General features: G+C 30.6%; 10 protein-coding genes, 1 long non-coding RNA gene and 2 other non-coding genes across 17 annotated transcripts in view; 8 read left to right on the top strand and 5 right to left on the bottom strand.

Annotated features, from left to right (window-relative positions):
* Positions 1-18,225: 18,225 nt before the first annotated feature.
* Positions 18,226-25,709, top strand: LOC114192105 (squamosa promoter-binding-like protein 1). 4 transcript variants are annotated; one of them, XM_028081691.1, is made up of 11 exons: positions 18,226-18,440; positions 18,536-19,414; positions 19,674-19,855; positions 21,190-21,776; positions 22,368-22,442; positions 22,525-22,632; positions 22,725-22,842; positions 23,199-23,340; positions 23,467-23,611; positions 23,927-24,562; positions 24,958-25,401. In XM_028081691.1, exons 2-11 carry the CDS (start codon positions 18,810-18,812, stop codon positions 25,399-25,401), a joined length of 3,042 nt encoding a protein of 1,013 aa, XP_027937492.1. In that variant the 5' UTR covers positions 18,226-18,440; positions 18,536-18,809. The 4 variants fall into 4 exon arrangements, with proteins under 4 accessions (XP_027937492.1, XP_027937493.1, XP_027937494.1 ...); XM_028081692.1 differs by having other exon boundaries at positions 18,257-18,440; positions 18,564-19,414; XM_028081693.1 differs by having other exon boundaries at positions 18,257-18,440; positions 18,560-19,414.
* A 787-nt stretch (positions 25,710-26,496) lies between these two features.
* Positions 26,497-29,919, bottom strand: LOC114192426 (S-adenosylmethionine synthase 1-like). The gene is made up of 2 exons (XM_028082143.1): positions 29,731-29,919; positions 26,497-27,893 (listed from the first exon to the last, which is right to left on the bottom strand). The coding sequence occupies exon 2, from the start codon at positions 27,882-27,884 to the stop codon at positions 26,700-26,702; it is 1,185 nt and encodes a 394-aa protein (XP_027937944.1). The 5' UTR covers positions 27,885-27,893; positions 29,731-29,919; the 3' UTR covers positions 26,497-26,699.
* Positions 29,920-31,230: 1,311 nt separating this feature from the next.
* On the top strand, positions 31,231-31,303 carry TRNAF-GAA. Its single transcript has one exon. It is a non-coding gene; the product is annotated as a tRNA-Phe (tRNA).
* Positions 31,304-38,914: 7,611 nt separating this feature from the next.
* Positions 38,915-38,987, bottom strand: TRNAF-GAA. Its single transcript has one exon. It is a non-coding gene; the product is annotated as a tRNA-Phe (tRNA).
* A 66-nt stretch (positions 38,988-39,053) lies between these two features.
* Positions 39,054-40,412, top strand: LOC114190496 (autophagy-related protein 8i-like). The gene is made up of 5 exons (XM_028079404.1): positions 39,054-39,214; positions 39,337-39,392; positions 39,650-39,702; positions 39,873-39,991; positions 40,090-40,412. Exons 1-5 carry the CDS (start codon positions 39,175-39,177, stop codon positions 40,188-40,190), a joined length of 369 nt encoding a protein of 122 aa, XP_027935205.1. The 5' UTR covers positions 39,054-39,174; the 3' UTR covers positions 40,191-40,412.
* Positions 40,413-44,259: 3,847 nt separating this feature from the next.
* LOC114190791 (peroxidase 5-like) lies at positions 44,260-45,564 on the top strand. The gene is made up of 2 exons (XM_028079828.1): positions 44,260-44,521; positions 44,616-45,564. Exons 1-2 carry the CDS (start codon positions 44,303-44,305, stop codon positions 45,369-45,371), a joined length of 975 nt encoding a protein of 324 aa, XP_027935629.1. The 5' UTR covers positions 44,260-44,302; the 3' UTR covers positions 45,372-45,564.
* Positions 45,565-48,354: 2,790 nt separating this feature from the next.
* LOC114190411 lies at positions 48,355-52,683 on the bottom strand. Of its 2 annotated transcripts, none has more exons than XM_028079281.1 (8): positions 52,315-52,683; positions 50,141-50,174; positions 49,818-50,054; positions 49,394-49,483; positions 49,141-49,206; positions 48,961-49,052; positions 48,819-48,866; positions 48,355-48,706 (listed from the first exon to the last, which is right to left on the bottom strand). In XM_028079281.1, exons 1-8 carry the CDS (start codon positions 52,617-52,619, stop codon positions 48,592-48,594), a joined length of 987 nt encoding a protein of 328 aa, XP_027935082.1. In that variant the 5' UTR covers positions 52,620-52,683; the 3' UTR covers positions 48,355-48,591. The 2 variants fall into 2 exon arrangements, with proteins under 2 accessions (XP_027935082.1, XP_027935083.1); XM_028079282.1 differs by lacking the exon at positions 52,315-52,683 and adding an exon at positions 50,374-50,939.
* Positions 52,684-55,878: 3,195 nt separating this feature from the next.
* On the bottom strand, positions 55,879-57,090 carry LOC114190723 (peroxidase 5-like). The gene is made up of 2 exons (XM_028079710.1): positions 56,811-57,090; positions 55,879-56,716 (listed from the first exon to the last, which is right to left on the bottom strand). The coding sequence occupies exons 1-2, from the start codon at positions 57,027-57,029 to the stop codon at positions 55,961-55,963; spliced, it is 975 nt and encodes a 324-aa protein (XP_027935511.1). The 5' UTR covers positions 57,030-57,090; the 3' UTR covers positions 55,879-55,960.
* Positions 57,091-59,693: 2,603 nt separating this feature from the next.
* Positions 59,694-65,302, top strand: LOC114190333. The gene is made up of 7 exons (XM_028079172.1): positions 59,694-60,064; positions 60,327-60,426; positions 60,906-61,001; positions 61,102-61,154; positions 64,361-64,409; positions 64,725-64,772; positions 65,028-65,302. Exons 1-7 carry the CDS (start codon positions 59,844-59,846, stop codon positions 65,103-65,105), a joined length of 645 nt encoding a protein of 214 aa, XP_027934973.1. The 5' UTR covers positions 59,694-59,843; the 3' UTR covers positions 65,106-65,302.
* Positions 65,303-65,494: 192 nt separating this feature from the next.
* LOC114190332 (probable protein phosphatase 2C 49) lies at positions 65,495-68,422 on the bottom strand. Its single transcript, XM_028079171.1, has 4 exons — positions 68,028-68,422; positions 67,151-67,348; positions 66,837-67,072; positions 65,495-66,330 (listed from the first exon to the last, which is right to left on the bottom strand). The coding sequence occupies exons 1-4, from the start codon at positions 68,205-68,207 to the stop codon at positions 65,754-65,756; spliced, it is 1,191 nt and encodes a 396-aa protein (XP_027934972.1). The 5' UTR covers positions 68,208-68,422; the 3' UTR covers positions 65,495-65,753.
* Positions 68,423-83,228: 14,806 nt separating this feature from the next.
* Positions 83,229-85,663, top strand: LOC114190481 (polygalacturonase At1g48100-like). The gene is made up of 6 exons (XM_028079379.1): positions 83,229-83,895; positions 84,066-84,233; positions 84,327-84,371; positions 84,457-84,664; positions 84,747-84,828; positions 84,925-85,663. The coding sequence occupies exons 1-6, from the start codon at positions 83,470-83,472 to the stop codon at positions 85,424-85,426; spliced, it is 1,431 nt and encodes a 476-aa protein (XP_027935180.1). The 5' UTR covers positions 83,229-83,469; the 3' UTR covers positions 85,427-85,663.
* A 19,649-nt stretch (positions 85,664-105,312) lies between these two features.
* On the top strand, positions 105,313-105,702 carry LOC114191323. The gene has a single exon (XM_028080493.1). It carries the CDS (start codon positions 105,313-105,315, stop codon positions 105,700-105,702), a length of 390 nt encoding a protein of 129 aa, XP_027936294.1.
* Positions 105,703-108,727: 3,025 nt separating this feature from the next.
* The window catches only part of LOC114189575, a 1,415-nt gene continuing 279 nt past the window's right edge, over positions 108,728-109,863 (top strand). Inside the window, exons 1-3 of the long non-coding RNA XR_003605693.1 lie at positions 108,728-109,075; positions 109,639-109,696; positions 109,770-109,863. The exon at positions 109,770-109,863 is cut by the window's right edge and continues 279 nt beyond it. This is a non-coding gene — a long non-coding RNA (uncharacterized LOC114189575). The remainder of the gene's footprint in view (positions 109,076-109,638; positions 109,697-109,769) is intronic.

Raw genomic sequence — 109,863 nt, 5'->3', positions numbered from 1 at the left:
ATGATTATAAAGAAAAACTAAATATCAATATTTGTCAAAATCAATTTGCCTAAACTATTAGTACGTGTATAATTATTTATTACTATTATTATTATTATTATAATTCATAGCAATGTCTGTTTGTTCTTAGATTTTAATCTCTTAATTAATACTTTAAATTGAAACAAAACAAAAATAATTAATACATTAAAATTAAAATTAATGTACATATCATATATAAAATAATAAAAACTATAATAATAGTAATAATAATTAAATTTTAACTTTAATAAAAACTAAAATAAAATAGTATTTAAAAGACCTCTAAGCATAAAACGCATTAAATAATCCTGTGATAACACTGGGATTCTTAAGGTTCTGATATTTTATAAAGTAAGTTTGGTACATAATCTTTTGAAGCCAAGACCTGACTAACGTAATCATACTTTACAAAAGTTACATCCAATAATTATTTGTCATACAATAACTGCTAACGCGTGTTTAACATGTTCAAAATCGTGTTACTAACAATTTCTTATTCTTCGTCTTTATATATAAACAGAAAAAGAGGAGTGTCTTTAACAATTTGAACAGTGCCTTTAGTAATTGTATATTACTTTTGTATTTGTTACTTATTTATTATTCACATAAAAAAAATGAGATTCTTAACTCAATAAAGAATTTAACTTGTCCAACAAAATCAGCTGAGACATTGTCTAATTCATGACTTTGGGTATATTAACAACTATGTTAGCTCAGCCTAATTGACAATTCATAGCAGAAAATTAGAAACAGTGTGGAATGGTGAACAGTGATTGAGTCTAGAATTGAGCCAGTCAATGAAACACAACTTTGCCGGAAAAAGAAACAATTTATAGGTTTATGTGTCCCACTGACACGCTTTTATTTTTTATGATACTTTAAGTCAGCAATTTCCTTTCTTTGGGACAAGAGTGTCAGAAATTTCCTTCTTTTGGACGAGAGTAAATTCCTTGAAACAAATTAATCAAGGAAATATGATATATACAATCTTTCAACTTCTTATATAAGTTTTTAATGAAATTTTGATCGTCGAACTTAATTATTTTAACTAGAAATACATAAAAAAATTACGGATTTATTTTATTTGGACTGGTATTTTTGGATAGATTTTCAATTTAAATGCATTAAACCAATTTTAAACATGAAAAAGAAAAAAAAATGTGACTTAAATTCGTTCATTTGAAAAATAAATGTGACCTAAAGTGCCAAAAAAAAATTAAACTCTACATATTGTATTAAGCAAAAAAAAAATTTAAATATAGAAAAGAAAGAACTTGATTTTTCTTAAAATATGATCACAACTACTAAGAAACAACTAAACTCCAATTCCATCGGTGGTAAACCAAATTTAACGTAAACTATTTGAAACGTGAACACAAAGTAAAGTAATGGGTACAAGAGATTCATATCATTAGTGATTTTGAACACAAATACCACTAGTCTTTTTGTTACTCCAATGTTGGATGTTTCCACCTCTCATGCATATGATAAATAATTTTTTTTAATCAGTAAAATATGAATAAATTAAATAAAGTAGAATGAGGTATTCTAACTCTTATACATAAAGAGTTACAAAGTATTTTTATATAAGGTTTACACATTTTAAAGGTATCTACGATAACAAAATGTTGAAGAAGAGACTAATATGTTAGTCTAATATTACAACAATATATAATTGCACGGATATTATAGAATGACAGACATAGTAGCAAATAATTTTTTAGACCTTGCTACTTCATATTAATTTAAAGGTTACCGAATCACATGTCATTATGTTCCCAATATGATATTATATTGACATAACATGTATAATGACATTTTTCTAGTGATTGTTTATCCTTGTTTAACCTGTTGCAACATTATCTCTCATCTCTGCATATGATTTCTGTCTCCTAGTTTCATTCTTGCAGTAGAAGAGTTGTATTGTTCTGTCGTCTATTCTAGATAGATAAAACATTTGTGCTTCACTGTAATCTCATCCTCTGCAAAAACAGAACATATCTTCCTCAATTCTTCTCCTATAAAAACAAGTCTTCACTTCCCTACTTTCAAACCGAAGAGGTGTTTATCCTTGAATAATAATTTCTCAATAAAATAGAATCACAATAATTTTAAGAATTGAATTGGATATCGGTATCATTATAAAAAATTACTTAGTCCTCGACATCTAACCTCATTTTTATGCATTGCCTCTATCTTGATAGAAAATTATTCCTTACAACATTTTGCATTAGATATATAACTTCATATTGATTACTTCAATTTAGATTTGAATCAATATATTCATTGAAAAAAAATCATCAAATTCGAATTTATTTACCCACAAAATACTAGTTTTACGAGACTACTTTAATAAAAATTTACCACCGCTAACCATCACTCAACTTTTTTTTGTCAAAAATATTTAAGACCGAAAGACGGTAGAATTCAACAAAAATTGTTTATTTTCAAGACAATTATTGTCTTACCCATTTTGTCCCATTATAAGTCTTGGTTGCAGCTGAAGCAATTGTAGTCTTGGCAATTGGGGCCTTTATTATCTTTCGAATGAGTTACCCTAATTTAAAAAAAAAAAAAAGAAGGAAGAGTTGGAATTAGTGTTTGGCCTTACTCTGGAAATTCAACAATCTAAATGGCCAAAAAGGTTTAGGAATTATAAATGACAAATAAGTTTACCAGATCAATTAACAATTGAAACTAATAATGCGATACTGTGTATAAATAAAACGAAATCTAGATAAAATAATGTGCCAAATTTAAAATAGATTCGCAAACCATTTTGATTTTTCAAACTATGGCTAGATATTGTGTATCAATGATGCTGAAGCAAAGCAATTATTGGGTTAATAATGCAGAAATTGTTCTGCTGGAAGATTTTGGTTTCTTCAACCAAATTACACTAATGAAGGAATCGAATCCGTCACCTGTTGTCACGAAACATTGCAACGTGATGAATATCTCACGAATCACAAATTAAGGTACTGCGGAAGACATGTTGAAGCAATAATATTGGTGCAGTTCGAGTAGTGGTTAAACAAAATGAAAAAAACAAAGAGTGTCACCTTGAAGGGATCCAAAACGGACTCATGCATGTTGCGAGATGAATTGGTTACGGATTTAGTGTGTTAATTAAAAGAACAAAGCTAAAAAGATAGAACAGAAACTCCATATTTTTTTGTCTGACACCATTATTTTGTCTCATAGTTGGAGAGAATTGGGTTGCTTTGTGTTCTTGGCAGGTTGTGTAGTTATGGTGTGGTGTGGTTTATTTAGAGTAAAATTATAGAACTTTTTGTGAGTAAGTTAATGGCAGAAGCTAAGCAATGAATGGGTATAAGTCATAATATGTGTTTGATTTTATTTTGTTTTGTTATTCAAACTTGTATTATTGCAAATATGAACAACAACAAAAATCGTAACAAAAAATGACTAAACAGTGGAGAATATTTACGCGGTTTTGGTTGGATTTGTGGGCTCGCTTCATCATGCATGTGCGTTAAAAAAAGATAATGTTTTGCCATAATGGAAAAAGTACTACTTTCTTTAATGTGTTCAACCCATTATTTCCATCTGCAATTACTCTTGCAACAAACTCAGTGGATCACTGCTTTATTCTTTCAAGTTTGCAATAATTGTTTAAATTAAAATAAACAATTAATTGAAATAATACATTAAAATGTTCTTTAAAACTATACATTGTTGATTATTTATTTATTTATATACACTAAGCTAAAGAGTTAAATATAATTTTTTTCTTACTTTTTTTAAAAAAAAAATGAAATTAGTCCATTATTGAAATTTTTATTCAATCTAGTCTCCAATTCTAAAAATGTGTGAATTTAGATATTTTAATTAAATTTTGTTAAGTTAATTTGACGTTTTCAACTAACATCAAAACAAAAATATGTCGAACATCATAAATTACTTCAATGTTATCATGAAATCGAAACAACAGAAATGTGCAAACAACTTCAATGTTATCATGAAGGGTTGAAACGTCTAATAAACTTTAGTCAAAATAACTAAAAACACATTTATAAACTTGAGGAATTAAATTGGGCCAAGTTTCAAAAATAAACTAATTTCAATTTTCATTAAAAGTTAAGGGACAAAAACATATTTAACCCCTAAGCTAAATGAAACATGTGCTTATTGTTGAAATTCTCAAGACAACTATCGATAACACAAGTTTAAAATATATAAGTGAGTGTAAATCTCATTTTATAAGTAAGTTTTGTAGGCTTTAGCTAGATTTAAATTATATCTCTTAAGATGATATCAAAGTCAATCATAACAAATTTAGTATTTATTAAGCTTATTGTATCATACTAATATTAAAATCCAGACTTACATTCAAATTATATATGTTTCAGAATTTTGTAGATCTACATTACATAAATAGGATAGGTAAATTTAGAGTATATATATATATATTTTGAATCTCATGAATTATTCTTAATATTAACGTACATGTAAAATAATACAAATTAAAAATATAATTAAAAACTAATTATAATAAAATTAATTTAAACGTATTACTAAAGTCTATAAAATAATGTTTTATTAATGTTTATGATGTTATAATTATATAATAAGAATATAATGTAATCACTATTGCAGTAAAAGCTTTTTGCCCCGATTATTTTCTTCATTTTGCCTCGGGTCTGGAGCTGAAGCATATTGGAATGAGGTCAAAAGGCACCCCTTTTGGCCTCGGTTGTTACCCAAAGCCATAGAGTTTCCTTTATGCCTCAGTTCTAAATGAACCGGAGCCATAGTGTTCCATTTCTGCCTCGGGTCAAAATAGAACAGAAGCCAACCATCCTCGCCGGCGAAATGCAGCAGCCACCACCATCTTCTTCCACGCATATGCACCATGCTCGATCAACCCTAATTTTCATCATCTCCTTCCATCACCATGGCAGCTGCCACCCTTGTCGGAAGCAAACTTTTCAGCCACCACAGTTTTGTCTTCTTCTCTGCAACGCACCACTGCACTGCAATAGAAACACCGTGAGCCACCACCTGCAGCCAACACAAAATCGCTCGTCGTCCACACATTGCGTCACAACACGTCGCAACAGCGCACCACAACACTGTCTAGACCTGCAACCACCAAGGCAACACCTGCAACGTTCACCATCAACACAGATCCACAACCTGCACCTAATCTGTGCGAAATGCGAACGCACATCCAAATGCGGACCACCATCATCACGCCACCGTGAACGACGCACCAGATGCAGAGAGCAGCGCCACCTGTTCGAGCCTCCTTCCATTGCAATGCACGACAGCAGTACCTCCATTGGCGAACGAAGGCAGCGAACCACCATTGCTGCAGAATCACCACCACTACAACAACGCAACGCCACCACCACCTTCAAACAGATCGGAGCAGCAGCGAATCCGCGCCACCAGAGCCACCATTGCTGCATCTGGAACGTCGACGACATCACCACCGCGCCTAGAACAGCCATGTCGAAGGGAGAAGAGAAAGAGTACTGTTGTAGAGAGGGGTGCAGGGAAGAAGAAGAGAAAGGGGCTCGCGAATTTGGTGCCCTAATTAAACCATATGGCCTCGGTTATTAATTGAATCGAGGCATATAGCCCTGTTTGGCACCGGTTCAGACCCACCTGAGGTCAAAGAGGTAACGGCTAGTAGGTTTTTGGCTTCGGATCTGTGTAACCGAAGCATATGAGCCTCATTTGGCACCAGTTTTTGGCAAACCGAAGCATATGAGCCTCTCTTGCTTCGGGTTAAGCTAAACCGAGGCATAAAAGTTGTCTAAATTGCAAAAATGCCACAGCGCCATTATATGCTTCGGTTTATGGACAACCGAGACATATAAGGCGAGGTAAAAATCAATTTCTGCACTAGTGAATTTTTCATAAAAATAAATAGCATTACGTATGAAAAACAGTTATAAAATAATTTAATTTATGCATGAAAAAACATAATTATAAAGCAATAAAATAAAAGTCAAAAAAGTTAGTTAATGCATAATAAAGATATACAGAATAAAACAGATACAAAAAAGTGTACACTAAACTACAGTTACGAAATTGAATCTTATTATTCATTGTTATATATATTCTTTTATTAATTTAAAATTTTTGAAATTTTAACAAATAGTAAAATTAATTTTAAAATAAATATTGGAATCATAAAATAGTCTGTAAACTGTAAATTATTTACTTATTTTGTATTTAGAGTGACTTGTTAATTCCCTCTCTAAACTTAACAGATAAATTTTAACATTAAATAGCTTAACTTGATATATAAGAATTACAATATCGAAAAAATCAACAAATAGTTTTTATCCGCCAAAACAATCAACAATGCATTATGGGTTAGCATAAGCTGGGTTTGATTGGGTGTATGCAAACTAATCATTCAATCCAATAAAAAAATTGAATTGTATAAGATCCAATTTTTACACTTTTTTTTATTAAGCTCAACCCACACTATAAAAAAAATCCTTAAATATCAATCATTTTGATACTAATTTATAGAGGTTTAATTATACATTTGATTTGGTCGTAGTATTTGTTTGGTTGGTTCAATTTCTATCATTTTTTTTTTCAATTTAGTTTTTCAATTTTTTAAAATAGTCAAATTTTTTCATTTTCATTAAGTTGATGTTAACATCGTATTTGTACATGTCACGTATCAATTTGTGAAATTTTCAATTTTTTAATTTTTAATTTCTTTTATATTTTTATAATTAAAAAAAATATACATTATCACATGTCACGTCATGATTGTGTCACATTGTAATAGTAGTGTATATATATATATATATATATATATATATATATATATATATTATAATCATCGCAAAAGAAAAGAGAATAAAACAAAGGACACACCAAATGCAAGGGGAAGCAAATATTTAAAAGAATAAATATCAATCTAAATATACTATATATTCTTACAAGGTTTGTATAACTGTGAGACTAAGTATCAAATATAAAACTACCATAACACATTCAGACTCTTGCTTTTGGAAGACTACTGTATTGAACTGGTCAGACTCTACACTTATCATACTAACCGTCCTCTCCTCCTTTTATTATACAACGATCATTTAAGTGGAACATGGAACATCATATATCTCATCCAAACAGAGCTAACTTCACTAGTTCCCTAAGTATGATTCTCTTTCATATCATATTGTCTGTCCTGTGAAACCTCTTTGGACTCTCACCACCTAGTTATCATTATATGAGTTAAATACTAGTAGAGTCAAGATCATTATGTGAGTTAAATACTAGTAGGGTTAGGGTCAGAATAGTCTCACATCATAAGTTTCTTTCAATATGTTAGAAAAATGATTAATCAAATAATATTGTTAATAATAAAAATATGAAATAATATAATAATAATTATTAGAGCAATAATAATTAATGTATAAAAATAAGGTTAAAATACTTCATTGGTCCATATTTTTGTTCCAAAATCTCAAATAGGTCCTCAAATTTTTTTTAGTCTCAATTAGGTCCATATTATGTCCATTCCGTTAATATAGTGTTAACGGTGTTAAGGATGTGTCACGTGTCAGCTTCTCATTTTTTTTGAATTTTTTTAAATTTTTTATTTTTTGAATTTTTTTTAGAATTATTTATGCCACGTGCCACGTGTTAAGTCAGTAAGGTGACACATGCCAAATCATTATCTGAATCTCAATTTGATCTGTATATTTGTTATTTTGATTCCATTTTGGTTCGTAATTTTTTAAAAATTTTCCAATTTCATCCCTCCAAATTGAAACCAAATTTAACTTTTATACAAATTTTATAATGATATTTTTATTAAACATTTTAATAATGTTATGTTTATTCTTATTTAAATTTTACATTAAAATTTACTTATATATTATTTTAAAATTTTAAAATATTTATTTTAACTTGTTACAAAATTGTTTTAAATAATTTATATACAAATGTTATAGTTGGTTTAAAAATAACAATTTTATAAATTTAAATATAAAATTTTAAAACAATTTTGTAAAAAGTTAAAATAAATATATTTAAAATTTTAAAATAAATAAATAGAGTTTAATGTAAAATTTAAATTTAAATAAACTTAATATTTTTTAAAATGTCATAAAAATATTACTTATAATAAAAATATCATTATGATATTTATATAAAAGTTAAATTTGGTTTCAATTTGGAGAGGGTGAAATTGAAAATTTAAAAAAAAAAATCGACTGAAAAGTAATCAAAATAACAAATATATGGACTAAATTGAGATTCAGACAATGACTTGACACGTGTCACCTTACTGACTTGGCACGTGGCACAATATTGACGTGACACGTGACATGAATAATTTTAAAAAAGTAAAAAAAAAATAAAAAAATGAGGAGTTGACACATAGCACATCCTTAACACCATTAACATCATACTAACGGAATAAACCTAATTGTTACGCATTTTCAAAAATATGGACCTAATTGAGACTAAAAAAAATCTTAGGACTTTTGAGATTTTGGTAGGGGTGGGCAAAAAATCTAGTTTTCTTGATCCAATCCACTTTTGCTTCAATTCAATCCATTTAAAAACCATTTTATTAAAAATCTAATCCATTTAAAATCCATTTTAATGGATCTGGATTTCAATCTAATCTATATTTTATATATTTTATGGATTAGATATCCATTCTATAAATCAAGATTTTTAAATATGGATAATAATAAAAAAATCCAATCCAAATTTTCAATTTAAGTTTTCAGTTGGGTTAGGCTAAAGGTTGAGATGGACTAGGCTAAATTCAAACTCGGACGGGCCTTGTTGGATTACTTATACGGACCGGGCAGGACCGACGACCCTGAAGGGCCAGACGGGTCCGATAACCAGAACAGGTTTTGCAAGCCTAAAGACATGAACGGGCTAGGCGAGACCGAAAAACCGGACGAGTTGATCAGGCCCAACGCCCTGAAAAGTCGGGTGAGCCCGATGACCTGAACGGGTCAGGTGGCCAGAAGACCCAAACAGACCAAGCAAGCATGATGACCCAAACGGGCCAAGCGGACCCGAAGACCCGAATGGGACAAGCGAGTCCAATGACCCGAACGAGTTAGGTGGGCCCAAAGACCCGAACGAGTCAGGTGGGTCCAAAGACCCAAACGAGCTAGCCGGGCCCGATGACCCGAACGAGTCTAGCGGGCCTAAAGACCAGAATGGGTCAGGCGGGCTCGATGACCCAAACGGGTTAGACGAGCCCGAAGACTCGAACGGGCCAAGTGGACCCAATGACCCGAATGGACCAGGTGGGCCCAAAGACCTGAACGAGCCAGGTGGGCTCGATGACTCAGATGGGCTGGGATGGGTTGACCCAATGACTCGGACGGGTCGTGCCCAATGACCTGTACGGACTGGGCAGGCCCGACGACCGTGATGGACCGAGCGGGCTCGACGACCCAGACAGACTAAGTCGACCTAATGACCCAGACAGGCTGAGTTGACCCGACGACTTAGATGGATATTGCCAGACGACCCGTACAGACCGGGTAGGCCCAATGCCAGAATGGGCCAGGCGGGCCCAAAGACCTGGATGGGCTAGGCCGGACCGTCCTGACGATTCAAACGGGTTGTGCCCAATGACTTGTACGGACTGAACAAGCTCGAGACCCTGATGGACCGAGCGAGCTCGACGATCAGAATAGGTTGAGTGGTGTTGGCCTTAAAGACACAAGTTTTAGAAGATTCAATTTAAATTTCTTTTATAAAAAATGGATTCTGGATTTTGAACTTGATCCAAATATTTGGATTGGATTTAAATCTTGATCCAAATATGTGGATCTGGATTTAAAAAAAATCCAAACTTGTTTTTGCTGAAAAAATAGATTTGGGTTGAAATCTAATTCAATTATTTGAATCTAAAATGGATGTGGATTGGATCATTAAAAATCCAATCCATGCCCACCCCTAGATTTTGGAACAAAAACATGGACCAATGAAGTATTATAACCTGGAAATAATAATCCTATTGCACTCGAAAACCACTTCATAAGATAATTTTTAAAAGACAAGTTTAATTTTACTTGACCATCTCCTCAATTTTTTATATGAAGATAATATTTTTCTTTTCTTTTATCAGCACACACATGATCATAAGCATGATATAAAAAAAATCATTTTAATTTCATGTCATAAAAATATTTTTAAGTTCATAAATCTGATAAAAAAAGATTTATTATCGGTCATTTTTTTTCATATAAATATCAAGATATTTTTTTCCTTTGCAAATGTATAATTTCATAACTCAATAATAGTTTTAGTATGACAAACATTTTATAATTATTTTGATACAAAACACTTAAAATATATTCATGATCTAGAACATCTATATCAATTGAAAGAGTATAAGATATTAAATCATAAATTAATATAATAGAAAATACATTAGCTTTAGACATCACAAAAAATTATTCAATAAGCTAGAATTTTCTTTATCCATAATTTCATTTATTGTTACCAATAGAATATAAACAATTATACACATAAATTTTTAGGCTTGATTGAGACTGATTTAATTATAACCATACCAAACACATTAGTTCATAAAATGTGTTTTCAGTCCTAAGACCTATATTGTTTTTAATTTTAGAAAAAAATAAGATTTTTCTCTCTATGAATGTTAGAAAAAATGATTAATTAAAAAATACTATTAATAATAAAAATATAAAATAATATAATAGTAATTATTAGAGCAATAATAATACTATGACATATATATAAATCAACGAATATTAATGAGAGATCAATAATTATAATAACAATAAAAAATAAAAAATAAAGGAAAGGAGTAGAAATATATCGGGTTGAGATGTGCATAACGCTATCCTTAGAGATAAAGCGTCCCTACTGCACAAGACAAAACAAAATCATATGCACTTCTTTCGCAAGATACAACAACTTGTTAGATTGATCGAGTGCAGTGAAAGTTCTCTAAACCTTATAAACACAAGATAATATAGAGAATAAAAGAATAACACTTTTGACATAAATATAGTGTTTGTTGTGTTTTCCCTATACACCTAGGTGATATTTATAGGTAGAGAAGAGAAACAAATGAGTAAATTGGAATAAGAATATAATCGTTAACCATAAATAACATTAACCCATAAAATTAAAAGTCCATGAAAAAGATTACTAATGATAAAATTTTATTTTAATTATTTATTTTTTAAATTATATTACAATATTTTCAAGAGAAATATACTTAACATCATCCTAGTATTTTTTATTCGAAATAGTTAATTTGACAATCACAACAGACTAAACTTTATCCTAGCGTGATAGTTGAGTTTGTAAAATAAACTATAATAGATTCTCTATTTATAATTTATCTTTTTAATAATAAAATTATAAAATTCATTCCTTCAAATTTCTCTCTCTATTTTTCTTATATCATATCATATGGGATATCTTCACCATCATCTGTATTTCATAACAAGACCTCGTACAATGTAACCCCTTATAAAAAAATATCATTTTCAAATTTGTCTATATTTTAATTTTATCATGTTCTCAAGATAGTTACACAAGCTATTCATTTTTTCAGCAGCTTTCTACAAAATCAAATTTTAATTATCTTATCATTTTACAACCCTACACTCTCATGAACATTTTTACACGACTTACAAGCACAAAACATAAAAAAAAAAAACCCAAATTTTACATTCAATCCAAGCTCGAAAAGTTCAGAATTTTTAAAATAAAAATTCAAATTAAAAACATACAAATTTAAACGATTAGCTCCCTCATCTTTTCTTTTATGCCAGCTCTTCTAACCCATTCAAACAATTACATTTTTTTACAACATATTCAGTCCCAACAAATTTCTCTATTTCAACCTTTTCCATAGTCACATATTTATATTTCTACGGTTCAGCTCAAACACAATTTCTCAACCACAATTTCTCAAACCTTCTTCGCTCATAAAAATATCACCAATATCAACACTATTTATCAAACTCACTTATTATAAAAATTCTCAAATTTAAGCACAGATGGAGTCACATCATTTGTGTCAAAATCCATACATTCAACCATATAACAATGTTCTTTCTTTCCTAAAGAGCTCCATCCATGCATTGAAACCTTCTATCTACATAACAAAATATGTCCAAATAACAATCAAGACACAAGATTAGAGTCTCAACTAAAGAAAATGTCATAAAGAACAAATGGAGGCAACATGCAAAGCAAAAAAGAACTTGCATGTAGGCGAAAACAATTTGATACATATAGTGAATTAACAAAATTTTGATCTCACTGAATGAGAATTTTGGTAAAGTTTGTTGTGTAGATTACTCTAATAGTGGTGAATCTTGAAAAGAATTAGAATTAAATCATAAATTTATGATAGGAAAAAAGAATTTTTGAAAAAAAATAGGATTAGAGAGAAGAAAGAACTTTCTAAAAGAGAATAAGATATGATTTGAGATTAATTTTGGAAATTGAGACATCATACAAAATATTTTTATCAGATAGTTAGTATAATTTTAATCGATCATCATTTGGTATGTTTTTAAATTAGGCGTGGTTCTTAAAGTAATTGGCACATTAGTTCAAGACTTAGATGTAGTCAAACTAGTATTAATAAAATCACGGCCATGTTATAAAAATAGCAAGGATAATGATATTTTGATTACTAAATTTTGACATCTTTCTCTTACAATATGAGATGATATTTTCTAAGTGATTTTAGAATATTGAAAATGAGAAAATGAAAAAATGGAAAACCACTTAAATGACACTTAAGATTATAAAAGAAATTTTTCAAAATTTAGTAGTCAAAAATCACTTTATTTTCTTATTATTATTTTTGTTTAAATTTAGTTTATTACCAAAGCAGTTCGATTTTTTGTTCAGTTTAAATTTAAACATGATAATATTTTAAATTTACCTTTATTTCATTCTCCACCTTTCTTCTTAGCTCCTCTCTTTCTTCTTTTTCTCTACTTTTCAACCACCCAGTCTCTTATTTTTCCTCTCCACAACCAAAATTAATTATAGGGAATAACAGTGGATTAAAATAATAATAATAATAATATCCGACTTAAGTTATTGATTGATTAGTTTACTTTATCTACATTAATAATAAAAATTGATTATTATTTGAATAGAATTATTAACTTTCCTAATTAATCTAATATGTGATACTTTAAAAATTAAATTATTAATTATATTGTAAACCTATCAAAGGATTTTTACAAAGTTTATATCAATATAAAATTCAACCTAGACTTACACAAAAGCATACATAAATATAAATATTTATAGAAAAATAAGTCAAAACAAAATATCTATTCTCATCCAAACATTTATCCTACACCTATGTCCACCTCCATATGCTTGTACACATAATACAATGTCATCGTAATTCACAACATAAACAACGCATACAAGGATAAACAATTGAAACAAATTTGTAACTTAAGAAAATAAATCAATAACTATATATATATATATATATATATATATATATATATATATATATATATATATATATATAAAAGATACATTTTAATTAAAACTCAAAAACAGTTCAATTTTATTCAACATCTACATAAAAAACAACATAGACCACACAAGATTTATACATAAAGGATATTTAACCAACAAAATATCAAACATGTAATAAGTATGTTCTCCAAAGACTAACATACAATTCAATCCAATATTAGCAAGCGAACCTGAGAATAATGAATCAAGATAAATTCAGTATATTTTAAGATTATCATTTACTCCCTTTTGAAGATTGTTGTACAGGAAATTGAAAATTTCTCTAGGAAATATTTGTTCATAATGTGTTTTGATGAGATGAGAGGAGTAATTTATAATGTCGTTCGATACTTAACTTAGATGTTACCTAAGTAAGTGTATCCTTATAAGCATATTGAACTTGATATTTGTGCTTAATGATTTTATAGGTGTAATGGAAAGGGAATGCATGACATCTTAACATGAGTGGAACTTACTACAAGCTGATTCAATGTCATTGGCATACACTTTCAGAGCACATGTTCAATGGAACAAAGTGATTTTTTTCTTTTTCATTTACCTTCTTTAACTGTTTCATGTAGTGGTATGAACCTCTTTAGATGTGAAGAGAATTAAAGTGCTTCAGTTGTTGAAAATATGTATAAAATGATAAGGGCTATTTGCTATTTGTATGTAGTCTCAAAAAAGTCAATATAGGATTATGTGACATTTATTTTTTGTAGAGTGTTTAAAGTAAATAGACCAATTTATTTTGTTGATATATATATATATATATATATATATATATATATATATATATATATGTATATGTATATATATACATATATACATACATATATATGTATATATATATATATGTATATATATATATATTGTAAGGATTATAAAATATGTTTTTTTATATATATTTAAGTTACCTACGAATAATTTCGTAGGTTAGTTATTTACGATAAATTTCGTAAGTATGTTATCTACGAAAATCTTTGTAGGTAAGTTATCTACGAAATCCTTCGTAGATAACTCAAATACTTTTCCCACGAGATGTTTTCGTAAATAATTTTTTATGTTGCGTTTTCGTAGATAAAATTCGTAAGTATGTTATCTACAAACACATATTTCGTAGATAAAGTTACCTACAAACTATTTACCTACAAAATTTTTTTCATAAATAATTCGTAGATAACATCAAATTAATTTTGAAAATTACCCATTACCTACGAAATAATGCCGTGGATAACAATCATATTTCTTGTATTAAATGTGTAAAAACTCCCTCTTAGTTTCTCACCAATTGATGAGTTCATGTCACTTAGATAGTTAGTGAAGCAAGATGATATATGTTATAACATAAGTGTCAATACTTAATACACAAATCAAACAACAATTTAAATATCATATGTGATATGTGATCACAAATTCATATAAGCTTCATCATTCTCAATAATCATTTTTGTATAACAAAATTAATTTAAATAAAATTACAAATAAATTAATATATAAAATAATAGTAATTTTTCATTTATAATAATAAATATTCAAATATTATTGTTAAATATCACGCATAGAAAAAAAGTTTATTTTTTTAGCTTGAGTGAAAAATATCCCCGTTTTAAGGAAAATTTTGGTAGAAATTAGACAATGCTATTTTTCTTAAGGGAAATATTATTTGCTTGAGTGAAATATGGTCAAAAGTAAGGTTATTTCAGCTTTATTTTTGCTTGAGTGAAAGGTTGAGAGCAACGTTTAATTCTATGTTCGATTTTTGCTTGAGTGAAAATTTTCCACTTCAGAAAAAAATTAGAAAATCAACCTCATAAAGTAAATGAAAGTATATTTCATAGTTAATTCCAAAAGTATTTCAATAATACAATATAATATGATTAGGTAAAAATGTTTTCTCATTCCTACGAGACAATAAGATTATGAAAGAGATAAGGATAGAAATCTTCGACAGAAAGAAGAGAATAAATTGCAGAGAAATAGGAGGAGAAGAAAGAATAAAAGAAGGTAAAAGAGATTTAACAGAATAAATCAAAACGCGTTCATCAAAATTAAATATATTTTCAATTTAAATTTAAACTCGATTTGGTCTATCTATTAAATTTAAATTTTACAAGTATGATTTAAGATTTAAAGATGTAAATTAATTTTAAAAAAAGAAAGAAAAAAAAACTAAATAAAACATAAACAAATTAATGACCTATTTTATTAAAAAATATTTTGTAATTAAAAATACATAAAATAATATTTAAAAATATAATATTATAAAAAGCTTGTGAGAATTTAGAAAATAGAAATTTAAAATTAGTAAGTGTTTAAAATAATGGAACTCAATTATTTTATTATTAAAAAGTATTAAATATAAATAGAAATCTAATAAACGAGTTTCGTTAGTTATAAACACTTTATCTCTCTAAGAATTGTTTCTAAAATCCTCTCTGCCTTCTCTCTAAGTTTCCGACTCCTGTAATCATATGTTCAACAATCAGAGACCACTAGAGGGATCCCTACGACACGCCCTACGTTGTTTTTGTCCGATCAATTTCTCAAACAGAGGAGAGTTGGGGACTTTGTCGGGTTGTGAGGTGTATTAGAACTCTCTGTGAACTGTCTGTATAGTATCTCAAGGAAAGCTAATATTTGTCATGTCTCACAAACCTGTTAGAAATGTTATTATATGATTATTCTGTAATTGACTGATATGTTTGATATGTGAACTGAGTTGTGATGTTTGAAAACGATAAATACTTAGGTTTTCTTTGTTGTTTGAGAATAATTGCATGCTATAGGTGTAATTGGATGCAATTGGTGTAAATATTTTGATAGAATTAATGTTTGATACTCGAATGGTCTCTGTAGAGGTTTTGGAGTTGTATATATTGGTTGAATAAATATAATTTTGCTTAAATCAGCTTCTGCAGAATTGTGTACATTTGCTTATTCACTCGACAAGTCTACTCGTTGGGCGAATGAATTGATCTGCATAATTATGCAAAACATTGATTTGCAGAATTATACAAATTCACAATATTTTTAATAATATTTTTTAAAATAAAACATGTTATCACATTTAAATTGGAAATTTTAATTTTAGTACTATACATAATATTTATTAGTAATAATAAGTATAGAATAAAAATCTATGTAAAAATTAAAATAAAACATCTTATCGTACTAAAATTTAAATAATACACATTATATTTGTTTATAATGACAAATTTATGTATAAAACTAAAAATGAAAAACTAATATTTAGGTTTTGTTTTAGAAAAGTATTAATTTCTTAAGTTTTTTTTTTCTTATCTATTTTGACCGGCTATCTGATTATTTGACCGAATCTTTTTAAGTGGTGGTTTATTTGAATTTAAATCATTTACCTGATGGGTTCGTAGACCTTTCAGGTGTGTATCAAAACATGGATAATTTGAATTTGATTTTTAATTTTAAGTTTTAATATTTCGCATCAATAAATACGTTTGATTTCAATTTTCATAAAATAATTTATAATTGTCATCATTTGGAAAAGTTTTATCTCATTAATTATTTTATATTAATAATATAGGGTACTGTCTGTTGATTTTCAAGCAAAGTAAACTCCTGAATGATAAAAATCTAAACCCAACAGGTATATAATCTATTATTTTCCTGATTTTTGTTATTTTCATTTGTATGTTTTAAAAGAATATATTATTATGTAATAAATAGAATGTTTATTTCAAGGTTTTTCTCTAAAAGAAATTTTTATTTAAATTTTAAAATATTCAAACAATATCAAATTAGCTGTCTAAAATTGATTTGAAGTTAGCAACCTTAAATAATTTTGGCTACACAGGTAAAATGTTATACCGAATTTCGTTATTATATTATTTTTACGATAAAAACATTGAAACATAAATGAATATAAAACGTTATCTTCGCCCCCAACTCATAAAAGACAATTTAAAAGAATGGATGGCATTAGAAGGGACGTGGAAAATGTTCTCTTTTTCAGACTAAAAGATTTGTTTATACGATAAAGAAATAAACTTTCCAATTCCACATCATTCATGAAAAGAAATCTTAACTAGGAAAAAGATACCCGATACATCTGCATGTGTTAGTAAGGAAACTTTTTATCATTAATTAAATATTAATTGAATACATCAGTTTAAAGTGGAAGATATTTGTGAATGCATAAATTTAATCTCATTTTTTATATTATACAGTACTAGTATTTAGGCAGAGTTAGAAATTATGAATAACGTCTGACTAATCAATCAACATAGATAATGAGAAGGTGGAGATAATAATGGTAACATAATTAAGGGTTAGACATAGCATAGTAGTAGGAGTGTGATTAAAATTCAATTAGAGTAGTAATGAGAAAGGGGCTAAAGAGTGTGTCGTGTAGCGGCCACACGTGGTTGGCATGTGGTGATGATAGGGAAAAAACTGTTGCAGAGGAGTGGAAGAATGTGACGTTTACTTAACGAAGATGAACGGCGTGGATCTGGTGCAGCGGGTGCAGGGTTAGGAAAGCAAAGGCATCTTTCGTTAATGTTTTTGGGACCTCCTTCCATAACGTAAAGAGCGAGGGACACGCAGTGTGTGCAACTGGCCCACCACTATGTGTCTGGTGGGGTGTACTGTTCCCAATCCCACCACCATTTATTATTATTTATTATTAATATTACTATTATTATTTTTATTTTTCCATAGAATATCAAACCATACCACCGTACCTTCTCACAGGGAAAATAAAAAAGAAATAAAATTCACATTCACATCGCAATCATCATCAACAGCAGCACCAGAAACACCGTTCCCGTCCACAGAACCTGTTCGCCATTCGCGTGCTCACTTACCGACATCCACTCGCCGCCGATCTGCGTTGCTTCTCACGCCGAACCTAAGACGTACAGGTATATTTCTCCTCGCTTCATCTTTAATTTCTTCTTGAATTGTACTTTATTAGCCTTTTTTAATGTTTTAATTTTTCTTTCTGGTGTTTTTGTAGATAAACTTTTTTTTTTTGTTGAAGATAGGGAGGGGAGGTTGTGGGTTGTGGCTTGGTACTTGAGCTAAGCAAGGACTCTGGTTGACTTTGGAAATTGGAAGTTTTGGTTGTCATGCAGATTGTGCTTAATTGGAACCATGGTTGCGTGGGGTTACTATTTTTGGGACTGTTGGGGTGGAAGTAAGGTTAATTGGTTGTGATTCCGTGTGGTTAACTTTGTACTGTGAGTGAATTAAGTTGAGGATTTTAGTGACCGGGGTTTTTGGTTGTGACCATGGAGGCTAGATTTGGTGCGGAAGCTTATCATTTTTTTGGCGTGGGTGCTTCGTCGGATTTGAGGGGTGTGGGGAAGAGGTCCTCGGAGTGGGACTTGAATGATTGGAGATGGGATGGCGATCTGTTCATAGCAAGCCGGTTGAATCCAGTGCCAGCGGATGGTGTGGGAGTGGGACAGCAGTTTTTCCCTCTAGGGTCTGGGATCCCGGTGGTTGGAGGTCCCTCCAACAGTTCTTCCTGCTCTGAGGAACTAGATCCTAGGGATCCCAAGGGGAACAAGGAAGGGGACAAGAAAAGGAGAGTTATTGTGCTGGAGGATGATGGTTTGAATGAGGAAGCGGGTCCTCTTAGTTTAAAGCTTGGTGGGCATGCTTCTGCAGGGGTGGATAGGGAAGTTGCGAGCTGGGATGGTATGAATGGGAAGAAGAGTAGAGTATCTGGAAGTACTTCAAATCGAGCTGTTTGTCAGGTGGAGGACTGCAGTGCTGATCTGAGCAAAGCTAAGGATTATCACAGACGACATAAAGTTTGTGAGATGCATTCCAAGGCCAGTAGGGCACTTGTCGGAAACGCAATGCAGAGATTCTGTCAACAATGTAGTAGGTAATTTTCCGCTCTTTATTTTTTGGTTTCAGCTTTTTCTGCAGTTGATCAGTTCGAATTTGTTTAACTTGTTTGCAGTTAGTTTAAAGGGAATAAATGGTATTAATTACGATGCGAAGATGTAGTAAATCTTGAAACTTATAAATAATAATTTGATACAACTGAATATCACAATCAGTATCTTTTGGCTGTCCTTCAAACAATCGTTTGTTATTTATTTTCATGCAAGCATATAAAGTTTACGGCACTCTATCAACAGGTTTCACATGCTTCAAGAGTTTGATGAAGGAAAGAGAAGCTGCAGAAGACGCTTGGCGGGACATAATAAACGAAGAAGGAAAACTAATCACGAACCTGTTCCTAGTGGAAGTTCATTAAATGATGATCAGACTAGTAGCTATCTGTTGATAAGTTTATTGAAGATACTTTCAAATATGCACTGTGAGTATTTCTTTAATCTTTGTATCTAGCGCCCAGAGCAGTTGATTCCATGTGATATGCTTGATTATTTTATGTATGGCATTGCTTGGTTCTTGTTTCTCTAGTTTGAAAGGATGAACAAATATGGTATATAAAACCTGTATTTTTTTGAAGCAAGACATTACTATAGGCCAAATTTTCACCTAAATTAATGGCAAGTTGTAACTAAACCAATGCATTGCTTTAGCAGAAAGATGCATGGAGTAATTTCTTTGGGTTGCCCTTAATTTCTTTGGAAAGTAGTGTGACAAATGGATAACAAGATTGGGACTGTTGTGGATTTTAAGTGTTTTTTTTTTTATTCCTTGCCTTATCAGGGACCGAATATGTTAAAAGATGACTAAAATTATTGATATATAATATATGTTAGCTTTCTAGAAGAAGGATGTCTAGCAGGTTAGGAGAGGGCAACAGAAATGGTTTGGGCTTGATTTTTATCTTTACCTAGCAAGCCCTCATCTCAAGGTTAATTTTAACTAATAAGAATTTGTAGGTATGTTGACGGACAAATTGTGGGACAAATGTTTTTTCAATTTTGGTAATTAGATGCACTGTCTTGTTATTAAACTCTCATAAAATGCTAAGTATTTCTTTTGAATGAGTTACTAATTCAATTAAACTTCCTGTTGCTCTTGCTGATGCACTGGAAGGTTGTCCTAAACCTTTGCTCTTCCTACTTGTGACAACATCTACTTTTAGTAATTAGCATCTGAAATCTATTTCTAGTGCTTTAATTGCTGGTCAGGCCCAATCATCTTTTTGTTCTGTCAACTTTCCTGAGGAGAGGGCAATAAAATAAATCTAAATTAGAACTCCGACCTGGTGATTATTTGCTATTTGAATTTTTTTTTCCAATTGGTGTCTTTGTTTTTTAGGCACTTACGTTTTAGGCCTTGTTAAAAGCCTGATTATGTTCACTACTGATTAATATTATGCACTATATTTCCACATTGCACTAGAAAGAGTACCTATGATAATATAAATCCGTGACAAATTATTTGACAAAACAACTTTATTCCACTTGGAATTTCTTAAGCAATGTGGAGATACAGTGCATAATATTAATCAGTAGTGTCAATCTTATGTGATGTTATATGATCTCATTAGACTAATTATTTTAAGCACATATTTATTGCTGCATATGGTTAGTCTGACATTTGCGATCTTTTAGTTTTATGACATCTAAATTGTGTTTGCTTAATAAGACTATTCACGTTCATTTTTCTGATCTGTACTTCTGCTACAACTGAGAAGTTTTTAGGGGATGGATAATTGATTCTTTAATTGAATTATAGCTGACAGGTCAAATCAGACTACAGATCAGGATCTACTAACTCATATTCTGAGGAGTCTTGCTAGTCAGAATGGCGAGCAAGGGGGCAAGAGCATTTCTAACCTTTTGCAAGAACCAGAGAATTTGTTGAGAGAAGGTGGTTCATCAAAGAAGTCAGAGATGGTGTCAACTTTATTCTCCAATGGTTCTCAAGGCTCCCCAACTGTTACAAGACAGCATGAAGCTGTGTCCATGGCTAAACTGCAGCAACAAGTAATGCAGGCACATGATGCTAGGGCCTCTGATCAGCAAATTACATCTTCTATAAAGCCTAGCATGTCAAACAGTCCTCCGACCTACTCAGAAGCCAGAGACAGTACTGCTGGACAGATCAAGATGAATAATTTTGATTTGAATGACATATATATTGACTCAGATGATGGTATGGAAGATCTAGAAAGATTGCCTGTCTCAACAAACCTTGTAACTAGCTCTCTTGATTACCCATGGGCACAACAAGATTCTCATCAGTCAAGTCCACCTCAAACAAGTGGAAATTCTGATTCTGCTTCTGCCCAGTCTCCTTCTAGTTCCAGTGGAGAAGCTCAGGTATGTTTGTCTTGTTGCATTACTTTGAATTGGCTATTCTATAGTGTACTTGTTCTTTTCTACACTGTCCATACAAAAAAAAAAAACACAATTCATTCCCATAATTATGTGATTTTCAATAGAAAAAAGGATAGAAATTACCGTGTAATATAATATGGACTTAAGGAAGTGTATTGTCTTGGTTCATAGACTTCTGATGCCACCTTGGTGCCAGTTTGATTGTAAAACTATAAAAACGGTGAACTGCTTCATTTAGCCGCTGGGCTACAAAGCTGTTACCTCAAGCCAGTGATAGGCCGAGTCTGCTGTTGCTAAGTTTAAAGGGAAAAATAGTTTTTATTGCAACTGCTTTCCCTATGCCTTCTGAAAACATGAAATTTCTTTGCTCATGTATTTAGCTATCTACTCCTTCCCGTGTTTTATTTAACCCTCTTGTGCCCCCTCCCGCAGCCCAAAACAAAATCTTTGACAAGAAAGCACAAAAATATTCCCCATCTTTTACTTGGGTTGTTGATTCCTTTTTTATGCATTTAATTATTATTGAGATTGTTTTCATTTATTTAATGGTTAACTTTTTTTCTGATCTTTCAGAGTCGCACAGATCGAATTGTTTTTAAGCTCTTTGGTAAAGAGCCAAATGATTTTCCTCTTGTACTTAGAGCACAGGTACTTTATGCGTTCCATAGCCACTGACTTATTATTGTCTTTTACTTGAAATTTAATAACACTTGAGGGTTTCAATTGCCAGATTCTTGACTGGTTATCTCACAGTCCTACTGATATGGAGAGCTACATAAGGCCCGGTTGTATTGTTTTGACCATTTATCTGCGTCAGGCTGAGGCTTCGTGGGAGGAAGTAAGTCTATTCCTTATAAAACTATTTACACGTGGTTTTGTATTTTAACTGGGACACTCTTGACCTTGTATACTTTACCCCCTTCTTTGCAGCTTTGCTATGATCTGACTTCCAGTTTGAATAGGCTGTTGGATGTCTCTGATGACACTTTTTGGAGAAATGGATGGGTTCACATCAGGGTGCAGCATCAGATGGCCTTCATTTTTAATGGTCTCTTGCCATGTCTTGTTTTTTGTCATTGTTGTTTTTAGGGGATCAAGATAACAGGAGTCAGATTTATTTTTCAATAATCTAGTGTATTATGTGTACAAGTTTCAAGTTGCTGTTACTAGTCATCTATGTTAAACTCATTTATCTATATTTAACTTATGTCTTAACCACATATATAACTTTACGTGGTGGATTGCTTTGAGCATTAATATTGTTCTATGGGACTTCTAATGCTGTCAACAGTCTACATTGCTGTTATGTGATTTATGTTTGAAATAACTATATTATTCATGAATATCAGTATTTATATGTCATTATGACTGATTGTTTTTCTTACGGCAATTTTCATGCTGCAGGTCAAGTTGTCATAGATACTTCCTTACCCTTCAGAAGTAACAACTATAGCAAGATTTTGACTGTTAGTCCAATTGCTGTGCCAGCATCAAAGAAAGCTCAATTTTCTGTTAAGGGTGTCAACCTGATACGCCCTGCCACTAGGTATTGCTTTGTGAATTCTCAATCCTTTGCATGGTTTATGGAGTATCTGAGTTCCAGGACATCGTTTAAATATATCTATGTTTTTGTTGAACTACCATGTTATATGACCCTTAAACCTACCATCAGGTTAATGTGTGCTTTAGAAGGGAAATATCTGGTCTGTGAAGATGCTCATATGTCAATGGATCAGGGCTCCAATGAGCCTGATGAACTTCAGTGCGTCCAGTTTTCTTGTTCTGTCCCTGTGATGAATGGAAGAGGATTTATTGAGGTGCTTTTTCTTCATTCTCCCAAATTATCAACCCTAAAATGTAGGGATGAACAGGCTAGTTTTTCCATGAAGAAGAAAAGCACACTTATATATTAGCTTGTTATTACTTTTATTGTATGGGACACTTTCATTCACGCTGGTTACTGTTAAGTATTACTAATGTCCTAACTCATGAGTTCTGTCAGTTGATTCTTATTGACACTAGCATGCATGTGTTTACTAGTGTCATTTTTTATCTTAAGATAGGCAAATGTTGTACTAATGCTATGTGGCTGAGCTTTATTTTTGAAACTTTTGTTTTTTCTAATTTGCTAGATTGAGGACCAGGGTTTGAGTAGCAGCTTTTTTCCTTTCATTGTTGTGGAGGAGGATGTTTGCTCAGAAATCTGTACACTTGAGCCTCTTCTAGAAATTAGTGAAACTGACCCTGATATTGAAGGGACTGGAAAAGTTAAAGCCAAAAATCAAGCCATGGATTTTATTCATGAAATGGGTTGGCTTCTGCACAGAAGCCGGTTGAAATTAAGGATGGTTCACTTGAACTCTACCGTTGATCTCTTTCCATTGAAACGGTTCAAGTGGCTTATTGAGTTTTCCATGGATCATGATTGGTGTGCAGCAGTGAAAAAACTTCTAAATCTATTGCTTGATGGAACTGTAAACACAGGAGATCATCCTTCCTTGTATCTTGCACTTTCAGATATGGGACTCCTTCACAAAGCTGTACGAAGAAATAGCAAGCAGTTAGTGGAGTTGCTTTTGAGATATGTTCCTGAGAATATTTCAGATGAACTAGGACCTGAGGTCAAGGCTCTAGTTGATGGAGAGAACAAGACCTTCTTGTTTAGACCTGATGTTGTGGGTCCAGCTGGTTTGACACCACTCCATATAGCAGCTGGGAAAGATGGTTCCGAGGATGTGCTCGATGCTTTAACTAATGATCCTTGCATGGTAAAGTTTCTGCTACATCAAATTATATATCACTGAGGATTGACTTTTACTAAGTCGGAGATTTTCTTCACAGTTTTATTTGGACCACCTCCATCACTGCATTAACTCTTGCACATTCTGAATCCAAGTGCTGCATTTAGCTGTTACAGTATTTGAATTTTTGTCACCATTGCACACTGCAGTTTTTATTATTTTGGGCATCATTAACCTGTGTTGTCCGAAAACAAAAATCTGTATGCCTGGTTAGCTACAGAACTACTCACGCCACCAATATTGTCTGACTTTGAATGAGCTGAAATCTTGATAAAAATCACCTTTTCTTTTTCTGATTTTAAGCCGTTGGAAATCTGGAGCTTAATGTTTTCAGGTTAGTTAATATGGAGTTTTTAATACAGGTTGGAATTGAAGCATGGAAAAACGCTCGTGACAGCACAGGCTCTACACCCGAGGATTATGCACGTTTACGTGGTCACTATGCTTATATTCACTTGGTGCAGAAGAAAATTAACAAGAGACATGGAGCAGCTCATGTGGTTGTTGAAATTCCAAGTAACACGACAGAGAGCAATACAAACCAGAAGCAAAATGAGTCATCCACTAGCTTTGAGATTGGAAAGCCTGCAGTTAGGTTTAGCCAAGGGCATTGTAAACTCTGTGACAGTAAAATTTCCTGCAGAACCGCAGTAGGTAGGTCTTTGGTGTACAGACCTGCGATGCTCTCAATGGTAGCCATAGCTGCAGTATGTGTCTGTGTGGCCCTTCTGTTTAAGAGCTCTCCTGAAGTAATATGTATGTTCCGACCCTTCAGATGGGAAACTTTGGACTTTGGAACAAGCTAAGGTCCATTAACTTGCAACTCAATAAAACTTGATAGGTAATGAAATGTTCGTTCATAGACTGAATGACTGAGATTTTCTGTAGGATTGGTTCTTTGTATTAGCTAAACTGTGCAATATTATTTACGTATTTGTTGTCATTATATGGTCATGTTTGTACAATGTATGTAGATGCCACTCTACTTCAAACTTTATTTGGTAGGATTATTTTAGTGTAATACTTGTGTGGAATATTGCACTCGCCTTTGATTAAACGACGAGTTCGTACAATGGTAATTATAATGAAATATCAACTGTCTAGGGTTGTACCATGTTTGGACTTATTTAAATTATAAGAATAAAATTCCCACAAAAATGTACTAAAAAAATTTTAATTGTTAGTTTTTTTAATAAAAATATTTGATCACGAAATAAGTCAATTTTAAAAAAGAAAGTTATGGTCTTTAAGATTTGTGTTTGGTTCAGCGACGTGATTTTTGACCTTTTAATTAATTTTGGGAATCAAACACGTATTGATTTTGTATTAGAAAATTAATTTTATATTAATTTGATGCATAATCAAACTTCCATGTGTTGTTTTCTCCATCTTATTTTCTTATTCAAATATAAGAAAAACACACTTTGATGAACTCCTAAATTTAGAACATCCATTTTCTTCCCTCTTCCTTTTTCATTGTTCCTTTTTCATCTTCAAATTTTTTGTTGATCCTGCATTATCTTCTTCCTTTCACTTTCACTTTCCCTTTCCCTTTTCTTCTTTATACCTCCATTTATAGCATGATGTAATAATTAATGATGGTGATCGTACTGATTATGTGTAATGTTGTGAATATTCTATAGAAATTGTAAATATTTTGCTTGCAAATAATATGGAAATAAAATTTATTCAAAAGATGCAGGTTGAAAAGGTAGATGAAATTGAAAATTAGTGTTATAAACTTCCCTTTTATTTAGTATTTGCATTATTTTCAATTTAGGTTAATTGTGACAGTGTAATCAAATACCAAGTACCACTTATTTTTGTTTTATTCTTTCCTTGATGATAGGTGCATACAATACTCGATCTTCAAATTTTTTTCATTACCTAATAATAATTTATAATCTCACTTAAATTTATAATTATTTAAATAAATACAGAAGTAAACATAAAACAATTGTTGGATATAAAAATTGTGTACCAAAACACTTTATTTTAATGGGTAAAAATTGACCCCCTCCAGAGCAAACAGCCAAACAAGGGGGTACACATACAGTGAATTTCGATCCAAATTCTACTGCATGGATAATCATCCAACAAAAGCTTAATTTTGAGGCCTCTCCCACTTGAGTGGCTTGACAACTTCCCAGGTGAAGTCAGGGTCCTCCCTTCCAAAGTGTCCATATGCAGCTGTCTTGAGGAACCTGTGGCCACCCCTCTTGAGATCCAAGTTAATGGTGATCATTCCAGGCCTGAAGTCAAAATTCTCCTTCACAAGTTCAAGAATCTCCTTGTCGGGAATCTTTCCAGTTCCATAACTGTCAATAAAAACTGACAATGGGTCTGGAACACCAATCGCATAGGAGACTTGAACAATACACCTGCGTGCAAGTCCACTTGCTACAATACTCTTTGCTGCTTGTCTTGCAACATACGCACCACTTCTATCAACCTTAGTAGGGTCCTTTCCAGAGAAGGCACCGCCTCCATGTGCACCCCACCCACCATAAGTATCAATGATAATCTTTCTCCCAGTAAGACCAGCATCACCATGAGGACCACCAATCACAAATCTACCAGAAGGGTTAAGGTGGAAGATGGTCTTCCCATCCAAGTACTTCTCAGGAATCACTGGCTCGATAACATGCTCCTTAAGATCCGCAGCAATTTGTTCATTAGTCACACTCTCGTCATGCTGGGTGGAAATCAGAACAGTGTGGACACGAACTGGAACCATCGCACCATTCTCATTGTAGTACTCTACTGTCACTTGTGTCTTACCATCTGGTCTCAACCAACCACAGGTTCCATTCTTCCTAACCTCGGTAAGGCGTGCTCCTAGTTTGGTTGCAAGGACATGGCTCAGTGGCATGTATTCCGGGGTTTCATCAGTGGCATAACCAAACATATGACCCTGGTCACCAGCACCAACTTCTTCTGGCCGCTTGGTGAAGTGGCCATGCACACCCTGAGCAATATCAGGACTCTGCTGCTCAATGTTCACCAACACCTTGCATTTGTCAGCATCAAGACCAACATCATCGGAGACAAATCCAATGTTGCGGCAAGTTTTGCGAACAATCTTTTCATAGTCTATGTTGGCTTTGGTTGTAATCTCTCCGAAGACCATGACCATATTTGTCTTGGTGCATGTCTCGCAGGCAACCTTGCTGTCAGGATCCTGTTCTAGGCAGGCATCAAGCACTGCGTCGGAGATCTGGTCGCACAGCTTGTCAGGGTGGCCCTCATTGACGGATTCAGAGGTGAATAGAAATGTCTCTGTTGCCATTTTCTCAAGCTGCACAAAATAGAAAACAAAACAAAATCTTTAGTCTAACATGGCCCAAAAGCTTGAAAAACAAAAGATCCAGCGAAGAACATTGAAGGAAAATCCTTAAATTTGAGACTGAAAACTTTATCTTTGCTTTCTGAAAGTTTCGCTAGGAAAACAAAATCAGTCAAGAGATTAACAAAGTACTTGATCAATTTCTTAGGCTTCTGACAAAGTAGTATAGAATAAAGAACATACCACGAAACATAAAAATAAAATTACATGTCTCACGTAAATTGTATTTTTCTTAAAATAAAACACGACGAGATTGAGATAAAAAATTTGACGAACCGATATTTCTTTTAAGTGCATAATGATAAGGTGGTTCTCTTTTCTTTCTGCATTAGACAAATTTATATATAGTTTCTTGGACGTTGTTTGCGCTGTTTTTTAATCAGAATTAAAATTTTCAAATGATCTGATTAATAAAAACTCTTACAAAAACCTTTTAGATTGTCGAAGTTAAACTCTGATTGCATTTACGTTTTACATTTTTTGTATATCTAGCAGAATTTTATGCAAAACGGACAAAAATACATCCTTCTTCCCGTTTTTTTTCAAAACAATTCATGTTTTAAATAATTTATTTTTCTCAGTTACATAACTATTTAAAATATCTTTCTATTAATTTAGATTACTAATTTTTATATTTATTAAAGAGTGAAATACATATAACATACTAGAATTAATTAAATCACTTTAAAATAAGATCTATTCGCTCCAAATTAATACGGATATCAGGGTAGCAAATAACAATAAGTTGTGACAAATACTAAACTTTTTAATAATTCACATTTGTTATTATTAAAATTAGTTGAATCTACTACTCCTACGTAAGACAAGCTAGAAAATAAGGTTTTTAATCCAAACTTTCATCCATAAAACATTTCTTAATCCATAAACAATGATCTTAAAGTACAAAACCACAATGAAAAGAAACATTATCAAACTTTGTACTATGAAAATATGTCACTAGCTAAAGATGAATAAAGGATTGCATTTCAAGTATTTATTTTAATCCAAAATGACGTTAAATTCTAATAAAAAAAAATATTATCTAAGATCAAAGCATTCTTGTCACTTATCCAATTATAATATTAAAGACGTAAATGGATAAATTTACAATACTTTTATGTCTTAAAACATTTTCTTTCTCTCCATCTATTTGGAGTATGTTTTCATTTGCCAATCCACTAATGTGTTTGGTTAAAAAAACAGTCTAACATTACAAAACCCAAGATAATGTGTGTGACCATACACAAACCTGACTTACCACGAATTTAATCCGGGCGAGTCGAATTCTTGGTAAGTCATGTTAAAAATTCACTCGTATTGATATTTGTAAAAATATTTCAATCTAAACCGACTCAAACCTATGATGGACCAAATTGGTCTACTGATTCTGACCCACCTCGACGGCTGCAATTAGTACGAGAACAAACAATGTTCGACTTAGAAAAGAAAAAAACTTAAACAAACAACAGTTTATGAATCAATATTTTAACATTCAAACTCAACAAATATTTAAGATTCCAAGAACAGTGAACAACGCAGACCGAACAGTGACACAAAGTTAACGAACGCAGAGCAATTCGAAAAAGAAATAAAGAAAAATAAACGAAATATTGAGATCTGTAACTGACGGTCTACTAACCATTCCTGAACATTATCGACACGGTAGAATAGCAGCACTAAACAGACATAATCGAAGCAAAATCACAAAACACAAATGACGGAAAGTAAAACAAGGAACCTAAATACGATGTAACAAAAAGACAGAGAGAGAAACAGAGAACATGCGTACCTGTGGTGAGAGAATAGTTTGGAACACAGCAGAGCAAAGCTCGAAGAATTGCAGGTTACGGGTGAGAATCACACAGCCTCACGTCGAAACACTTTATTAATAGAAGCCAAGTAATGTCGCGCGTGAGCGGCTAGATTTCACGGCCAAATGAATGGACGCGATTTGTCACGGTTGGTGGAGAGAGAGAAAAAGGATTGCGTAGACACACATAATTCCTTAAGCATAAATTCGCGGTGACGTGTTACCGGATGATCCCGGTCGCGCTCTTACCAACTTCAATTTTGAAAATGTTGTTGAATTTAAGAAAAAATGTTATTAAAAAAAATAATCGTGTTAAAAACTAAAGCTACTTAGTTTTTGTTTTAAATATTTAATAATGTATCTGTTAAATTCCTCAATTAAAAATCTTTAACCATTTTTGGTGCATTCTAAGATCTTTTGGTCCAAGCCATTTTTTTTTTGTCGACGTTATTATATAAAAGACAATGTTATTCATAAATTGTGATCATTATTGGTTAATTAATATTTTTAGGATAAGTACGAGTTTCTTGTAGAACTCCAAGTATTATATTAAAGTATTCTAGCAAGCAAACAAACAAAAAAAAACACTTCAAACAACAATCACTTACCTTAAACATTTTGCGGTGAATAAGATGAAGTTTTTGTTGTTTGGCAATATCCACCTCTAGATTACTATGAGTGTAGTGACACTCCTCACTTCTCCCAACAAACAAAAGACTAGATTTAGAATGAATAAGGGATGAGAATAATAATTTCTATGTTGCAAAGTGTTCCAATTGTGGAGGCTGATGAATCTTGGATAGAGAGGTCCCAAACCCGTATATAATATACAAGACCAACATAATCAATAGAAGATGAGATATATTTCCTACATTTGAAGTAAATGCTATATAACCAATAAAAGAGACAAAAAAAAAATAAATAAATGCATATCAAGAGTTGCTGCAGAGACCCTTACTAAACCTGTATAAACCATAACAGACATTCTTATAACCAATCTTATATCAAATAAATTGTAAAATATAGATTTTTCACATAACGTTGGAAAAGTTAGAGGCTAAAACGAAATTGTAAAATTCGGCAGGCCTTATTCTGATGGGATAAGAGTATTTGGTGTGTTTTATTTGTAAGCCTTAGTTCTTTAGCTTTCTCTTAGAACGTAATGTGTGTATTAATTAAACATCAGATAAATTTAATATGTAACCCCCAACATATTTTTATTCTCATCGAACGAGGATAGCTCAGTTGGGAGAGCGTCAGACTGAAAATCTAAAGGTCACGTATTTGATCCACGTTCATTGCATGTTTTTGCATACATCATCTAGCATAATGTTTTTACTTTCTAATCAACATTCTATTATTGTTATTATTTGTAAGTATGAGTTTTTTCTCTCTGTCTGTTGGAACTTTAATTTTGCGTTAAATTAATATTATGTAAAGTTTCTATAAATAGATCTATTATTCTAGCTTTAATATCAAGCGGGGATAGCTCAGTTGGGAGAGCGTCAGACTGAAGATCTGAAGGTCACGTGTTCGATCCACGTTCACCGCACTTGTTTTACTATTATGCCATGTTATGTTTTTCTGACCGTAAGATCAATGTAATGTACACACGTTCACCCTATTTTTTTCACAAAATAAATTTGAATAATCTATAGTCAGTTCAACTTACTTACACTATCAATCTTAATTATGTTTCATTATTTAAAGCAGCCTGTGTATAATAATTACTTTAAAAATCATAAAGGATCTAAACTTCAAATTAGACATAATAAAACATATTATCTTTCAACAATAATAAAATAACATTATAATGTATTCAATATTAATTATACTTTACTGTTATAAACTTTAATAAATAAATAAACACAACACAATACTAATAAACAATGTGAACAATTCTAATCAAGTATATGAGTAATACAAGAGTTTGAAATTATTTTTAGAATTTTTTTTATGTAAAATTATTTATTAAATTGTCTTAATTTATTTTAGTTAATACTTTTTTTCAATAGATAATAAGACTAATTCTTTAAATTTTTCTTGAGACATGGTTGACACTGAAATTGTAAATTATTCTATAAGTTATATATGTATTTGGAAAAAAATATATATTTTTTATATAATTAAGAATGTGAATTGATTTATTATTTTCCAAACCTATAATTTTTCTTAAGATATTTAATTATGAAAATAAATCAAATTCATCATTGTCCAACAAAATTGTTATGTTTTAAAGATTTTTCAAAATTTAAATTTCTTTATAAAATGTACAATGTAATGTCTTTAATTGTTAACACTCCATAAAAAACAAAAAAATATCTTCATATATATTTTAAATTGTTCAAATCTACTCTTAAGGTATGATAATTTCTTTATCTACAATATACAAAAAATAATCAATTATAAACGATTCTTGATGAGATTTTACAATTTCATTCTCAATGTTTTCATCAAATTATTTCTTTTTGCTTCTAATATGTTTTTGCACAAAAACTCATGTTCTTCTCAACTCGATAGTAATTTTTTTTTCTTAAACTTGAATTATATCTTCTATACAAAACCCCTCAACTTTGAGTTATACTCCAATTAATATATTATCCACCAAAAGACTAACCCCTTGTCCAATTAACAATTTTGTAGAAAATTTTTAATTCATCGTCCAAATATATGCAAAAAAACTCTTGATACTTGTAAGTCGAAAAGTACCAAAAAATGAGACTAGGCAAAAGAAGCACATTTCTAATTTTAGTATAAATCCAAAACAGAATAAAAACTAGAGCAACACAAATAAAAAGAAAAAACATACTAACCATAAATGAGGATGAAAAATTGGTACACACGGGCAATATGAAATTCAAGGAATGTAATTTGTCAAGACCCTAATAAATGACTCTTTTAAGAGAAAAAAATAGAGATGCAAGAGAAGTCACAAAGATATAAAAAGATAAAAGAAGAAAATAAAATTATAAGAGAATAAAAATAACTAATCATTCTCTTTTTCGTAAACAAAATTATAATTACTAAATAAAGGTTTTAACTCATTAATTCATTTTTAATACCAATAAAAATTAACATACACTAAACAAAGTTGGATTATTACTTGGAAGAAGATAATTTGCCAATTACACAAGAATTTGATATCCTATCATGATGGAAAACAAATGGGTTAAAGTTTTCAACCCTTCAAGCAATTGCAAATGATGTTTTAACTATTCCAACAACAACTGTAGCTTTTGAATATGCTTTTAATACTGGTGGTCAGATATTATCTTCTCATCATAGTCGACTTCATCATATTACTACAGATGCTTTGATGTGTACAAGAAGTTGGATATGGAACTCAAACCATCTAGGTAAGTTACTCAAATTTATTAATATTTGTTGTTAGTATTTTTTATGAATTTTCATTTAATATTCTACATTTGATGTTACACAATTAAAAGAAAAATATGTTCTCATGAGTGAAAATAAATCCGATGAAGAATGTAATTATATTCTAGTAATTAAAATTTTCAATTTTAATTATTATGTCATATCTAATTTTTCATTTTTCTTCTATGTGTAGGTGGATCAAATGCAAATGAAACCACTCATCGTTTATAAAATTAATAAATATTTTGGTTATTATAAAATTTTAGTAATGTGTAATTGTTTAGTTTTCATATAATTATTTGAATATTCTCTAGTTGCTATTTGATACTTTAATTTGAGATTTATACTACTACAATATTTTTTTTTAATACTTGACATCATGAAAAGAAAAGAAAAAGTATGTTATTTTAATATTAAATATTTTGATAGTATCATTATTTTAGAGATGTCAAAATGGGCTTCAACCCATGAGTCAACACAACTCACTACGGGTTTGAGCCAAGTTGGATTGAGAAAAATTCATTTTTTTCAAAAGTGGGTTGAATTCAACCCGCCTCACTTAACCCACGGGTTAAACGAGTTCGAGTTAGGTTGAGGGTGGGTTGACCCACTTAACCCACCAATATTTTTAATTTTTTTAATAATTTTATTTACTACTACTAATTATATATGTTCACAAATTCATATTTTTAAATGTTAGAATGTTGCTCAATAATATTTGAATAGTTTGAATGTTTAATTAATTTGATTGCCAAGTTATATAAGTTGATACTTTAATCTTTAACTATAATCTTTATAGTAAATTACTCAAGCAACCATCTTATAAATATTTTTTTCTAAATAAGCATGATAAAAATGTGTAATTTTTTATCTATATTTTGTTGAATAGCATGACAGAAAATGTGTAATATTAGTCATGTTTTCTTAGACTATATAGACACTTTCTTGGAAAAAATTAATCATATATTGGTGGTGTGCATGATGAAAACATTGGTTCTTGATTTTACTATGGTTGTCATCTCATGGGTTGCTTAAAAAATTATTTAAATATTTGAATACTTAAAAATAAATACATAAATAATTTTTTTATGTGGGTTGGTGAGCCAACCCACTTAACCCACCAACCCGTGGTGGGTTGAACCGGGTTGCAAAATTTCTAGCTCACCATAAAGTGAGCCGGGTTGGGTTCACTCATTTTCAACTCGGCTCGTGGTGAGCCAACCCGTGTGAGCTGGGTTGACTCACTTTGACATGTCTACATTATTCGTTACCCAAAAGGATGGAAGGTTGAAGATGATGGATAATGTGGCAACATGTTAGTGAACAGTGCACCACGTCACAGGAACAGTCCACCGTGTACATTGTTCTGTTAACGATTTTGACGACATTAAGGAAAAGAACTTGATTGAATGTGTTAAAGCAGATCTGTCTAATAGCTTAACCTAGAAAGTGATCTGAACTGATTAATGAGTCTTTAACTTGGTTAAGTTGAATCTTGAAAGTATCTTTAAGTCTTATAACCCAATTAACCAATTTCGCAGTTCTGTGTTAATGGACTGTTTAAAGCAATCAAGAAAGATTGTAAGAGAAAAGAGAAACCAATACACAACAATTTATACTGGTTCGATTTAAGATGAATCTACGTCCAGTCTTCTCCTAAGTAAACCCACTTAGGAGGATTCCACTAACTCAATAAAGATCCAAGAATTACAAGAGCACCTATATTATTCAAGAACCTAAAGACTAAGGAGCTTGATCTACCAATCAAGAACTCCCCCTAGGAGCAATGCATCCACACAATTGCACCTAGGCCTTCACTACACACAATGAATAACTGTAATCAGAAATACAATAAAAAAGAATCAAGAAACGAATACACCTATTGTTGTGCAGATTTGTCAATTTGCTCCTAGATTCAAGCTAGACCCATCAAGGTTGAATCAACCATCAATCTTCTTGAATCTTCACTTGAATGATCTTCAAGAATACTTAAGAACTTTGTGAATCTTAGAGGACAGTTTCTCAGAATGTTTCTCAAGGATTTTGTAATTTTTTCCACACTTAAAACTGATTTCAGAAACTACTTTTATACAAAGTTCTTTGCTGTCATTAATGGATTAGGAATTTATCTAATAGATTATCGTGAGTGTGTTTCAACTGCCTTAGTGCAGTACGCTCAGTTAATCTATTAGTTGAATAGCCAATCGATTTGTGAATGCACAAGCAAGAGTTTGATGGTTAAATCAACTTAATGAAAGCTTGTTTTTCACTCTAACACCCTAATGCACAACCTAACAGAAACATGACTAATTCTAATCTGGTAGACATCATCAAAACCATCTTCATATAGGTTGAAGTAGCTTCCCCTTTCAACAAAATGAAATTTACAAAATTTAGGACCACATTGAAAACAAATCTAAAACCAGGACCAAATTGAAAAAAAAATGACCAAAACTAGAACCAAATGACTATTTAAGCCCAAAAGAAAAACAAGCGTAACATAATAGTATATTTTTGAAAATATTAAAGTTAATAAAATAAAATAATTAAAAATAAACCCTTTTTAACGATATAATGCTTTTTAAACTTCTGAAAATATACGAAAATTAATAAATGAAAACATTTCGTTATGTAGTGTGAAAAGTAAAATTTCAAAAATAAATTCAACTTTAGATCAACCAAGACTAAAATGATATTAAAATACAAATTATTCAGGATAAAAACTAAATCTCTTGATGAAAGCCAAAGTATCATAATAATTAATTTGAATAATAATAATAATAATAATAATAATAATAATAATAATAATAATAATAATAATAATAGAATGTTGATTAGTATTTGTAATTTATAATAATGTAAAAACATTACTCAACGTGGATCGAAAATTATTTAGAAAATAAAAAAAAACAATTATCTCAATTAAGGTTACATTGGCAAAACATAAAATTCAGTGAACGTGGATCAAATACATGACCTTTAAATCTTCATATAATTAAAATTTGGGTTAAACCAACTTTTGCCAAGTTTATATGATGTTTTAAGCACATTTTATGATAGTAGTTGAATTGTTTACATCGTTTGACACATTTTCGCTTTAATATTAACTCAAATATTATCATGCGTTTAAAATGTCAAATAAATTTAACAAAATTGGGTAAGAAGAACTAAATCCACGTATTTCTAAAGATGAATGACTAAATTGGTATAAAGTTTCGAAGAGAGACTAATTCCAAAATTCACTTAAACTCGAGGGACAAAAACATATTTAACCTTTAAAATTTTAATAACTTTTGCAATATCACAATATTTAAAAAGTTATATTCATACTTAGATGATTGTATTTTTTAATATAAAAAAATTATATAATATGTTATATTTAGTCTTTGATATTATTAAATTGTGATATTGTATTTTTCTAATATTTTATATATTATTTAAATTATTTATATATTTATGTATTAGATGAAATTGTTACTTTATTTTCAAAAAAATTATATTTAAATTTAAAATTAGATTTAGAAAAAAAACTATTTTTTATTAAAAAATATGAATCTAGAAATTCAAATTAGTTTTTTTATGAAATAATGGATTTCGATTTAAACCTTTATTAAAATATTTGAAATTTGATTTAAAACTACAAATATTTGGTTTTGAATTTAAAAACTTGAGTGGAAATTGTAAACTATTTTTTCTACGTGTAAAACTTATATTTATCTCATATTTTGTTTTAGCTTGAAGTTGGTTTATGGAATTTATATGGATATTTATATGATTTTAGTTTTTATTTAATGTTAAAAATTTATATAGTATATTATTTTTAATTATTAATATTATTATAATTTTATTATTTGATATATTATTTAACTTTTTTTTATATATTTGTGTAGTAGATGAATTTAAAACTTTTGTAATTAAAACTTTTGTATAGTTATTTAAATATTAATTAATATATTATTTATATTTACTACTAGAAATTTCCATATTACATGGAATTTTTCTTGTAAATTTGTTAAAAACATGTGCAAGAAAAGACTTTTTTCTACCATTTTTTTCTAAGAATTTTAATTGGCAAGTAATTCTTTTGTGGGTAATCATTTCCAACAAAATTATAAAATTTTCAAGTATTTTCTACAAAATTTGTTGCGAAAAGTGTTTTATACAAAATATTTTGTAAGAAAATTATTAGCAATTTCTTGCAAATCTTTTTTCACAACAAATTTGTAGATATTTTCTATAAAAAATTTTAAAACAAAATTGATAGGAAATATGAGTTTTGTTGGTGGTGAAAGGAAGTTGGACAGGGGAGAAGTTGTTTACTTTCATTTGTGAAATTAAGGATCTTAATTGTTTTGATTTATGTTCTATTTGGTGTGGTAGATGTTGATCTCCACACGCAACTATGGAAACTATGCGCGGGGCCTTTGGTGGATGAATATTCAGCATTAGTTATTAAGTTCAACTAATCAGTGGGCAAAAGTTTTACTTTTATCGATCTGCTCCAATTTTGCTCTGGTTGGGCTAAGAATCCAATCCTCTTCAACCTGTTTTCCATTAAAAATCCATTTCCTTAAATTTGTTTTTCAGTTAATCCATATTTTAATCAATTTTCTAGATTTGGATTTTTATCTTGATCTAAATATTTAGATATGGATTTGACCTTGATCCAAATATTTAAATTCGTATTTTAAAAATATCTAAACTAGTTTAAAATAAAAAGAAAGATCAAATCTAAAATTTTATATATATTTTTGGATTTTGATTAAATTTAGATTGGATCTTTAAAAATGATTTTTCTTTTATATAATGTTCTAGAACATAGCTGCTTGGTCATGCTGCCTTATAATCTAGTTATAAAGCTATTAACCAATAATCCGAAGATTTTACATTGTTCAATTAAATATCATGAGTGTGATTCAATGCGAAGTACATATTGGTGACCGCTAATAAACCAAACAAGGGATTAACAAGAAATGTAATGCATAGTAACTCTTTTTATAGAGCACGATAAATTTACCTAGGATAACCGTAATGCATAGTAACTCTTTCCTGCACTTCATGTACTCTGCTGTCAATATCTTGTTTGTGGTTATAACCATATATATATATATATATATATATATATATATATATATATAATACTTATATAATTGAATATGATAATTAGTTTTAATTTAAAATTTTTGTAATTAAAATATATATTATATGAATTTGTTTTTGATATTATATTTATATTTAGATGATTGTATTTTTTTTAATGTAAAAAATTATATAATATGTTATATTTAGTCTTTGATATTATTATATTGTGATATTGTATTTTTCTAATATTTTATATATTATTTAAATTTTTTATATATTTATGTATTAGATGAAATTGTTACTTTATTTTCAAAAAAATTATATTTAACTTTAAAATTAGATTTAGAAAAAAAAACTATTTTTTATTAAGAAAATATGAATCTAGAAATTCAAATTAGTTGTTTTATAAAATAATGGATTTCGATTTAAACCTTTATTAAAATATTTGAAATTTGATTTAAAACTACAAATATTTGGTTTTGAATTTAAAAACTTGAGAAGTTGTTTACTTTCATTTGTGAAAGTGAGGATCTTAATTGTTTTGATTTATATTCTATTTGGTGTGGTAGATGTTGATCTGTATATGGAAGCTATGCGCGGGCCTTTCTGTTTTGGCTCATTAAGAATCCATTTCTCTTCAACCTGTTCTCCATTAAAAATCCATTTCCTTAAATCTGGTTTTTAGTTGCCCTTCAAAATCATAAAATGCGGTGAACGTGGATCGAACACGTGACCTTCAGATCTTCAGTCTGACGCTCTCCCAACTGAGCTATCCCCGCTTGATTGGTCACATTTAAATGTTAATGATATTTAACATATATATTATATTACGTGTAATCCGCATCTCTATCTGAAACGTGAACGTTTTGTCCTTGGTGATACGTGTTTAGAATTATTGAAAGAAAGGGTTCACACCGTTCTCTCTCGTTCTGTCTCCAGTTGCTTCAGCACCACAACAACCTAACAATGGGAGGAAGTTCAAGTTTCAGGGATGAGTATACCTTCGGTGCGTTCAATTCTCCAAACTCCTCTTATCTGTGTTACGATTCAATCAAATCTGTTATTGTTACTATTACTATTGTCAAGCGTTGACTTATTGAAAACCAATTTTATTTCATTTGTGCGCAGAACAAAGGCTTGAACAATCGCGAGAAATCGTGGCCAAATACCCCGATCGAGTCCCCGTAAGCCCCTTCTCCGTTCTAATCACACTTCTCTTTAGAATTCGCAAATAATTTTTTATGATTCGATATTTGTTTTCGCAATATTTAATCTCCGTTTGTGGATGGATCCTTATTACTCCGTTCATCATTGCACTCTGCTGTTTGTAACGAACGATTCACTCGCCAAATATTTATATAAGCAGACGATAACAGTGAACATGTCTTCCGTTGCCCTAAATTGCTTATTTTATTGATCGATTGTTCTTTTTCTTCTGCAGGTGATTGTAGAAAGATATGCTAAATGCGATCTGCCTGAGTTGGAGAAGAAAAAGTAAGATCAGTGGCCAGCATGATTGAAATCATCATATGAGATAACAACTGCAGCCATATATAAATTGAATTAGGAACATATGTGCTTACATTTATAAACAAATTATAAAATATAAGTAATACCTATACGTGAATTGAAATCATGATCATGGTTTTTAATGTTTCTGATAGATTCCTCGTACCTCGAGACTTGTCTGTTGGGCATTTCATTCATATTTTGAGTTCCAGACTTAGTCTGCCCCCTGGGAAAGCGCTGTTTGTTTTTGTGAAGAATACCTTGCCTCAAACTGGTAAGCTTGCCCTGTGAGCTCAATGGTTTCTTTCTTCTTATTCAACTTTACTGTTGTTGCTGGGGCTCTTAAATTTCTTGTGTTTGTGGTTTTTGCAGCTAGTGTGATGGACTCTGTCTTCAAATCATTCAAGGATGAAGATGGATATCTTTACATGTATTATAGCACCGAAAAAACCTTTGGCTCGTACATAATGTAAACTATTGTACCCTGTATACTACTATGTCCAACCATGAATTTGTTATGTAACTACGATCAAGAAAACCTTGTACAAATTTGTTACATGGCATGGAACTTATCACTCATTGTTCTGTTCTGGTTAACCTTCCCAATACAATAAGTAATGTATGATTTATTGTTGGGTTTCTTTCAAGGAGACGCACGAGTTATGAATAAAACCTTCAACTCAACCTTACCTTAAGATGATAGTTTTGTGGATATCTTGCTCTTCTTGCATATTTTTATTTAATATGGGGAAATTTGGAAAATATAAGTCAAAAGCATACCCATGTATGAAACCATCACATCATCATCTTCAATCTAAAAATATTCGGACAATAATTTTGAGTTTTTTTTTTCTTTATATGTTCTTCTTTCATATATTATTCAGAATCCAAGCCCACTTATCTTCGGCATTTTTAAATAATTATATTGCCGAAACATTTTTAAATAATTAATATCACATGTCACAAGATAATTGATCTAATAGACTCAGGAGGAAGATGAAAGAGACAGAACCTAATCTAAACACCTGCTATGATAGGAAATAAATCAAAGTGTGTTACTCAATTTTTGCTTGCCTTTATTCGTGTGGTAATAATCAGACCCTTGATGGAACCTCCAACTGCTTTTCTTGAAAGCCTATTGTTCCATGCAGTTGATGTACAATGATGAAGAATGTTTCTGGCATCTACAGATTTACATCTTAAGTAGACAATCACAAATCGGTGCTAGTAAGATTTGGAACAGTAGCTAAGTAGTAATATGTATTGAAAAATGTTGTTTTGATGCGGGCTAGCAAAGGAAGATTCTCCCAAAGGTTAACTACCATAAAACCGAAGGCGCCAAAATTTCTGGGCAACAAGCAAACAAGCTTAACCTTGTGTTTGGATGAAATATTTCAACAATACTAAGAAATTGAAATGCATTGTATTTGAATTGCTTACAATTAAATTCCCTTCATTTTCTAAATAACTTATTTGGATAAAGAAATTAAAATACCTTAAATTTCAATTTCTTGTTTGGATAAAATATTTGAATTTCTTGTGAGATAAAATTTTATTTTAAAAATATTTATTTTAAGCTTAATTATGTTTTGAGTTCATGATAATTTTAGAAACGGGCTTGACGACCCAAATGGATCGATCCGACCTGACGACTCAGCCGGGCCAAGAAACCCAAACAGGCTAGGTTGGGTTGGCTCGACGATCCAGACAAGCCTGATCAGCCTAACGGCCCATACAGGCCGGTCATGCCCATCAAGGTCATTGATCCGGCTTGGCCACACTAGGTTGTCGGGCCTATCCGACCCATATGGGTTGTCGAGCCCGTTTGTGTCATCTGGCACACCCGACAAGTCTGTGTCGTTGGCTAGCCCAACCTAGCAAGGTCGTCGGGCTAGTCGGTATCGCCCGGGTCGTTGGACCGGTCGGCCCGTTTAGGTCGTCGGGTCGATCGAGCCCGACTAGGTCATCGAGTCGGTTAGACTTGTCGGGTCAACAGGTCAATCAGGCCGTTGGGCCTGCCTGATACGTTTGGGTCGTCAGCCCACCCAACACCTCTAGGTCATTTGGCTTGCCAAATTCGTGTGGGTCATTGGACTCGCCCGTCCTGCTTGGGCCATTAGACCCGCTGACCCGTCTTGGTTGTCAGGTTGGTTCTTCCTATCTCTGTCTTCGAGTCCACCCAACTTGTTTGGGTCGTTAGTCCCGTTTGGGTCATCGGGCCCGCTCGACCCATTTATGTCATAAAGCTAGCTCGGTTTGTTTAGGTAATTAGGTCAAGCAGACACATCTTGGTCGTCGGGCCCGCCCCGACGGTGTGGGTTGTCAGGCTTGACCGACCTGTTTGAGTTGTCAAGCCCGCCCGACCTGTCTGGGTTGTCGGGCCTGCTCGACCTGTATGTGTCGTTAGGTCGGTTTGATCCGTCTGGATCGTCTGGCCAACCCAGCCTGTTATGGTTGTTGAGTTTGTCGGGTCCGTTTGGGGTTGAATCCAGAGTGAGGTTGAGTGAAAAGAATTTCAAATTCCACAATTTTTTAGGGTATTTGAATTTTTAATTTAACTAATTGAAATACTTCAAAAAAATGTATACATTTTAAATGTTTTTTAATTTTTCTATCCAAACAAAACATTTCATTACAAAAAATTTTAAATTCTTCAAATAAATAAATTATCATCTTGAATTGACTCGTCCAATATACGTTACGATTTCAAAAACATAACGACAAAATCATTCTTGAGAAGTTTACTAAATCCTGATAACCCGAATTCAAATACTGGAAAATTACCGGATGACTACATATCTAAAAATCTAGATTTGTGTGAAATTTTATGTGCAAACAGTAGTGATAGTATCAAATGTTGGATGGCTGCAGACAGAAAATTTGGAAAAAGTTATCGGAGGTTTCATTTTATTAAGTCTAAAATTTCATGTTTGTATATCCCGAAAGATATAATGGAGTCAGCTTTAAAAAAAACATTACAGGTATAATAAATTAAGAATTTTCCTAGTTATTATGTCATAGACAATATATATATATATATATATATATACTAGCGTAACACAGGCGCTATCGCGCCTGTGTGTATATATTTTTTAAATATACGTGATATTATATTAGTAGGTGATAATATGATAATGTTATTAAGTTAATATATATATATATATATATTAGAATTATATTTATTAAAAATAAAGTGAAATATATCAGAACAGATAAAAGAATAACCATTAATAAATAAAGAAGAAGTAGAGACATCTGATTTTATAAAATTTTTGTAAAAGTAACGGTCAATTTTAAAAAATTTAAAAAATTGTTATATTTAAAGGGTAAAATCGGTATTTTAAAAAGTGGACACAAAAAGGGGAATCCCCTTTATATATTGTTATAGATATATATATATATATATATATATATATATATATATATATATATATATATATATATATATATATATATATATATAACATTCTTCTTTAATACTTAGTAACCATGTTAATACTAGATTATCTATAATCTACAAAGAAAAATATGTTAAATCTAATCTTTATATGTTAATTCTTATATAATATGCATATCATTTACTTGACTTTTTTAAATAATTGAAACTTAATTTAAATTTTAAATTTATTTTATTGAAGACATAAATTTAATCAAGTATTTAATTAGTCAAATTTGAATAATTTATAAACAGTTCAAGTTATTTATTATTTTTAACTAGTTTACTATGAAAAATATTTCGTAGGGATAAGATATTAAAATAAAAATCTTAAATTAATAAGCTAAGATATCTTAGTCAAATATTAAAAATGAAGATAATTAACTTTCAAGGAAGTAACTATTAAAAGATTATTTCGGTGATGATAATGGCTAAATTATTAATTTAAGAACAACATACACCATACATCTGAAGGAAACAACCCAATTGAATCATCAATCCCTTTCCCAAGTTGACTAATTCAATTACATATATCAAATTCAAATTTCAACACAGATGAGTTATAAAATTCAAGCCAAGTACAAACACACTCCAGTGCCTACTTTTGGATAAAGTGATTAATATTAAGGAAGACCTTGATTTTTATATTTATTTAATATTTTTTTCTTGTTGATTAAATGCTTATACTTTGTCTTGACAGCAGACAAAGCATGTTGTGATTAGATTTTTCAAAAGAAATCGTCTTTGCCCTTACCAGGTCTTCCATGTATTAATAGCAAACGCTCTTACTTAATCAAACTATTTGAAATGTCATATTCAGTTATTACAGCCATCAAAGAATAGACAAATTCTCCGGCAGGTCAGGTGGCTGATGCAGTAAGTAGTCATCGTATTCTCCAAAATTTAATATCAAATATGGTATGAACACAAGTATATGGTGATGAGCCACATGGCGAATATTTCAAAGTCCGATTGCTTGAAGCAGCATCTATCACTGCAGGCTACAGCCAAAGACACGTTTTGGTTAAAAAAGTAAGACCCACTCTCACCTTTCACAACATTTCTCAACCTATAAATACAATTCTCTCTTCCCTCTTCTCTCAAACACCACTAACATACATATATTCATATTTGTTCTCTCAAATACCAATGGCTCGATTTGTACACGTGCATGTAATGCTCTCAATCTTCTTTCTAATTCTCTCCATTTTTCAATCTGCCTCCGCATCTTTGAAGGTGGATTTCTACAAAACCACATGTCCTTCTGCGGAGGCAATAGTGAGAAGCGCTGTGGACAAAGCCGTTTCTCTGAACCCAGGCATCGCTGCTGGTTTGATCAGAATGCATTTTCATGATTGTTTTGTGAGGGTAAGCACTTGGTCTTCTTCATCACTACCCAGTTAATGAGTTGAATAGTGAAATCAAATATCTAAATGAATTGTTATACGTTATACACATGCAGGGATGCGATGGTTCTGTGCTGTTGGAATCCACGCCGGGGAAGGCATCAGAGAGAGACCACCCTGCCAACAACCCAAGTCTACGAGGCTTCCATGTCATCGACGAAGCCAAGGCCCAATTAGAGGCAGAGTGTCCACACACCGTCTCCTGTGCAGACATTCTGGCTTTTGCTGCTCGAGACAGCGCCAACAAAGTTGGAGGCATAAACTATGCAGTGCCAGCTGGACGCAGAGATGGTCGTATCTCTATCAGAGACGAAGCGTCACAACTGCCCCTTCCAACCCTCAACGCAGACCAACTCATTGCTAACTTCCGACAAAAAGGGTTGTCTGCAGATGAAATGGTGACACTGTCTGGAGCCCATTCTATTGGTGTCTCACACTGTTCCTCCTTCTCCCACCGCTTGCACTCTTTCAATGCCACCTTTCCTCAAGATCCCTCCATGGATTCCAGATATGCTACGTCCTTGAAACCCAAATGTCCACCAGGGAGCGATAACACAGTGCCTCTGGACGCATCCACTCCTAACCGTTTGGACAACAGATACTACACAGAGCTCAAGAACCACCGTGGTTTGCTCACCTCGGATCAGACTTTGCTCGGCAGCCCCTCAACCAGGCCGATGGTACTCACCAATGCTAAACATTCCTCTGTCTGGGCTCGCAAGTTTGCTAAGGCAATGGTCCATATGGGTTCCATTGATGTCCTCACCGGCTCACAGGGCGAGATCAGGACCCGTTGTACCCTCGTTAATTGACTCTGCACATCCTTACGTCCTTCATTCTCCTAATTTCAACTCAATGGTTCATACCTCCCTCCGAATATCTGTTTCTCCTTTCTTTCCGTTCTTTTCTTTCATCTCATTGCCATTGCTTCATTCTTTCAATTCTTTTTCCATGTCTTAACTAACTCACCTTTTGTTTGTAATCTTCCCCCAATTCAATTCAATTCAGTTCTATCTTTGTAACCCATTCATATGAAAATGTTGTTTTCTGTTTTGCTCTTAATTCTAATATTGTTATATTGATTTTAGGACAATAATATTTTAAATATAAAAATTTTGACAACTTTCTTTTACAACATGAGATGACATCTTTTAAGTGGTTTTGAACTATTGAAAATAAAAAAATACAAAGATGTAAAACCACTTAAATAATTACACCTACACTTATAAGAGAAAGTTGTCAAAATTTAGTAGTCAAAAAATCATTTTCCTTATTTTTATTATACAATTTTGAACGAGAAACATTAAAGCAACATTTTTTATTTCTTCTCTTACATAAATTGAAAATAAAAAGGTTTAAAGTATGTTTTGTCATACACGGTTAAAAATAAAATGAATAGATCTTTAGTTGTTTTATCTCCACATCATTGCCATTTGTCAAAATTGTATAATAAAAATAAGGAAAATGATTTTTTGAATACTAAATTTTGACAACTTTCTCTTAATACATCAGGTGTCATCTTCTAAGTGGTTTTGAAATATTGAAATTGAAAAAATGAAAAAAATAGAAAACCACTTAAAAGATGCAACCTAAGATTGTAAGAGAAAATTGTCAAAATTTAATAGTCAAAAAATCATTTTCCTTCTCGATAAAAGGGGTACTTCTCAACAATAGTTGTACATCGCAACAAAGACTAGTACTTCTCAATAAAATTAGTACTTCTCAACAAAATTGATATTTTTCTAGTTTATAAGTTCAATTAACATTTCTTTTAAACCTTCTTGCTTTGCTCAAATACATTATTATGTTAGATGAAATCATTGTTTTGGACTACACTTGTACCTTTAAAATATAATTTTAAGTATTTATTCCAAAAGTTCAATGAGAAGAAATGATTTTATTTTGGGTTAAATATGTTTTTTGTTCTTTAGCTTTCATTTAAAATTATAATTAGTCCCTATTTGAAATTTTGACCCAATTTAATTCTTCAACTTTATAAATTCGTGGATTTAGTCCTTTTAACTAAATTTTGTTAGATTTATTTAACGTTTAACACGTTTTTCATTATAACATTTGAGTTTTTTACATCACATTAATAAATGTGTTGGTGTAAACAACTCAAATGATATCATAAAAATGTTTAAAATGTCAAATAAATTTAACAAAATGTTATTAAAAGAATTACATTCATGCATTTTAAAGTTGAAGAACTAAATTGGATCAAACTTTCAAAGATGGACTAATTTCAATTTTTACTCAGAGTTAAGAGACCAAAAACATATTTAATTTTTTTATTTTTTAAAACAATAACATTTTTTTTCAGAAGATTAATAAGTTAGTTATAAACAATAAATATTTTCCAAAAATAATCAATCTAGACAAGCTCTTCGGTGTTTGGTTGGTTTCCTTTTTATATAATTATTAGGTTAAATCATTTCAGAGGTCCCCATTTTTGTAGCGAATCTCAGGTAGATCCCCCTATTTTTATTTGACTCAATTGAGTTCCTATTTTGGAAGATTCGTTGCAATCAGTTCTTTTCAGTTAGTTGTACAGTAACAGTGTTAATTATGTACCACGTGTCAGCACATGATTTTTTTATTTATTTTTTTAATATTTATTTTTTTATAATTTTTTAAAAAAAAATTAAAATTGCCACATGTCAATCTGACATTGTGCCACATGGCAAAGACAATGTGAGTGGTAGTGGTAGTGCCACGTGTCACTATTGGATGTGAAAAATCTCAATGTAGTCCTTGTATTTGTTATTTTGTCTCAATTTGGTCCCAATTTTTTTAAAACTGAATCAATTTCATCACTTTATCAAAATTAATTTTTATATAAATTTTACAATGGTATTTTTATTATAGTTGATATTTTTAACAAAATTAAGTTTATTTAAATGTATATTTTGCACTGATATTTATTTAAATTTTGTTTTAAATATTTATATATCTATAATTTATAGATAAATGTTAGAGTTGCTTTAAAAATAAAAACTTTATAAATTCAAATATAAATTTTTTAAAAAAATTTACAACAATTCTAACATTTGTCTATAAATTATTGATATATAAATATTTGAAACAATATTTAAATAAAGTTCAATGTAACATATACATTTAAATAAACTTAATTTTGTCAAAAATTATCAATTATAATAAAAATATCATTGTAAAATTTATATAAAAATTAAATTTGATACATGGATGAAATTAATTCAATTTTTAAAAAATTGGGACCAAATTAAGACAAAATAACAAATACAGGGACTACACTGAGACTTTTCACATCCAATAGTGACATGTGGCACTGTTACTGCCACATCACACTATCTCTGTCGACACAATGTCAGATTGACACATGGTAATTTTAATTTTCTTTTAAAAGAATTATAAAAAAATTAAAAATTAAAAATTAAAAATTAAAAAAATTTAAAAAAATCACGTGCTGACACGTGGCAGATAATTAACACCGTTACTGTACAACTAACAGAAAGGAACTGATTGCAACGAATTCTTCAAAATAAGGATTCAATTGAGTCAAATAAAAATGGAAGGACCTACTTGAGATTTCGCTACAAAAATAAGAACCTCTGAAATGATTTAATCTAATTATTACAAGGTGATGTTATTCAGCTTCGGGACTATATTGTCGTGTAGGAACATGCTGTTGGTGATAAAGCTGTAATTTATATTATGTATTTATTCTTGTAAGTACTACTAGCTAAAAAGTTGTTGAGCTGGTATTGATAAGTAGTCAAAAATTTCAGATAATTTGATTGAGAAGAAAAATTATGAAAATGACCTCTTTTTTCATTCTTAAACTACACACGAATTGATATGAAATTTCCTAGAGTATACAAATCATTTAAGAAAAAAAAAAATCTGTAGTACTAATCCAATTTGAAGCATTTGCAAGAATAACGCTTGAAGGGAAAAATCCTGTGTAAAGTGTAAACCCAATTTTTGTTTATCGAGACATGTTAACAAGCCCCTCCTAGTTTTCAGCAATTATATATGACAACCAAAGTACTATATCCTGAAAAATGCGCGAGGGAAGAATCTGAGAAGAATCATATATTTTGCTTTGACTATCAGTGAATACAAGCCATAGCAGGGTATGTGAACTACCGCCAAGCACAAATACCTGTATAGTAGATAAATATGTAAAAATAAGATTTTTTTTTATTTTTATTTGATTTAGTATAGAAAGCATAAGTTGAAGAAGACAGAAGATTTGAAGTGATATAGTATTTTACCAAATGGGAGCCCATGGGGTATCAAGCTCAAGAAATGGGTATGGCCACCTGTTAGAAGAAGAATAAGAAATCCTATGGGTGATGATGAGAGAAATCTTTTAGCTCATAATGCAATTAGTATGAAAATACATTTACATCTTACCACGTAAAACCACAGGCGTGGATGATCCATTGGAAAATTATGTACCCACAGCTCCAGAGCACAAAATATGCGACTCTAAACCAAGGAAAGGGCTGAAAAAGAAGAACATGGCAAATTCAAACTATGTGCTTCAAATGGGAAGGCTTAACCACAAGTACCTCACCGTTCAGTGTTACTTACAAGATTATTCAATGCTGTATCCAAAAGAAGGAAAATTGCATTCAGGCTATGCATGGCACCCATTAACTGCAAGTAAAGACCAGCCATTAGAGAAAAATCATCATACAACTTGTGAACCAGCCAGCAAAAAGGGATTTAAAAACAAGGTTTAAGTATGGCAAATCTACTACTTGTATGCAGTGAAAGCACAAGAATAGGAATGAGAAAGCATGCGCAATAAAAGTAGCTTATAGAGAGAGCACATTACTCTCACCATGTTTAGCTTGAAATGAGAAATTGATAAGAATGGGACAATAACACACCAAAATACAATATCTGTTAGGATGACAGCTCCTGCACTTGTCTGTGAAATGCAGAATATCAGTTCAACGCATTAGTTGTGACATTTAAAAAAATGAAAAATGAAAGAAAAGTAGAAGTATATCCTTCAAGATCTTGTGAATTGTGTGGCATTGGCATATCATAAACTTTGGTAATGTCTATTTCAATGCTTACAATTTTACTTGAAGGAGAAGCTGTAGTAGTTTACATATAAGGACCCAAAAATAGGATATGCATAAACTTGTCAGATTTCAATGTTGATATCATTACCAGTTAACCTCGTCTAAAACCACACATCGGCAAGTAACAATTGTCACAATAGAGGAAAATTGGAATCTAATTTAGGTTTGACTAACCTGATAGGTGATCTGCATAACGTATCCCCAGAATCCTACTCTTTGTTTAAACTCCTCTTCAACATATTGGCTCTGCAACATGATGGAATCCTTCATTTCTTTCTCTTTGTAGGCAATAGGGTTTGTAGGAATACTCTCTTCCAAGTCCCTTTTCAGAAACAAGTCCATTTCCTCATTTTCAAGCGGAGGTTTGTTTATGTACTGCCAACATCCATGTGCAGATATTATTGTCCCCAACTGCATAAACCAAAATACAAACGCAAATTAGATGATTCCCTAGAACATGTGATTCAAAATTTTTGAGATGGTAGTGCTTTACTTACAGCAAAGTATACCGTAACTAATGTGAAAGTCCACCTGAAATTAGAAGAAGCAAAAAGATAAAATCAAATCAAATTGTCCACACGGTCAATGAACAAGAAAAGAATCACACGAATCCCTTTTACAGATAATTTGATTATTGCACAGTCATAAGAAAATTTGCCAGGTTACTGAGTTCCGTTTGATAATCCCAGTGGCCATAAAAATAGAAAGAAAGGATAATCAATGGTCTTACTGAGTATAAAAATAGAAAGAAAAGGGTCCATCCAAGGCAATGATATCAAAATGAATTCGAGCCAAGCAAAGGAATGCGAAAGCTCTGTAGAAGAGAAGCCACAGAGGAGTGAGATTTCTCCAACAGGGAATCCACAAGTGATTGTGGTAAAAGGGCTGTGCTTTGACCTTTACAATGTGCAGTGAAGATGTTATGACAGAGACAATGAGGATCAGAGCACAAACAGGAACTTGCCATCGGAGCCAGTACCGGTAGCCCTCACTGTCTCCACCCCCTGACATTGATGATATAAACGATGGAATTTTTTGGGGTTTTGGTGTGATTTTCAGAATCTAACAATTAAAGCTTCCATAGAGCGAATGTAATTCCCGAATTCTGAAGGACTTTCTAAATACGCTATAAGACAGTTGAAGGGGCTATCGGTTGTTGGAGGTGGAATTGTGAAGGAGAAGACGAAATGTTTGAGTTTGAAGAAACGTTGGATCAGAGGTGAAGGGGAGAGGCAGCTGAAACACAGAGCTGAAAGTCACAGAAAACCGTTGACCAGACATAACTGTTTCCTATGATATCCTTGTTTTATCATAACGCGGTTTTTAAAGGATAAACACCATTACTTTTAGGATTAAGTATAATGAATGAATTTTTATTTTTATTTCGTAAAACAATAAACTCACATTTTTTTGGCATAATAAATTTAGTTATTAAATGCACTGAACATCAAGTTATGGTACTTTATTTGTACTAAAATAATGCCAATAAAAAAAAAAATTTGTACTAAAATAATAGGAATAGAAACATTTGTTTAAGTCTACATTTTGATATTGAGAATTTAATGCAGACTTGATTGAAATGCAGATTTATGAAATGTTGAGAGTCATATTACAACATGGAATATCAAGAGTCATGTAATTACAATTGAAATATTAATATTATAAGTGTTTAAAATTTTTAGAATTTGTGAAAATATAAAAAATATAAGATATATGATAGATATAAGAGATATATTACAAAAGAATAAACCTGTTATTTTATTTTATTCATATATATATATATATATATATATATATATATATATATATATATAACATTAAATGACTTCACCTAATTTTTTTTGAAATAAAATCACAAAAATTATTGATTCGAAATTTTTTTCTTTTTAAATGTAGATTTAGGCGAAATACATATTTAAATGAGTATGGATATTTACCGTACATTATTTCTAAATATGTTTTTTTCTTCTTAATTCTAAAATTAGTATTAGAAAATAATGTAGTAATTATGTGTCAACGAAAGTCATAGGAAATAGTAGAGACGATTGGGAATTTATATTATGTTCGGTAATTTTTATTTCTATAGATAAATTTAATATGTGTTAATTATTTTAAGATCAATAATATTTTTTTAAAATATTTATAAATTAGTTTAATATGTTATCATTTTATATCAAATTACAAATAGAAATATGAAAAATGATTTTTAGAATTAAACTTTATTAATTTTTTTTAACATTTTAACTAGTAAGAAATGGACTTACATATAGTAATTTATTTTCACCATGTTTTTAAAATTTTAAGGAGAGCTATAGAAAGTATACACAAGGTTAGTTTTGATTAAAATATGTCTCATAATATCTATGTTTGTGTGTTGTGAGAATATAAGTTAAAAATAGTACTGAATGAACTCATTGATGATTAAGATGAAGTTACTTTCCCTCTAATATATATTCTTACTTATTCTTTTGAAAATTACAATGGGATTTTAATAGACTTACTAATTATTTAATCAAAGTTTTTGTCAAATCCCTATTATATACCACTAATAAACTATGTATGAATTGAATAAAAAATATCAAGTAACCATTACAGAAACCAAAAAAATTGTGTATGAAGATTAAAAAAAAAAAAGGATTTTTGAGAATAAGAATGAAAGAGAAGAGTGTACTCTGTGTAGTAAACAAAGATGCTAACATCGTATTCACGAACATCCAACGTTTGGAAGACGGCAAGGGTGAGAAAGGAAAGAAAACGCATGAGGAAGAGCCACACAGGGTGCATTCCCGGCCAACAACTCCTCCATAACTTGGTGCTGCTCACGCCACCCACCAGAAGGGTCTCATCTAATGACCCCAGTTCGGTTTTGGAGGCCCCTTCGTGCATCCAAAGCAGCCTTAAGGAACCTACGAAGGTCACACCAATAATGCCATAACACACCAGATCGTACCACGCTAATTCTGATGCCAATGCCATGCTGTTGATCCTTCAACCTTAGACAATGGCTTGCTGCATAATTTCCTGATAAAGTAAGAGACACTGTGGATGTTGCTTTGGTAGAGGTTTGGGCATTCTACAGTTATATAGTACTTGCCATTGGCAACTGGTAGTTTTGACTTTTGAGTTTGACCGTCTGGTTTGGGATCGTTCAGAAGGAATGTGCTTAAGCCAGAGAATTAGGAAGTGGTGGGGACGCAAGAGTTCACACCTGAATTTCTTTCCCATAATAGTTCTGAAAAGCTATCGAGAGAGGATCCTCTCTCATTTCTGACGTGAACGTTGGACAAAAGTAGATGATGTTTTAACATAAGAAAAAGGAAAATGTTTCTTTTATGCTGTACACAATTCACTTTTAGGATATTTTGATTATTAAGAAAATTAATTTATGTATTTACGAACACTTTTATCATTTTCAAACAAAATCACATGCTTAAAAAAACTATTTTAATAATATATATATATATATATATATATATATTATTATTATTATAAGAAAGATTTTTGACAACAGTTAAAATAATTTTTTTACTATGATTTTCAAACTACCGTTGAAACGATCATCTTTAAAAATTTAATTGAAACAACACCGGTTGCCAAACCGTCGTTAAAATCTAGATGTCGTGGTTAAGTAATTTAGTAAAAAAGGTAGAATGCAATATAGCTATCATTACTAATGGCAAACAACGACACTTTATGTCGTTAAAAATAGGTTTTTTTTTAATGCAGTTTTTGCAATTTTGTTTTACAATAACCCTATTATAAATTTTTACAAATTCAGACATTTCAAATAGTTAAAATTATATAACAGTTTAAAGGTTGCAATTATCTAATCTTCCAAACAAAGTTCATAAATAAAATAATAATAAACTAATTAACTTTCAATAGTGTAAAAAATACTTTTTAAAATGACTTTTTTATAATCGTTATAATTCATTGGTATAATAAGCGATGCAATGACATATTTATAAGTTAAAGATTATCTATACTAGTTAGATTTAGAATCATTATGGAAAGAGAAACCATGTAAATTTGTAAAGAAGTTGAAAGCTTTCTATATCAGTTAGACAAGATTACGAAGTAATATGTTGAATTTTTATTTATTCCTTTCTCATTTCAACATTAATTTTTTTCGCAGAATATATTTGATTAAATATCTACACTTTTGCCGTTGAAATTATTTTTATTTAGTAAAGTTTATGTTAAACATTGGTTTGTTTTGATAAAAACAATTTTTTTAAAAATTGAAAAATGTGCAATGTAGAAGACAAGAGTACGAGAATAACTATTAATTAAAAACCAATTTGTTCAAAGTGTGTTGAATTGTAAATTTTTACATGTTGGTCCACCACAATATAGTCCCGAAGCTCAATAACATCAACCTGTAAAATGCGAGATTTTAGTAATAATTATATAAAAAGGAAACCAACCAAACAGCGAAGATCTTGTCTAGATGGATTATTTTTTGAACATATTTATTGTTTATAACTAATTTATTAATCTTCTGGAGAAAGATATTATTGTTTTAAAAAAAAAAAGATTAAATATGTTTTTGATCCCTTAATTCTGAGTAAAAATTGAAATTAATCCATTTTTGAAAATTTGGCCCAATTTAGTTCTTTAACATTATAATGCATGAATGTAATTCTTTTAACCACATCTTGTTAAATTTAGTTGACGTTTCAAACATTTTTATGATATAATTTGAGTTGTTTACACCATTTGATAGATTTATGTGTTGTGAAGAACTCAAATGTTATAGTGAAAAACGTTTGAAACATTAAATAAACTTAACAGAACTTAGTTAAAAGGGCTAAATTCAAGAATTTCTAAAGTTGGATAACTAAATTGAATCAAAATTTCGAAGAGAGACTAATTCTAATTTTCAATGAAAGCTAAAGGACCAACAACATATTTAACCCAAAACAAAATCATTTCTTCTCATTGAACTTCTGGAATAAATACTTGTAATTTAAAGGTACAATTGTAGTAAAAAACAATTATTTCATCTAAGTTTAAAAGAAACTGATAAACTAGAAGAATATCAATTTTTTTTAGAAGTACTACTTTTATTGAGAAGTATTAGTCTTTGTTGCGATGTACAACTATTGTTAAGAAGTATCCCTTTTATCGAGAAGCATCAAGTAAAGACTTATAAATACCTGACAAACAAACAAAATTGAGAAGTTCTAGCATTGTTGAGAAGTAATAGGTAAGATTGAGTTTGGTTAAGCCCAACACCTTAGACCGAGCTAAGTAGGTACACTCAAGCCCAATTAAATTGAGTCAAGTCTAGTTGAAAACATTATAAGTCTAATCAAGTTGGATTCATATAAGGTCAAGTTAAGCCCACATTGAGTTCACGTGAGGTCAAGTCAAGTCGAACCAACCTCAAATTAATTAACTCAAGCCTACCCCTAATCAAGTCAATTTAAATCTAATAATGTGAAACAAATGATGATGTGGGGCATGTGGGGATGAAACATCTAAAGAGCTATTCATTTTATTTTTAAATGTGAATGATAATAGTGGTCAATCAAATTGGTGAATGACTCTCAACATTAAAGTTAGAAATTTTTCAATTATATCTTCCAATATGACACATGACTAAAGTAATAACATCTTCGATATAAAAGTAGTATACTTGTAATATAAATTAACTTCTCTCATTCAACATCATATTTTTCTTATTTCAAATAAGAATAAAAATAAGGAAGTGTTCCTTCATATGAGAATTCAGTTTAAATTTATTATCATATACTCATAAAATTTCCTGCATCATATGCACAAATCTATTTTTATTATACTACATTGAAAAAAAAAATAATGTAAAAACTTGGTGACAGAAAAGAACAATATAAGTTATAATAATCAAAATATATAAATAATTAGTTTAGAATGATTTCAAATTAGTTAATAGTATACATAATTTTTTCAAACAGTGTACAAAATAGTATATATAAGAATATCACCATATTTTTTATTTTCAATTTATGTAAGAGAAGAAATAAAAAATATTGCTTTAATGTTTCTCGTTCAAAATTGTATAATAAAAACAAGATTACAATATTACAATTAAGGGCAAAACAGAAAACAACATTTTCAAATGAATGGGTTACAAAGAACTGAATTGAATTGAATTGGGGGAAGATTACAAACAAAGGGTGAGTTATAGTTAAGGCAAGGAAAAGAATTGAAAGAATGAAGTAATGACAATGAGAAGAAATTAAGAAAGAACGGAAAGAAAGAAGAAATAGATATTCGGAGGTATGAACAATTGAGTGAAATTAGGAGGATGAAGGACTTAAGGATGTGCAGAGTCAATTAACGAGGGCACAACGGGTCCTGATCTCGCCCTGTGAGCCGGTGAGGACATCAATGGAACCCATATGGACCATTGCCTTAGCAAACTTGCGAGCCCAGACAGAGGAATGTTTAGCATTGGTGAGTACCATCGGCCTGGTTGAGGGGCTGCCGAGCAAAGTCTGATCCGAGGTGAGCAAACCACGGTGGTTCTTGAGCTCTGTGTAGTATCTGTTGTCCAAACGGTTAGGAGTGGATGCGTCCAGAGGCACTGTGTTATCGCTCCCTGGTGGACATTTGGGTTTCAAGGACGTAGCATATCTGGAATCCATGGAGGGATCTTGAGGAAAGGTGGCATTGAAAGAGTGCAAGCGGTGGGAGAAGGAGGAACAGTGTGAGACACCAATAGAATGGGCTCCAGACAGTGTCACCATTTCATCTGCAGACAACCCTTTTTGTCGGAAGTTAGCAATGAGTTGGTCTGCGTTGAGGGTTGGAAGGGGCAGTTGTGACGCTTCGTCTCTGATAGAGATACGACCATCTCTGCGTCCAGCTGGCACTGCATAGTTTATGCCTCCAACTTTGTTGGCGCTGTCTCGAGCAGCAAAAGCCAGAATGTCTGCACAGGAGACGGTGTGTGGACACTCTGCCTCTAATTGGGCCTTGGCTTCGTCGATGACATGGAAGCCTCGTAGACTTGGGTTGTTGGCAGGGTGGTCTCTCTCTGATGCCTTCCCCGGCGTGGATTCCAACAGCACAGAACCATCGCATCCCTGCATGTGTATAACGTATAACAATTCATTTAGATATTTGATTTCACTATTCAACTCATTAACTGGGTAGTGATGAAGAAGACCAAGTGCTTACCCTCACAAAACAATCATGAAAATGCATTCTGATCAAACCAGCAGCGATGCCTGGGTTCAGAGAAACGGCTTTGTCCACAGCGCTTCTCACTATTGCCTCCGCAGAAGGACATGTGGTTTTGTAGAAATCCACCTTCAAAGATGCGGAGGCAGATTGAAAAATGGAGAGAATTAGAAAGAAGATTGAGAGCATTACATGCACGTGTACAAATCGAGCCATTGGTATTTGAGAGAACAAATATGAATATATGTATGTTAGTGGTGTTTGAGAGAAGAGGGAAGAGAGAATTGTATTTATAGGTTGAGAAATGTTGTGAAAGGTGAGAGTGGGTCTTACTTTTCGAACCAAAACGTGTCTTTGGCTGTAGCCTGCAGTGATAGATGCTGCTTCAAGCAAACGGACTTTGAAATATTCGTCTTCATTAGGATCTGTGTTAGGCTCTGACTTGTTATATGTTAAAAGTGTTTTGAAACTGTATACGTTGGATTGGATGGAAAACTATGACTATCCGCGGCAACAGCCACTTGTGCTGACGGAGAACTTTTCTATTTTGACAGTTTCATTTGGCAAATAGGGTTTGCCATAAATGAGAGCCAGCAATAGCTTTCCCATTGTTTTATTCTTGGAATTACGATAGCTTACCAACCAATAATACTTTACATCCATTCTATATTTGTTTATCCTTTATTTCTTTTCAGAAATGTTTACCCTTTATTCTTACTCTTTTCTCCGATTATAGACCAATGACAACTTCACAATTTCTTTAATCCAATATTTTATTATACAAAATAATTGACAAATGAATTTATATAGAAAATATGGTATAAAGAAAAGTTTTCCCTTTTTTTATTATTACACTATCCTTAAAACATATCGTTATCTAGTTATTAGAGCGTAAAAATATTATTTTCTAATTATAATTAATTAGATCAATAGTTCAAATTTATATGTAGAATGTATATCATATTTTCTCTATGATATGCTTATAATTAAATATAACTATTAAAATTCTCGTAGGAACAAAAAGCTTATAGTAAAAAAAGTCCAAGACCAAAACAATAATAAAAATCGAAATAGTTAGTTAAGGACGATTGTCAAGTTGAGTGAGTCTGAATTGAGTATTAAGTTGAGACCATTTATGTTGAACGTCAATCCAAATCAGGTCAAAGAATTTAGTTGAGTTGATCCAGGTCGAGATTGAATGTTGGTCGAGTCGAATAATCTAGTTGAGTCGGGTCGAATTAAAGGTCGAACTTGGTTGAGTAGGATCGAAGGTCGAGGCAAGTTAGCCTGAGTGAAGGTCGACCAATCTAGCATGGGGAGAAGGTTGAGTTGAGTTAGCTTGGATCGAAGATCAAACTAAGACAACCTAGTCTAAAATTCGAGTCAAGTCAGCTGGGCTAAAGAATTAAGTCAAGCTAGAGTGGGCCAGAAAATCAAGTCAAGCTAGAGCGGGCCAAAGAAAGAGTCGAGATTGCTCAGACTGAATGTCAAGTCAAGTTAGTAAGGGCTGAAGTTCAACTTGAGTCTACTAAGGCAAACTTGGTAGACCCAAGTAGACCCATGTCAAAGCTTGACTCAAATTGGTTTGGCCGAACAATCAAGTCAAGTCAGCCAAGGCTAAGGTCAAAGTGAGTGGGTTGAGCAACCTAGGTCAAGTCAAGCCGGTTAGGATTGAAGGTCAACTCTAGTTAGCCTAACTGTTGTTGATCTGAGTTGGCCAAGTTGAAAACCAAGCCTAGTGAGTTCAGTCGAAGGTTGAGCTGAGTTGGTTCGACTAAAGGTCGAGTTGAGTCGATTTGGTCGGAAAGTTCAATCGAGTTGGTCTGGGTCGAAGGACAACCCAAGTTGGCATGGCTGAAGAATCATGTCGAGATGGCTTGAGCCAAAGGTCGAGTAGAGCCAATTAGGGACAAAGGTCGAGACAAGTTGACTTAGGTGAAAGTTGAGCGAAGGTCGACTTGAGTCGGCTTGGGTCAAAAGTCAAATCAAGTTGACGAGTTGAATATGTGAGTTGAGTTGGCTTGAGCCGAAGGTTGAGTCGAGTTGACTTGGGCTGAAGGTTGAACCAAGTCGATCAAGGTCGATGATATTGAAGGTTAACCTGAATTTGCTTAAGCGTAAGTCGACCTGGGCGAAGCTTAACCTAAGTCTCCTAAGCCAAAGGTAAACTTAAGTAAGTTAGGTAGAAGAATCAACTTGAGTTAGTTGGATTGAACAATCAAGTTAAGTCCACCTAGGCCTAAGGTGAAGTCGAGTTGGCCTAGGTCGAATGACTCAAGTCGAAGGTTGAGTTGAGTTGGTTTGGGTCGAAGGTTGATTTGAGTCAACTTGGATCGAAGGTTGACCTAAGTTAACCCAAGTTGAAGGTTTACTTAAGTCAGCTTAAGTTAAAGTTTGACTCAAGTAAGCCAATACTGAAGATTTGACCCTTTAATTGGGGGTGAGTCGACTGGACCTTCAACCTCAGTGGATTTATCTCGACCTTCGGTCAAAATTGACTAGATTTGACCTTCAACACATGTTAAGTCGATTTGACCTTCGATCCTAGTTGAATATTTTATATATAAAAGTTAATAAAAATCTTGTAGTGAAGTCAAACTCACTTTAGCACTAACCTTAACCAACTTGAAGATGGAACTTTTATATTATTTTTATTATTTAAAATATTTTTCTTAAAATTTATAATTTTAATTCACTTACCCAAACAATTCACATAAATGAATTATTCTATATTAAATTGCCTCATCTACACACTATGAAGGTTCCGGAGTTTGAAGGGTGGGTGAGTTAATTAAACCGGGCTTGAAGTTTGGTTTGGGCCTCAGGTGCATGTTGAAGATCGGAAAGCCCATGGTTGCATTTAAGTATTCAGCGAGCAAATAAAATGAAGTGGGATCCATCAGCGTCACCACAACATCTGGGCATCGCATAAACGTGCGATGCTGATTCTCGTATGACACATCCTCACGATTGTCACGGAGGGAAAGAGAGGCGAGAGAAGTGTGTCTCTGAATACTGAAAAATTTGACCATGTATGCAGCCGTGGTAGGCTCCAAACCACCTTTGATCACCTTCAAGTCTACTTGCAGAGCCACATTTGCCGCCAATTTCACCTCCATTAAGTTCCCCGCTACTCCTCTCTCCTCCAATCTTCTCTTCTTCAGGCTCACTCACACTGCTTCTTCCAACCGAACCACAACCTTCCGTGGCTTCAAGCGCTTTTCCCCTGTCATGGAGTGGCAGGATTGCACGTATCTCCTTTCTTTCACACCCTTCATATTTTACTTCTTGTTACCGATTAAGCTTCTTATAATTAACTATTGATATCTCAGCAGCTACTATGAAACCCATTTACTGAGAATTTTACGTTTGTATGATTCATTTCACACAGTTTCACATTTGCCTGCTGAGGTGTGATTGAATGAGTGCTTTAGAAACCCTCTTCCACTCCTGATAGTGCCTTAATTACAATGCTTGGGGTTGATAACTAGAAAAGTGTATTTCCAATTTCAGGGTAAAGATGCAGATTGATGTGCCCATCTCTGTAGCATATGCTTGTTATTCCGATCGCGAAGCCATCCCAAAATGGATGCCCTTTATTTCCTCTGTTCAGGTATGCTTGCTTTCCTTCTCACCGTCTATTTTACGGATCATTTTGCTGGATTAGTGAAATAGGGCCTTGTAAGGGGTGGGGGAAATACACTCCCGTAATTGTTTACATGTGACTTATATCTTGTACTCCTGTTTTTCTTCGCATCATAGGAAATCTTAGGATATTATGGTACCTAATAAGTTATAAATGTCGTCGTAAATAATCAGCAATGATTGTTTGCTAAGTGTAGCACAGTAGATATGGTATTTTTGCTTTTTTTCCTTGCTTAGTCAAGCAAGTAACTGTGTTTGAAATCTTTGACCCCTGCCTTGTTGCCAAGGAAGGATGACCTGACATTACAATCAGGGTCTAGGTATTTTTTATTTGAATCCAAATGGTGCCTATGAGTACTGAAGCCCTGTAATTTTCGTTCAATAATCATGAACTGAAAAAAAAAAAAAGCATTTTGATTTTATGCAAATGTTGTATTTGTTCCGCAGATACTGCCAGACAAACCTGATCTTTCACGGTGGACCTTGAAGTATAAGGCCTTTGGTCGTGATATTGAATTCTCTTGGCTTGCTCGTAATATGCAGGAAAAGATCCCCAACCTAATACTATAATTCTTTTTTCCCAATAAAATTCTCTTTTGGTTACAAATTACAATTGATTTCATGTTATATCACCTTCTTGCAGCCCATTCCAAATCAGAAAATCCACTGGCGATCTATGGAAGGTCTTCCAAACAGGTAACTTACTAGCATATTTTGCTAAGTGATTTATTAATTTTTGGCGGTTCATCATTGTGTGAAGATATTTGAGATTTATGACAACAACAAAGAAAAGTTCAGATACACCATCTTTGTTCACCGACTAACTATCCTTTATATCATATTGAACTGTCCAAGCTTTATTATAGTTTTTCCTAGCAGTGGTAATGCATCATATTTAGATCAGCTACCAGGGTGAACTTGGAATGCTTGATGATGTGCTGAAGTAATATAGAAAATTAACAGAATTTTATTTGTACTATTAACTTTTGCCAAAAGAAGATAGAAAGAGGAGAGCAGAGGAATCTAGAGTAAATTTAGACGGAAATGTGTGATGCATGCATCATTGTATTGTTGTCTTGCTTCACATTTCTTGCTTTTTGTTTGTTTCCCATACATAGTATTGAGTAATATTCACTCAGCTTATGCTTAATTGGCTCAATTTACTTTATGATGTAGATTTATGCCTTTTTTCTTATATATGAATACCAAAAAGAGAAGGGAGGATAAATCCTTGCTCACAATAGTGTCCGAAAATCATAAAGAGAAAGATTCTTATGCCTCATCCTATGTGTGTATTAAATTCAGCAATGAATGCAACATAAAAGTAGTTTATTGCAATATATATCCTATAAATTAAACACCTTAGTCCTTAGCTGGTTTTTATAGTAATATTTTGCTGGTAAGGAATGTCACTATCCAACTTTTGGGCTTAAGATATAAACTGTCATGTAATTTCACGGAGTGAAAAGCCCCTTCCACCTTTATAGCAGTGACTATCGTTAGTAATTAGGTTACCCTTTTCCTCCTTACCTTTATCTATGTCGTGTTGGTGCATTAAGATATTAGATACATCTATCCCTTTGCACTTGTAGTAAACTCTAAGAATGTGAATGGGATGCTTCTAGCATGATTAAAGAATACCTAGCTATATCTCGTTCAAACTATCTAACTGTAGCTAAGATACATTTGCTGCATAAATCATGATTAGCACTTGATACTGAGGGACGAGTTGAAGACCCCATATTTTTCTTACACAACTTTAATGTGAGAAAAGAGAAAATTTTCCAATAACAATCTTAATTTTCGCAAATGATGAAACCCCTCTTCACTTAAGACATTTTGTATATGTGTGGATATGTATAAGTAGAGAAATATTTTATACGCAATAAAATATATCATTAAAGAATATATATTTATATTTTGAAATATATTGGGAAATGCTATCCATTGCCCTAATATTTAGTTGAGTTTTTAATTTAGATGCGTAGAAGATGCTCTTTCATGATTTTTAAATGCGTTCCTGCGTGACTTACAATAAAAACTTTCTCCTTTTTATTTTCTTAATCAATGCTCTTAAGACACTGGTTAGCAAGAGTTGAATATTAAAGGAGGCTTTATTTTGTTATTTTGTCTTGAGACTCGTAAAATGTTGGAACCAGGTCTACAACTTAGACAATTCCTGTTTAGTCTGATTTTATTCATTTTTAAGAAAACTTTCACAGAAACAGAAAATGCCAGAGCAAGCGTTGTTCAAAATGTATTAGTGAACCAATTCGAATCATTAACCAAACTAAAGCGTAAGTTAAAAAGGAAATAGTTTGGATTGGTTCGGACAAATTGTCCCATTGTTCAGTTTGATTCAAGGAAATTCAGTTTGTTTTTCGCTCAGGAGGTAACGAGTTTTTTCTTAAAGGAGCTTTTTCTATTCTCATTTAAAAGACAGTTCAGTTGGTTTAGGTGAAATTTTTTTCCAGTTTGGTTTGGACGACTTGTTTTCAATTTTGTTTGGTGTTCTTAGCTAAACCGAACCATGAACAGGCCTTGCCAAAGCCTAGCTCCTTAGAGCAAAGTTTTCTGCCCCACATGATGAATGCCAAATCCAAGGTTCATGAATCCCCCTCTCTCATGCACCCCAGCCCTCTAAATACCCTATCACATCACGGAAAGCATTCCACTAACATACTAACAATCAGCACATAGGGATATGACAAAGTGGATCTTGACTCTTTGGATATCCTCAAAAGTATTCACATAGGTAAGGAACTTGCTTAATGGGATGGGTCCATATTAGGTATTTACTTGCAAATTTTAACAGAGTTAAGTGTGGTTAAGATAATATAGTACCTACCACGCCCCGCCTCATCTCATCCCTATAATTTATTTATTTGTATGTATGTATGTATGTAATTGAAATATTTATTTGTGTAAATAATTATGCCCGTTAATGCAAATTTCATAATGATTGTTTTAGAGGACTATGTTTTCAATGTTGTTTAGTTATGACTTATGTTTGAACGACTTAAGGTTACGCTTTAATTTTTTTGTTATATTTGGATTCCTTTTTAATGTTATAATTATTTTATTTTATTTAAGAATGAAATTTCCATTTTTTCAAAGGTAACATGGAATTTTTATTAAAATGAGATAAATGTGGTCAATCTTGACAAAGATAATATATAAAGGAACATTTAACAAATGATACACCAACGACCAAAAGAATCCTTTGTGAATCCTGAGCCAACATTAATATAAAGCCTTTTCTGGAGTTAAATAAAGTATGTTACGTGCTCTGTTAAAACATTAAAATAGGCATATTAAATTAAATAATATAAATATATTTCTGCATACAACTTCCATTGTGAATTTTGAACTGAACAATAGATATGTTTTTTGATGTCAATGCTATTATGAAAAATAAAAAAGATCAGGTGCATTTACCACCAAGAATTAAATTTTGAAGTAATTTTTAATTATTTTTTTATTGATTTGTGGAATTTATACATAAGTACTGGTAAAGGTTGCGACGTATAGATACTCAATGAGTAAAGAAATGAGGATTAAAGTTGTTACTCATGTGAGCATGGAGATAAGTCCGAGTATTTTCTGAAATACGGATGATATAACACCCTTACCCTAAACTCATTGTCAAGTTAACTAACTCAAACGAGTACTACAGTTATTCCTTCTAGAACAGAGCTCTCATACCGTGGGTCCTATTTGTTATCCACTATCATATCATTTTCAGCTTTCACACTAGAATCATGGGTTTCACCAGTGCTTGTCATAGTCTAGTTTGTGTACACTGTGTATAATAAAAACTAGATGTGATGACCACTAAAGAGACTATGTTGCATTATTCAGTATTTTTAAGATTTTTAATTGCATGATTTCTCATGTGGCAGAGGTGCTGTACGATTCTATCCGAAAGGCCCTTCATCGTGTGTAGTAGAAGTAAGGTCCTTTATATGAATTTTTGCACACCTATTTAATTTTAATTCTCACTGAGTATTTGTCAAACTAGCTGCATGTTCCTAATGGTCCAACTAATCGCGTCTTCCTATCAGTCCATTGCACAACTAGGTGGTGCTCTACATGTATGCATCTATGTAATAATTTTTCATGTTGGTCCCATGAACATTTTTTTTCCACGCATTTAACTTCTATCAAGAAATTGGGAGAACTTGAAAGTGATAATGCATGTTCTTTTATCCATTTTTCTACCTCGGCGGCCCTTAGCACTAACTACTGCATTTTTGTCCGTTACAGCTTACAGTCTCGTATGAGGTTCCTCAACTTTTAGCTCCAGTGGCATCGGTGAGCAATCTGATCGGAAAATAATTATGTTCATGATGGCTTAGGTTGACAAAAACCGTGATAGAACCTCTAATTATCCTTTAGTGTGAGCAAATTAGGGGATAGAAAAAAGTTCAGAGGAATGGTTAAACTATTTTACTAGTTTCATTCGCTTGTGTTGGACTTTCACCCAGTTATAATTTATTTCATTTCGCACCTTTCATACCCTTTAGAACCTTTTTTCTGATGTTCTCCCCTTCTTGATCTAATTTGCAGGCACTGCAACCTTTCCTTGAAGGTTTACTTCAACGTGGTTTGGAAAGATTTGCTACATTCGCCAAAAGTTACACCTAAGATTTTATTATGATTGTCCTGAATTTTATAGCAGGGCTACTTTTCTATAAGCATAGCTGATTTTTTTCATATTGATTTAACTTTTTGTCCATTGATTGAATTACTGAAGGATGATCTTACTGCATGAATGATTAGTCAACATTCAAGTGTAAATTATGTTAAAGAATAGTCTTAATGCATAATAAACACATTCGAAATTTGTAAAGCTGCTTTGAACACTTAAAAAATGTTTGAATTGAGATCCTAGAATAAAATTTGCAAAACCTTCTGGAGGACCGAAGCTCCAGTTAGTCCTATGCCGAGTCTATACTTTTGTGAAAATGAAAATAAAAATGAGGTTCACCCAATCTGCACCTCACATAATTGCCGACAAATAATGGAACAGAAACTAAGACATTAAGAACAGTTTTATTGACACACAAGAATCTGACATGAATATTGCAGTCAACAAAAATTGGGTATAGTACAAAAATAATAATGTTAACGACAGTACATATTTACACCGCCATCCTCTATCCCCGATTATGTACATCCACCGGACCACGTTAAAAAAAATGATGGCTGCTTTTTCCAATGTCTAAACTGAAGCAGCCAAAAACAGCATGTATGAACTCAACATTATTCGATGAACTGTGTATGTACACACATTCAGTTGCTAGCACTGCCTTCCAACAAGCTCCTCAAGCTACAAAGAGCCTCTGCAGAGAGGCTACAACATCTCAATTTCCGTTGGCGAGGAGGGGATGGCTCTGGCTCCATGTGGTCGAGGGAAGAAAAACATACAATGATGACAGTGAGATTATCAAATGTGTTCAGGCGTAGTGCCTCCATAACCAGGTCCCTGGCACATTTTTCAGGATCGTCATGCCTTCTCAGGCCTCTGCGAACAAGGCTAACTGCATGCTGACTTGACATGACATCCCATATGCCATCGCATCCTATGATGAGGAATTCATCATCCTCTGTTAGAACCACTTGCCTGAACTCAGGTTCTGCAATCAAAGGTGAGGGACCACCCTTAGGTAACTTCATGTCCCAGTCGCCTAGTGCTCGAGTAACTGATAAAACCCCATTGAGATATCCATCATCTATGTAGCCACCCAATTCTTCAACACGCCTCCGCTCTGATGGATAAATAGGTCTGTGATCTTGAGACATGTCAATGGCCTCTCCTTTGCGACAGAGAACTGCTCGGCAGTCGCCAGCATTGGCCACCATTAGAAGCCTGAAAGAAGCTTAGCAGATATCAGCAAAGCAAATATAGAGAAGGAAAGACATTTGCATTCAATCTAAAAATATTCATAGATTAGAGACGTATTAAAAGCAAAATCTATCCAAATATTGGCAGGTCGAAGAAATGTGAATTCCGATGAAAGGACAATCAATGTTGAAGCAATGATAGAGAACACCCCAATAATGCACATGAATGCACATGAACAGGATTTAATTTAAAGACACTGCACGTGTTACCTATTCTGATAAACTTTCCATAAGGTAAAATTAGACAAACTAATTTGTAATAGTTAACTCCTTAACATATTTAAAAGCTTATTTTAGCTTATCAATAAGCTTATTTAAATTGGTGGGAAAAACTTATTTTGTTTCTTTTATTTTCTATGAATGATAATGGAAAAGTTTATGCAAACACAACTCAAGTAAAGAGATAAATATAATCCAGTAAGCTGCTAAGAGTGTACTAATAAAGAACCAAGAATGTGAAGTATGTATTACCTTCCAAATATCAAAGCAGTGAGGGCCGTGGTGCCTGATGAACTATTCACACTGCAATCATCGGCCAAAGCTGAATCAGCCAAAAGAAATGCCTTTGTGAGGGAATCCTCTACCTCTTCAAGAAATACACTATTGACTTCAGAAGTCTGTGGGAAACTGACATCTTCGAAAAAGAACTTTATGACGTTTTTTCTTATATAAGCTGCAGCTTCAGGTCCTCCATGGCCATCAAACACCTAGGATATTGCCAAACCTCAGTTAAATTTAGAATAAGAACGGACAAGTTCAAGAGACAGAGATGAAAAATTGATTACCCCATAAAAGGCACTTGGCTTGGGAAAGTTGTATAGTGATCCCATATGAGATGACAAATCATCTATCCTTATGTGTTCATCTTCCATGTATCTCCTTGGTCCAATGTCAGCAAAACTACCTGAACGGAGGGAAGGTATAAACTGCAGAACCGCAGATTCAAGAGCAGCATCTGAGATCCTGTCTGCAGACTTAGCATCCTACACAAGGACAATTAAATACAAATCAGTAAAACAAGAATCAATATATCGAAGGACTGGATGGTACTATTCTGCAAAACTCTGTTAATTTAATCCCCTAGAAATATTAATTCTCCAAACCAAAAAAAGACCACAAGCTAACAATCAAATCAGAACTTCTAAAATCTATTGCAAATTTACGAAGATATCCATGGAGGATTTGATCAGCAACAGATGTAAGCGAGCAACAATGTTCTAGGTACCGACTGCAACAAAATCCATCCCAGACACATCCATCTCAACCAATAATTTCTACTTCAAATGAACAGGCAGATTCCCTTACTATTGCTAAGACACAATTGGAATCATCGTAAATAAACCGTTAACCTAAACATTCGTTCCAAAATTTCACAGGTAAAACATGGAAGTAAATAACCTAAAGGAAATCAACAAAATTCAGCTATCTTCACCTAAGTTCAACAATCACGCTAACCCCTGATCCAAATGTTTCAAGAAATTTTCCTTTCTAGAAAGGACTTGATCCGAGAAAGCGAAATCAAAGAATTTTCATGATTGAGCAAGCGAACAGCAAGAATTAAAGAACCCCTTCAGACTCTATAACCATCTATGTCATCCAACAACAGAGACACAGCAAATTCATAAGATCAAAAAACGAAAACGAGGGTTTTCAGAATCTAACTTCTTGTGAAGTGAGTAACTCGGCAGAGACCAACTCAGTGACACGAACTCGGTCAAAATTCGGAGGCAAATTAGCATCTGTATCTCCGATCTCGTGAACATCGCTTCCCTTGTTTTGAAAATGCTTCACATCCAACACACCCATGTTCTGTTGACACACAACCTCTGCTTCAGCCACCATGTTCTGTGGTTTCTCTCTTTCCTCCTCTAAACTTCTCACGCGAAAGCTGATCCAAATCCGACGCTGTATAGAGCTGAAAACTGTTGTGCTATGTTCCAAAAATACTTGATTGACGTTACAAAACTGTTTCGATTCTCTTCTCTTCTGTTGAGATTTCTGGGGATTTTTCTCGCGGTTTCTGTTGGGATTGGTGATCAAAAACTTCTGCCACGAAGGGGTTGAAACGCCATATAAGAGGCTCACCCTGGAACCGGCGGCTGCCGGTACCCTAGTTGGCTTCACGGACACGTGGAGTTTCTGGGATCACAAGCGCATTTGCCTCGCACGCGTTGAGGCTTGGCTTAACCGACACGTGACAGTGTTTGCAGGTTGACGTGTGACCTTTGAAGAGTTGGGGAGTTGCGTATATGAAATGACCGGAAGGTCCTCAGTTGTGTAAGCTGTCAGTTTTGACTTGAGAGTTGGTTACGGTTGAGAGAGGGGTAATATGAGAAATTTTCATAGCGCCGACCGAGTAATATAACTGTCTTCTTGTGTTATAGGCGCTGACGCGTTTGTCAGTCCCCACCAACATTGGTGATGTGTGACGTCATCTCTCGCCCACGCTTTTTTAATCTCTCTCTTCTTGCTACCACTCACACACAACAACCAAAATAACAAAAATTTAACTCAAAAATGCTAAATAACTATGTCAATTTGCCCTGATATCATATTCAACTTAAACCAAATTTACCTCTTATGAACAAATATGTGGTTCTACCAAAAGAATAAAGGTATTATTATACGTTCTAAAATTTACATTCACTAATTAATATTATATATGTTTTAAAGCTAAAACAAACCATAATTATAAAAGGCTTGAATTTAACAACTTCATCACCTCCTTTTACTTTTTTGGCGGTCACTCAATGTTTTTTGTGATTATTTGTTTTTGTAGTTTATCTTAATCTTAATTATCATAATCATCAAACATAACATAGGCTAAGGTTTTTATTCAATTTCACATTTCTATTCAACAACACATGCATATGCGAATTAAATGGAATACAATATATATATATATATATATATATATATATATATATGAATTCACATTCTTCTAAATAACTAACTATATAAATTTATTTACTTTTTGGTGGTCCACCATAGTGTTGTCCTAAATTTCTCTTATTTGGCATCTTTTCTTGTTCCTTTTTCATAATTTGATATTTAGAAATAAGATGGATATGCATGGATTGTTGTACAGAATGGGAACTGAAATTGAGGTGGTGATGTGTGAGAAAGTCAAGTGGGTAGTATTATTCCTGCTTTTTCCAAATATCTTCCAACGAGGTTAGGTGGTGGCTTGCAATTCATCAACGTCTTAAATATTTTTCATAACAGGTGGCAAACCAAGTGCTCATTCTATTGTTTTCTATGTGTGTGATGAGTGCTATTAAAAAAAGCTTAAATTCTGCTGTTAGGAACAGTGAAGAACATAATCAATCAACTGAAATGGGAATTTGGGTAAATTCAAGCACATTTGGAATATTTTTAGCTGTTTTAGTGTGGTCCAAGTGAAAACATAAACATGGTTGAAATATTAAAATACAAAATATCAATTTATTTTTTAATTGATGCTTTTGTTCTATATTATTTTTTGTAAGTAGGAACTAATCACAAAATCTCTGTTCATGTTTATGATAGAATAATATACGAAGATAATTGTACATAATTTTTAGTTTTATAATCTAGACTTTGAGGTCTAGACAAGCTATTTTTTTTGCTTGCAGGTGTCATATTAGCAAATACATTCTAAAATGAAGTTTATGTTATTGACTTTTGGCTAAGGTATTTATGGAAATATTTATCCCTACAAGTTTACAAGAGGAGTATATGAAGGTGCTAAAAGTTCCAATATTGTGCTACAAAAATAAAATACAAAGAAGGAGTGAAACAATAACTTCATGAATTCATTCTAGTTATATTCATAGAGTTCTGAGTAGACTTTTTTGTGATAATTTATAAGGAGATTAGCATGATTTTGGTAGGTATTATTTTTTTGACTATGCTATAATATGTAACGAAAAGTTAAGTATGTATTTTTTGTAAAAGAGTCGGAATATTTCTCAAGTGTTTCACAATCAATTATATTTCTTTGTTGATTAAAAAAGTGGATCAACTTTTTAACTTAATTTATGAGGGTGCATTTTAGTAAATAAAAGAATAATATATTATATAAGTTGTGTGTGATTTGTTTGTGTAATAAAAAATGAAATTATAATTTGTTTATCGAGCCCATCTTGGTCGTTGAGCCTGCCCGGCCCGTCTTAGTCGAGTTTGTCTAGCTCGTCTTGGTTGTCTGATCCGTCTTGATCGTCGAGCATGTCTTGGTCGTTGAGTTCGATTGGCCTGTCTTGGTTGTCGGGTTCGCCCAACCCTTTTGTGTCATCAGGGCAGTCCGATACGTGTGGATCGTTGGGTCTGTTGGCCCGTTTGTGTCATCAGCCTTCCCCACCCGATTATGTCGTCGGGCCTGCCCGACCTGTCTAGGTCGTTGGGCCAGCCTGGTCCGTCTTGGTCGTTGGACCCCCCTGCTCGTGGAGTCGTTGACCCGACTCATCGAGCTCACCTACGGACCGAGCCAAATTGACAACTCTACCAGAGATGTCTAGAGTGTGAGGTTAGGCGAGAATAATTTAAAATTTCACCTATTTTGAGAGTATTTAAATTTCTGGTTATTTAGCTAATTGAAATACTTCAAAAAATGCTTACATCTTAAATGTTTTTTAAGTTCTCTATCCAAACAAAGGATTTTATCACAAAGAAATCTAAATTCTTTAAAATAATGAATTACTTCGTTAAAATGCTTTATCCAAACACAGCATTAGGATTTCTTATCTTGTTATACATGCATATGAGACTTTCAAGAACACATAATGTATTCATTAATTATTATTAATGAAAGTTGTACTAAACTAGGTCTATTGATTTTTTTTTCTTCGTTCTAATGATTTTTCTATGTTAAAAAAATGTTGGGTGTTTTCTCTCTTTTATATTTGGTGTATCCTATTGTTTTATCTATTATTTATATTTATATAAGAGATAATTGACCTTCCCTTTTGTTATTTTCATTATCTTTCCAACAAAATTAAATTGAACTTTCACGCAAAATTAGAATTCGGTCATATTCAAAATTTTGATACAGGTTGATTTTCAAACTTTAAAAATGAATGCAAATAGTCCTTTTAATTTAATTATATTAAATTTTTTTGATGTGACAAAAACGTTTCATACTAGCATTTAAATTGTTTACACCATTTGATCGCTTTAATGTCAAACAGAAAACATGTTTAATACGTCAAAAAAATTTAATGTAATTAAGTTAAAATAATTATTTTCATTTGTTTTTAATTTTTGGAAGACAAAATATATCAAAGTTTGGGATATGAACGATTTTTTTTTTTTTGACAAATAAGAAGTTATAATAAATATGTATCACACTTATCACATAGTTCGTTCACTTACAAATTAATTTAAAATACATCTTTGTTGACGTCATGTTTATTTTTGCCAAACATATTTAAAGTCATTCGACAAATTATCCAGTCTAATTCATTGAGCAAATTAATTTGAAATAGTTCACAACTCTCATACTTGTATTAGTTAGATGAATTTAATTTGTTGAACTAATTTACCCAAATCTGTTGGATGAATATGTTTTTTTAGCAAACTCTCTTTTAAGTCGAAATTCGATGAGTGAATCTTAATCCACTAAACAAACTATGTAAAACCAACATTTCTACAAATTTCTTTCTTTCTTCGTGTAGTTACAAATCCAAATAAGTCATTATATGAATTCAACTAGGTCTATCAATTAATATACACAATTTAATCCAATCATATTTTATTAAATAAGTACTTTTACTTGAAAATTCCAAAACTTTAATATCAACATGTTTTTGCACTCCAATTTAACTAACTAGCCAGCTCTCCCCCCTCTCTCTCTCTCTCTCTCTCTCTCTCTCTCTCTCTCTCTCTCTATATATATATATATATATATATATATATATATATATATATATATATATATTCTTAATTCAAAAGTGGCTGCCCCAACACTTAAATCCATTTAAAACCCAACCTTCAAATTCTAATAGAACACTTATTTCCAATTACTTCAATTAACTTTAAATGTCAAATCGTCGGTTTTCATTGGAATTTGATTAAAATCCCACAAAAAGCCAAATAGTTACAACTCCAAAAACTAGTCACCTTTTAAGCTTCTAATAATACCAACGATAATAAAAACACAAACTAAAAGAAACTCTACCATACTAATTGAGAGAATTCAAGTTCTCAACTATTAAACTTTTTCAAAAAACATTTTTGCTTTTTGAAAAAGCAAAATAATAAAATAAAAAGACAAAAGAAGAATATTTTACCTTGAGTATGGGTGTTAGAAACTCTCTCTTTAACAATTGTTCATTATAAAGCCATAACGTTTTTTTCTTAAAAGGATATTTTATAATTTTTGGGTAAAATTTTTATTAATGAAATTTCAAAAATTAATTGAAACAAATTGTAAACATCGATTTGAACTTTATATTATATTAAAATGAAACTAAGCTGAATGGTATTTAGTTTTTATATTTGATTTTAATGATTATTTGTGAAAGATAGAATCTAATCATGTTGCAAACACTCTTATATATAAACATATGTTAAGAAAATATTGAACAAAGTTTTAAATCTTTCAATTATTAAGTTTTTATGGCTATATTGGGAATATTTTTAACTAATTTTAAAATTGTTTTACCATTGGAAATATGTATTTAGTCTTTGCTAGTCTTAATATTGTTTGATAAATACTTTTTTAAATTAGCTTTAAACATTTTTGACACGCAATTTAAAATATCTATTTTTTAAGTATTGACTTTTAAACTTTTTTTCGATGTTTATTACGTTTTCTTAATACCCTTTTTAAACAAGGGCATTTTTTTATTTGGTTTCTTTTCTTTCACTCATCCACAAGTGTGAAGCGTAGACGCATCAATTGTTCTCACCCTTGTCAACTTTTTTTTTTTTTCGGGTAATGTTATTTTAAATATTTACATAAATAAAACTGCTATTATATGAAATTCTTTCTCTCACGAGATTTATCGAATCTTTCTTAAAACAATTATTTTCCTTTTTTTTATTTTGAATACAATTATTTGTATAATACTCCATTTATTTAAATTAAATGTAAGATAAAGTAACTATCAAAAGATGTTTATAGATATAGTGATGATAGATTGCTATCCAGCTTCTAAAATAGCAATCTCTTTATTGCTGATATAATAGTAGCAAACATAAATAAGCGTACAAATTTAAAGCCTTTATCATTATTATCATATTAATAAAAAAAAGGTGTTAAGTGGTTTTTTTTTTTTAAAGAAAGAGGCTATCAAAATATATTTTTCCTTATAAATAGGCTTAAAATATATTTCATTACTCACTTATATTCTAAAACTTCATCTCTATATATTTTTAAATATTTTATATTTTCTCTAGGATTTAAAATTTGTTATTAGATTCCACGCACAGTAGATAAGGATAACTAAATTAAGGTAAGTTGGTCACATTTTTTTTATTTAAGTATTATATTATTGTTCTCCTATAGTTAGTTCTCTTAATTGAGGAGTAGGAAGTTTTTTATTATCTGTTAAAGTGGTGTTACTTTATAAGTTGAAGTTTTAAAGTTTTTTTATTTATTTTTTATATGAGTTGTGAAACTTTTAGAAGTGGTTTTTCTTGCAAAAACCAATTGACTCTAAACAAGGAAGCTAATTAGATATGAAATATTTGGATATTGATAGGATTGAAAATTATATATCAATAACAATTTGATTAGGTAACGCTAAGAATTAAGGACATTGTTATGAATTAGTTTGAGAATTGAATTGAAGTTTTGTAAGATCAATTTTGGTTTACATATGACAAGTGTAATAATAATTTGTCGTACTACATGTATTAATTCTCTTTATTTTATGCTATAAATTGTTTTCATTTAATGTTTTAAAAATAATTGCTTAAACATTGTTCTTTGTTAGAAGTGATTATTACTTATTTCTTGTATATTTTTTTAAAGAAATGAAAGTTTGAAATCACGAGAGAGGTGGAAGTCAACTTTGGATTTTTTTTTTCGCCTAATAACCTAAAGTCTCATCCAATAAAAAATACTTTGAATTCAGTGAGTGAGACATGAAAATTTACAATGATTTCAACATTGTTTCTTGTTCAACGAACGAACAAATAAGTTCACCTAGCAAGAGTCTATTTTTTAAAAAATAAAAAAATCATTTTGAAACTTGATCCTGATATTAAGTTAGAAATATTATATTAGATTATGTAATTTATCCGGCTGTAGCCTGCAGTGTTAGATGGAGAATTTGAAATCTTCGTCATCTGGTGGGCTTGGTCTTGATATATGTATTGGATGGAGAATTAATTGAAGTAAAAGTTTATCTTTGCACTCTATCAAATTTTTTCTACACATCATCATTTCAGATTTTATTTTTTATTATATTAAATCAATTTTGAAAATATTATTTGAAAAAAAATATTTCCAAAATTGATTTAGTGTCTTCCAAAAATTAAAATCCAGAATAATGAAATGTAGAAAGAAATTTGATAGAACGCATAAATAAAGATCTCAATTATATTATTTTAGTGTTTGTGGCCCGATGTGAGTAAAGAGGAACCATACTTGGGCCGTTATTGATTAGCCCACAAACTAACTTCACAAATATTGTTCAGTTGACAATGTTGATTAGCCCGAAATAGAACCATTTGACCCAAAGCAAAAAAGAAATGGAAGACCTTTTAAAGGAGATTAATCATCCATGTAAACTATAACAAGCTTTCAAGTAGTTCAACAACAAATAGTGAAAAATAATTCATGTACTACAAATGATATTTAATGCTTATATATAACAGAGAGAAATAAGTGTAATGACACATTAAGAAAAGTATACATCAATCATAGCATTAACATTTTTAGTATTGTTTCTTTATCGTACGTTTACATTGATTTTTATATGTTAAAACATTTTGTAATATATTTTAAATTATCAAAATCAATTTTAAAGGTGCTATAAAGGGATAATTCAAATTTACTAGAACTTACTAAATCATGATTAAAATTTATTAACTACTGACTTTGATTTTTTATCTGTTACTTTTATATATACAAAAAGAAAAAAAGGAAAACAATAGTACATAAACTTTAAAAGCAATAAATGGAAATGATACACCAGAAAAAGGGAAAAAAAGATCAACCTATTCCAACAATCATTCAACACTCTCCTTCTATTATTCTAAGTTTTAAAAAAGAAAAAAAAAAGAAGCTAAAAGAATAATAAATAAAACTACTTATTATGTAGGTGTTGTTGGGGTATTTTGATAAAATGAGTTTGTATCTATGATGTATTGATACTATTTGAGTCACGTATCCGTGTCTGATACGTATCTGTGTCCGATACTTTAGGATACTTTATCGATACTTATCAATGAAATATTTAATTTATAAATTTGTAGTACACTACAAGAAAATATTTGAATAATGATCAATTTTAATGACAAAAAATAATTAGTCACTATATAATGACCAATTTAAGTACCAACTTATAAATTTTATAAATTAAAAATTATTGGCAACTAAAATAGTTTCAAAAAAATATAATTGGTCTTTAAATTGATAATTAAAATAGTTTTTATTATGAATTGATTTCTAAATTAGTCACTAACATTAGCTACCAAGGTTTTGACTATCAAAATAATTGGTTCTAAATTGGTCAATAACATTAGCTACCAAAATAATTGATCTCTAAATTGGTTTCTAATTAGCAAATTGGTCTCTAACATATTTATGGTTACTAAGATTGATCTTATTTAAGAGTTTTCTTGTAGTGGTACTATTATGATAGAAATAATTTATATTTTTTATGTTGACAACTTTAGTATATATACTTTTATTTTTCATTGAGACAATAACAATCGCATATTTGTTATGTTTTTAAGAATTTTTGTAAACTTTTCAATATTTATATATCATGTATCTATCACGTATCATATTCTATTATTTTTAAAATAAACGTATCTACATATCAAAAACGTGTTGTATCCGATATTCATATCGTATCCATGTATCATAGGTTTAGATAATCTATTGTCAATTAATAAATAAAGTGGCATTGAATTTGAATATGTATTGATTCACTTATTCATTGATGTAACTCAAGTTTATGGTTTTCCAGAAAATTTAAATAAAATTTATTTAAATTAGATTTAAGAAAGAGAGTTTGCTTAATAAAACAACACTAACATTTTAATTGAAAGTTTAGAAAAATACTTTTTTATTTACTTTAAAAAATTAAAGGCAATAAATTAGAACAAAACAAAAGAATAAATATGTAGTTTTTCTTTAGCACAAAAGAATGTAAGAATGCAGAAATACTAATAGTTCCATCTCAAAGGCGTTGAAATGGATAGAATTGAGGTATGTTTAAATTTTATATTATGAGATCATTTTGTACTAAAATTATGCTTAATTGATTGAAGGAAAGAAGTTTTTAAAAACTTGAGTCATTGCTCCTAAATTAATTTATGAGATTTTTGAGAAAAATAATTCATAACAATTATACGAGGAATGTCTCATTTGAGATATTATTGATAAGAATAAGGCTAAAATTCTTAAAATACTATTTTTTTTTTCCTAATGTCACGAAAGTTCATCAAAACAAATTACAAGGAAATGAATAATCATACGAAGCATTTAACCCAACATGTTACAAACAAAAATACCTAAAATTAGGATAGTAGTTACCTCGAAAACCTATACATGAGAAAAAAGAAAATAAAACTTCATTGTAAAAGTAAGACAAAACACAAGTTGAAAAGTCAGTGATGCTTCTAACGACTTCAAGCTTCACTTGGATCTATCTCGTATTCAAGGTAGTCCAATTTCACAAAATCATAAAAATTGTTGTGATCGCAAATAAACTAAGAATAAATATGCCTTTTGTTTCTAAACTATAGATTAAAACTATATTTTTTTTCCTACTTCAAAGTATATATAAATTTCTTCTTTATAATGTAAAATGTCTTGGAACAACTAATAATGTTACAATCTCCCTTTTCTTTCACAACTTTCTCTCCTCATTTAAACTTTCTTTATCGTGATGATAGATGAGTCTAGAGAAAGTTGTAGTAAGGAGAGATAGGGTTGCAGGAAAGACATATATACTCTAACATTAGTAATTATTGTGAGAATCCAGAAAATAGATTTAGCGCAGTGATGATTTTTATAAAAAAAAAGAGACTACTTTAATAATAAAAAGTTGAGTTATATATAGAGTTTTAATTAATGAACTTCATTTTTATAAAAATCACCCCTTTTCAAGAAATATTTCCTCTCAGTTCTTTTTACCTTCTCTCTTAGTTTTTGATTCCAATCTTTTTACTATTGAATTGTTTCTGACGAGAAGCTCTACAAAATCCACTGAAGAGAAAGTTAAATAGAGTAAGTTCTTGTTTGCTACATTTTAGGTATTTTAGGTCTTAAGTTGTACGTGAGCTCTAGAATGTGACTCAATGTTGCTCTTAGTTACTCTTTGTTGCTCTTTGATCCTAATGGTAGTCTTTAGAGCTCTAATTAGAATTTTCATTGTTTATCTAAGGGATCTCGTATGTTTTGGTGTTCTAGGAAAATCTTTGTTTGAGGAAAACCTCCTTGACTAAGGTGAGGGAAGCTAAATGATATTATTTTATATTTTGATGACTTAATTGATTGGTTGATGACTTAATCACTTTTATGTCGCAAAGAGATGATATTTCAGATTGTGTTGGTGATAGCCCGAAGGTTTAGTTTGCGAAGTACATCTACACCATATTTATATGTTTATATAAAAAAAATTTATCCATACGACTAACTTTGCTTAATACTTAACTTGTAATGGTTGAATTAGTAATATATATACATTTAATAATTTGGGAAGCTATAACTATCGTTTGCCGGTTACAGTTTTTCATGTAAGAACAAAATTGATGCATATTTTGAATAGGGATGAAATATGATTTTAATCAATAATTTGAGAAAGAAAAATATATTTAACCTAATTTTGTAAGATATATATTTTTATATAATTTGTCCTGGTTCTTTCTATCTACTATAAAGTTCCAATTAACACTTAACTCAACCTTCAAACATGAAATCAGTGTCTTCCTTGTAACCCACAAACACTAAATTAGGTAAATTTTATTCTACTGATAATTACAGAAAATATACCAACCTACTACTAAATGTTATGAGATATATATTGGAAAAATGGGGTATAGAAGTACGTATGTGGATAGGATAGTGTAGATGGTATATGGGTGGCACTATAACGTGATCCATGATTTGAGTATTTTTAATATAACTATTCGTCAACTTGGGTAGGCCAATTGCTGCAAAAGTCAGCCACTTACCTTTAATTAAGCCATACTTTCCTTTTTTCTTTTTGGGTTATGATAGGTAAAACCATTTAATTTAAACACAGGATTCAGTTTTGGGCAGCAACTTTTTGCATGTTAAATGCAGCACTTTTTAACATTACTAGACACATAGCTCGCGCTTTAGCTGTAACTTTGATTAACCGAACGTGTTAGCTTAATAAACGCATAATTAGCCACAATCTAATAAAGAAACAGCGACAGCAGTTAAGAATGTTGTTTAGTTAAAACCATAAAACTGTGGTCAACATCTGAGTTCTGAGGCGCCAATTGGAAGCAATTAAGTAAGAGAAAAGTAGAAAAACCAGCATGAGTGTGGAAGAAACTGGTGAAGCATGAGCAGGAAAAAAGTGGAATGAGTTTGGGCGGCGAAAGAGAAAGATGGAGAGAGCAATATGGTGAGTTGAGAAGCTGTGAGTGGAAGCAAAGCAAAGCAAGATCCATGAATTCTCAACTCGGGAGTGGATGGACGGTTACAGATACAGCCAAATCAATATTTAAATTAATATCTATAATTAATTAACTATATCCACTTTCAGGACTTCATTTTTCAAAAGGAAATTAAGTTCAGCCGCATAAATGTTGCTATTGCTTTAGGCATGCGGCTTCTTTAATTCAACTATTCAGAACATAAGTAGTGTTTCTAAGTGGCTCTCATATATTCCAGTTTTTTTGTTTACATATATGGTAGTAGTTACGTTCTTAACAGTAAACTGTGTCTGATAAATTGCTTGGTTTGCTCTTTCAATATTTTCGTGTAAAATATGTGCTTTGAGAGAATTTTTTCTGAAATATACACTTTCAAAAAAAATTACAAAGTTAAACTTTTGCTTCTTAAGTTATGATAACTACTGCATCTATCCAGATATCATTGATCCTTTAAGAGATACGGTGAATTGCGACTCATAACATGAGATGACTCTTGATGAGACCGAGTGGTTCCAGCTTAGTAATAAAAATGTCTAATTTAATAAATAAAGTGAAGAAAGGCTTTTTTTTTCTATATTTTATTTAGAAAAATATATTTCAGACAAAAAAAAATCCAAAAAGAAAGAGTTCACCGACTAAATATTAACTATTAGTTTTTTCATCAACGGTAAATAGTTACTTTATCTTTACTCCTATTAGAAAATTTAAATCTTTCCTTTACACTCTTATGCCATACAGGGTAGGATGATTCATTCTCTTCCTATAAATCTTGTTCTCAAACAGATATATAGATTTCGTACGTTGTATTAAATATCGGTGTTCCGTATCCTATAGGCAATATTGATGGGTTATATTTTACGTAACACGTTTTTATTATATATAAGTTATAGTTATAGTGATCGAAAAATTGTGATTCTATATAATTATATAACATTAGTTTTATACATATAAAATATTTGACATCACTTTTACACTTAAAACCTTAAATTAATGTTGTTATAAATTTTTATTTTTATATAATGTTTAATTTTGTATATTTTATTCAATATAAGATTTTTTATTCATAGTTAGAATATTTTCGACAAATATTGAATTGAAGCCTTCTTCATTATAAAGTTTAGAAAAAACAATTACACTTTTCGATATAAATATAAATATGTAGTTTACAATAACTTCTTTTATACAAGCATTATTATTTGTTAGAACAAAAATATATTGTAACTGAAAAAAAAATTGTATGCTATAAAACTCAATGGTGCATTTTAGATTATTAATATGCATAAGACCACTATGCGGTTTTACATTATATTTCAACTAGCGTAACACATACGCTATCGTGCCTGTGTGTATGTATTTTTAAAATATGCATGATATTATATTAGCAGGTGATAATATTATAATGTTATTAAGTTAATATATATATTTAAATTATATTTATTAAAAATAAAGTGAAATATATCAGAACAAATAAAAGAATAACCACTGATAAATAAAGAAGAAGAGAAGAAGCAGAGACATCTGATTTTATAAAAAGTTTGTAAAAGTAACGGTCAATTTTTGAAAATTTAATAAATTATTATATTTAAAGAGTAAAATCGGTATTTTAAAAAGGGAACACAAAAAGAAGAATCCCTTTATATATTGTTATTGATTACATTCATCAACATAAAATTAATTTATATATATAGTATTGTTCATAGATAACAAGAGTACTTATAGTATAAATAAAAATTTAATTATTAATTTGGTTTTTTATTTATATTTTTATTCGTTTTTGGTTTCTATATTTCTTTATTTAATTAAATTCTAATATTTACTTTTTACTTAATTAAATTCTAATATTTATTAAATAAAGCCAATACAGTTTATTATGTTAAATTAAATTAACATCGGTTGATTGATAATCATGTATTAGTTTAATAAAAAATTTAATTAGTAATTTTGTTCTTATATACTTTACATGAAAACAACGTGATCCTTATTTTTTTTACTCGATTTTGCTTTATATTTTTTTACAATAGAAACCAAAATAATAATTGAATTAATAAGTAACCATCTTTCTAATAATATTAATGTTAATTTATTATAAGATATCACATTAACTCTATTTAATAAATACTTATACTCTAACAAGAGATATAAAGATCCCAATCAAATATCTAAATGTATAAACCATATTATTAATTAGATTTATATTAATTAATATATACAGAACACGGACATAAATCCACATACCATGAAATCCAACCAGGTCACCTGGGTGAATTATTTATATCTACATATAATTTGTGAATGTAGAGATGGTTTTGGGGCACCGAAAGGGACCAAAACCATAAATATGATATGTTATAGACAAGCGCACGGACACATCGCTACCTAACTGCCGTGTTATGAATTTGAGGCATACAGGGATTAAGTGCTACTTCCAATTTATAAAAGGTTTAAAATATTTTTTTTATCTTAATTTTCATCAAGTTTTCTCAAATAAGATCTAATTTTATTTTTGTGCTAAAATAGATTTCAATTTTCATCAAGTTTGTTTAATTTGGTCCATTTTTACTAACATCATTTAAATCATTAACGACCATAAATACTGACTTCTTCATGTCACTTCGTAGTTTTTTTACTTTTGTTTATATCTTTGAGCCCGCCCGACCCATTCTGGTTATTGGACACGATGACTCATCTGAGTTGTTGGGTTTGTTCAACCCGTTTTGGTCGTTGGGTCCGTCCGATCTGTACAGGTCGTCGACCAAGACCCGTATGAGTTTGAATTTAGTCTAGTCCATCTTAACCTTAAGCCTAACCCAACTAAAAATTTAAATTGAATTTTTTAGATTATCCATATTTAAAAATCTTGATTTAAAGAATAGAATCCATAAAAGATATAAAATATGGATTAGATTACAATCCAGATCCATTAAAATATATTTTAAACGGATTAAATTTTTAATAAAATAGATTGTAAATAGATCGATCGAAATAAAAATGAATCAAATCAAGAAAATTAGATTTTTTGATCACCCCTAATTTTAACCTTTATAAAATATTGGAATTTATTCTTCAATTTTCATGACGGATAACAAAAACTGTTCGAATGTCGTGGAAGCTATAGTATATATCATCTCAAAATCCTTATTAACAAGAATTATTAGCCAATGTTATTTTTTAAAACAAATTTATCAAAATAATCTTATTCTTTCAATCAATATTATCGAGGACTCAACTAGAAAAATAAATTAAAAAAAAATAGAGAGTCTAAGTTAATTTAAAATTTTATTAGAAACTAAAACTACAATAACAAGGAGAAAACAAGTAAAATACTAATCAGTGACAAGTTTTTACTTATAAGGATGGATCATGATGGTTTGACATTCATCACATTTTATACTTTCATTTAATAACCATGCATTTTATCATTTTATTCCAAAATGTATGCCTACATATATTCATTCTGATGAGTACAAAATAACATACATCAATCACATCTTTAACTACCATAGTTAGTTGATAATGAATTGTCACAATTACTATAGTTAGTTGATAATTAATTATCAAAATTACTATAGTTGCCTTCTTGTTTCATATAACTCACAACTAAGCTAAATTTATGTAAGTATTTCTTTTCAGCAGTGAAAATTTTGTAAAAAGGAGTGTCTCCGGACATTGATTAATTATAGATATTTACTGTCTTAATTATTCAAAAACATTAAAAAATGTATTATTACTAATAAATAAAAAAGAAACAATTTATGTAATATAATTGTTTTCTCTTAAGAAATATTATCCATAACAAATCCCTCTTAATTATGGGACCAAAAAGTAATGGGAAGAACATGGGAGGTTTGTCTAGTACCCAGCCTGACTTCTAGTTATTCCTTTTTGCTCTTTTCAGAATTGTCATATGCAGACTCCACAATCTCTAAAAGGAGACCAATGCCTATGTAGTATTTGTCGGTTTCCACTTCCAAAACCAATAAAATATTCATAATGTGCCGATGAAATTTAACATATTGTCCACTATGCCTTCTTATTATATATAGTAACTCAGCCTTTCTGATTCTGCATGTACTCCAAGGGCCCAACTCAGAATTAAACTTGTTGCAACTTGTGCACTAGTGCCACTAGAGATCACTGCTTTCTTTCAATTTCCCAAAACTCAGGGTGCCCAATTACTCCAAAATCAGACTCTTTATTCCTTTCGTCTTGCTGTTGACAGCCACAAAGCCAATCAGAGTCTCTAGTTTTCCAAGTTTTAGCATCTCAACCTTTTTTATTTTAAGCCCATTTTTAACTCCAGTGCTAGAATATACTCACAATGAGGCATGCTCATATTTTACCACTAGCATTGTCCTTATTTTTCCTTACTTTGTTTCTTCCCACCCAAGCTAGGTACCATTTCCATAAAAAACACAAACACTCGAACTATCATAATGCACCTGAAATTTCACCTTCTCCTTCTCCATTTTCTGGACCTTCTAGCAGCCCCCCCGATGAAGCTCCTTCTCCTAGCCCCTCTGTTGATGAGAACTACCACAACGCATCTAATAACTTCTTTGATGTTCGAGCATTTGGAGCCATCGGAGATGGAGTAACTGATGCTACAGAGTCATTCAAGATGGCATGGGACACTGCTTGCCAAAGTGAATCACCTGTTAAAGTTATCCTTGTTCCCCAAGGTCTCTCCTTCGTCATTCAATCTGCTATCTTCACTGGTCCTTGTAAAGGTGGCTTAGTACTTAAGGTAATGTGCTTTGCAAATTGCAACGTTTTTTGTTCTTCTTACAATAGTACTAATGTAAAAGGTTGTTATACCATGATAAACCTTTTACAGTGTAATAAAATTTACACATTTGGTGATTGTTTTTGTTTCTTACAAATGGTTACTCGCTAATTAACTTTGTTGTGAAAAAGGTTGATGGCACTCTTATGCCACCTGATGGACCTGACTCTTGGCCAAACAACACCAGTAGGCGTCAATGGCTTGTCTTTTATAGAATCAATGGGTTGTCACTTGAAGGAAGTGGTTTAATAGATGGTAGAGGAGCAAAATGGTGGGACCTCCCTTGCAAGCCTCATAAGGTATACTATTGATGCTTTAAAAATATTAAGAACAAAACAAAAAGATTGAATCTTGATACTCCAAACACTGACCCCTTTGAGAAAATGGCACAGGGACCCCATGGGACAACATCTCCAGGACCTTGCGACAGCCCTGTTGTAAGTACTTCAAACACAAGTACAAGTTGCATTGTGGTTGACAATAACTGTTCAAATGTAATGTGAAACTCCGGATATGTTGCAGGCCATAAGGTTTTTCATGAGTTCCAACTTGAGTGTACAAGGACTTAAAATCAAGAACAGCCCCCAGTTCCACTTCAGATTCGATGGCTGCGAAAGCGTCCACGTGGAATCAATCTACATAACAGCTCCAGCACTCAGCCCCAACACTGATGGAATACACATAGAAAATACCAATGACGTCAAAATATATAATTCGGTCATTTCCAATGGTTGGTCACGAAACAAACCACTACTTTTGTTTACTATTGCGTCAAAACCCAAAAGTCAGTGATGAATTATCCTTTTATACAGGTGATGACTGCGTGTCCATTGGAGCCGGTTGCCATGATGTTGATATAAAGAACATAACATGTGGACCTGGTCATGGTATAAGGTAATTAAATTATTTATTTTGAAGAAAATGTTCCAATATATTATATACATTATAGTTCCTCTAGTTAACCAATCTTATGTTATAATTTTAATTCAGCATTGGTAGTCTGGGAAATCACAACTCCAGAGCCTGTGTTTCAAACATTACGGTGAGGGACTCGGTTATAAAAGTGTCAGATAATGGGGTTAGGATCAAGACGTGGCAGGGTGGATCAGGATCAGTATCAGGGGTGACATTTAGTAATATTCATATGGAAAGTGTTAGAAACCCAATGATAATTGATCAGTTTTACTGCCTGAGTAAGGATTGCTCGAACAAGAGCTCTGCAGTGTTTGTATCGAATATATCTTACACAAACATAAAGGGAACATATGATATAAGGCACCCTCCTATGCATTTTGCTTGCAGTGACTCTGTCCCATGCACCAACTTGACCCTCTCAGATATTGAGCTTCTTCCAGCTGAGGGAGACATGGTGCTTGATCCTTACTGCTGGAGTGCCTATGGAAGCTCTGAGACACTAACCATTCCCCCAGTCTCTTGCTTGCTTGAAGGCCTTCCCCAGTCCATTTCGGGAAATGACGTAGACCATTGCTGACCCACAAAATTCTGGGTTTAAAGCAAAATTTGTGTGTATGTATTTGTATAATTAGTAGGGAAGTAATTAAGGAAAATAGTTATGATCTTGAGTTTTATGTTGTGATTATTGCTGAGGAGTTGTGTTTTTTATGCTCCTCTCCAATTGTTAACCATATATATCTTTCATAGTTATGTCAGGTTTGTAATGCAAGTTTGGCTTCAAGTTTGTCATCGTAATGGACCATGGCTTTATAAATTTTTGCGGTGTGTTGTTATGAATTTTAAATGCATAGGTATGTTTAGGATGAAGGAGTTTGGAAGAAGAGGGTAATAGAGGCTAGGATTAATTTTGGTTTAATTTATTATCGCACTACATGTGGTGTCTATAGCTTTACTTGTAAAAATTCCTAACTAGATTGCTACTAATTGATGGCTGCCTAATATATGTTTAGAAAGTTTCCGCATTAGTTGCCATTCTATATTGCTATTAAAAATGTTTTAGGTTCTGTTATCATATTTTATAATTTGTACGGGGATCCAATTGAAAATTTGGGAAAACTGTAGGGATTTATTTAAATGGTTTTATAAGTATAATAATTGATTTTAATTTACATCCACGTTAATGATTGTATAAAAAATTCTAAAAAGTTTATGCTAAATATGACTCTGAAATTAGTTATTATAAAAGTTAAAAATAAAAAACTTATCATACCTAACTATATATGAATGAGTGGCATTAGTGCATTTATATTAAATTCATGAGATTGTTGCTAAATACTTAATAGTTGTAGGAAGTTGAAAAAACAAGAGTGAATGAATCATAAAGCAAATAGTGTTTAATAATTAATTTGGCAATATTTGGATTTTAAAATTTAGAGAGTTTTAAAGAATTTAAGAAAATGAATAACTACAATTCAAGGCGAACGAATATATACGTTCATTTTAGTTTTTAAAAATCTCAATTAAAGTAAATATTAATTTAAACCAAAAAAAAACATAATAATCCTTTTCCTAGCCAATGATTACAACATTCCGAAAAAAAAAAACTATTCATTATACTATAAATCCTAATCTATTTTAAAATACATCATACACGAACTCAAAATATACACACATGCAATCAAAATAAAATTTCTTTTGGTCTTTTAGATGCTTCTCATGCACCTTTTCCTAGCTATATATGTTTATCTACATAGTACAATTATAATAAGTTATTACACATAAAAAACAATGATAAGAAAATTATTAACAATTTATAAATAATTCAATTTAAATTAAATACAAACATATAAAAATCATATAGATCACAACCACAAAGATATTCAACCAATGAAATATAAATTTTTATTGACTCGTACTAAACATGTTCAAGTAAGGCTGACATCTGATCCAAACTAGTCTTAGATTTAAAAGTGAATCTAAATATAATAAATAAATAAAAGTTACTTACAATATAGATCTCACACATCACAATTTGTAAGAATTTTATCCACAACTTCTCACTTCCTAATATCTTAATTTATGTGACTTAGACCATTAGTAAAACAATGGGAATTCTATTACAACACAAGTGTTAATACTTAATACATAAATAAAACATGTCATATATCATCCTATATGTTTTATCACTCTTGATAATCATTTCCATAATAATTCACTTGAACAAAATCTAAAGATGGCAACAGGATGTAATGGATGGGAGTTTCATCATCACATCCTCATCTTCACAATAAAATTCATTTTCATCCTCATCCACAAACCCAATAGATATATAATTTTTCTCCAATCCTTATTCCCATCAAGTAATGGACACACCTGTATACTCATACTCATACCTATGTTTTTACTGTTCTAAATGTCAATTAAATCATTTATATAAAAAATAAATAAAAATCACAACAAAAAAATAATGATATTATCAAAATATTCAATATTAAAAGAACATATCATCTTTTCTTCGGGATATCAAATATTAAGAAAAATATTATAATTGTATAAATGTCAATTTAAGGTATCAAATAACAACTAGAGAAAACTCAAAGAATTATATAAATACTAATACATAACTAAATTCCAAAATAACCAAAACATCTATTAATTTTGTAAATGATCACTAGTTTCACTTGATTTGATCTACCTACATATAGAAAAAAAGAGAGGAAAAATTAGATATGATATAATAAATGAAATTGAAAAATTTAGTTACTAGAATATAATACCTTTATCATCAAATATTTTAGTAAATTATGAATATTTTAGATTATGGATATTTTAGTAATTTAAACAAAGACGATGACAAGAATGAAGATAAGTACTGGAACGAGTATGTTAAGGACGAAGATTGGATGAATATGTAAATATCATCCTGTCTTCATACTAAATTTAAAAAATCATGTATTATCCATTTTCGTACTCAATAAATGCAAAGATTCTTATCAAAATGAGGAAAGATTCATATAATACACACGAAAATGAGTTTATTTGTTACATCTAACAAAATCACAAAAAAATAATTACAGATACACTAGATCTTATATATTAGAAGATATGTTTATAGTTTTTATTGTTTATTAAAATATTTATTCTGGATGTTGCTCCATCAAAAGGATTTTGAAAAAAAATTAAATAGCTCACAATTTTATATTTTTAATTTACATTTTTATTGCTTCAATACATAAAACACTTACATTCTTAATGTTGAATTGTTAAAAAATAATTGAGAAATATTGTAGGCAACTTGTCTTTAAATTTAAAGTGTCACCTCCTCGATGAAAATGTCATTTTAAATTACCAAAAGCATTCCCTAAGCACCTCTCGTGAAATATGATCCAACAAACTCGATTTACCAGCTTAATTTTAACAAAGATGAATACTTTAAACATTTTCATTTGAATATGCAAACCTTGAATTAAAAATAAATTTGTTAGATTCTTTGGAAGGTGACTCAATTTTTTTTCCCGCATGAGAGAGGTTGTCAATTATTGCGTCTACACTTTGGTTTGTTTGGATAAATTATCACGCTAGTTGTGTAACCATGAAATTCATGGATGAAAGAGGAAAGACATTTAAGAAATAAAGCACCTTTTCAACATCTGGGTCAGAATTTATGTATTATTAAGATCCAATCAGTTTGGTTATTGATTATCCTTTATGCTGCAGGAGAAAAATGCATCCTCGTAAATAGAAAATTTCAGAACTGCTTTCACATCCCTGTCTTTAAAGATGATTAGTGATGATAGCATAAACAAAGAAAATAAAACAATGCAAGGATAGGGGAATCTAGAAAGTAAAACAAAAGGCCACGATGATTACGTAATTATCAGTGATTATAAGAATAACAAGATTTGTGACTCAGAGATTATTACAACTAATTTATTTTTAAATAACAAATAATACAGTTTTAAACTCTTTAATCATTCCTTCAAATTTACGTATGTGTGATGATGGTGTCGAGAATCGCAGTATCATATTTAAAGCTATAATACACTGAATACTTCAATTTGGATTACGTATTTGTATTCAACACGTATCGTGTCTAATACTTTAAGATTACCAATGATGTATCTAATTTATAAAGTAGTAATACACTACAATAAAATCTTTGAATAATGACTAATTTTAGAAATAAAAAATAATTAGTCACTATATAGTGACCAAATTGACAACTAAAATAGTTTCAAAAAATTATAATCAGTCTCTAAATTGATAATTAAAATAATTTTAATGATGAATTGATTTTTAAATTGGTCACTAACATTAGTTACAAGGTTTTGACTACCAAAATAATTGATCTCTAATTAGAAAATTTGATTTCACACATCAACAATCATATATTTATTATCTTTATAAGAATTATTGTACATTTTCATTATTCATATATCACGTATCTATCACGTATCGTATTCTATTATTTAAAAAATAAACGTATCGACGTATCTGATACACGTATCGTATCTGTGCATCACAGGTTTAAAGTTTTATATTAGATAAAAATTAAAAAATAGAGTATCATATAAAAATGAAAATTTATAAACTCATTATTTTAAAATTTTAAATTAAAAAGGGTATCAATATTTTATATAGTTAGACTCCAATCTCGTTATATTATTTCTTCGGGATCCATCTCTAAACCTACCGGATGGTGACCTTCACTTATAAGTTGAGAAGTGGAGAGGGAATGAGAAATTGGAATTTTTTTGTAAAATTTGCACGCGCGGTAGCCACTAATAATGGTGGGATGAAGGAAGGTGTGAGAAAAAGTTAGGGTGAGCGCACGGGCTAAGCTAATTGCCACTCACCACACACACCTTTTCCCCAAGCTTCCAAAGGCTATTATTGTTACCAAACATTGCAAAACATCAAACACTGGAATGAAAGAAAATTAACATGCACTTGCTAAATTGGGATTCAACCATATTCTTATTTTAATTGCTAAATATGGCCCTTCTCAAATGCTTGCTTAAACAATCTTTTTTTCTGCTTCATCCACTTGGTCTCCTTCTAGATTCTAGTCTTGTAATTATTTTGCTGCAATTCCAAGCTTCCTCGTCCACTGTCATTCTATTATGTACCAACACCACGTAATGTGTAACCGTGTTGCAGAGGGTAAGAGAAAATGAATAGTAAGTGTGAAACATTGGTAATGATTTGTGCATTTGTTTCTTTTGGAGCGGTTTGAGAAAGAAAAAAAAGTGAGGGTTTGTATAGTTGGTATTGCTACATTATTTATAGAGCGATGTCGAAGGAATATGAGCATGGAAGGGTGTGCAAAGTTAAAGATAAAGGTAGCACGAGGAATCTAGCCACTCATAAGGGCATCTCTATCTACCCACTACATGCTTATGTCTCAAATCTTAAATTCATGTCTTATGAATATAAACACCTAAATGTCACAAACATACACCACTTTCTTCATCCATTTTAGGATGCTTCAAGATAATTGAAAGTGAAAAGAAAAAGAAAAAATTGAAACAAACAAGAAAGTGGTATTTAAATTTGATAATTTAATTTCGCTAGGTTAAATTTGATATTTTAATATTTATGCATGGTTTTCAATTTGTTTTATTTATTTCTATATTTAAGTAATGTTTTGTAAGTAACTACTTTTAAATATTTATAATTATTTAAATATAATATTGGAATAAGTCTTATGTAAAATTGGAAATAACTTGCTTATACTCTTATGATTTTTTAATCAATCTTAATGCTTATTATACAATGCTAAACTTCCATGCTTTATGTTTATTATGTTCGAATCATCCATATGCTATCCTATCCTGGTTTGAGTTGTTGGGAAATACTTTTAAATCTTCCACTTATTATTAAAGACACAATTAATTGTAGTCTGAAGATCGTTATCGTTATGACAAATTTTTCTTATTAATTTAACTAAAAAATTAAGGGTTTCATAACGGAAATTAGGCTCTCACTACCAAAGGATTGAGGGTTCTAGTGAGTTTTGTGAAGGGATTATTAAAGTATGAATGTAATTAATTTATAGTCTTGCTAGTAAGATTGTTGTCTTAAGTCGAACCAATGAAATTTCCCCTTATTTATTTTAACTCTAATTTTTTGTGCATAATAAGTATGTATAAAATTATATACAAAACAGTTTTTTTTTTTTTTAAGTTGGTAAAATAGGTTAGACATGATAATTTGTTTGCTCGATTAGCAAGTAATATATATATTAAGTAAGATTGAGAAAATAGTGATATAAATTTAAATGGCAAATTTTTTAAAAATAATTTAAATTTTAAAACATTTTATAAACATAATTATTTTTAATTTATTAATTTATTAATTTTTTTCTCTCAAATGGAACTAAAATAGCTTGTTGGTTCAATATAAGATCAAATAAACAATTTATAAATCGAATTAAATTAATATAATTTATCATTTTCCAATTCTAATTTTAATTATTTATTTGATCATGATAGGAACTAACCTTGTCATAAGGATGACTCCATGATTTTTATGACCGTGATAGGAACTAATCTTGTGTGTGTTAGCTTAGTAGAGCAATATTTTGTTTTACCGTTACGAGTGCTTGACTTTATTAGTCTGACTCAAGGGTACGTATTAAGATAAATTGAGTTCTAAAAGAGTTTGGTTGTATGTAGACTTTTATGTGATGATTGAATGACCCATTCTATTATTGATGTGTTATCTCCTTTTTTTCAACTAGCTTAACCTCTTGTATGCTTTATGGTTGTTGTATTGTCTTCTTCTCTTTACAATGATCACCTTAATGATACTAGTAAATGAAAATGCAGGTGTAGGGCATCTCTTATGGATGAAGAGCTAACTCTTTGAATCGTGAGGTGATACTAGATCATGTTAGGTATAGTTTTGGAAAGGATCATAATATAGTAGCTTGAAAATGTATATGTATGATACTCTTATATATAGTCTTATTGATTTTAGCCTTGAAGGTGTTTTGTAACTTTAATCAATTTATTTTCACACCTTAACTAAACTCAATCTAAATTCCACTTGCATGAATAAACATTACAATATCCAAGAAAAATTTATGCAATTAAAAAATACTTTTTAAGATATTTTTATCTCACAAATTCAAATGGCCTAATTATCAGAAATTTCATTTAAATATGACCTTTCTAAAATATGCATTCATCGCTTATCTTTTTTGTGATTGTATTAATATGCGATATGCATTGGATTATTTTTTTTTCTGAATATTCACTATGAAATATCTTATTTTGATAGTATTATAATATTAAAATGGGAAGTTACAAGATAAAAAAAATAAAAGGATGTCTAAATATTAAAAATATTAAAAACTTAATTAAGTTTTGAAATTATCAACCGCATAAGCTAAGTATTGAAAAAACTGTCATCTATAAAAACTTCCAATAGTGTTACTTATTAAATAATTAATTTTTATTTCAAAATTAGACTAGTCATTTTAGGGAAACTTTATTGTTTTTAAATATTTTTTTTTTCACTGGCAAAACTTAAAACCAAAAATTCAAATTAAGCTTGAGTCAAATAAATGATATAAAATAAACATGAAATATATATATATATATATATATATATATATATATATATATATATATTCTTTCTTGATTTTGAAAAGAAAAAGGGTAATAAAAGAAAACGTGACGCAAAATAAAAATGCTGCTTGGCAAATTACAATTTCAAATCAAAACATGAAATGGGCCTGGATGTATGTTTTAAGCGTGATATTTTTCTTCCTGCACCACCGTTTTGTTTGCCTGCACTTCCAATAAAACTTGTAACCCAAAACTTGACATATCAAAGCAGACCGATCCGTCGGCTGACCTGCCAACCTGAAAAAAAGGATGGGTCAGATTAGAGTTTTTAACACATTAATCTCGTTATAATCCAGCCTGTCTAGCCCACCAATTGACGGGACAGTCCACTCTGGTCTGCTAATCCATTTTTGTTTTGTTTAAAAATTAAAAATAATTAAAAAAATAAATTGTCTATAATATATAAACAAATTTATCTATATAAAGAAATTTTATAAACAATAATTAAAAAAATGAAAGTAAGATTAAAAAAATTAAAAAAAGAAAAAAAGTAGTGGGCCTCCCTTGAGACGAGGCACATTGTAGTGTCTAACCCATCTTCTAGTGACAGTTCAGTCTGACCCAACTTGATTTTGGCAGGTCAAGAATTTTTTTGACTGATTATTTCGGAAAATATTTTTGTATCTAGAATTTTTTTTGTAAAATTAATCTGAAAAATATAAAAAAATACATTTTGGATTGGATGTTCGAAAAGTAGTCTCATTTAAAAAAATCTTTCAATTACAAAATTATTTTTTTAATGAGTGTTTCGGAAAATATTTTTTGATTTAGAAATATTTTCCAGATTAATCAATCTAGAAAATATGTTTATATTTCAGATTGAGTGTTTCGAAAAATACTTTATTTTAGAAATATTTTTTTAAAATATTCAATTTAAAATATAAAAATATTTTTTCAAAATAAATGTTATGAAAATAATTTTTGAATTTGGAAATTACGTTCGAAACATCTAATTTACAATGTATTTTTTTATACTTCCGAATTGAATGTTTAATAAGGTATTTTTGGATCTAAAAGTATTTTCTAAAACATTGCATCAGAAATGTAAAATTATTTTGCAAATTAATTACGTTCTAGAATACATTTAGGATTTTTGATATATTTTACATGGAGGTAGAATGACAATATCACATTTTATGGAGGTGCGGGAAGAAGAAGGTGCATAAAGGGTGGGTTGGACCATTCCAGTTAAATTCACAAAACATATATTAAGCAAAAACTTTTATTTACCAGCGTCGCGAGGCATTATTGCGCTTGTGAGTGTACATATTAAATTTGTAATATAATTAAACTAATATGTGAAGTTAATTTATATTTATTAAGAGAAGAGTAAAGTAAATGAAGAAAAAAAAATACTGTTCATAAATGAAAAAAAGAGAAAAAAAATTATTATTCAAATAATCTTATAAAATAATATGTTGAAATATTATATTGTAAAAAATAAAATAAAAATAAATAATTATGAATATAAAAAAAATCTCTTTATACTTGTAATATATATATATATATATATATATATTAAATTTTAGATAAATTCTATTGTAAATATATTAAAATAAATATGACATGTAATCTCTATCATGGCTACATTCAACTTCCGCGTATGTATTTTCTTGTACATCTCTGTTCCTAAATTTTAGAGCAACACAATTGTATTTTGTGTAATATCAAAAAAAAGATAAAAACATAAAATAAAATTAACACAAAAATGTAAACTTTAAAAGAAATAGCTATCTTTGAATGATTAGTCTATTACTTGTTATTAAAACTACTTGTCACATGTCAAGCATTCAATCCATTAACTTTTCTTTTCTGAACAAAATCATTTTTTTCCGTTTAGTCACAATTTTTTCTTGCTTAATCTCTGCCCATCTCTTCTTTTCGCTTTGTATTACTCTTTTTTTTTTTCTTTCTCAGTTTGGCCAATCCCTTTCTCTTCCTTTTCTTTTTACTCACATTCCTCTCACTCTTCTTTCTTTGTTTTGTGACCTTCTCTCCTTTCTTTTTACTCTAATTTTTAATCACTTTGTGTTGCTCACTTCATTCTCATAAACATTCTCTATTGCATTTTTTGTGTAGATTATTCAGGTAATGAGATTCTTACATCGTCGTTTGTGGAAGCTTCACAATCTTGTGACTCATTAATGATGGTGGTGAGCACTACTCTTTTCAAATTTTGTAGTTTTTTCAAAAAAAATAAAAATAAAAAATTGGATTGTAGGTAGTAATGTCCACATTTTCCATGTACTTTTTCAAAAGAATATTTGTGAGACATTTCTTTTATCCTATAGAAGCATTTTCAAACTGCCTAAGAGCTTTAGTTTGGTAACACCTACCGTTGTTCTTCATGATCTTTGTTTCTTTATTGAATCTTGAAGTACCTTCTCCACCATATTTTTTTAACCATGTTAGTGAGGTGTGTTTACGATAAGTTGAAAAGAAATAATATAACTTACATCTTTATTTTATCACCATTACCTTTTGCTTCTGGTGTTTGTTTCTGGTAACATATTTTATGCTTTGAACAAATTGTTGTTTTTTTTTTTTTTATCTTTTACCATTGTTGCATAATCCAAATTGATGTTGCACACATGGTAATTCTTCTATTTTCCCCAATAAATATTAAGAATCATAATCATTTGCGATATACTTCATGAGTATTAGTTTATTATCTTAGAAAGAGACTACCTTTGCAGATTGTTATTTAATTAGAAGAAGAGAAATGTTAAGGTTGCATTATATATAAATGGACTAACAGAATAACAAAAATCAGGAAGCAAAGTTGCACGATTAAAAAGAAAATTTATTTTAGTGGCAAAGCAAATTCACAAAAAAGGACTATATCAAAAGAAAACAAGTTATTATCATATCAAATCATAGGTAATTATTTTTCATTTAGACCATTCTTTAATTTAACAATTATTATATAATGTTTTTTCATAGTTTTCATCTAACTTTCTTCCTTTTTTTAATTTATTAGGAACACGATTGAGATATTTGGATGATGATACCTCTTCAAGTACCCATAATATGAAGGATAGAGCTTTAAATGATAGATCTTCACTGATTATAAATAAAAGTTCTGAAGCAATTAACCTTTACAGTCCAAATACAAATGTTCATACACAACTAAGTAATACTTTAACAAAGAAATTGAGAACAACAACAAACAATTCCATTCAAGTAAATCTCATGAGTAAGTTTGGTAACACAAACTCAATATCACAACGACAATCAACAAAAGGAGGCACAAAAGATGGTGTCACCCTTAATAAAAATGTGTTTACTACAACAAAAACCTATTACATATCCATATATATATAGTATGCACCTATAATTATATGCTATGTAAATTTAATAATTTGATGATGATATCTTTCCTAGCTAATTTTTTAATATGGATTGAATGACAAATGGTGAATCATTATGCAAGTAAAGTTTTATAATGGATATTGATTATGATTATGCTAATATGCATGATGTTTGTTTGAATTCAACAGTTACAAAAGGTATGTTACAAAAGTATTTTGTATAGAAACCCAATAATGTTATATATAACAAATTTATATTTATAGGATTATTTATAATGTTTAATTTATGTATAATATTATGACATTGGAGATCATGTATATGTATGCCAAGAATGTAGAGTTTACATGTGGCTTCAAGAAAGAATTAAACCAAACACTAGAAATCCAAAGTTTTTTCTTTGTTGTGGTAATGGGAATGTTTAACTCCCATTTTTATAGGATCCTCCTAATCTTCTTCAACATCTATTGTTTGACAAGAACTCAAGTTAGAACAAGAATTTTCAAAAAAACATTTGTTTATATAACATGATTTTTTTTTCCTTTACTTCACCAAGAGCAAAATTAGATAAACCCTCCAACAATGAAAAAAGGGTCACCTACTTTTAGAATATAAGGTCAATCATGTCATCTTATTGGTAGTTTGTTACCTATGTCTGGTAATGCTCTTGAGTTTGCACAACTTTGCATATATGACACAAAACATGAAATTCAGAACAAACTTATAAATTCAAAATCAATTTTTTTTTTAATTTCAATATTATATTACCCATTTACTTTATAAAACTTTACACTAATGATTTACTTGAATTCCATTTTTTTTTAATATACAAGTTTGAAAATTCTCTTGATCCACATGTTGTCGTCAATTTAACATGATTGATGAGTACAATGTTTTCGCTAAATCTTATAGAATGGCAAAGGAAAATTTTGATTCCTCTGCTAAAAATGAATTGAGATTAAAACTAATTTATGATGGAAAAACAGATAGAAGAATTTATAATTTACCCATTGTGTCTGAGGTAGTTGCACAGTGGGTAAATTTATAATTATAGTTAGAGGTGTTGACAACCCATTAAATAACACTACAAGAATTCAAGCAATTAGAATCAAAATATTAGTGTCGGCTTTATCCTGCATGCTATTAGAGTCAAAAATAACAATGGCTAAGAGTCACAAAATAAAATGTTAAGTTTAGCATGGGCTATGCGACTCTTGATAATCACCATTAGCGTCCCTCAAGGGACGCTAGTTACTCAATATTAAAAAAAACGTATTAAAAAAAATATAAATTTTAGAGCAACGGTTAGGGGACACAATTGTATTTTAGACTAGCATCGCTCGAGGGACACTTTGATCTTATTTTGTAAAAGTAATGGAAAAGGATAGATTAAGCCGCAATCGGTAGGGTCAGTTAGCCGACACAAGTTAGCAAAAATAAAAAAAGGAAAAATAATTTTGCAGAGATGGCTTGGAGTAAAGTAAAAAAAATATTATTAAAGAATAGAGTGGGTTGACCGACACTCTTATCTTATTTTTAATGGAAAAATATATTAAGATATTAAGGAAGGCTAAGGGACACAATCAGTAGCGTGAGATAGGCGATGCAATTTAATAAGAATAAAATAAAAAATTAATTTTGCAATGACTTGGCCTAAGTTAAAAAAAAAAAATTATTTTTTAGAAGGGAGAGTGGGTTGGCCGACACTTAAAGAAGTAGGTGAAAAGTTGAGATAAATTTTAACTTTACCAATTGCCTCATTTTTACTTTACTAAATTTTAACTCTTCGTTTTCGTTCTTGCACGCAGAGAGTTTCTTTCTCTCCATTCTCATTTTGCTTCCTCTCTTTTCTCATTTTCAATCCCTCCACCCAGAAAGTTTCAGTCTCCTCTTTAATTGGCGCTCAACGGAAAACCATTTCGGCCCTCGTGAGTTATGGTTACTGAAGAGCGGCAGGATCGACCCTGAAGACATGGTGGAGCTGTCGACTGTTGGGCCCGGAAGATGTGGTGGGTTCATATTCGTGTTCTCTTTGGTGTTTCTTTGGTGCTGAAGGAGGTGGGTAGTGGGCCCCGAAAGGGAGATGATGGCTTCGATATTTTTCTCGCATTCTCTATGAAATGAGCTAGTGAGTTCTAATCCCTCATATTTGAATATATTTATCATTTGAAGAAATTGGTTTCCCAATTGATTGAATAACTGTTTCCGAAATATTTGGCAACTATTTTCCCAATTGAATACCCTGTGTTATAGCTATTTTTATCTACCTAAGTGAAGGCAAGTTGGTGGGAGGCCAACTGAAAAAAAGGGGTTGTTGTAGTGTTGAAGTGGTGGCCCTGCAATGTTGGAGTGTAGGTGGTGTAGACTCCAAGGGTGAGGGATTCTATTAATTCATTAGTATTCTATTAATATTCGTTTTGCCACATTTGAATATATGAAGCATGTTTGAATGTTTGAAGTGTGTTTGCTACATAAGATTCTGAAGAAGTTAACGATGCATTCTGCTATATTCTTCTTAGCAGTATGATGAATCTATTTTATTTTACTAGTATTTGGCCAAATCATAAGTTGTTGATAATTTGATTTGTGAATGAGGCATTCATGCATGTGCATAATGGCTTTGAATATGTGCAGGAATGGTTATTGCTTAAACAAATATCAGAATCATTCACAAAGCATTCTCTCTGTCAGCATCACAAACCACTTAGGTGAGTCACTGTAAATAAATATAAATGATACTCTTTTTGTTGTTGTTAGTTTGCATCCTGTAATCTTTATTTTTGAAAAAAAGGGTTATGTTTTTGTAATTAGTGCTCATCTAAATCTCTACTATGAGAGACCTTGAAATTGGCACGAGCTAAAGTCTTATCTATTAAGACTCTCTCGAACCTACAGCTGCAGCATATTACTTGTTTCTTTATGAGCAAATGGTTTTTGATGAGATATGAAGTAAATGTTGCTTAAGATTTAAGAGAAAGAATATACTGATCACTAGTACTTTGCTTTGATGGTATGAAAGAAAGTGATTTAGTTTTAATTTGATTTTTGAACACGTAGTGCAGGTATTTGATTTGTGAATGAGATGTGCAATATCTTTTTTAGTTAGTAGTTTTAATTTGTATCTTATTTTTTTCTAATACTATTTTAATATTTTAGAGTTTGGTGTCCAGATTTTTGTTCTAAAGTTATGGAGTAATTTTTTTTATTTATATACAGAGCGGTAGAAACGCAAAAATGACAAGTTAATTTAAAAGCACTCTTGTATTCATACCATATAATACTAAATAATAAAAATATTTTAAAAGAAAACTTATATTGGAATATAGTTTATTTTAAGATTTTTTGAGTTTATAATTTACAAATTGCTATTACTTTAATTAGTATTTTTTTAATTTGTTTTCTAATACTACTTTAATATTTCAGAATTTGGTGTCTAATTTTTTTCCAAAGATTAATTTTTTTAGGTTAAATTATTCATTTGGTCCCATTTTTGTAGCAAAATATCAATTTGGTACCTCAATTTTTTTTATCTCAATTTGGTCCCTATTTTGGGAAATTTGATGCAATCAAGTCCTTTCCGTTAGTGGTGTAGTAACGGTGTTAAATGGGGTACCACGTGTTAGTTTCTAGATTTTTTGAATTTTTTTTTTTGAATTTTTTTGAATTCTTATTTATTTTTTTAAATTTTTTTTAAAAAAATTAAAAATTTGCCACGTGTCAAGCTGACATCGTGCCACATGGTCGTGACAGTGTCACGTGTCACAATTATGTCAAGTGTCATTTTCTATATTTAAATTTTTGTCTCAATTTAGTCCCAATTTTTGTAAAAATTGTGCAATTTCGTCCCCCTCAAAATTGAAACAAAAATTAACTTTTATATAAATATTATACAAATATTTTTATTAAATTTGATTTTTTTTATTCAAATTGATATTTTTATTATATATTTTCAGCAAAACTAAGTTTATTTAAATTTGTTTCACATTCAATTTTACTTAAAATTATTTTCAAATTTTAAATTTATTTGTTTTTTATTGTTACATAAACTAGTTAATTTTTCTTAAATTTATATAATTATTCTTTTTACACCAACTAAAACATTTGTATAGAAATTATTGAATTTTACACATTTTAAAATTATGCAATTATTTAAAATATAAATTCAAATAAAAAACAATATTAAAGTATGATGTAAATATCAATATAATTTATGATTTTTTTATTATTAGCATTATTTTCTATTAACAACTTTAAAACAATTTTAAATAAATTTTAATGTAAAATATAAATTAAAATAAACTTAATATTGTTAAAAATATTTACTTGAAATATCAATTTTGATAGAAATATTTGTGCACATTTATATAGAAATTAAATTTGGTTTAAATTTGGAGAGGGACAAAATTGCACAATTTTTACAAAAGTTGGGACTAAATTGAAATAAAAATTAAAATATTGGGACCAAATTGAGAATAGGGAAATGACACATCGCATAATGGTGACACGTGGCACTATCACTGCCACGTGGCACAATGTCAACTTGGCACGTGACAAATTTTTAATTTTTTTTAAAATTTTTAAAAAGTAAAAAAAAAATCAAAAAATCCAGGAACTGACACGTGACACCCCATTTAACATTGTTATTACACCACTAACGGAAATGACTTGATTGCATCAAATTTCCCAAAATAGGGACCAAATTGATATTTTGCTACGAAAATAGAGACCAAAGGAATAATTTAACCATTTGTTTATTTATTGAAAAACAGGTATATCTTAGAGGTTAATTTAAAAAATATATTCTTACATTCATACTATATAATACTAAATAATAAAAACAACAAAAAGGAAACTTATCTTGAAATTTAAGAAGTAATTGAAGGAAACTTAACAAGTAACAGTGAGAAAATTTATGGCAAGGTGTAAAAGAGTTTGACATCAAAATTAGCTTTATTTTAATGCATGGCATTAGTTACCACATTCATTTACTTTTGTAACTTTTCTTAAGCTATGTGGTTATATAAGTTATTTCTTTCAACTTTAAACTCTATTTAAAGGTAATGAAAATTACCATTATAGGAGAATTCTCCTTTTTACCATCAACGATTCCCAACCAAGTATTAATACTTAATCTTTTCACCATTATGTGTGAAACATTGTACTTCAAAAACTATTTTAAATGTAGTTTTTGAAGTTTACAATTGTGTTTGATAGTTCGTAATAATTCTTTGTTGGACATGTAGAAAAGATGGATCGTAGCTGGATGTATAACATGCTTGATCCTTTAAGGAGACTTAGACAAGAGTTCGTTACTGGAGTGACAGAGTTTGTGTCCAAAGCAATGGAACAAAACTGTTATATTTTAGATGGAGGGATCAGTCAAAAGTAAGAAAATGCCTTTATGATATGCTCACGAAAGCTATGAGCAAGCTGACCAAACCGATTTGCATTGGGGATAAGGCCTGGACTAAGTTGCTTAACTATCGGGACAATGCTAAGTTCAAAGAAAAATCCTCTCAAAATAAAATAAACAGATCTTCATCACGAGGTGGAGCACTACATTCTACGGGTCGCAACTCCCACCTCGAGGTTGCATTAGGGCTGGTAAGTTTTATTTAGCACATCTCTATATTTTATTACAAGATTAAAATTTGTTTTAAAAAATATAATCATACTAATTGCATAACATTTCTTAGGAGCGAAAACATGGTCGTCCTGTGGACCCAGATGAGTTATTTCTTGCCACTCATAAGAAGAAGGATGGTTCCTGGATAGATACACATCCATTTCATTACTCGACTTATTTTTATTTTTTCTATTTAATTCTAACACTTTTCAAATATTATGATTGAATAGGAAGCATATTTGCAACATGTGCGGGATAAAGAATTTGATAGTTCTGTGAAAATAGGATTGAATGTTGGAAAGATGTTGTTGGAGGGAAGAGTAGAGGTAGAGTTTATGGCACTGCGGACTTGGCTGCCAACATTCATGATGGTGTGTCATCCCATACTCAACCTTCAACAATATCCCGCGTAATTCTTCCTACGAAAGAACAATTTCAAGAGGCAGAGAGACTTCGTGAAAAAGTAAGACAAGCCACTCAGAGAGCTACTGTAGCTGATGAGAAGGTTGCTGCAACATCTGAAGGCTTGATTGAAACAAATAAGAAATGTGCGATGATGGAAGAAGAAATGAAGTTGATGAAGTGACAATTAGCATTGGTGTTGGAAAGACAGACTACAAACTCTTCAACGGGTACCAGTCACGTGCACCCATATTATGATCCTTTATTGGATGATCAACCCATCCCTTGAACATGGACTTCATAAGGTAAATCATATTATAACTTTGTCCTAGCTAAATTTCAATATTTGATGCAGATTACAACTTTGTTAAAGTTAAAATTTTTATAGCCTTTTCTACAAGTTGTGGTTCTTAATTAGAGGGTGTACAATTGTTTATATGTTTTATATATTTATGTCTTACATATTGATTTTTCATTTCACTAGTACTATATTCAATGGACATTTTGTAGAGCTGAGTGACCATGACTTCAACTTTCTTAGCTTTATTTTCCAGTTTTAGTTAATAGGCTTTTTTGAATGGTGAACATTGTAAACAAATTATGACCTGAACTCTTTACACTTTGGTGCATTATCCACTTACTTAGGTTTTATAAACTTATATGCATCATAATTTGATATCTATGACTCAATGAAGGATGAATGTAGTTTAATTAACTATTGATTCTAATTAAAATGACTTCTGAATGGATAATTGAGATTATATTGATTATGTAATAGTGATCATGCTTGTAGGTAAAATTTGGGTTAAGAACAAAAGAAACTGGACTTACCGTGTAGCTATAGTAGCGTCGTCCATCCCTCGCAATTTGCATCGGCTAACCCACGCGTCCTTTAATAATTTAAATTTCTAAGCGTCCCCTAGTCCACGCATTCAAAATGCATTTTTAATTATTATCTACTATTATTGTCAACTAGCCCAAACATCATTTAATATAAAGCGTCTGTTAGCCCACACACTAAACGACCGTTTTAAATTATTATTTGTTATTATCATCGTATGGCCCACACTAATAGCGTCCATTGGCCCACCCTAAGCTCATTTAACCAAACATATTTGTGTCCAGTGACAGATCTTGACCTATATCTTTGGGGGAGCCAAAATAATACATTCAAAATTTGTATTATTAATACAATAAAAACATGAGTATAATTGTAACTATAAAAGAATTCACACACATACGTAAAATATATAAGTATATAAATGATTGTCCTTAGTTTCTTAAGATCCTTAACCAATAGTTAAGTTTCTTAAGATCTTTCATCAATAATTAAAACAAAACTAAAAGTAATTGAATCAGAGCTAAAATGGTCTACAATAAATTCATCTTTAATTTTATTTTACAATATATATATATATATATATATATATATATATATATATATATATATATATATATATATATATATATATATATATATATATATATAAACTTAAGACTGAAAAATAATTTATCATAAACTAATAAAAATTAAAATACGTAATTCCTAGAAACAAAATATATGATAATCAAGTTACAATTAAAAATCGGTTATGAAAAAACATATAATACATTAATTTTTTCTTCTATATTATAAACAATGAATAAACCAAAGACTTATATTTTTTCAAGTGAGACAATACACTTACCTTTTTTTTTCTTCGATAATGGAAGAGAATAAAGGAGGGAAATAAGAACAAAAATAATGAGTTTATGTCTAATTATTTTTTTTTTCATAAACAAACGAAAGAAACACGAGTGAAGAGAGATGAGAGCAAAAATAATGAGTTTATGTCTAATTTCATTTTTTTTTCATAAACAAAAGAAAAACACACACAATTAAGTGTGAGAAATCACTACAATATATAAAAAATTAAAAAATAATTGGAAAAAAATTAAAAAATTAAAAAATTAAAAAATAATTTTTTTATTTTTTTATTCTTTATTATATTTAATTTATGTTTTATTATTTATTAATATTAAATATTATACTTTATAAAATAAATAAAAATATATTCAATTAAATTTTCATAAATTTTCAACATTTTCAATATATATAATCCATTATTTAAAACATTTTAAAATAAAATATATAGTTTAAACTTTTTTTAAATAAAATATATAACTAAAAAAATTTCAAAAAAAAAAAAAATAGGGGGGCCAGGGCACCCGCCTGCCCCTCTTATAATCCACCATTGTTTGTGTCACCGAGACGACGTTATTACATTGCAATTTGCGTTTGTTGGCCGACACATCTAAATTAGCCTCCAAGGTTTTATCGTGGTTAGCATGCCGACACTGAACCGACAATAATTATAAATTTGTGTTAGCTTTGGCCTGGTAGTGTTGGATTTTGGCCGACGCTATTTACCTAGATTCTTGTAGTGTAAAGATATTATATTTAAGAGACAAAGGGGTAAACTCTAGAATAAATGAACTACAAGAAAGCTATTTAGGCTTACAATATCCACTTATGTTTTCGTATAGTGAGGATGGATATAGACATGATGTACAACACAACGATAAACAACTTTCACAACAAAGAAAGAGAAATAGGGTAACAATAAGAGAGTTTCTTTGTTTCAGATTGCAAACTAGAAGTGAAGCAAAAACATTATTGAGCTCACGAAGACTTTTTCAATAATTCATTGTTGATGAGCATGTGTTATAGGATTAACAAGTGTACTAAATTGTACAAGTAATAAAATGGAAAGTTCAAGTATCGTTTCCCAATATTGTTATTTAACACTTGGTAACTTTTGCAATTCATAACTCAATTAGACAACAAATTTCACAAAATCAAAAATAAAACATTTGTATTTTTATCAAACATATGTTGCAACAATATATGATAAAGGCTTCACTAGCGTTGGGCTTCATGATCCAATTCATAGTAAAAACACCAAACAATATTCATCAAATTCCTACTCTAGCATTCACACCTTACTTAACAAGTTCAAATGTCTTAGCGACGAGTCTAAATTTGAATAATAAAAACCTTAATGTCTTAGCAATTTTTATCATAAGTTCGCATTAATGATCAAAATTATGATATTATGAATGACCAATTATGTACTCTATAGATGCACGATCCATTAATTGTCTACTCTAATCTAGGTTTTAATATTGTGTCCAATAATTAGAGACCCACAAATATGTAATTAATAATTATCATGCACGATCCATTAATTGTCTACTCTAATCTAGGTTTTAATATTGTGTCCAATAATTAGAGACCCACAAATATGTAATTAATAATTATCATGCAGTTAAAACAAGAATATAACATAAGAGAAATGGAAAAAATTATATTGAATAGTGAAATTCACAAAGAGTTAAGTATTATGATATTTGGAGGTGACTTTAGACAAATTCTACTAGTCATTCCAATGAGTAGTACATTAATTCCTCTATCTTTGAAAAAATTATCAAGTATTGAAATTGACAAAAAACATGAGACTTCAAAGTCATGCCAGTAACTCAAATCTAAAGGAGCTTATACAATTTGCAGAATGGTTATTGTCTATAGGAAATGGAAATCTATCTGAATCAAACAATGACTGTGCAGAAATACACATTCCTGATGAATTTCTCATCACTAATTTCATTGGTTCTATTCATGCAATTGTTCAGTCTACATACCCAAACATAGTTGAGAATTTTAAAAATGAGAAATTTCTAGAGTCCAAAGCTATCTTGGCATCAAATATTGAGACTATTGATGAGATTAATAATTACATTATTTCTCTAGTACTTGGTCATGAAAAGGAGTACTTAAGCTTTGATTCAGTTGACAGGTCTGATATAGTTGATAACTCTCCAATACAGACAATTACTCCATAATTCCTTAACAAGTTAAAGACATTTGGTCTTCCAAATCATAACATCAAGTTAAAGAGTGGAACTCCAATTATGTTAGATCAATAAGAAGAACTTTGTAATGGAACTAGACTAATAGTCACAAGGCTTGCAAATCATGTTATTGAAGCAAAAATCATTTATGGAAAGAATATTGAAATTTTAATTTACATTCAAGGAATGTCATTGTCTTTGTCCCAATGACCTTGGCCTTTGAAGCTTATCAGAAGGCAATTTCCTATAATTATTTCATATGATATGACTATTAATAAGTCTCAAGGATAATCACTTAAAATAATATGATTATACTTGTCTAAACCTATATTCAGTTATAGACAACTGTATGTGGCATTTTTTATAGTACAAAGCAAGTAAGGTCCAAAAAATTTAATCCATAAAAAAGACGGAAATCCTTTAAAAACAACTACGAATGTTGTTTTTAAGAAAATTTTTCAAAATCTATGGTCAGTTGCAATATTATTATTTGTTTTATTTATGACATATTTATGTGCATATTACTAATTGGAGCTTTAATCAATACGTGGACTCGAGGTCTTTAACTTAAAGATGGACATATAAAGATGATTTTTTTTTTGGAAAGTTCAAGTTCAAATTCATGTAAGTTTACTTAGAACTTATACATATATACTAATCATTGTCTTATCTAATTGTTAATGTTTTATTTTATTGTTACTCATTATACATTTTCTTAATTGTTTGCTTATACTTAATATATTTTTCAAATATATTTTACTAGTGACATCCTTTTTGTTCATGAGTATCTTACTTATTTGTTATACAAACAAATTTTATTTTCAGAGGTACATCTTTAATATTGACATAAAAAGTTTTTTTTCTTTTTGGAGAAGATCTAAGTTCAAGATTTTGTAAGTTTAGTTTAAACTTCTACTTAGATACCAATCATTTGTCTAATCACTAAAATTTTATACTTAATATATTTTTTAAATATATTTTAGATAGTTGGTGACATCATTTTCTCTCAATAGCCATTTATTATATAATAATTTTTATTTTTTAGGTACATCTTAATGATTCACATAAGAGATGATTTTTTTGTGAGAAGATCAAGTTCAAATTTTTGTAAATTGAGTTAAAACTTATACTTATATACTAATAATTATGGTAGCTAATTGCTAAAGTTTTATTTTATTAATACTTAATTGCATATACAAATTGTTTCTAAGAAGAATTTTTAGCTTTTAAGAATTTTTTTTAAGATATATGTACATTTATGTGCATATTATTACATAGAATTTCAATGTTTACTTGAAACTATTTTTTATTTTTTAATTTTAGAAGTAAAATTGTAAAATTTTAATAAGTCTTATATGTGAAAATAGTTTATATCTATAAATAGCAAAGTTTTATACCAATTAAATTTAATTTTGGGATGATTTTTTACAAAACTTCTTCATTTAATTCTAAAGTTTTCAAAAATATCAATCTAAGTATTGTCTTTTTAATTACAATTTATAATTTATAATTTTTACATAACTTATGTCACTAATAATTTGTTAAAAGTGATGAATATGATTCTTGAGATTTTTTATAATAAAATTAAATAATTAGTAAAACATTAATTAAAATATTTATTCATATTTATATATAAATATAAAATAAACAAAATTATCTGTTTCTTTCTCAGGTGTTGGCGTGCTAGTTCTTCTCCTAAATTAAGCAATAGATACAATCGAGGATAATATAGTGTAACCATAATTCTCTTTTAACTGAATTTTTAAAAAATAACAAAATAACAGTGTAGAGATGCAACTAATATAAGTAAGTAGTGATTCATAAAAACCATATAAGTAATTTTTTACTCTTGTTCAATCATAGATTATTATAATAACCCAAATTTGTATTTTTAAATTAACATAAAACATATAAATTTATACACATTCGTCTCACTCAATCTCAATCTCAAGTGCATATTCAATATAAATTTATGTTACATGTCAAAATATATACAATATAAATAACTTACATAAACAAAAGTATCCTAACAAATTCAAAGCTTTCTTGTGAAAAAACAAAAGAAAGGATTTAATTGTGTTTTAATATGTCCCAAAAGCTTTATTAAGATTTTGTCAAATCTATAAATATTATAAATCAAGGCAAGGCAAAAAAGCAATGTTTTACACATGTCACGACCACAAAATTACATAAAAAATTAAATATTAAAACAAATTAGTTTAAATACCTTTTTGTCCTTATTTTCGTAGTGTTTGTTGCGGATGGTCCTCATCTTGACAGAAGGTTTAAAATGGTTATCATTTTGACAGAATGTTTAACATGGTTCTCATTTTCACAATTCATGTTTTATTTGGTCCTTTTCTGTAACGCCGTTTAAATCATTAACGGAACATTGTACATGTGGCACGGTTTGTATTAGGGTGTGTTACGTGTACTGTACATATGTGGCCAATTAACGTTAATTTTTTAATTTAGGGTAAATTTTGCAATTAGGAAACCGCTAATACTTGTCATTTCATCATTGGATTGCAGTTGCAGCTAATATTTTGCATGAGGCATCTGTATTTAGAAAAAGATTCTCTGGCCAAAAATTAAAGATACTCATGTGGAAGGCTGCTAGGAGCACACACCCAACAGTTTGGGAAAGAGTGATGTTAACAATCGAAGATGAAGAAATTTCCCTAATTGCACAATTTCCCCTAAATTAAAAAATTAACGTTAATTAGCCATATCTACCATACACGTAAAACATCCTAATACAGACAGTGTCACCTGTACAATGCTCCGTTAATGATTTAAACGATGTTGCAGAAAAGGACCAAATAAAACATGAATTGCGAAGATGAGGACCATTTTAAACCTTCTGTACAAATGAGGATCATTTTAAACATTCTGTCAAAATGAGGACCATCCGCAACAAACACTATGAAAATAAGGACCAAAAAGGTATTTAAACCAAACAAATTAAAACTTAACTGAAAAAGGAAAAATTGTTTGAATTTCAACCAAACCCGTGACTTTTTTACTTTCTTGAAATTATGTTTGGGTTACTGTCTTTTTGTTTTGAATAAAAAAAAGTATTTTTTATTATTTTATTCCACAAATATTTAGAAAATTGCAGGGTGTGAGCCATTAAGATGAAATTGAAAAGAGCAAAAATATCTCGGGAAAGAGTAAAGGCGAGAGATCAGGACGAGAGTGATGGGAGAAGCACCGATTGAGGCGGATGACCGGGATTGTTGCGACGGTTGTCGTGTAGCTCATGAAGAAGCTCAAATTCATAGAGAGGATCCATTTTTCTTCTTTACCACATTGTGGTGGTTTACACACTGTCATGCTTTCAACTTTGAAGACTGTTAGCACGGTGAAATTTCACCTTTCTTTTTTAGTTTTATTTTTATCAGGTCACCGTAAGGGTGAACTTATAAAAAAAGAACAAATAATGGTGTCTTTGTCTGTGTTCAAAATTAGTATGCACTTTTTAAGGTGATAAAATTTCAAAATTGGGGCTCATTTGGACTTTTGGATATTTTATTATTCTTAATCAGGGTTTATAGATATTGAGAAATTATATCTATATGTTACTCCATCGAAGCATTGTAATATTCATATGACACCAATTTCATTTTATTGCTTCAGTTTCTTCATAAATTATTCTGCTCACCTATGGTGGGAGGGTGAAACATGCATCCTGCCATTAGCCTTCGGTGTTTTTAATTGTCGTCTTTTGACATGTGGTGGTACAATATGTTCAATCCTATGCATGTTAACTGAGTCATATGTTCATGCGTAATGCAATTTCAAAGATAATTGCAATGTAATTGTTGGAAGTGATCAATTTGGTCTTTCTATTGTTCCGACGCTTTGGTTCTCGCATATGGAAATGATTAACTCCGTACATGATGTGTTTCTCTGTTTGAATTGCAGGTTGAAAAGTTTTTTTAGCAGTGTTGGTAAGAATAGTGTGATATAGAATCATCAAAAGGTCAGATTTTTGGGTTTAGTTTTTGTTTAACTAATGTGTTATTTGTAATTTCAATACATGGTCTTGTAATCAGGTTGAATGTGGAAACTCTATTTCATGACAAGTCTTTCTTCACCAGTGCTTCATCTGTTATAACTATTACCCAAATGAGGTTCTTTCTATTATAT

The sequence above is a fragment of the Vigna unguiculata genome, chromosome 7 (assembly GCF_004118075.2).
Source record: "Vigna unguiculata cultivar IT97K-499-35 chromosome 7, ASM411807v1, whole genome shotgun sequence".
Classification (NCBI taxonomy): Eukaryota; Viridiplantae; Streptophyta; class Magnoliopsida; order Fabales; family Fabaceae; genus Vigna; species Vigna unguiculata.
The sequence above is the reverse complement of the archived record's forward strand: the minus strand, read 5'-3'. Positions and strand labels throughout refer to the sequence as shown.

What these genes read in the sequence shown, in the direction of transcription:
- LOC114190496 (XM_028079404.1), top strand. Translation starts at nt 39,175, where the DNA reads ATGGGAGGAAGTTCAAGTTTCAGGGATGAGTATACCTTCG. An exon ending in CAGGGATGAGTATACCTTCG is followed by an intron (nt 39,215 to 39,336) that starts GTGCGTTCAATT and finishes ATTTGTGCGCAG; the next exon opens with AACAAAGGCTTGAACAATCG. An exon ending in AATACCCCGATCGAGTCCCC is followed by an intron (nt 39,393 to 39,649) that starts GTAAGCCCCTTC and finishes TTTCTTCTGCAG; the next exon opens with GTGATTGTAGAAAGATATGC.
- LOC114190411 (XM_028079281.1), bottom strand. Translation starts at nt 52,619, where the DNA reads ATGGCATTGGCATCAGAATTAGCGTGGTACGATCTGGTGTGTTATGGC. An exon ending in CACGCCTGTGGTTTTACGTG is followed by an intron (nt 48,867 to 48,960) that starts GTAAGATGTAAA and finishes TTCTTCTAACAG; the next exon opens with GTGGCCATACCCATTTCTTG. An exon ending in ACCCCATGGGCTCCCATTTG is followed by an intron (nt 48,707 to 48,818) that starts GTAAAATACTAT and finishes TCTACTATACAG; the next exon opens with GTATTTGTGCTTGGCGGTAG.
- LOC114191323 (XM_028080493.1), top strand. Translation starts at nt 105,313, where the DNA reads ATGAGACTTCAAAGTCATGCCAGTAACTCAAATCTAAAGGAGCTTATA.
- LOC114190481 (XM_028079379.1), top strand. Translation starts at nt 83,470, where the DNA reads ATGAGGCATGCTCATATTTTACCACTAGCATTGTCCTTATTTTTCCTT. An exon ending in AAGGTGGCTTAGTACTTAAG is followed by an intron (nt 83,896 to 84,065) that starts GTAATGTGCTTT and finishes GTTGTGAAAAAG; the next exon opens with GTTGATGGCACTCTTATGCC. An exon ending in TAATTCGGTCATTTCCAATG is followed by an intron (nt 84,665 to 84,746) that starts GTTGGTCACGAA and finishes CCTTTTATACAG; the next exon opens with GTGATGACTGCGTGTCCATT.
- LOC114190333 (XM_028079172.1), top strand. Translation starts at nt 59,844, where the DNA reads ATGTATGCAGCCGTGGTAGGCTCCAAACCACCTTTGATCACCTTCAAG. An exon ending in ATGGAGTGGCAGGATTGCAC is followed by an intron (nt 60,065 to 60,326) that starts GTATCTCCTTTC and finishes TTCCAATTTCAG; the next exon opens with GGTAAAGATGCAGATTGATG. An exon ending in CTTCATCGTGTGTAGTAGAA is followed by an intron (nt 64,410 to 64,724) that starts GTAAGGTCCTTT and finishes TGTCCGTTACAG; the next exon opens with CTTACAGTCTCGTATGAGGT.
- LOC114192105 (XM_028081694.1), top strand. Translation starts at nt 18,810, where the DNA reads ATGGAGGCTAGATTTGGTGCGGAAGCTTATCATTTTTTTGGCGTGGGT. An exon ending in CTGAGGCTTCGTGGGAGGAA is followed by an intron (nt 22,633 to 22,724) that starts GTAAGTCTATTC and finishes CCTTCTTTGCAG; the next exon opens with CTTTGCTATGATCTGACTTC. An exon ending in GATGGCCTTCATTTTTAATG is followed by an intron (nt 22,843 to 23,198) that starts GTCTCTTGCCAT and finishes TTCATGCTGCAG; the next exon opens with GTCAAGTTGTCATAGATACT.
- LOC114192426 (XM_028082143.1), bottom strand. Translation starts at nt 27,884, where the DNA reads ATGGCAACAGAGACATTTCTATTCACCTCTGAATCCGTCAATGAGGGC.
- LOC114190723 (XM_028079710.1), bottom strand. Translation starts at nt 57,029, where the DNA reads ATGGCTCGATTTGTACACGTGCATGTAATGCTCTCAATCTTCTTTCTA. An exon ending in TTCATGATTGTTTTGTGAGG is followed by an intron (nt 56,717 to 56,810) that starts GTAAGCACTTGG and finishes ATACACATGCAG; the next exon opens with GGATGCGATGGTTCTGTGCT.
- LOC114190332 (XM_028079171.1), bottom strand. Translation starts at nt 68,207, where the DNA reads ATGGTGGCTGAAGCAGAGGTTGTGTGTCAACAGAACATGGGTGTGTTG. An exon ending in AGTTACTCACTTCACAAGAA is followed by an intron (nt 67,349 to 68,027) that starts GTTAGATTCTGA and finishes GTCCTTGTGTAG; the next exon opens with GATGCTAAGTCTGCAGACAG. An exon ending in ACTGCTTTGATATTTGGAAG is followed by an intron (nt 66,331 to 66,836) that starts GTAATACATACT and finishes AGCTTCTTTCAG; the next exon opens with GCTTCTAATGGTGGCCAATG.
- LOC114190791 (XM_028079828.1), top strand. Translation starts at nt 44,303, where the DNA reads ATGGCTCGATTTGTACACGTGCATGTAATGCTCTCAATCTTCTTTCTA. An exon ending in TTCATGATTGTTTTGTGAGG is followed by an intron (nt 44,522 to 44,615) that starts GTAAGCACTTGG and finishes ATACACATGCAG; the next exon opens with GGATGCGATGGTTCTGTGCT.